The following is a 144,179-nucleotide window of genomic DNA, read 5'->3' as shown; positions in this document are numbered from 1 at the left end:
GAAAATCCTTAACCCAAAGGCAGATTAAACAGCTGAAAAAAACAGGAAAACATTGAAAAATGGAAAAAAATGGAAGTTGAATTAATCCAATTGAGCTAGTTATTACCTGTTTTTGAAACCCCTCAATGGTAGCATGCCCATTAATCTTTTGAGAGTCAGTCTTTAGCCAGGAGTAAAATGAGTCTTAAGCTAAAGATACACCTGCTGTAGGAATAAAGCATTATAAAATGCTAATTTCTCAGAAGAGCAGAAGATCAGACTAACTGTGTGTGCATTGTGGTCCCTGCTGTTGGCAATGTGTGAATCTTTCTGTATTGGCTGCATTTTCCAAATGGCTGTATGTTTGGGCGACTACTCAGGAGAGAGATTCTGCAAATTATTTTTTGAACATTTGGCTCAAATGTTCCTTCATATTCATTTTGACTGAACTATGCTTTTATCTGTGTGCATTATGTTTTTCATTGTGGCCTTTAATGGGATTTGACCCATATTGCAGCCCCTGTAATGTTATTAATCCCAGAGAGGGGTTACATTGTGAAGCATCTTTTGACTTTGTGAGTATTAGGAAGTCTGTTAGATTAAAATGTTAATAATTGTATAAATTACTTGTAAGTCCACACTTTAACTGTCTGCATCCAATTCACACTCTTGAATTGTCTGGGGTTAGGGTTGTGTTCACACCAGGGTAAAAAAACATATATATATCAGAGAGAACACTGTACTAAGTCTGATAAACATCAGAAAAGAATACAGAAGCACAGTACAATGGCAGAGACAACGCAATCTATGCATATTGAGCCTATTGTTTTTTTTTTTTTTTTAGTGAACATGTAAATACACAGAAGAACTACACACAGACAGTTTATGGTTTGCAAAAACTTATGTACAGACTGCCTTTTTCTTCTTGTTCTTATTCTCTGAGCCCATTGTTTTGTTAATTAGGTTCATTGTTGTTTATATTTTTGGGCATCCAGGTGTATTATTTGACATCCTGATTATTAAACATCTCAGTATTTGAGAAGTTTTTTTCCCTTAGTACTTTTTACTTTTACTCAAGTAATAAATTGGGTGACTACTTTTTACTTTAACTTGAGTCATATTGTTCTAAAGTACCTTTTACCTACTTGAGTAAAATTTTTGGCTACTCTACCCACCTTGAATGCCAAGCTTGTATTAACTTGCTTTTAATAGAGAGGGGTTTCAGGCATCTGTCTTTTTGTAAATGATAACAAATATAGCTAATTATTAGTATAATATTTGTACACAATACTTCACGCTATTTAGAAGTTCAAAAGTTAAATTTTCCCCTTTTTTCTGTCTTTATTTCTCTTTTCTTGGCACACATTTCACATGTTTCTGAAATCTTATTTTGGTTTCATTAATGATCTAAATTGTTTTTAGTCAACTAATCTGCATGCAGGAGGATCAAACTACTTTTGGTTTTGAGGTAGTGTGCAGGGCTGGAAGGCAATATTGAAGGAAACAACATGCAGATGAATCAAATTTATGATGGAAATCATTATCTGGTGTTATTCATCTATACATTGACAGAGTATAAAAATGTGAGACTAAAAATTACTTACTTTCAAGGTTATTTATTCATGGATGTCTAAAAGGGGCTCAAGAAGGCTGGTAGTCACGTCCTCCATTTCCCACTGTGAGCTGCTGCTGCATGCATCCATATTTGCCCTGGCTTCTCAGACAAAAAAGGGTAAAGGCACTCTAATTAAAATGGGAATAATTTGCTCATGGTGGATAGATAAGCTACATGCATAAGCCATAGAAAATGTTAAGTGTTGCAGTAGCTGGACTCAGGCCCTGGCTCCAAAAATTGCTTGTTAAGAGAGTGTTGGACTGTTGTGCTAATCATCATTCTTTTTAAATGACAGATGTGGTCAGGGAGAAGGCTGAGGAGTTCTTTATTTCTGTGCTCATTTTTCTTGGCTTGCCTTTCTTCAGAAGCCCAAACAGAAAGAGCTCTTTATGCATGCTTCTCCTTTGAAGGTGTGCATAACTTACTAAGCATATGGGATGAGGATGATTTGGTTGTGCTGTGTTTAGTATGTATGTATTTTGAGACACATTTATAAACAATCACAGCTTTTCAAGCCATTCTTACTAAAGTAAAGTTAGAGATTCCCCAAGGTTTCACCTTTCAGCTATTTATTTTAGAGCTGTGTCCTTTCTGATATTGGCCACAGAATTTATTCAGAATATATTGCAAATACACTATATATGGGGTGTCTGTATACATTTATTTACCCACTTCTTCTTGTGAAATTAAGAGATACATTATGTAGTGTGCCCACCTTTTGCTACATTTTATGGTTCAGGAAATATTTTACACTGGAACATTTTGTAGAGCATTTAATTGTATAAACCAACAAGCATTAGTAAGGCCAGGTACTGATGTTGTATGATTAATTCACTCCTCAACCACAGCAAAAGCTTTTCTACAAGGGCACAATGTGTGTTTAATTGAACATTTGTGAGCAATGGGTGGATCTTAAATTAGTGGAAATCACCCATTAGAAAAGGTTTCTGATACATGAAATTTAAATTATTTTTGAATTAATAAACACAGCCTGTTAAAATCCTAAGAGCTAAAGAGTGTTTGGAAAATGGCCATGTAAAATACTTCATGACTGTTAAATGTTACAAGTGGATGTCAGGGAATACAGTAATATAAATGATAAATGTAGAATATGGCCCCATAAAATCACACCTAGCTCTGAGGTTTTTGCAGGGAATTTTCAGTAAGGTCTGTGGTTGCCAAAATTTCACCATAAAATATATAGTTAACATGTATATGACATTACAGTATTATTTTTGCCAATTGTGAATTTATATTGAAGAACTGTTTTGTTTACAGTACTTTTCTGTTAAAAAAACAGAAAAAACACCATAGTTCTGTTATACACCACACAAACCCCATATTATTTACAAACAAGTAACAAACAAACATTGTTTTGTCATAAAATTAACATGTAAATAGTGTGACAAATGTGAGAATGGAAACTGAGATACAGCCATATTTCAATATAGCCATACCACATCCTATATTCAGCCCTTAAAAGGAGGTATTGCCAAAAGGAGCAAAGAAAGGTGCAGTATCTGGGTGCCACAGTCCAGCACTCTGAACACTCTGAATATTCCTGACCAACACACATCTTGTCACAACATGCACAGAAACACAAACACACACACACACAATCACACAAAATAATCACACCAATGCAACCCAAAATCAAAAAGTCTCAAAGACGGAGAAAATCACAGAAAATATGGAGCAGCAAGGCATGCTGGGAGCTCCCTAATAAGTCTTAGCTCCTCCCAGTTATTGGACACTTGTACCACTCATAATGGTTTGTGAATTTAACAGTGAAATAATGTACTTTTTTACAGTGAAGAGATGTAAAAATTTGTGTTTTGTCTGATAAAAGTATTTACGATATTTCACTGTTATAGAAATGGTTTTCAACCTTTTTAGAGTTTACAGTCATTTACTGTCATGGTTTTACAGTTTTCACCCTTAAAATTTATAGACATTTTTTACAGTGCACAATCCCTCAGGGCCAGCATCTGAGACTAAACCTAGGACAAACTGAGCTCTATTTAACTGCTTCAAAAATTTAAACACAACCACTTCCAATAACAAGCACAGTTCCATATATCAAATGGTGCTCTTGTTTAAAGGCTCTGACTTACTGAAGTTCTCAAGGCTGTAATATTCTTCAATTTGTTTGTTCTCTTGCCACTAAGGAATGCTCACTGGCAGAAAAGGTCCCTGCAGGACCGTGAATGATTACAGACCCATGTAATGTCCATAAACAAAGCAGATAAATAGACCCACAGATGACAATGAGAAAATGTGTAGTGAATGAAATATTAAAGTTGTATTTCAATTTGAATAATTTAATAAGTCATCACTTGTTATCAGTATCTTTAAACTTAGAAGTGACTGGCCTATCCTGCTTCATACATAAATGCATTTATGTAGCACTTACATTGAATTTACTCATCTAGAATTTTTGAAAGGCTATATTTTTGTGGTTGTTGTTATTTGTGAACTGCAAAGTTTAATAAATCAACCAATAAATGCTAGGCATCTGCCTAATGTAGAACTTAGAGGTGACATCTACAATTTTGGGGAAATGAAATTCTCACTGGGTTGTGTACGTTCAGGATCTCTGCATCCTTTAAGGTGGAGCGGTATGTTTGAGAAAAAATATGAACGTGGCTGAAAATTAACTTTTCTGTAAGTTTTAATTAACTGTTTGAATTACCAAAGAAACTCATTTGTAACTCAAATTATTTAGCTTTGTAGCACATTGATGTGCAATTACAGGTGCAGGTCATAAAATTAGAATATCATGAAAAAGTTGATTTATTTCAGTAATTCCCTTCAAAGGGTGAAACGTGTATATTATACTTATTCATTACACACAGACTGATATGTTTCAAGTGTATCTTTCTTCTAATTTGATGATTATAACTGACAGCTAATGAAAACCCCAAATTCAGTATCTCAGAAAATTAGAATATTACTTAAGACCAATACAATAAATGGATTTTTAGAAACGCTGGCCAACCGAAAAGTTGAACATGAAAAGTATGAGCATGTACAGCACTCAATACTTAGTTGGGGCTACTTTTGCCTGAATTACTGCAGCAATGTGGCGTGACATGGAGTTGATCGGTCTGTGGCACTGCTCAGGTGTTAGGAGAGCCCAGGTTTCTCTGATTGTGGTCTTCAGCTTTTCTGCATTGTTCGGTCTGACATATTGCATCTTCCTCTTCACAATACCCTATAGATTGTCTATGGGGTTAAGGTCAGGCGAGTTTTTCTTATTGTACAACGTACAATGAAATGTGTCTTCCACATTTAACCCATCTGTGGCAGTGAACACACACACACACACACACACACACACACACAAGTGCATTAGGGGGCTGTAAACACATACCCACAGAGTGGGGCAGCCATGCCCAGCACCCGGGGAGCATTTCAGTGTTCGGGGCCTTGCTCAAGGGCCCTTCAACCATGGATGTTCCTGCTAGCCTGCTGGTTCTGGGGATTGAACCAGCAACCTTCTGGTACCAAGCCTGGTCCTCTGTGAGAGAGAGAGAGAGAGAGAGAGAGAGAGAGAGAGAGAGAGAGAGAGAGAGAGAGAGAGAGAGAGAGAGAGATTCATAAACACATTAGACTAACAAACTGCAGCGCAGCAAATGGTGAGGAATTTTTTTTTATATAAAATTGTGAACGTTGCCTTTAATGTGCACCTTTCAGAATATTATATGTGAATAAAAACCTTAGAGTATATCTTCACTACCTTTAGTAAGGAAACATATTTGTTCCATATTCTAAAGGATTTAGATTGTCTGAGAGTCTGCTCAAAGAATGGAACTTCAGGCCATATGGTTTATGTTGCTTTAATAATTTATAGTGTTTATACATTTTATGAATTTAAATAATATGTTTCAAAGTTAATAAATTTAAGTTAAGTCTGGTTTAATGGGGGTAATAACAATAAAAAGGAACCTGCTGTGAGAGCCTCTATTTCTATAAATCAGCAGCACTTCAGCAGTAACCCTCATCTCTCTCCTGCTCTCCACAGATATCACTCAGTCAGATCTAGGTGTCCTTAACTCACATAAACACAGCGGATATGAGTGCACTGGCTTGAAAATCGTTTCAGTGATGGATCCCAAACATGGCGCGAGGAGTGAGGCTGAGGTGAGAGGATTTAGCTCCATGTTTAGCTCCATCTTTGGCTCTTATCTCTGGACTTGTGTATATATTACAGGGACTGGAACATCATGCCCATCTCTCTGTTTAACACCATAACTAAAACAAACTTGGCAGCAGCTGAGTGCCTCGAGGTGAACTACAGCACCTTCCTGACTAGAACTTTGTCACACTCATATTCACATTAATGCTGGGCATACTTACAAGTTCCAATGTGCTTCCACAGGGACCTCAGATACCAGCTGATACCTATATTAACTTCAACTTCTCTTAAAAGACTTAACACTTAATGAATTAAGCACATTACATAAGGATCACAGGCATGTGTGTGTGTGTGTGTGTTTCTACTTGCTCAGTATTGTTTCCTCAAAGAGTCTGCTCCGATTAATGAACTTCCCATCTATATTTTCGAGAGAGAGAGAGAGAGAGAGAGAAAGAGAGAAAATAGTGATAGCGAGTGAAGGCCATTAGTCAGAGTCAGTGCTGTCCTCTGAGGACCATCTCCTCTGTCTCAGTTTGACCAGCAGTGAGACTGTGCTTTTGTTCTTCCTTGTCATTGTGTGTCTAGTCATCATTGATTCCCCTGGTGTTTCGAGTCCAAAGTGAAGCAAAACCAAGCTCTTCCTATGTGCAGCATACCTCATCAGTCATTTCTCTTCATCATTACATTCTCCTTCCAGCCAGAGAAATTGCATCACTCTGCTTGAACCTTTTAAACTAAAGCCCTTATTCCTCACTCTAATTAGCAAATTGCTTTACACAAGAATGACCAATAAGGAAAATTACTATTATGTCTTCCGGACGATATAGAGGTCATCATTCATTACAATGTGCACATCCATCGTGGCACAGGTTTTACACTGGATGCCCTTCTTGAAGCAACCATTCAGTTCGTCCGGACTTAGAACCAGCAATATTAATGCACAGATATATGCACCTCTAGTGGCTGGGATGCGCACATACTGACTCTAGTGGGCAATTTTGCATAGCCAATCATGTTTATGGACTATGGAAGGTAACACATATGTGATGAACACACCAAAATCTTCAAAGATAGGGTATACTTGGTCTCTGGTATACTGGTCAGTTTCTGACAGAAGACACTGCTCCTGTACATGTAGAGTATACTCCATATAAACAATTATTTTACAGGTAGCTATGTTGCCAGTAAGTTAGAATGAATTTTTAAAACTTTTTATACATGGTTGGCATTAGTATTCTCCTTCAAGTGTGGTGAATTATTCATTCTAATAGTAGCCCTTTGTAAAGAAGCTGAAGCTGCTTTCAGGAGGAAACTAGTCATAGCATTGGGGAAGTGCTATCTAAGTGGAATTGATGATGATAAAACTTGGAAGTATTTTTTTTATGTTCATATTTATCACTGATGAGATTGTTGCAAAGCTTCCATAATCATGCGAAATTAAACTACTGTTTTAAAAATAATATATACAATAGTTCTAGCACATTAAATGACACAATATATATTATATATTATAATAATTATTATAATATATTATTATAATAATATAATAATATAAGATATTTTTTTTTGTATACCACTGCAGCTTTGTTCCATATCATTTCTGCATAAATTAATTAATCTGATATTACTTCCTTCCTACATGTATTGTGAAAACAAGCTCAAATGTGTCCAGACAGGAACAGAATTTTTTCTTTACTAATGAAGGCCTTAGTACAATATAAATAAAAAAAAATGCTGCCTTGAAAAAAAGAAGATGCAACAGAAATACATAAAAACACGGTTAATTTGCATGGAATCACCCTTGAGTGAATCTAATTCTCCTCTCTCAATTCATTTCTGCCATGCTGAACTTCCAAAATTGAAGTCCAAGTTGCCAAGGTTCTATTCTCTTCTGTTGAACTGAACTTTACTGAACTCCACTCTTTCCAAACGGGACTGGAGTGAACTGCACTCTCTCTGTTCTCACTGTTCTCTACATTTTTCTCCTCGGTTCTGGGTTCTATGAGTAACTCAACCAAACTAATCTGCACGCTGTACTCAAAATGCTAGAGTGCCAGTGGTTTAAACCGGGCATGATGGCCAACGCCTTGGAGGCCTGATTGGTCCTCCAAGGGAGGAGTATCCATCCCTGGTTCTTAAATCTGATTATTGGTTTCTAGTGGGTTTCAGTTGAGGTTTTCAGACTGGAACCTCCCTGAAGTGCTAATATCACATATAATTTATGACATTTTACCAGACAAGGAAACTTTGTTTTTTTTAATGCCCAAAAGTGTTACAAGTGTTACTATGACGCATGTCTTTGCAATTATGACCAAAGAATATTCTTATACAATCTTCCTATACATGAGTTTCTCACCTGAGTGTAGGTATTTAAAGATAGCCTGGAGCACATTTATTACATTAGAGAAATTAATTAAGATGCAATATAACAGATATGTTAACACAAAGTAATACCCTTCAGACTCAACAATGTTTTACAGAATTCTTAACCAAATGGCACACACATAATATCTAGATAGCTGCCATGAGGAAATGATGTTGATTCATGATTAAAATGTCATTTTGCTCACATAATTAGAATGAAATTTTTGCATGTCTAACTGGAATTAATTTTACAATGTTGTATAACATATGAGTCCTTTTATAAACCAATGGGAATTAAGGAAGATTTAATTCTTTAGTTGTAAGAGTCGTTGAGTAAGACGTCTCAGATGAGATGAAGGTTTGATCATTACTGTGTCTCTCTACAGTCCATTGAAGGAGCAGGCCTTGTCATAAATAAGCCTGAAGTGTCACATTTATGATTCCTCTCTCCACACTAGAAGTGTTATCTGAAATTCTGATCAGGGCTCGGGGGAGAAAGGGGAGACTAAAATTGACCAGGCTATATTTCTGAAGATCAAAGTCTCAAAAGTCAAAATTATTATGAGAGGAATTAAACCACATTCATTGGACTGCACTACAAACCTGAAAAGAATGTCAAAGCAATTTTTCAGTATTACACCATTATAAAAAAGAGTTGGTAAAAACAATGATTAAAGAGTGTGTATGACAGTGTTAAGGACAACACATGTTGTGTTACTGTGAACACGATATATGTTAAAACAGAAAATAAATATAATATCACAGATATAAATTACAGGAAGCTAGTGTTTCAGAGCTTGGTTATTTATTCATTGTTCATATAATTGCGCTGTAATTTAAAGACTAAATGGGCTTCCAACAAGTTTTTGCTGAGAGAAAATAAGGTATGACTACTATACTAAAATATCTAAATAACCAATAAAATATTGGTTATGAAGGTGTTGTTTGGAGGTCTATTAATGCACAGCTCCTTAGCCTGGTGTTGTAGGCTCTACATTCCTCTTGCAAAAACTTGGCATTGATTATGGGGGCATTAGGCTGATGGCAGCAGCTCATGAGCTTTTCTTTGTCATTGCTTTTCTGTGTTAGAAGACCTCAGCATTTCAGCATTTGATCATGTTTTTAGTGCAAGTCATGCTTTTCCATACCCAAGTGTTAATGTGTTCTGTAGATGTGTGTGGTCTGGATGCAAGTATGTGTGTGTGTGTATGTGTGTGTGGTTTGACCTTTTCATTTCTGGAATATATTTACAGAGTGTTGAAAAGACACTCTCCAAGTTCTTGAAATATGATTCATGATGTAAATATCCATCCAGTTAAGTTCCCAACAACAGGCATATCCACAAAGCAGTTTTAAATGAAACAACTTCAGCAGCATCAACACACAGTAATAAAGGGGTCCTCTATAAGAGAAGCTCTACTCAAAGCACTTTACTTACAGCCCAAAAGAACCAATTACCTCACATGAGAGAGAGAGAGAGAGAGAGAGAGAGAGAGAGAGATACAGAGGTACAGAGATACAGAGACACAGTGTTTGTGTGTATCCACTTCAGTCTACTTCATTTTAATTGTTCAGTTATGAAACAGGTTTTCTGTGTATTTGCTTTCTCTATTACAACATGCATTTCACACACTTACACAGAATTCAGTTGTACAGTTTATGGAGCACTCGCTTATATATATATATATGACCAAAAAAGAAGCAGATGTTGACAGAAGGAATCATTTATTAGGTGAGGGTGATCTGGCAACCCGTTTGGCTGTTTCTGTACCCGTTTGGAAGCTGTTTTGATCGCTCTGGTTTTCCTGTTTACTCGTTTCCACTGTTATTTCTATATTTATATCTGTTTTTATAACCTACTAACCATCCATAGATCTATCTTTTAGATTGTCTCCGCAGGAATATTCATTACAGAGGCACTAAAACTGCCATCGGACCCTGGAGTAACGTTCTTGGTGTAAGTTACTAAAATCAACTAAAAGCGGTAAGTATCTGCAATTCCATGGCTACTACTTGCTGTTTTGCCTGCTCAGAGTGTGGCATGTTTAGTTTAACCCCCTTTTCCACCTCTAGCGATAAAGATAGTGGTTGTGTTTGTACTAAGTGTCAGCTAGTTAGCTCTCTGGTGGATAAAGTGGACCAGTTATATTAAGTGAGTGACATAATCAGGTGTGGTACTATGACTATGAAGTGAAATTGTTCTGTGCAAACTAAAGGTTTCTTTTTAATAATTATTTAAATTTGAAATTAAATTTACAGAAATGGGACGATTCAAAGGGCCTTTATTTTGAAATGACACATCAGAATGACTTGATATTCAGTGAATGACATAATCAGGTGTGGTACTATGATTATGAAGTGAAATTGTTCCGTGCAAACTAAAGGTTTCCTTTTAATAATTATTTAAATTTGGAAATAAATTTACAGAAATGGGACAATTCAATGGGCTTTTATTTTGAAATGACACATCAGAATGACTTCATATTAAGTGAGTGACATAATCAGGTGTGGTACTATGATTATGAAGTGAAATTGTTCTGTGCAAACTAAAGGTTTCTTTTTAATAATTATGTAAATTTGAAATTAAATTTACAGACATGGGACAATTTAAAGGGCCTTTATTTTGGAATGACACATCAGAATGATTTCATATTAAGTGAGTGACATAATCAGGTGTGGTACTATGATTATGAAGTGAAATTGTTCTGTGCAAACTAAAGGTTTCTTTTTAATAATTATTTAAATTTGAAATTAAATTTACAGAAATGGGACAACACAAAGGGCCTTTATTTTGAAATGACACATCAGAATGACTTGATATTCAGTGAGTGACATAATCAGGTGTTGTACTATGATTATGAAGTGAAAATGTTCTGTGCAAACTAAAGGTTTCCTTTTAATAATTATTTAAATTTGGAAATAAATTTACAGAAATGGGACAATTCAATGGGCTTTTAATTTGAAATGACACATCAGAATGACTTGATATTCAGTGAGTGACATAATCAGATGTGGTACTATGATTATGAAGTGAAATTGTTCTGTGCAAGCTAAAGGTTTCTTTTTAATAATTATGTAAATTTGAAATTAAATTTACAGACATGGGACAATTCAAAGGGCCTTTATTTTGGAATGACACATCAGAATGATTTCATATTAAGTGAGTGACATAATCAGGTGTTGTACTATGGTTATGAAGTGAAATTATTCTGTGCAAACTAAAGGTTTCCTTTTTTTATATATTTACATATATATATAAATTTACAGACATAGGACTACACAAAGGGCCTTTTTTTTAAATGGCACATCAGAGTGACTTGAGAGTCATGTCCTAAAATCTTCATAATTTCCACAAAATAGCAAATATTTGTTGTTTATCCATTTATTATTTGTTTAGAAAATTATTTATTATTACATACATTTCCTGTCATTGAATTTTGGCTTTTATTTAGAAATTTGTTCCTCTGCACGCTATTACCGTAATGTTCAGAATACGACGTTCCACCAAGTGGGGGCTGGCTTGACCAAGCTTTTCCAAGTGGAGGCTGGCTTGACTCCAGTACCAGTTAGAAGTGCGCATCCGGAGCTTATTATTGTTAAGGGATAAACAGCGAGATTCAGTGTTAGCAACTCCGGGTGCCTTAGGGAGAGTTAGCACCCCCACGACTCCGGCGTTAGAGCCCTCACAGCGGGGTGAATGGGTGACGTCTCGGCGTCATAGCCGGAAAGCTAAGGCTGATGCTAACGCTGAGGCCAAAGCTAGCCCACCGGGACACCACTCTCCTCCGATTCGCGTGTCAAAAAGGTTTGCCCTGCTCAGCGAAGCACCCGCTGAGGAGCCTGTTAAGAGTGCTCTGGTTATAGGAGACTCTATTGTTCGACACGTGAAATTAGCTACTCCTTTAGGGGCGCCGGCAGTAACAGTTAGCTGTTTATCGGGAGCCAGAGTGCCGGATATTAGTGGCAACCTTAGACTGTTAGCTAATAGGAGATATTCGAGGGTAGTCATTCATGTAGGGGCCAATGATATTCGTCTGCGGCAGTCTGAGGTAACTAAGGGTAATATTACAGAGGTGATTAAACTGGCCCAGACGATGTCCGATGCCGTAATCTGCTCTGGCCCCATACCAATGCGGCGTGGCGACGAAGCTTACAGCAGACTTTGGGCGTTAAACTGCTGGATGTCCAAGTGGTGTTCCGAAAATCAAGTGGGCTTTATAGACAATTGGTTACGTTTTGAGGGCAAGCCTGGTCTTATAGGTAGGGATGGTATCCACCCCACGCGGGAGGGTGCTGCCTTACTTTCTTGCAGCATAGCACATAGTCTTTTAGTTAGTCAGCAGAGTAGTGTAGACAGCTGCTGACAATCCAGAGCCGGGACCAGGCCGCAGACAGACAGGCTAAACTGACCGTCTGCGAACTGTCTTGAGGCGTCACCCAGGTTCAACTGTATTGAGACTGTGTCTTTCCCCCGAACTAAATGTAAAAGTAGAAAAACAAAACCAGCCTGTTTCAGCAACCTAATCAATATTAAATCATACACAACACCTAGCAGCAACACCTCAGAACTAAAATTTGGGTTACTCAACATAAGATCACTAAACTCAAAAGTACTCATCGTAAATGATATTATAAGTGATCATAAATTCAATGTTTTCTGTCTCACGGAAACGTGGGTTAGACCAAATGAATATTTAGCACTAAATGAAGCCACCCCCCTAGACTATAATTATGCACATAGCCCAAGAATATCAGGCAAAGGAGGTGGAGTATGTGTAATTTACCACAATACCCTAGAAATTAGTCTTAAACAATGTGACACCTTCTCTTCTTTTGAGGTACTCTCCACTATTATTACAAATCCGGTCACAAAAAAGGACGCATTTTTATTATGCAACATTTACAGACCACCAGGGCCTTACTTAGAATTTCTGAAAGAATTCAGCGATTTTGCTACAAACCTAGCGGTGTGCAATCATAAAGTTATAATTGTAGGAGATTTCAATATCCATTTTGAGAAGGAAAGTGACCCACTAAAAAAGGCATTTACCTCAATCTTAGACTCCATTGGTATTACTCAAAATGTAACAGGGCCTACACACTACTGCAGCCACACTTTAGACTTAGTTCTGACACTAGGTCTTAACATTGACAAAATTAATATCTTACCGCAATCCTCAGCAATCTCCGATCATTACTTAATTTCATATGAGCTACGTTTTAGCCATAATATATGTAAGAACCCTCACTATTCTACAAGGCGTATAATAAAACCATCTACCGCCCTACAATTTATAGAAAACCTACCAGAACTATCGACCCCAGTTCCAACTCCATCAGACCCAATGGACCTAGATGTACTAACTGATTACCTAGAAAATACCTGTCGATCTACTTTGGAAAAGGTAGCACCACTTAAACATAAAAGTATAAGACAAAAAAAGCTCGCACCATGGTATAATGATAAGACCCGTACTTTAAAACAAACATTGCGAAAACTAGAGCGGAAATGGCGATCAACCAAGCTTGAAGTGTTCCATTCTGCCTGGAAGGACAGCCTTATAGAGTATAGAAATGCCCTCACTAAAGCTCGCTCAGCATATCTGGCCTCGCTGATCTCCAATAATAAAAATAATCCGAGAGCACTGTTTAGTGTGTTTTCTAGAATTACAAAAAATCAAGCAGGTTCTGAACAACTAATTCCAGCAACTCTCACCAGTAAAGATTTTATGGACTTTTTTAATAATAAAATTGAGAATATTAGACAACAAACTCAAGCCACAGGATCAAATCCATCCTGGCTGCCACCCGATGTGAATGATATAAAACATAATATAACTGTAAAAGAAAGACTTGAAACCTTTTACCCACTCCCACAATTAGAACTAGAGAAGATTATCACCTCCGCAAACTGTACAACTTGCACACTTGATGCAATTCCCACAGAGTTGCTCAAAGAAGTACTACCAGCTATTATTGATCCTCTTTTAACTATAGTAAACTCATCCCTTAGTCTGGGTCATGTACCCAAAGCTTTTAAACTAGCAGTTATTAAACCTATGATCAAGAAACCAAATCTTGATGCTAGTACACTGTCTAATTACAGGCCTATTTCTAATTTGCCATTTCTGTCCAAGATCTTAGAAAGAGCTGTGGCCCAACAACTTAGTTCATATCTACATAAGAATCATATATATGAAAAATTCCAATCTGGATTCAGGCAACATCATAGTACAGAGACAGCTCTAGTCAAGATAACAAATGATCTTCTTCTTGCCTCTGATCAAGGCCACGTATCCCTGTTGGTGCTTCTTGACCTAAGCGCAGCCTTCGATACAATAGACCACAATATTCTTATAGAAAGGTTAGAAAACATGGTTCAAATCTTACTTAACGGAACGTTATCAATTCGTAAAAGTAAACAATCTAAATTCAAATTATTCTAAAGTAAGATTTGGAATTCCACAAGGCTCTATTTTAGGACCATTATTATTTACATTATACATGTTACCGCTAGGCACAGTTATAAGAAACCATGACATTAACTTTCACTGTTACGCAGACGACACACAATTGTATATTTCAGCCAAGCCCGATGACAAACACAGATTAAAGAAAATAGAGGACTGTGTAAAAGACGTGAAAGGCTGGATGTTGCGTAACTTCCTCCTTCTAAACAGCAACAAAACAGAGGTCCTGCTTTTGGGTCCAAAAGTGGCAAGAAATGAATTATCAGATTTAATTTTAAATCTAGCTGACTTTCCAGTTAAACCTGGTTCAGCAGCAAAAAATCTTGGTGTCATAATTGACCCGGATTTATCATTTGATCAACACATAAGTAGTATCACTAGGACAGCTTTTTTACATCTTCGCAATATTGCTAAGATTAGAAATGCCTTATCCCTTCAGGACGCATAAACATTAGTACATGCCTTTATTACTTCAAGGCTTGACTACTGTAATGCACTACTGTCAGGATGCACCAGCAGCAATTTAAGAAAACTTCAACTAGTTCAAAATGCTGCAGCTAGGGTCCTCACTAAAACTAGAAAATTTGAACATATCAGCCCAGTTTTATCATCACTTCATTGGCTGCCTGTTAAATTCCGCATTGACTACAAAATTTTGTTATTAACATATAAAGCTCTACATGGGCTTGCTCCTGAATATCTTCAAGATACAATTTCCTATTATGAGCCTCCACGTTCACTCAGATCACAGAATACTGGATTTTTAATTGTTCCCAGAATTCAGAAGGCCTCAGCTGGGGGAAGAGCCTTTTCTTATAAAGCCCCCAGACTCTGGAATGATCTTCCAGAAAATGTTCGGGACTCAGACACAGTCGCAATCTTCAAATCTAGGCTAAAAACACATTTGTTTAGTTTATCTTTTGGTAGCTAATGCTCCCCCATAGATAAAGGTGGCAGATCCGGGGGGTCCATGGACACAGGGAATTATAGTAAACTGAGACGCTGGTGCTGTCGTCCCGCCGCTTCTCGCGATCACTCAGGTTTGTTGACGGTGGAGCGGAGGGATGCCAGTGTTTCAGGATGCTCCCGTGTCTGTGTGTCCTCCTGGTTCTCTCCTTTTAGTTAAAGCTGTCATAGTCAGATCTGCCGGAGTCATTAGCCACACTCTGGAAATTTTCATATTTTCTACTTTACAAACACAAAAGAGTTCAAAACTAATTCCATCCCTTTACATCTTTCCGAGTAAACAACTGCCCACCTGTCTGTCTGGACACTGATGGATGACTGTCGAGACCCTCCTCCATGCTTCAGACCAGCTGCCCACGCTCCAGCAACCACCAAGTGCCTTGAAGCTGTCCCTACACTGAAGTTCTCATGGATTACTAACTATCATCACCAGTAGATTGACCAGAGGAGGATGGGTCACCCCTTGTGAGCCTTGGTTCCTCCCAAGGTTTCTTCCTCAGCTGGGGGAGTTTTTCCTTGCCACTCTCGCCCCTGGCTTGCTCACTTGAGGGTTTTACATTTGTTTTTACATTTCATGTCAAATCTTTGTCTTACTGGAATTCTGTGAAGCTGCTTTGTGACAACATCTGTTGTGAAAAGCGCTATATAAATAAATTTGATTTGATTTGATTTACTATTTCTACATTTGTTTCATTGTAAATTTTCAAATGACTTTTGTAGTCTCTGAATAAGCCTGTTTTAATGCCCATATTAAAATAGGTTCAGTACAGATTCCCTGATACATCTAGGTCATTTTGTATCTGAATAGTGATTGTATCTTAGCACAAGGAAGACTTTTTGGAGATTGTGGATTCAAGGAATTCAGTAATTACTTCTAAATCCTATTTATTTCATGTTCATCTGCTGCTCAGAATTATTTCATCATTGGTCCTGTCACTGGGAAGTCTTTGTTTCGTTCTGCAGTGATATGAGGAAGAAAGCACTACTGGCTATTTCTCATTGGGTGTGTAGGATAGTTCTTTTTCCTCCCCTCGTCATAAGCACAATATGATTTGTGCAGAAGTTTTTTTTTTTTGGTTGTTTTTTGGCATAGCAGATCAGGGATATCTAAATAAATTATTTTTGGATTCCAGTGTGAATATGCATGTGTGGAAAAGCAAAACAAAACACCACATTACAAAAACAGGACTAATAAAACCGCAAATACAAACACCTGTCCACATTTTCCTTTTTATAAATCATGAAATTCTTGAAAATTTGTAAATGTGTGTAGGTGAATGAGCCACATATCCTGCCCTGTTGCAGTCCTTAATTACCAATACATGGGTAATGCAAACTGGTGATGCATGAATATTTCAGTGTGATGTGTCCCATTTATTTTAATGTGAAATCGTGACAACAAAGATGAATGAGTGAAAAAAAGTTAAAATTCGAAGGATGTGAGGTGCAAGTTGTCATGAACTCATGATGAAGGCTGAGGCGAAGAAAAATATGTTGTTTGGTGGCCTCAGCTGTAGAATCACCAATAAATGAAAGATAGCTGATAGGCAACATGTAGCACTGTCAGTAGTGTCGGTCCCACAAGCTGCACTGCTGCAGAGGTGTAAAAAGTGGTCAAATTTAAAAGTTGAAAAAAGTTTCTTGTTAACAAAGACAGAATGTAACCATAAGCAGTGGGGGGAACACTTTCACCCTCACCATTTGACGTGAAACTCACCAATTCTGAAGTCATTACAGTAACTAAAATGCTTGGGTCACAGCTTCTGTAAATATACACCATTGTTCCAAGTAATTTTCTATAAAATTTCAGTTTCTGTGCAGAATGTTGGACATCCACAATTCAGACATTTTTGTGCATATGCACCATATATAAATGAGACCCCTCAACAGTTAGTGTTGAGTTGTCCAGTGCTGTTGGGTTAGCATCAGTGTGAAAAAAGTTGTCTGAGAGGTTGCATGTGTTTGTCTCTTTCCTAGGTTGGTGTCATTGTTTGTGATTGGGGATGTTTTAGTTAACTGGAGAACTTGAAAAAAAACTAGTAAGGGAGAAAATTGTTAGCCAAATATAATAATAATAACAACATTCATTCATTATCTGTAACTGCTTATCCAGTTCAGGGTTGCAGTAGGTGACATATCCCAATTAAAATAAAACAAATAAAAATAAAAACAAAATACAGTCAGATATTGCTTCTCATGTATTCAACTCACTCAGTCTCTTTTGAACATCCAGAAATGATCATTTCATTATCTCACTGGTCAGGAGTCAGAGACTAATGAAGGGATGGGCAATGAGCCTTAAAATGACCCTGCTCAGAAACTACGAAGCACAGAATATGTTTCAGTCAGAATGCAATTTCTTGAAGCAGCGGGCCACTGGAATCTTTCCAGAAATCAATAGCCCTTCACAAGGACGGGTTACTGTTAGTGCCAGTCTCGTCCCAAAGGTTATATTTAAACAGCCCTGCTACTGGGAATAAAGCCCTGAGTCATTCAGGTTCTACAGGTGATTTGAACATCTATAATGTGATTTGTCCAAAGTGACTTTGACAGTTTAAAAGCACAGTAAAAGCAGTTTCCTACAATACTCCAATATCCAGACATTTGTAGACACACCTTAGAACGAATGAACTCAGATACTTGTAGACACAAACATTTAATTTTACACTCAATTTGTATAATCTTCATAGAACCAAAGGAAATGAGACACCATGAATAAAGCACCAGCAGCAAGTTTGCTATTGAGTAGCGTAATTATATTCTCTGGGGATATGGAGCATCACCCAACACCTTTGGGATGAGTTAGAGTGGTTTTTGTGATTCAAAACAAATCATTCAGCGTACTTAGAAATCCTCACAGATTCATTTGTTTGGTGTAAATCCTTTCCAATAGAATTACAGATTTTACTCCAGAAAATGAGGGCAAGCTCCATGTCAATAATTTAATTTTAGAAGACACACATGGCCTTGGTCTTTCTGTGTGAGAATGATGTACCCATCAATCAGGAACGTGGTGTCTGCTAGCTCAAATTACACAACTGGCCAATTTGTATGCTCCTCTAAATGTATCGAGCTGTGACCTTGTGTTAGCAGCAGTTCACAAAGGGTGTCTGACTTCCTAGTTGTTTTATGAAGCATGTGGTAGCCTTCGTTTTAGAGGTCAAAACATCCAGAGTATTTTAACCTTGTAAATCATGAGGTAAGGAAACAGACTAAGGTCATTCAGCAAAGGCACACGGAGTGTAATGGATCTGGAACGTTGTGTAAAAAAAAAATTTGTAAGTTCAAAACTCATTTTTTTTCAGTAACATCTGATCTTAGTGTGACTGTGTAAGACACCTGTGAACAACTGTATTCATATTAGTTTGTGCCTCTCAGTAAGAGATTTAAACAGATTAATGAGCTGCATCAGTTCTCACTGAATCAAGTGTGGGAGAGGACCACTGTTTGGAGAAGTCCTGCCCATACCTGAAAAGAAGATTCTGGTAGGTTCTGTGTTTGAGTTTGACTCTCTGTTGTCTCTCCCCTAGCTAAAATAGAGATTGTGCTTGGCTTGAGTTTGACTCTCCAATTCACCCAGTTGGGGAGAATGGATTTCTTTTAATAAGCAGCTGAACTCAACTATACAATTGCCATTGAGAACTGTGCCAGATCCAGGAAATAAGTTCTAGGTAAATAATGCATGCACTTTAAATTGGAGAGGTGTTGGATCTTATTTCAGCAGGATTTGGCTTGAATTAAGCACTGAGGGTTTTGGTCCAACATTGTTATAATTTTTTTTTTTGTTTATAATTTGTATGTTCTTTATTTGTACATAGTCTGCCCTAAGGATTAGAGGTTCAGATAGAGGGCCCCCTTGTTTTATGATTAGGATGCCTTTAATGGTTTTAAAAATCAGGTGACATTTAATGTCTGAAGGCCTTGAAAACAAGCTGAAATATCATGGCTTTAACATCAAGTTATTAACACTTCACTGTGCTATAGGGTAAGTGCTACACCTTCTTGCCTAGAATTTCTTTATTTTTGTTTGTCTTACACATATGGTTGGTAGAAGCACTTCTCTGTTCGAGTTGTATAGGTTCAACAAGGTATTATCCCATACACAAGTGATTGGCGATGTTTCCCCAATGCCATTTGTGTCTTTAGTCTTTGTGTTTGTGCTTTGGGCCTGTTTATGTTGGTGTTTTTTTTAACAATTGTATAATTGTTTCCTTGTCATAAATGTAATCCATGAGAAGTCACACAGTATTCAACTGGTTCTAAACCAAAACCAGCATTAGAAACTAGCAACAGTGTCAGCATTCACAGTGCCCATTTAGCTGTCTCTAGGTGCATTCAAGCAGTTTGCACTAACACTGCCTCTGTAATTATGCGCCATCTCTTTATGGTGCCACATGGCAAGGGGCCCATTGTGCAGCCACAGTCTCATTGTGCAGGTGCAGTTGCTGATGGCTATGGAGCCCGTAGCAACGGCGGTACCCGGTGACAGTTTCTGTGGCATTATCTCTGCATGCAGACATTTCTTTCTATGATGTGTTTATTTTCTGCCCCAGATAGGCCGAGCTTGGGGCCGGCATGGTGGCAGGTATTATGTGCAAATCATAGAGATGAATGGAGAGGACAGGTGTGTTAATGGCTGTCTGAACTGGGTATAGGGTCTCTGGCTATTCTTTGCCCATATCAGTGGATAACAGCAAGGAATCACTTTCTGTGTCAGGACCTTATGAAATAGCCCAAAGGAACATTCATACGATGGACTTCAGCATCTCCTCAGAATGGGCTGAAAAACTGAAACTCCATATGAAATATTTGCAGTCCAGTGTGTACAGTTATGTATTCATAAGACACGGTATATGTGCACTTTGGCGCAAAAGCCAGAGACCACATTTAATTGAATTATACTTTATTAATAAAAAAAAACATTAATAAAACTGTTATGTTATGAGATAAAAATCATAGTGCAGACTTATTCAAGTATGAATCTTAGTTGTCTACTGGCTCATATTCCATACACTCTCAGAAAAACTCACAGTGGTGATACCCTCAAGGGTACATTTCTGTACTTTCAGTTAGGGAACATAACTGTACCTTATTCTCTTATAATTGCATATTTTAAAAGTGCAGGGCAGAGTTAACAAATGAAAAACATGAATGCACATTGTTTTGGGCCATTTATTCTTAAATGTGTGCTTTTTACTATCAACTTTGCAGATGCCATTTATATTTTTACACACGAGCCAACCTGGTTTTGACAAGCACCACAAACTAACTGCCTTCTGAGTGATGTCATGTCTGTTATGGAAACTGTTTTACAGGCTTCATGACTGAATAACAGAAAACAAATGAGACACAGAGACATTTTTCCCTCTTACTCATGTTAGTGTTGGTCCGTAATAAAACTTGTGTACACCTATAAAGAACCTCTGTTATTGGTAGTCACAATAGATACACTTTAGTGCACATTAAACATGCACCTGACTTAATATGGAATAAGTCAATCATTTATTGATTTTAGAGCACATTTTAGCCATTGTGGGCATGAATTCATATTCTATACTGCATTTCTGGTTATTATTCCTCAGGAATGCTTCCTCTCATTTGTTTTCATCAAACCACTATTAAAGAAAATAAGTCTAGAGGGATAATACATCTATGATGTATTTTATATAAGTTACATTTTAATGTGTAATACTATGCAAATAGCTATGAATGAAGACATTATACTCCTCCTCTTGGCTTTCTCTTGGCTTCCTTTTATCCCTTCTTCCTACTGGCCAAGGACAAATAACAGGAGCCTTTTAAGGTTTCTATTATCTCTACCCAGAGCCATGCATCAAATCCACACTAAAAGACTGCTCGGCAATATGTCAGCACTGTATACACATTCCTAATCTTGCTGGAAAGTGACAAGTCAATGTGGAAACTACACAGAACAGGATGAATGATTAACTCTTGTTAACACAAGTACAGCATGGTGTGGCTGTGGATGAGACTGAATTGAATCCACTCAAAATTTAGTTTAAAATATTCCAACAATATTCAAATCAAATAATTTAAAACCTTCTAACTTTGTTTTTGTATTTTTGTTTGTTTACGTTTAAAAAAAAACAAACAAAAAAAACATTTTCATGAACATTTATCTAAAAGAGATGGTAAAACTTTTTTGCCAATGGGATGGTAACATCCCATTATATTAGCATACTCTATATGGACAAAATTAAATTAAAATAAAAAAGACAATTGTTTGCCTGTTCATATAAAACATAATGAGGTTGGACGATTAGATCTCATCCCAAAAGTATTGAATACTGGGCCATGACTCCAGAGAACATAGTTCCACTGTCCCATAGCTCAGTGCTTTTGGGCAATATAATCATATATGCTAGTATTGGGTGTGTTAAACTGGGCACCATGTGTCGTGATTTTAGATTTGTATGCAGCTGTTCTAGAGCATCTTATTTTAATATCAATGCAATAAAATACTGCTCTATGGAGATTATTCAAGATGACATATTTCATCAACTTCCTGCACCATGCTTTTCAAATTGGAATATTGTGGTAGTGTTTGCGGTTTAATATCCCTACAACACTGTGCAGTTTAATATTAACTGACCTGTTCACAGAACCTTGTTGCAGTATTGCTGGGCAAGGAATATCTTTCTGAATTTTCACTGTAAATGTATTGCCTCATCTACAACAACATCATTAAGAAAAAAGACAATGAATGAATGAATAAATACCCATGAGAATTGCATATCTGATATTATTTCTTGGCATGATATTTGCGTAAAAACCCCTTCATCAATCCAAAGACCACAGTTCCACAGTTCCACTGCAAAGTGCTAGTTGGCAGCTGCTCTAGAGTGTCCCATTCTGTTTGCATTATATTTAATGGATATTATTTAAACAATTTAAAAAATGTTATTGTCCATCCTCATTAAGTCCTGCTTAAAATAGTGCCTTCAAACCTTTAGATATACTAAATGTTTGCATGTGCATGAAAAAAAAAAAGATGATCATTTGATGATCAAGATGATCACCTTTCCTCAGAGGATCTAGAGATATGGCTTTTATATTAAAACACATCAGACAAAAAAGCTAAAAAGCATTTACATTACACTGCAAATCTGAAATCTGAAATGTTTAACTTCTTACACCAAGTAGCTGTAAAGTCATTCCTCTTGACTGACTGAAGGTGTTTGTGCTGGAGGACACCTAGAATAAGAGTCTAAGGTTATCAGTGATTATATGTATTGTGGAGGTGAATGCAAGGTGGTGAAGCTGAAGGAATACAGAGCTGACTAAGCTTTATGGTTTGATGGTTGGGGTCAGACAAATAAACTGTAACACACTAGATATATATCTAGAGGGTACAAACCCTGTTCCCAGAAATGTTGAGACACTGTTTAGAAAAGTAAATGAGCCAATAAAAACAGAAATCTGTCATTTGTTAATCGAGCCAGTTGTCAGTGCTAAGGTATATTGTTCGTATCACATATATTGTTGCTGCCCAATGAACAACATCCATCTCCCAAAAAGTCACTTTACGGGAGGAAGAAAATACCTTCTTAACATTCAGTGAATGTCAATGCAAAAAGATTTTATTCCAAGTAATTTTGGTGCATTTCTGTTGGTCCATACATCATTGAATTTTCACACAATGTGAAAGTCAGCTGCTGTGTTTTTGTGTGTAGTTTTTGTAAAATAAACACGGATAAAAATGGAGTTATGTGTTTTTCACTGGACAGAACAAGTTTCCACTGTTTTTGGTCCATCTCAGATGATTTCAGGCCCAAAGAACTCACTAATTTGGTTTCAGATTGCATTTCTTGACACAGCAGCGGACCTTGGCATGCTACCATTAAAAATGCTAATTGTGGAACCTTCCAAAACAACTTGTATCATATTTATTTATTTGGGTTTTTTTGCTTGTTTGTTTGTCTTTTTCATTAAATAAAATTAGATTTTACAGTTATAATACTATAATGTTTTCTTTGTATTTTTTTATAAGTTGAATAAAAAAGTAATGAACAAATTTGTCTTAGGTTTTTATTGCCTTTTTCTGGAAGTATGTCAACTATTCTGTAAATGGGATTTGTAGAACAAGGACATTGGTTTATTAGAAAGGTTTGAAGCAGTAGTGAGGTATATATTAATAACTCTTCTGATTACAAAAAAAAAAAAGAACCTTATATACCTCTATCTCAGAAGTGCAAACTTGGTCTGAGATTCAGGGTGGTGATGACAGTGGTTTATTGCTTATGTGTGACTCAAAATAGCGTTACATTCTTTATATATTTTTTTCACTATGGTCCATTCAATAAATGTTCATTCATATTTTTTATTGCATGTTACAAAATGTCCCAACTTGGGAATGTGAGTTATATTTTTATTTCCTTTATGTCATTTTTTCCTTAATGTATTAATAAGCATGGGTAAGAGGTTAAACAATGTCTCAAATAATTATTAAAATAATTATAGTGATTATAATTAACATTATTTTATAATGGGTACTAGTGTTATTAAGATAATTAATGTGAATCCCTTCCAAAAGTAGTCTTGAATTTTCCCTAATCAGTTAATTAGCAAATCTGATGTATTGTTGCTTAGTATTAAAATAATTAGTTAATAATCAGAGACATTGTGTAACTATTTTCTTAAATATAACTAATTAATGTACCATTATTGTACAATTTATTAATTTATTTATTTATATTTATTCAATTCATAAGTTTTTTTAGACTTAAATTAAGGCTTTAAAAATTTTAGGTGATTTTTAAAAAAGCAATATTTTTTTTATTTTATTTTACTATGTAAATTGTATTTAATACTAAAACATGGATGTGTAGATTAACTTGTAAAGCCTTGCCTATGGCAATTTAATTGTTTTCACTTAAATTGACAACTTCACTACATGTCCAAAGGTTTGGGGTCACCTCTTCTAATCGGTCATTTCCACCACTTTAAGGTGAATCCATTGCTGACACTAGAGTTAAACAGTGCACACACAGCCTAGACCATTATTGATCAATAGATTGGAATGCTCTTGAGCCACCACACAAGAGCTTAAGGTTATGAGAACCAATGAAATATATAATCTAGAGGAGAATAAAGCCCACAGGCATTGATTTGTGGATTAGTGGAATTGTTTTCTTTAAAGAGAGCATAATCCAGCATAATCCAGTATCTTTGCAATGAGTTACAGTTGTATTTGTTTGAGTTCTAATAATCCAGCATCAGTACCAGACCTAACTAATGATTATTGTCATGGTATCCTCCTGGGAATGGTTCTGGCTATATCCACCCACATTCAGTCATTACTCTACTCATTAGACTCATGAATACCCCCACACACAAACACACAGTTTAAGTTCTGTTTGCAAATCTCTGATGTAAAACTTATTACTAACCTTGTTAGTTATTATGTATCTTGTCTTGTTGAATTTACTAACTTTTAAATAAATTTTATGTATTACTATTATTAGATAGGGGAGTTTATACCATTCTGCCTGATTTTTCTTACCTCTGTTGAGTATTTCTTAGCCCATAGTAAAGCTACTCTGCACATGCATCCTGACACCTTGTCTCCTTCATTACATTTATGTTGCTTACTGTAATCAAATCTTTGCATAAATATTCAGTATCTAGTGCACAGCCTTCCCAGAAGAGCAAATACTTTTGCTGCAGCAAAGGAGAATAAATCACCTCTTAATAATATTGAGTTCACAAGAAAAACTTGGCAAGAGTATGTACAAATCTATAATAAGTCTATAATAAAATATATTTGACTATATTTGATATTTGATATGACTTTTAAGCAACTGCTTTATTCTGCTCTGAAATAGCTATCATGAAGCTTAATGAATATTGTGTATTTTTTATTTCCCAAAAAAATACAGATTTTGCCAGTTTTTGCCAGTGCTTTTGCAATGTTCTGTCATTTAATCCTTCTTAATATGGGCCTAACCCAATCATGAATCTTTCATAAATGGTTTCACCATTGCCCCAGTTAGTTTGAGTAAGTGGATTTTTTTGGTATACTGGTGGGGAAAACATTTAGTGCTCAGCAAGCAATCTGCTTGCTTCTCATGTTTATGCAAACACAAATAGTCTAAAGATTTTAAAAGTTACTTCTTTATTCAGGCTCTTGACCATTCTTCACTGCCCTGATATTCTTGCTGGAATTGCTACTGAGTGGCTGACATCATCAAAGACAAGCTATTTCTCAAAGGAAAATTTAATCCAAAATACCATCTGCTGTTCTCAAATAGATCAACAAAGGGCATCTGAAAAAAAAAACCTGATACTGAATGTAAACAATCACCTATACATAATCATGAATCACTGTATACATAAAACCTAGCAGTGACCATTATACAGGAGACAATGTCTCTGGAATACATCTAGAACAACAAACCAAGTCTGTTTGTACAGCACATTGACACACCAGCTGTCTGTCATTTGCAAATCTCATGACAATAGTGAAACCAAACAGAACAAAGTCAGTTTATCCATAACATTAATATTGAATTGTCCATCTTGAGTTTAGGTGCATGAGTTACTTACAATATTTTGAATGGATGTAAAATGGTGATGGTTGTCTTACCTCCATCTCAGCCCAAGCTGTCCTTCTTGACAGAAATATGTCAGAAACCACCAGGGGAAATAAAAGTGGAAATTAGTTGTATCAGGGTAAACAACAAAAATAAACTTTGATAGTGATCAGCATGAAGCAATTAGAGAGAAAGAATCAATGAACTACTTCAGTGTACACTAGTTCTTTACACATCCATTTAATTATGCAGGCATAGGTTGTAGGTTGTATAACCTCCATTAAAAATGAAATGGGACATCTTGATACAGCTGTACATGAGTCTAAGATCACCATGGACAATTCCAAGTATCATCTGGATGATTAGGTATCCACAAACTTTTGGCCATTTAGTTCATATAAATATAAACCACTCAAAAAGTATTGTAAATATCAAAATACATTCAACAACTGATCAAATGATGTAGTAAACTAAACCACGACAATATGGTATTAGTTTTCCAAATGCCTTTGAAACAGTTCTGACTCACTGAGGCATCATGGACTCTGCAGAAGCTCTGAAGGTGCCCTATGTTACCTGGAAGCAGCGCTGTAGCCAAACATCCTTTAAATCCTGTAATTTTCAAGGGGGGAACAACAAGACTAGACATGTTATTCAATCACATCTAACAGATACTGTATCAGACTGAGATTTGTGGACAGGGTTTTTCAGCAGGTCATTGTGTATTTCACTTATTCCACCTAGGGCATATTAATAAGGTGATCAGAATTTCTCGAAATAAAGTCGTGCAAGCTAGTGCCTTGCATCATCCTCTGAGACAACCTAAATTCAGTTTATGTTCCTTTAAAATAGAGAGTAAAATATCATGACCACTTTCATTGGAAAAAAATGGTGGCTGAATACTTGTTTCAGTAGTTCAATACTATTGATTTTACTTACTTAAATAGTTACTGTGGACCAGAGAAGTCAAAGTGCTGTCGTGCATGGCCAAAGTAGCACACAAAATATTTACACTTAACTGGTAATGAGCTGATGAGGTGATTCAGTTTAAGTCACTGGTATCCTTGCACTCAAATCTCAGCATGCATTCCAATTAAAACACATGAAAGGCAAAGAAAACCTTGACTAGATAAATAATATAAGCCTGTAAACCATGTTATGTTAGACAGCCTGAAAGCCAAGAGCAATGGCTTGAATTTTAAATGCTTGGGTACCTTTTGCCACTTAATATGTCCAAGAACCACCTACTACAACTAGAAATTTGACAGACACACAAAAGGACCAATCACAAGTCTGCTATTTTGTCATGACGTGTGGAGGCAATCTTTCATGTCGAACCAGTAGCAGAGCCAGTACAAAATGATACATGTGGATGTACAGAGAGCCAGTCAGAATGCAACTGTCAAATTCCTGACACTGAGGCCAGAGTAGTGCACTAGAAGGTATCAGACTCTTAGTCAACTTGTGTGCGGACTGTCTGTGGTTGAGACTACTGCTGCATTGACAGTGGTGATTATTATTTGTTGTGTTGCCTGCCACAAGTGGATGAAACACAGCAGGACTGCTAAAGTCTTTAAACACTGTGTCCACTCAATGTGCTCCCTGCTATATACATTTTTTGTTCACCTTGTATATGTAAGTCAGAGAGAATAGCTCATCTGTTGCTGCACAGTTTGTGTTGGTCATACTCTAGTCCTTCATCAGTGGACAGAGGACGCTGTCATGTAGATGTCATGAAGTTGTTGGTTGGTGGACTAGTCTCAGTCTAGCATTGTCACTGAGAAATAAAAAAATTACAGCAGCCCTGCTGATCCACACATAACAGTGTAACACACTTATACATTACCACAACGGCAGTACCATTGCAGCGCTGAGAATGATCCACAACCCAAATCATACATATGGTGGACAAGTGGGGGTCCTGACCATTGAAAAAACAGCCGTGTTTTTTGTTCAGATTTTGATTCAACAGTTTTGCCCTGGATCTAAGAGGCTAACATTGCTAACAAACACTATATAATCTCATATTATGTTCTATAGCACTTAGACAAGTAACTCAAGTTCAGACTTAAAGACACAGAACCCAAATAAATACCTCAAACATACCTCATCTTATGGTCTACACTAGCTAACATTTTTTTTAAGAATGTTACTAAGCCACCATCTTAACTTTGGTCCATTGTTTTTTTCAGTAGCCCAGGTTGGTTTTAGATACATTGCATGAAGGATCAGTATTCCTCTTTGTGGCAATTTCAGCATCATTATGAAGACAGTAAATCATATTTCCACTGAGGACCTTTTTTTTTTTGAAAAAGAGAATATTTTGACAAAAAAGTGATTGTTAAAGCTTAAAGATTGCACTGCATGAACAAAATGTGTATGTTTTCAATTGGTCATCTGTGGGGATATGTTTGCTAATGAGAAAAATCTGTGCAATACAACATCATTGCATCATCACATCTAAATTATGGATAATATTAACCAGCTTTGTAGGTGTAGTGTGGTCACAGACATTCATTGCTTTAAAACCAAATCACAGTGTCAGTCTGTAAATGGAGAGAATGAAAACATATAATCAATAATCCTTTCACTTGCTTTAAATGGAGAACTCACTTTGTTCAGCATTTGTACACAAATGTTTTTTATTTTTTTCATTATTTAAAATATTTACATTTTGATGTCCCTATTTTAAAACTATAAAAGTGAATTTCCTAAAGAATATGCAGAAGTTTCTCCGCTTATATGGTCTTCATGTGTTGCTATGGCATTTCTGGTGGTTGCTATGTAATTTACTATTTTATTTCAGGTGGTTGCTTGGATATTGTCAGTTGGATGCTTTGATTGCTTTGGTGTTACTAACATGTTTGTGACCTACAAAGTGTGCATGAATGCTATTCAATCCTGTGTGAGAAAGATTTAGTTTCAACAAACTGGATTTGGAATGGATTATTTTAGAAACTGCGAGATGAGAATTATATAATCAAATAACAATTGGATCGCTTTGAATTATACATTGATTGATTCATTCATTCATTATCTGTAACTGCTTATCCAGTTCAGGGTTGCGGTGGGTCCAGAGCCTACCTGGAATCATTGGGCGCAAGGCGGGAATACACCCTGGAGGGGGCGCCAGTCCTTCACAGGGAAACACAGACACACACACATTCACTCACACCTACGGACACTTTGGTGTCCACACCACAGCCCACCGCTCCTGTCTCTGTGAACGCGGCGCCCGCCGCTCCTGTCTCCGTGAACGTGGTGCCCACCGCTCCTGTCTCCATGAACGCGGCACCCGCTGACCCTGTCTCCGTGAAAACCGCACCTCCAGCCGCCCCTGTCCAAGTGAAGGCGGCTTCCTCAGCCGCTCCTGTCTCCGTGAATGCGGCGCCCGCCACTCCTGTCTCCGTGAACGCGGCGGCCGCTGCTCCTGTCTCCGTGAATGCGGCGCCCGCCACTCCTGTCTCCGTGAACGCGGCGGCTGCTGCTCCTGTCTCTGTGAACGCGGCGCCCGCCGCTCCTGTCTCCGTGAACGCGGCGCCCGTCACTCCTGTCTCCGTGAACGCGGCACCCGCTGCTCCTGTCTCTGTGAACGCGGCGCCCGCCGCTCCTGTCTCCGTGAACGCGGCGCCCGTCACTCCTGTCTCCGTGAACGCGGCACCCGCCGCTCCTGTCTCCGTGAATGTGGCGCCCGCCGCTCCAGTCGCCGTGAAGGCGGCGCCCGCAGCTCCCTGTAAACGTCTTGGTCCCTGTTCCCCTGTCAAGTCCTGTCCAGTTCCCTGTTAGTCCAGTCCAGTCCCTGTTTCAACCCTCTGTCCTGTCTCCTGTCCAGTCCCTGTCTCAACCCTCTGTTCTGTCCCAAGTCCTGTCTCCTGTCCAGGCCCCATTTCAACCCTCTGTCTTGTCTCATGTCCAGTCCCCTGTTAATCAAGTCCAGTCCCCTGTCCATTCCCAGTTCTCCATTCCGTCATCTGTCCCGTCTCCTGTCCAGTCCCAGCACCCAGTCCTGTCACCTGTCCTGCCTCATGTTCAGTCCCCTGTCTTGTCACAGTTCCTGTCCAATGTGCAACCCCAGTCTCCAGTCAAGTCTTGTGTTTCCACTCCTGTCCTGTTTAGTCCATTCCAGTCCCTCGTCCCGTCTCCTGTTCCATTTCGTAAGTCACCTGTCCAATCTCTTGTTTCGTCTCCTGTCACCCCACTTTGTCAGTCTACTGTCCTGTCCCAGGTCCAGCCCCCAGTATCCAGTCCTGTCGTGTCCCCATTTCCTGTGTCTATTCCCGTCCTTTCCTGAGTCCTGTCTCCCATGGTTCCTTGTCTTAGTCTGTCTTGTTTTCTGTGCTCTCTCCTGTGCCAGCTCCTGGGGGGGTCTAGGTGTACGCACCCCAGGAGTTGCGCGTTCAGGAGGGGGCATCTGTCACACCCTCGTCAAGTCTGTTTGCACGACCATGTGTTCGATCTCAGCACATGGCTTTGTTTTGTTGTTATCCTAGTCCCACCTTTGTTCTGCCTCCTTGTCTGTGTCATTTGTTAACCTGCCTCCTCGTTATTTGTCTCAGGTGCGTCTCGTCTGTGTTTTGGTATTTAAGTCCCCTTCCTTCACTTCCTTTTGTTGGTCATTTGTTCTTTGTATTGTGTTGAGTCAGTTATGTTATCCAGTCTGTCCGTATCTCTAGTTTGTCTTTATTCTTCTTCAGTTCATTTAGCTCCTTTGTCCATGTCTTTGTTAGGTCTTTGTTAGTTATCTTGTTTTCTAAAGCTCTCTGTTTGTTGTTCTTTTGTAAATTAAAGTTTATCTGTGCTTTAGCGTGTGCGTCCGCCTCCGTCAGTCCGCCCCGTGACCCCTGACAATAAGTAATTGGTCCTTGTTTATGTTCAATTCTGAGTGCGTCCATGTCTGTTCCTAATTATTCAGCACAATGCATGGGTGTTTTGTTAATTGTTGTTTGCAGTTATCGCTATCTTCTAAGCTGTCCAGTGGCATTATGTTAATTTTTAAGAAAGCAGTGTCTGGCTACACAGGTCACCAGATTAAGCATGTGCCAGCCTTCACCCTCAATGCTTGGTCGCATTGTTGGATTGGGGTGGCTCTATCTAGTTGGTGGCATTGACAATGACTGAAACTAGGGGGAAAAATTGGATGAAAATGTAGAACATTTTTTTAATGGCTTAGCTGTATAAAAATATTCCTTTAAGTAAATACACAATACAGTCACCTAAGGCCAAGCACTGCTATACAATTAGATGGAATAGAAATGGCAGTGGCAGGTGATTTGACATCCTAAGTCACATACTCTTGAAATCAGCTCTTGATTTATTGCTAAATTATTCCTAATTGCCACCTTCATTACAGATTTCATTACCTCATCATCATTTTTCATTTCAGATTTAGTTCCCTACATACAGGCTTTCTTTCATATTTTTTTCTCTCCAGAAAGTCTTCAGTGTACTGTGGCTTGTCGGATTCTTAACCTCCTCAAGTTCTCCATGTAACTTCTCTTCTGAGATCATTTCACTGGTTCCCTGTGGTAGCAGGGATTCAGAGTTCTGTCCTGCATTTCAGGCCTCAGAACACCTCAGACTCCACCACTACCACTGCGTCTTGGTTCTGAACTACACACCTGAATGGCAGTTGTGCTCTTCAACTCCTGATATGCCTACTCTGAGATCTAAACCCAGTCCTAAGATTTCACACTCTTTTACAGCCTTTGTGCTACAGAGATAGAATGAGCGTCTCCCTGAACTTCACAGTCTCTTTACTCCTCCCAAAATAATTTGAAGACCTACACTGTCAGACCATATCAAAGAGAAGATCCTGTTTTTACTCTTCCATACTTCCTTTTACTTAACAATGTTGTTTATTGTTTACTTAACAGTCCACATGTATATTATATGGTCAAGCTCTGATAGGTCTCATTTCTTTGACGTTAGAAATCTTTAAGGATTCTTAGGGTATTCTGCATTTGTTTGTATTCCATTGTCATAATTGTCATCTGTCTGCAAGGAAGTGTCTGTTAAATTAATATTTATATGTAATTTATATGTAAACCTAGAAAATATAGAAATAATTCTTACATTAATAAAACTCATCCTGAAAGTATAATAAAGCAACACCCTTCCAACTGACTTGATGATTGAGGGTCTAATTTGTATACTAAATAATTTACCTGAAAGACCATGAAAATTATCATATACAGACATATAAACATATACATATATATAAAGCAAATCAGTATATAAATGTCATTGATAAATGAATGACAACATGGTATACACTGTATGCACAAAACACCTAATTTTATGAGTGATTTCAATAGGTTTAAGACCATTGTGGACACACATATTCAGGTGTGCAAACACAACTTGTAAAAACCCTATTTTATGCAGTTCTCATTGACAAGAATCAACTAGATGGGTATAAATCCCTAGCATTTGGCTGTGTAGCACTGGATCTGTATTCTCTGAAGTGATGGAGTACCTTCATATATTTGGGATCTTTTGAAACCAAGCCCAAACCAGCCTCGCATCTGTGACTTTGAGACCTGATCCAACCAAGTGCAACTAGTTCTGCCACAAATGTAGCACAAATGAAACATGACCCATGAACAAAGAGAAACAAATGTACACAGACAGGGTTTTAAAGCACTTTAATTTTTAACAATGCGCTTGAGTTGATTAGCAGACAATGTCAAGTAATTTGTATGAACTGGTGTTGCATACATCTGTAATGTTCTAATAACATCAGTACATATTTGTAGAATTGCCAGTGTACCTGGCAGAGAACCACACGGAGGGGGAGGGGGGCTACTGGCTACTGCTTCCACTAACAAAACTACTTCAGGGAAATCTTAACAAGCAAGAGAAAGATTGTTTTCATTAAGGGGCATGTGCATTACTGACATTCCACAGTTATAGATTATATTTTTGCTAGGAGGAAAGATAGGTGTAAAGGTGCAACAATGAATGTAAGTATATTCCTTTGAATAAAAAATGCATGACAACTTGACCAGAACATGCCATTAAACAGACCTTTAATCCTAATAGCTTGTAGCACATACTTTTTTTAGAAGAACTTATCATTAGAGTCCTTTACAGATGTTTTAACAACTCAAATATCAGTGTTTCCTTTATAATACAGTTGCATAACCAGGAAATTTGTAGCTTTTACACATAGGTTTATTTAATTGCTTGACTAAGGTTTTTGTTTACTTATTTCTGTATTTGTGACATCCATTCTGCTTATAGGTTTCAGAGCATAGAATCTGGTTTAGCAGGGTCTATATGTGGTCACACCTAGACAAAATCTAAACTTTGGGAAGGGTAAAATGTAAATTCACACACAGCAGTGTTTTAGAAGTGGTGACTGCAATCAGAGGTTTGCTCCTTTGTTTCCTTTCATGAACTGCTTGATTACTCAAGGGTGCAGGAAAGTTTCTGATTGCATTTCATTTCAACATACAAAAGTACATTTGATACATAAAAGGGTTTAGAAGGTCCCTGATCCTTTAACAGAATATTTTTTTGGGATATTTAAAACCTGGAACATGAGAAACTGGGTTGCTGCAAATAATATAATGACTGTGACATTTTACTATGGTTAACAATGAGGACTAAACCTGCTATTTTTGCCAGATCAGTTGCCACTGTACACTTAAATATGCTGATACTGAGGTTATAACTTATATACATGGCTTTATAGTTTTTTCTCCTTTAGTCCCATGCAAGTTTTCTGGTGAGTTACCAACCCCTGTGGTGATAAAAACTGTGTTCTATGTTGCTTGTTGCTTGTTTGTTGTTTGTTAATATAATATTTTTCTTCTTTGTTTTTTCATTCTTTTATTTTATTTTATTTTATTTTATTTTATTTTATTTTTGGCAGCACCATGGTACAGCAGGTAGTGTCGCAGTCACAAAGCTCCAATGATCTGGGGTTCGAGGTTCAAGTCCCGCTCCGGGTGACTGTCTGTGAGGAGTTTGGTGTGTTCTCCCTGTGTCCGCCTGGGTTTCCTCCAGGTGCCCCGGTTTCCTCCCATGGTCCAAAAACACACGTTGGTAGGTGGACTGGTGACTCAAAAGTATGAAAGACTGGAGCCCCTTCCCATGTTTCGGCCTTTCGTCCAGTGATTCCGTGTAGACACTGGACCCACCGCAACCCTGAACTGGATAAGTGGTTACAGACAATGTATTAATGAATGGTTTTTTTTTTGTTTTTTTTTTATCATGTCATAGTAGCCTTATTAAAATAGAACACAGGGGCGTCAGTAGACTTAACTTAGTAAAGCACATGCCCCAGTAAAATGTTGCTTTGGCTCACAAAAATGCCTGTAAAATTAAATTTGATCCTGGATTGCTGAGCAGAATTACAGAACACACTGCACAAATTGAGCACAGGCAGTACATTTCCCATAATTCCCCAGCACCTTGGAGCAGTTTCCAGTTTTGGTCAGAGCCAGCTGGTTTGTTTATTTATTTATTTATTTTCCCCACAGAATATTAGACATAAGTTGGAATATTCCAGCTGATTTTCATGTTTGGCCAAAATTTCCAAATAGTGTGTGGAATATTCATCACATTAATTTACATTGCTTGTCTTTATCCTGAAAATATTTGGGATGCTGTTAGTAAAGCAACCATTGTTACAACTGACAGACAGTGGAATATATTGTATGTATGATGTAAAACGTTGCTGATATTACACTGATAAAACCAAGGAATTTCACCTTTTACATTACTTAGGGACTTATAGGATTATTAATAATGTTGGTATCTCATAATTACAGCACCTGCTAGTGAAGAATCAAATTTGCACATGGCCTTTTCTCCTTCAGGGACAAAGATATGCAGGGGCACTTCAAATGCTCTCTCTATTGGACACGGTGCCTTTTGAGTTTTAACATTTACTGACCCGCCTAACGTCCTCTCCATCCAAACTGGCAGATGGTGACCTATCAGTAAATGCAATTTATGGGTCAACAATACGCCAGCCATTGACAATAAGGGCAGTGTGCTGGTGTAGACTGAATGGCAACAAATCACTCACTGAGCCAAAAGGAGGGGAAGGAAAACAAGCATCTGCCCTTTGGATGAGATCTATTGACTTTGTTTTTTTTAACAGAAGAAATACATTCTCAGAAGTGTTATATTTGGAGTCTGTTTGGCTTCAATAATGTGCCTTTTATATCGGGGTGTTTCAAAGAATATATCATGGCAGGAAGCCAGTTTTCTATTGAACTGGCTCTTTATTGTTTTAACTCACACTTACAGCACTGATAAGCACCTGATGGACATTGACTATGAGGGAATGTTCAACCCCACACTGGATGTGGGTGACCACAGGGAACATAAAGCAATATGATGATGGATAACACAGAAGGAGAGAAACAGGCACAAACACAATCAATACAACAGATTATAGCTAAACAGCCTTAACAGGAACTGTTAGCAGATCGTCACCCAGTACTGTATCATGGGAGCCATGACATCACTAGCTGCTTTTTTTTACCTCCTCACACACATACAAGACTCCAAAAGAGGACAAAACTAAGCCACAAAATTATATCTGGGTGTGATGTTAATGAGATATGTTCTGAAAGTAAATGCGCCATATGCATATGTTGCATATTTATGATGTAAGTGAGAGCAGGTCTAGAGCTGATTGCTGTTTGAAGGAGTTGCAGAGTGATTGTGTCCTCAGAGAAGAACCCTTCACACAGTTACCTGATGAGAGAGCAGATAGAAGGCTTATATAAGTACTTAAATCACTCACTTAATCACAATCCAATGATGATGGTGATGATGATGATGATGATTAAGCCTCCCACCGAGGATCACAGATTTGCCCTCAGTGCCTCTCCTTAATCACTGTGTGCTTTCTCCATCAACCTTTTCACCCACATTTTCACCCTCAATATAGCAATAACCTACAAGACAGGCCCAGAGAACAGTTAAAGCGATCGCTATGAATAAACTCTTTATCGCTTATTCCATGCTCCCATTTTAGCATATCAGCAAAACCATTTTGTTTAACAATTAACATTGGGCATACTCCAGCTCTAAATCATTACACACATAGAAAGAGCTACAGTATGTGGATAGTCACATGTAGGACGTTAACATACCTATAAAATCAAGAAATTTATTATAGAATAAAACAGTAAGAACTGCAATCAATTCAGTAGTGTGTTTTATAAGTACATACATTAAACAAATCCTACAGAGTAAGTTTACTTAAGTAGCTATATTGGTGCTCTGTCAAACCTTTAATTCATTATGTAATTAAAAATGTAAGTAAGCAAACATAAAATATAGACACTGACCAAAGAAAAACTTTACAGACCCTATGTCTAAATATTTTTCAGACACCCTTTATAATTAATGTATTCAGCTATTTATGATGCACTGGCAGAGGTGTTCATCAGTGCTTGGATAAGTTTCATAGAAAATGCATGAAATTGTCTTAATGGCACCAAGCATTGACTAGAGTTATATAATATTCATCATGACAGACTCTCTAAGCTTAGTGAGAAGTGGGACAGGTCACTCCACATGAGAGGGTATGTCTCTACTGCTCAGACACTGGTATTAAATTTGACAACATGGCGGACCACTTTGGCTTCATAACTAAAGAACAAAATGGAATAGAGGCACTTGGTGTACAGTAATTGATTGGTCCATCTGAGATTAACCCTGGTGCAGAAAACTCTGCAGTACTTTTGCACAATATTAATGTTTAGATATCATCCTGTGCATTAAAGTCTCAAGTTGCATTTCTTAATGCAGCAGCAGCCTGTGTTAAGTGGTAATAGAGTGGTAATAAAAGTGGTAATAAAACCTGCAGAGAAACATCTATTCTAAACTGTTCAAAGGAGAAAAGAAACTGACATAGGCATATATACATAGTGTGATATTGTACAGAATAATCCCTCTCTCTGCCCCTACACTGCATTTCTGCCTTTCATCTTCTTCAGCAATGTGGGTCGCAAGTTGTTATAAAGTTGTTTTTGTTGCAATTGAAGCTGGGGTAGGTGATTTGTCCTAAAAACTGGCACGTTCCCTGAGTATTTCCAGCAAGATCATGCACCACCACATTATGGGTGTCAGGTCCGAGCATTCCTAGAAGAACAGTTTCCTGGAAAGTGGATTAGTCGTCGTGGGCCAGTTGAATGGCCCCCAAGGTCTCCCGATCTGACCCCCTTAGACTTTTATCTTTGGGGTCATCTGAAGGCAATTGTCTATGCTGTGAAGATACAAGATGTGCAGCACCTGAAACTACGGATACTGGATGCCTGTGCTAGCATTTCTCCTGCGGTGTTGCTATCAGTGTGTGAAGAGTGAGAGAAGAGGGTTGCATTGACAATCCAACACAATGGGCCACACTTTGAACATAATATAAAAACATTTTTAACTGGTCAGAAACTTGTAAATAACTCATGAAAGAATAAAGTTATGTTAAAACCAAGCACACCATTGTTTTTCCTGTGAAATTCCCAATAGGTTTGATGTGACACATGACCCTCTTCCCATTAAAAAAACAAAAGTTGGATCCAAAATGACTGACTTCAAAACGGCCACCACGGTCACCACCCATCTTGAAAAGTCCCCCCCTCCCATATACTAATCTGCCACAAACAGGAAGTTAATATCACCAACCATTCCCATTTTATTAAGGTGTATCCATAAAAATGGCCCACCCATTTATAAGGTGTTGTGACCATTCATTCATTATTGGTAACTGCTTATCCAGTTCAGGGTCGCGGTGGGTCCAGACCCTACCTGGAATCATTGGGCGCAAGGCAGGAATACACCCTGGAGGGGGCGCCAGTCCTTCACAGGGCAACACACACTCACACTCTCAGACCTATGGACACTTTTGAGTCGCCAATCTACCTACCAACATGTGTTTTTGGACTGTGGGAGGAAATCGGAGCACCCGGAGGAAACCCACGCGGACACAGGGAGAACACACCAACTCCTCACATTGTTGTGACCATTTTGAACCAAAATGCATTTATTTTAATGAGTTAATTTGAAAAAAATAAATACAAATCGTCAGCTGGCTGTCTGGTCTTTCTGTACACAGTGTTGTTGTTGCCCTGGTGACAGAAGTGGATGACACACAGGACACGCCCACTTAAGCAGACAGGAATTGTAGCCATGTTTCACACAAGTGAATATACATACATTTGAATCTACATGCCTCTTTACTTGTTTTCTATATTAGCCTGATAGCTCCTGTGCACTGAATAAGGCCCGTGTGTTGTCTGATTAACTGTATTAGAGTTAGTGGAAGATATGTCAGGGAATCACTGAATCTGATTTTAAATGTGACTGTGTGTAGTATGTTTGCTAATAGCTCTTTTTAAAAAGCAGAGAAACCTAATGAGAAATTGTGGGTCTGACACTGTTTGTAATTACATCTGATTACTGGTGACTAAATAAACTTCAAACTTCCACCAAATGTAGAAAGTTTTGGGTGGAATGCCTCCTCCGTTTTTGTGTGTGTAACAGAGAGAGAGAGAAAGAGGGCTGTGTTTGTGCCCTGTTGGAGACTGATTGCTGTCTGTCTGTGTACACAGCAGGGTGAGATCATGCAGGGCTGATATGCAGAGAATCAAGCTCCAGCAAGGTCATTCATTACAGCCCCAGCAACACCAGCACACATTCACACCCCTTTTCTTTTCTAATATCTGTGTCTGTCAAATACCATATCGCACCATTAATTCTGGACTTGTTATTGTTGTTTAGTTGTGCGGATGTTAAACTGACAGAGTCTTTTTTTAGTACAGACAGGCGTTTAGTGCAGTCATCTAAACTGTAGATATAATTGTGATCTCTCGGCATTTAAACTATAAGATAACTGAATGAATGACTCTGTGATCAAGTGATTTCACTAAGGAGCAAAAAAAAAAAGGAATCCCCTGCTGCTTTCTTCTCTCTCTCCATTTCATGCTTTTTCTCTTGTTCCTTTCACTTTTCTCCCCGCTCACCCTTGTTTCTCTTTCTTTTAATTAAATATTAATATAATCAATAACAATCATATTAATTATTATTTTTTATATTTCTATGACCTTTCTCTTCTTTTCCTGTCTTTTTTGTCTCTTCTCTACACCTCTCTTGTTCTCTCCTCTTCCTTCTATCTCTCACTCCCTTTACCTTTCTCTTTCTCTCTCTCTCTCTGGCTGTTGTGTCCTTAACAACTCATCTTACTTCTGTCTTTCTTTTCTGACTCCCCCCCGCTCTCTCTATCCAGTTCTTCTCTATTTTCTACCTTTTCGCTTCTCCCAACAATTTTACCCTTTTCTTTCATTTTTCTTAATCAGTCTTTGCTTCATTGTTTTCTCTGTTTCTTCTATATTTTTATTCTTTACTTATATTTTCTTCACTTTCTCACATTCTTTTTTCTTCTTCCTTGTCTTTTAATACACCCTTATTTTACTCTTTTTTCTGCCCTCCCTTTTGCTCTTTCTTCTCTCTCTCTCTCTCTCTCTCTCTCTCTCTCTCACACACACACACACGGATAAATCTGTCTCCATGGTAACATATATTCTGTCAGCTCAGCTGGACAAAAAAGTAAATGAAAACATGGGCAGCGTTTAACTTTCAAAATGAGACACTGGTCTGACTTCTTTAGTATGACTTCATTTGTGTTTATCTATTTTACGTGAATTCAGAAAATGAACTATGTAGCATCAATATATCAAATCCAAAATGTTCAATATCATGGAAGTGAATGGTGATACTGAAAGCATGGATACTGACATAGTGCTGGTTTGTTCATTGCTTGTATCCCTGGATCAGACACAGCAGTGGTGCTGGAGTGACATGTGACCACTAATTAAGAACTAAAGGAAGATTAATATAAACTGTGCAGAAACAGAGGATTAATACAAACCTACTGTCTGTAGGGTGACCAGACATCCTCTTTTGCCCAGACAAAACCTCATTTTGGGACCTAAAAAATGCATCCAGCCAGGATTTCTAAATCGGCAAACATGTCCAATATTTTGCTGTCCCATCCCATTTCTTGCCATAAGGTCTAAATCCTTAATTGAAGTGTTCAATTTGATGACGTTGTTGAAATGTGAGCAGAAGACACAAGGGTTGAAGTGTTCAAAGGGTCAGAGACTAGAGACCTGAATTGGGACACACTCATGCCGCTTCAGCACTGTAGGTCCACCATCCATCTTGGTGAGCAGCTCAGTGTTTTACTGGAGCCTCGAACAGAAATTTGTTGAATGTTGTTGAGGTAATATTTATCATAGTCTCTTCTTTATGTTTGGGGAATGTTTGTGACCCAGCCTTTTGTTTTCTACTCTATATTTAACAAACAGAAAGTCATCTTGTCTGTCCCTATAATGACATGAATACATAGACAAATCTTACTGTTTCTGACTTTCTGAAGAGTAAATTACACCTGCACATGGTCACCTTATTGTCTTTGATTTTACACATTCAAGGAGGACCAAAAAAGGTATGTGTCCAATAGAGTGTACACAGTGTTTCAAACCTCTGCTGTGTCTGATCCACTCATACCAGTTCCACACAGATTAACACATCACCACCACATCAGTAGCACTGCAGTGCTGAGAATGATCCACCAATAATATAGTAATAATACATGACATAACAAAGGACTCTACACTTGTAAAATTTATATATACTGCAAATAGGTTTATTCTCAACCCTTTCCTAGAATAATGAAAAAAACAAAAAAACAAAAGCTATTTAGTGAGAAAAAGGAATTGCCCATTTAAAAAATACTTTAAAAATCACTTGTTGTTGATTTCTGAGACTGGAAAGGAAAACATATCAGGCTTCAGTAATAAACTTGCAAGAAAGGAAACTCCCCTCAGTGGTTTGAACACAAATTTTTGTTCTGTTTTTTATGTATAATTGTACTCTAAACTAATGACTACAATTTTTTTTCAAACATGATTTAAGAGAACTAAGTGTTCATTTTCTCAGAAGAACATTTATTCATTCATTCTTTGTCTGTAACCATTAATCCAGTTTAGGGTCGCAGTGGGTGCCAGCCTACATGGAATCACTGGGTGCAAGAACATACCCTGGAGGAAGCGCCAGAACTTTGCAGGGCAACACACACTCACATTCACTCACACAATTACAAAACATTTTTGAGCTGCCAATTCACCTACAATCGTGTTTTTGGAACCGGGTAAAACCAGTGCACTGGGGGAAACCCACACAGACACAGGGAGAACAAACCAAACTCCTCACAAGACAGTCACAGGGAGCAGGGCTTGAGCCCACAACCCAACAACTTTTCCAAAAAAATACATTTCTGTAACTTTTATTGTATTTATAATTATTTATTACATTTAATAGTTTTGCCATCCAGATAAGCAGGTGTTAACAATCTTTTTGCTTTAGAATTTTGTAGAGGCCTGTATATGCTCACATAAATACTTAACCTCATATTAACCTGTTTGGAGGTGAGGGGCATGCTGAATGTTTTCTTTTTGTTCTAAGTGCTGATTCTGATTTTTTTGCCAAAAGCAAATATGTTCCAGTGCACCCAAAATAGCCCATACATGTCAGATTCCAGTTATCAGAAAATGCTCAAAAATGCTCTGATTTTATGAGCTAAAGAGTGAGGCCAAAGCAGCTGCTTTTGGTTTCCGTCCGTCTTTGAACTTCTTCTCCACCATTCCTGTTCAGGAGCCGTGTGCACATCCTTAAATATGGTAAAAATTAGCATAAATTTAAAGAGATTGGGAACACAGGTAGTCTTTTAGCCCTGGCACAACACTGGATATGTTTCAGTTTCTGCATTTTATTAGTTTGTCCTCATATAACCTATTATTAATGTCTTAAATATAAAATATAAACCAAGTTTATATAAACTAGCTTTTCAAACAGAACCCTGCAGACTGAATCACAACCTGCCCGTGTGAAGGCAATTTATCTTTAAAAAAAACAGTTATCCAGATGTCAAAATAATTATGGCCTATATCCTCCATTTTCATGGCCCAGTGGAATGATGTTATTGAACAGAACAGTCCCACCTTCCACATGATGGCCACATTAATTGGATTTTCACCTAATATTACATTTTTGGGCAATTTTGGCTCATATATGCACTACTGTGTCCAGCACAGCTATATCTTTACTAGAAGTGGTGCTGTAATGTTATTGGCATGCAAACAGTTTCAATAGTAGACCAGTACTGCCAAAGCTTTGCCAGAAATCTGTATGCTCTCTGGATGTTTTGGCCACACTATCTAAGTGGTTGTGTACAGGGTGAGTCAAAAGTCACAGGACACCCTTAAAATTTTTGATATGCTACATGACCACCTACCCTTTGGAAAAACTTGCCTTTGATCCAGTATGGCGGCTTTCAAGGTGGTGACCATATTTTGGATATAGCCGAAAAGATAGGCCACCTCACCTAATATTTGCTGGGGTATTCAAATATAAGGGTATCCTGTGCCTTTTGACTCACCCTGTATTTTTGTAGGAACAGCTCAACAAAATCATAGGGATGAACTATATCATTCTTCTCAGCACTGTTGCTAAGTAACTACTCATCTGTAGCTAATTTTACTAGTTGTAGCACACACAGAAACAGAAAAAAAGAGGTTAATGCTATAAGATAAGATTGAAGCTGCAGCTTGTTGGGTCTAATTCTGAACAGACTGACAGAATGACAGAGGTTCCAAACATTTTTTGGTCTGAGCTCTGGTGAAAATTTGCCTGTTTTATTTTTGTTTGTTTGTTTTGTTTTTAGCATTTATTTTGTTTTGAATCTGTTCTGCTCCATTTGCATTCTGATGCCTCCTGTCCACTTTAAATGATGCAACAATTGCATTCTGGTGCCCCAGTTCCTACCATGCACCACAACACAACTGCTCTATTTAAGGTGTAATGATAAATTACAAGACAAAGCAATCTTTAGCTTAGTCTATACCAACTGAAATAAGCCGGAGGGGCACTGGCCTCCAGCAGCCTGTTCACTTTACTAGTGATGTTGTCGTTAGTGTTGGCATTTCCACAGATGACAGGATTTGTAGATTTGCGTAAACCAGAGTGACTGGAAAATGTGAGGCACAGAGATAAAAGGGAAATCATCTCAGATGCTGCAAGTCTATGGTTATAGAGCATTCATGATTTAAAATAATGCTAAAAATAATAATATTATTAAGTGTTAAATTTATAATTTACAGAATTTTCACCACCATTTGCACAATTTTGTAAGGTTTACACTGCCCTAGTATGTTCTCCCTCATTCACACTATTTTGGAATGCTCTTTATTATTCCTAATGTTTTAGAATATTGTCCTCTATTCACAAAATAATGTTCTCCCTTGTTCACACTTACCTAGAATCTTTTCCCTCCTCAATATTTTTCTAGCCCTTTCATATTTTCCTAGAAAACATTCCTCTACATGGTTCATTTGGTTCAGTTCAGTTTTATTCTGGAGTTGTTTAACTACCATCATACGAATGTAGAGGTTTGTTGGAGAGCAGTTGGGTGAACATGCCATGTCTTAAGGTGATGTCATTCTGTCTAATCCCTTTTCTAGTTTCAGCTCACTGTTGTCTTGGTATGGAGGTGGGCACTACAGATGGCAGTGACACTGGAGAGGTGGCTATCACCTTCACATATCACTGTTGGCCTGGGTTGGTGCCAGGAGAGCTTGGTGCCCAGGGAAATGCACCTATACACACACCTGCTGTCCAGTGAGGATTCTCCAGTAACGACCTTGTATTCCTTAACCTCTGAGTGACCTCTCAAATAAAAGAATCAAGATATAAATGCTTTTTGTCAGGTTTTGCAAATTATTTGCCATCAGAACAAAACATTTTATTTTCAAATGGGTAATTTGAAAATAAAGTCCATTAGAGAGAAAAAACATAGTTTATGTAAGATTTTATTCCAGTTACAACCCCAATTCCAGTGAAGTTGTGACGTTGTGTAAAACAAAAATAAAAACAGAATATGATGATTTTCAAATCCTTTTCAACCTATATTCAACTGAATACACTACAAAGACAAGATATACTTTAACTGATAAACTTTATTGTTTTTTTGCAAATATTAACTCATTTTGAATTTGAGGCCTGCAACACATTCCAAAAGAACTAGGACAGGGGCAACAAAAGACTGGGAAAATTGATGAATGCTCAAAAAACCCTGTTTGGAACATTCCACAGGTGAATTGGAAACAGGTGAGTGTAATGATTGGGTATAAAGAGAGCATCCCTGAAGGGCTCAGTCGTTCACAAGCAAGGACTGGGTGAGGTTCACCACTTTGTGAACAACTGCGTGAGCAAATAATATCATCAAAAGATTTAGAGAATCTGGAGAAGTAAGCGGCATGTCTTGAAACCAACATTGAATGCCCGTGACCTCTGATCCCTTAGGCGGCACTGCATTAAAAAACGACGTCATTCTGTAACGGATATTACCACATGGGCTCAGGAACACTTCAGAAAACCATTGTCAATGAACACAGTTCGTCGCTCCATCTACAAGTGCAAATTAAAACTCTACCATGTAAAGCAAAAGCCATACATCAACAACACCCAGAAACTTCTCTGGGCCCAAGTTCATCTGAGATGGACTGATACAAAGTAGAAAAGTGTCCTGTGGTCTGACGAATCCACATTTCAAATCGTTTTTGGAAATCATGGATGTCATGTCCTCTGGGCTAAAGAGGAAAAGGACTGTCTGGATTTTTATCAGCGCAAATTACAAAAGCCAGCAAAGGATTTGCAAATCATCGTATTCTGTTTTTATTTATGTTTTACACAACGTCCCAAATTCATCGGTATTGGGATTGTAGTTTTGGGACAGTTCTGTCTGGTAATTAATCAAATCAATTGTGGTAAGAAGGTAAGATTTAAAAAAATAATAATGATTGAAATCTATTGAATAGGGAAGATAGGCTTTGTGCTTGCTGGAGCTTGCTGATTTAGGGATAGTGAAAAATGAATTGTATACAGTTGAATGACATGGACCTAACAGGCCTTAAAATGCAACAAAATTAATGCCCACCACAGTAATGAAACCTAAAAGTTATTCATTAAACTACAAACCGGATTCCAAAAAAGTTGGGACACTAAACAAATTGTGAATAAAATCTGAATGCAATGATGTGGAGATGGCAAATGTCAATATTTTATTCATAATAGAACATAGATGACAGATCAAAAGTTTAATCTGAGTAAATGTAACATTTTAAAGGAAAAATATGTTGATTCAAAATTTCACAGTGTCAACTAATCCCAAAAAAGTTGGAACAAATAGCAATAAGTGGCTGGAAAAAGGAAATTGAGCATATAACGAACAGCTGGAAGACCAATTAACACTAATTAGGTCAATTGACAACATGATTGGATATAAAAAGAGCTTCTCAGAGTGTCAGTGTCTCTCTGAAGCCAAGATGGTAAGAGGATCACCAATTCCACCATTGTTGCGCAGAAAGATAGTGCAGCAATACCAGAATGGTGTTACCCAGTGTAAAATAGCGAAGACTTTTAAGTTATCATCATCAACCTTGCATAACATCATCAAAAGATTCAGAGAATCTGGAACAATTGCTGTGCTTAAGGGTCTAGGCCGTAAAACTCTACTGGATGCTTGTGATCTCCGGGCCCTTAAACATCACTGCACCTCAAACAGGAATGCCACTGTCAAGGAAATAACAGAATGGGCTCAGGAATACTTTCAGAAATCAATGTCAGTGAACACAATCCACCGTGCCATCCGCCGTTGCCAGCTGAAACTCTACAGTGCAAAGAGGAAGCCATTTCTAAGCAAGCTCCACAAACTCAGACGTTTGCACTGGGCCAGGGGTCTTTTAAAATGGAGTGTGGCAAAAAGGAAGACTGTTCTGTGGTCAGATGAGTCACGATTTGAAGTTCTTTATGGAACACTGGGATGCTATGTCATCCAGACCAGAGAGGACAAGGATAACCCAAGTTCTTATCAACGCTCCTTTACGAAGCCTGCATCACTGATGGTATGGGGTTGCATGAGTGCTTGTGGCATGGGCAGTTTGCATGTCTGGAAAGGCACCATTAATGCAGAGAACTATGTTCAGGTTCTAGAACAACATATGCTCCCATCTAGACGTCATCTCTTTCAGGGAAGACCCTGCATTTTTCAACAAGATAATGCCAGACCACATTCTGCAGAAATCACAACATCATGGCTAGGTAGGAGAAGGATCCGGGTACTGAAACGGCCAGCCTGCAGTCCAGATCTTTCACCTATAGAGAACATATGGTGCATCATAAAGAGGAAGGTGCAACAAATAAGGCCCAAGATGATTGAACAGTTAGAGGCCTGCATTAGACATGAATGGGAGAGCATTCCTATTTCTAAACTCGAGAAACTGGTCTCCTCTGTCCCCAGACGTCTGTTGAGTGTTGTAAGAAGAAGGGGGGATGCCACACAGTGGTAAAAAATGGCCTTGTCCCAACTTTTTTGGGATTTGTTGATGCCATGAAATTTTAAAACAACATATTTTTCCCTTAAAAGTGATACATTCTCTCAGTTTAAACTTTTGATCTGTCATCTATGTTCTATTCTGAATAAAATATTAGATGTTGGCACCTCCACATCATTGTATTCAATTTTTATTCACAATTTGTTTAGTGTCCTAACTTTTTTGGAATCTGGTTTGTAAATGTTATTCATGATCCAAAACATTATGAATTTCAACACTTTGGGGTTTGGAGACTGCCTTTGTGTTGGAACAACTTTGTAAAGGGAAATCAATTAAAATATTAAGGACATATTCCAAGGACGTACTTGAATTTTCTGCGCCAAGAATCCCAGTGTAATTTCCCACTACCAATACTTTGCTTGTTTATACCAGATATACAGCAAAGTATAATAAAGATATAATAATATAATGCACCTAGAAATATAGCTCAATACAATACAAAACATAGAGCATTGTTTTGATGCTCTTAATTTTTCTTTCCCTGTCTGCTCAGTGAAAGCCATCAAGCATTATGATGACTTTATCCTCTTTTTGTGGAAAATGTGTTGCATATAAATAGCATCTCTCCTCCTCTCATTCATCCCTCATATTTTCTTCATTCAAAATCAACACATTCATTCACTTCTCCTTTATTTTACAATAAGTCTATGTCTCACAGCCACTCATTGAGCTGCCAGCTCAAAATCACAGTAATGAATCAGGAAGGTTCGGAATGGGCTTTTGAAGATGTGAGGATAATTTCCCTTATGGAACAATAAATGATTGACAGAAATGCCCTTTGTCTTTACTTATTATGTCTACAGATATCTAGCCTTATGTCATCATGAGTTTTGCCTCCTCTTTTTTGAGCACAAAAGGCTTTTGACACTTGGATGAATATCCTGCTTCCACCCATGTGCCACCACTGGCTGGCAGACGTCTGAATGATGACGCAATCATCCAATCATGAACCAAGCTTCCAAATCAAACCAAAGCTCTACAGCTTCAGTATTTCCATGGAAACAGATCCCTGCTGATGACAACACCTGCTGTCTTCAAACGTCCGTCCTTTTTTAATAATCGCATCAAAGGCATGACCGTGCTCTCATTGCAATTACACACGTACGCTTCTCAACAGTGAACCCTGGCCTTCTGCAGCAGTGATCTAAAACCTCAAAAACAGGAGTTTCTGAAGAGGAGCAGAGAAACCAGTGAAAGGTTAATTGAGGTCTTTTTTGGGGAATTGCTATATGTAATGTTTATCACACTAATCTGATTAACTACCAATTCTAATGGTAGTTGTGATTGTTTATTATGCTACATCCAGTCGGTACAAAATATTAATGTCCTGTTTTGCATTTATATCAGTGATTGTCCTTTTCATTTACAAGGGTCTAAGTCTAAGACTTTAAAATAGCCAAGATCTCTAGAGTTTTCTTCGCTTCGCCAAAAGCCTTTCACACTTTCAGGGACATATTATTCCCTAGCCTCTCATGTAGTGTGCTTTCATTCAAATGTCAATCTATCCTCTAATATATTTAGAAATTAATGTATTATTGTTAAAGCCATTTAAACAGTTAAGCTTTAAGCGTGCCGAGCCGCATTGAGTTGAGTCATGTAGAGTCGGATCCATGCAGTGGAAAAGTACCCTATGTGACTGTCATCAAGTACTTAAAAAACTGTTCTAACATCTATTGTGAAAAATATATATTTTTTCAGACCTGGCATATGGGCTGGACTCAACTAACTTCAGTATGACAGGAGCAGGTGAGAGGTGGTGTGGATAAAATGTTTTGAACTGTGCTGTCGTTGCCAGGTCAAGTATTAACTGTGTACTGACCCCACTTTGCATATTAGCCCAGGACTCAGCACCACAGCCAAATTCCCATTGGGTGAATATTGAACTAACTTGCCTTTTGACACCTCTGCAAATTTTCCTGCAGTCCATTTTCACAATTTTTGTAAGCTGCAACTCTGCATTCACACATACAAGTGTGAACAGCTCTGACAGCCTCTGATAGAAGTGATATCCACACCACAACCCTGCCCTGTCACAGCTAGCAAACAGAACACATTTTTGTTCCTCTCAGAAGAAAAGCATATGCTCTCAATGGGTATAAGTGCCAAAAGGACAACAGAGAAATGGGGTGGAAAAGAACAGAGAAACATTAATAAGTGAATGCATATACACTGCATCAACAACGTTCATGAGTAAAATAACTTTTACTGTAAGATCTACCTTTAAACATACTGAGGTAAAGTGTATAAAATTAAAATATAAATATATAAACATGGAAGATTAAGCAGCTTAATTTGCAGTGTGTTATGAAATTTAAATGACAGAAGTATATATTGTACAAAAATGAATTAGCATAACACTGTTTCTTTTGAACGTGCTATGAATTTGGTTGGATGCTTTTAGGACTAACAACAGTCATTTTTTCCCTCAAACATAGCATTCCATCTTAAAAGATGCAGAGCTTCTGAATGTAAACAAACCACAGAGAACAGCAGTTCCCCACAATCGTAAACGTTCCCTTTAAATAAATTAACAATGTACAGACACAAGTTTTCTCTACAATTGTACAAAATATAAAGGATCTGTTGGGTTAGAGTTTTGCTTTGTTGCTTGTTTGTCGCCTGATTTCTTGTTCTCTAATGTTTGGGGCTTTGTACAACATTGGCATATCATCATCACATACAAATATCAGAACTTTTGTTCTCCTTTAATGTGAATCATTTATTTCTCCCTACTTAAAAAATCCAACTGCAAATTGTGAGTGATAAAGGGATGCACGGTGGTGCAGCAGGTAGTGTCAAAATCACATAGCTCCAGTATCCCGAGGTTGTGAATTCAAGTCCCGTTCCGGGTGGGCTGACGACTCAAAAATGTCCATAAGTGTGAGTGAATGTGTGAGTGTGTGTCACCCTGTGAAGGACTGGCGCCCCTCCAGGGTGCATTCCTGTCTTGCGCCGAGTGATTCCGGGTAGGCTCTGGACCCACTGTGGCCCTGAACTGGATAAGCAGTTACAGATAATGAATGAATGTGACTGACAAAATGAAAATCTGTTAAACACCGTGTCTAAGGTTTTATGAGTAAAATAAATGTAGCTGTAGCTGTTTGGAGAAATTTCCCAGACAACTAATTCTGTTTACATTGCTGGTTTGAGAAATTGTTAGGGCTGGATGTGTTAAGTGATAAATTTCCTGAGAAATGTCACAGCTTGCAATAAAGTGTTTTTCAACTGAAGAGTGATACTCCTCAGTAATCATAAACACTTGAAGTCAAGATAAAATCTTAATAGGATGCAGTCCATATACTAGTGTCATACCAAATGTAAACACTGTTTAAAACACAAAATTTTTTGTTTTTTGTTCTTTAAATTTATTTATTAAAGACTTGGTGTCACACACATAACATGCCAATTTCAGTTTTTTCAATTTATTTTTCTATAAGTGTTTACGTCATAAACACAGTGTACAGATGCAGCTGCCGAAGTGTTTGTTAATTCAGTTTCTCTTCTTTTCTTCAGGTAATTTAAATTTTAAATCAAATTCTGCCCACTGCAGCAAGTCCTCAGCGAGAGAGAGAGAGGGGGGGGGGGGGTGTATAAAGAGATACATCCATTTGTATTCTCTTTGCTATCTCACTTCAGTTATAGAGAAATTGTTCAATACTCCTTTCCCATAACTGCTAATTCTTTCTTTCTTCCTAAAAATGTTACAAAGCTGTTCAAAAGCATTTCACTGATATAAGCCTAGTTATTATTAGTCACAATTTTAAGTTACTAACAATAGTGGATGTGATGTTTGTTGAAATACATCAGCACCACCAGGACAGTGCATGTAACATGTACATTTATGATGAAAGAACTGAGGCAAGTTTCTTCACATTGTTGAACTACAGCTGAAAATGAGACTAAACTAGTTTGTTTGTTCTTTGTCCTTCACTTGATTAAGACACTTCCCAGTCAGTCCTAGTTGTTAGGCAATGGAGAATTCTGACAGAACACATCAGAACAAACCTGCAGTGAGAATGTTGGTGGCACTAAATGAGAATGTTGGAGAATGAGTAAAAAAATGCAGAAGACCTTATTCAAAATATATAAAACATTAAAAGATACACATTGTTGTAATGTACACGGCAGGGAGAAAATAAAACATCTAGATTGTCTCTGAACCACATATCAGGATAGAACCAACATATTTCCAAAAAAAAAAAACAAGATCTACAAATAATTGACCAACCAGTCAAAGGCAGCCAATAAAAAAGTAATGTGTGCAAAACCTTCTCATCCAAATTTTGGTAACCTCTTAAAGCAGCTATGCATAGGTAGTGCACAGTTCAGCTTTAGCTCAATTGGTTGTAAGCAATGTGTTTACAATGGATGCAAGTATTTTTTTTTTTTTTTTTTTTGACCTGGTCATTCTTTAAAATGTACATTTTAAAACATTTGCAAATATTAAAGTTGATCTGAATTTCAATCAATTACAGTTGTGTTAAAAATGCAATTGATGGGTATTGCTAAGAAAAGCCTGCCACACTCTGCTCTGCTCACCTGGAAGGTGGAGCTTTAAACTATATGCCAGACAACTTTACAGACCAGCAACATATCTATTTAAAAGCAGGCTTATCGAGGCTGTATTGTAAGCTATTCAAATGTTACATAAATGAATGAAACACCTGCACCATTTATGCTGCACTGAAATGCTACTCAACAAACACTAATATCGGTTTTCGTGTGCTTGGATGAGAGTAACCCATTAATAAATCATTTCATCCCGCAGAGTTCATGTGTGTATGTGTGAATAATTAAACACACCCAGTTTATGACACTGCACCAGTTACCAGCATCTACTGATGCTTTAATTGTTGACATACCTCCAACTCTCTAATAAAAAACTCCAATATGTGTTATGTGTTCATCTTGTATGTACAATATTGTTCACACCACCTGAATTAAACATTTATATGGAATGGAATATCTGGTGCAGTATAGTGGACTCTATTGCTGTCTTCTTCACAAAAGACTAGGGTTTGATTCACTGGTGGGGTAATCACACCACACAACACCACCACAAAACTCCTAGGGAAAATATTATATTAATGCAGTTGCATAAATGCCATTATTATTTCATTAAATTAGTATTGTTATATTAAAGATTACCAAAAAACACATTCAGAAAGTATGCTGCTTAAATTAGCTCAACTATTAGCTTTTATTTAACCTTCATATGTAAACCTGCCACTTCTACATTTACTTTTATGCTACTGGACTTTTAAGCCTGATAGTGAGGACACTGGCAGGTAATGTTAGCTGAAGTTCTGAATAATGTCAGAAAAAATATCCAAGGGAGGCAGACATGTCTGTTTGCAAATGGTCAGTTTAGAACCAATTTTAAAATTTCAAGTCATAATTACACAGCTTTAAATTTTTGCATACTTGTTTGAATTACATAAAGATGAACTGAGTATTGGAAGTAAATCTTAGGCCAGGCCCTAGGTGAGCTAGTGTTGAAGTAATCTGCTGTTGGACGGTTTGTTTACTCACAAAACAATCAGTCCAGCTTAGTTGATTTAAGGCTAAATGTGGTTTGAAGTATTTGCAGTCTTCATCCCTTACGCACAGGCGCTTAAAATAGAGTCATGTCAGGCCTCACTGCCTCGTGTTCAAAGTGTAAGTCAGCATGGCACTGATTTATTGTGTGTACAGTGTTGATTTATTTCATTGTTGAATGGGGGAAGGAGGCGGATGATATTTCCCAGATGGTTGAGTTATTTCTGATGAGTTTCTTGTAAACATTAGTGTTTTCAGGGACACCCCACTGCTCTGCAGACACACTTGCTGCTCATGAGATGAGCTTCTACAACTCAGACTCTTAGGAGCCTTTAGTACACACACACACACACACACACACACACACACAGCATCACAGTGTGAAATAACAGATGGCAATTTTGAATGTTAAAATAGGATTAAAAAATAATATAGCATTACAATGATTTAACAAAAACCCTCTTTATAATAAAATTAAGATTTACATTAATATATCAAATATTTTTACTGTTTACCAACTTAATACTAACCAGCGAATATGAGGGAACATCTTACTAAATTGTAATGAACACATTTTAATGGATATACAGTGCTTTGTCTCAGACCACCATTTTATTCTAGTTTAAAAGGAGTACAAATTGTGTATTTTTGAGTGTCAGGAAAAAATATAACAGAAAATGATAAAGAATGATAAATAAATTCTTCATTATTTACTGTGTAACTTGCCACTATTACAGCTTTCTTTCAAGGGGAGCTCATTTTAGTTGTGCAAATTTAAATTTATAGCAATGTCTTTTTTACAGCTACACATCCTTCACAAAAGTGAACAATTTTAAATTAAAAATAAACTAGTGAAGTGACACTACGGAAAGGTTAAAAGTAAAACAAACATAAAAATAGAGTTGCATTCAACAGAAAAAATCTGAAATATCCAACCATTTCATTAATAATGATTAGGAGCTTTATTACTTTTGTTGTACACTGGAGGATTTTAATTACGTTTCAATGGTCGCAAAAATGTAGACACCTTTGGGCCTTTGCCCGCTGTTTTTTTTTTTTCCTGATCATGCAATAGCTTGGAAAATTGCATATTTCAAATCAGATTATAAACAGATTTGCATTTGTTTTTGGCAAACAGACAACACACACACTGCAAGAGCATGTAATGAGCAGATATTATGGGAGAAACAGAAATTTCATCTCATGTTTAAAAACTCTCACAGTGACTGTGTCAGAGTACTGATAAATATGACTCTTAAACTTTTAATAATTGTTTTAGAAGCTTTTACCAAGTTTAAGTTTTATTATTATTATTTAATTAGAATGGTAAAGGCATTTGGAACTGGTCCTTTGTTGTCTGCCTTGCTTCAGTCTGTTTACTGTATTCTGAGAAGGAGATACTGGAAAAGTTGTTATTGTTCAGCCTGAAACATAATAGAAATGTTATTCTAATGATGAAGGACTGATGATAATAAACTCTACTGATGAGAGGCAAGAGAAGGATGGCTTCAAGTCTCAGGAAAACCCAGTAAAGGTCAGAATGTCCAGTTTCAATAGAAACAGTCCACATTCATTCATTCATTATCTATAACTTTTTTTCCAATTCAGGGTCATGGTGGGTCTGGAGCCTACCCGGAATCACTGGGCGCAAGGCAGGAACACACCCTGGAGGGGGCGCCAGTCCTTCACAGGGCAACACCTACAGACTCTTTTGAGTCACCAATCCAAAAAGAAATCCAAAAGTTCAAATGAGCACAAAGAACTAATCCAGGAATGTAAAGACTCGGTTTGGCAAAATGCTAATCCCATAGGAAGGAGGGGAATATGCATGTTTTCTAAATGTAGCTTTCAAAAATATATAAAAATAATATAAAGTAGATGTATACGTTTACAAAATAAAAACTGAGATATTGCTTTTCACCGCACACATTATGGCAGCTTCTGTTGTTAACAGAACCAGGTCCAAATGTTCCTGAAGTAGTGAATGGAAAGCCCAGAAGGAAGGTGAGATATGGCTGTTAAGAAATGATTCAAATAAACTTTTCAAACCAAGTTTATGAGATGTCAGTGAGAGAAGCTATCTGAATGATTTTCAGACAAGAATAGAAACTTGAAACATTTACTTAAGTGTCATTTTGATGGATTAATGCCTCGCTGAGAATTTTAAAATGACAGTTCTTTTTTCTGAAGTATATTTGGAAAGGATCAGATTCTTCCTCTGTTAAATGTTAGCCCATCAATCTCTTTTTTTTTTTAAATAAGGGGGGTATAAAACTTTGCCATTTTAATTTTTTCTATAACGATACATGCTGCATGTACTGAAGTACTGTAGGGTATATAGAACTTCAGGGGTTTTGGTTCTAATGCAGTTTACTCAAGTAAGAAAGTAGTAAGGCTGAAGATAGCACTCAGCACTGGATTGATGTTGGCGTGGTGGTGGTGTTTTAGCGTCAATGTGTGAGTGGATCAGACAGCAGTGCTACCGCAGTTTTTAACCCCTCGGTGTCCACATCAGTGTCACTGCAGCGCTAAGAATGATGAAGGGGGCTAACAAAGTATGCAGAGCAACAGACAGACTATAGTTTCTAACTGTAGAACTACAAAATGCATTTATTTATGGTCACTGGGGCTAATAGGATGGACAATGAGTGTAGAAATAGTGTGCATCTAAATGTTTTGGCTGATTGATGTAATCCCCAGTGTGGGAGACAAACTCTATAATTAATATGTTTGTTTTCTCTTTTACATTTTTTGTCAGAAATTACAGTTTTAACATTCTCGTACTATGTATACATAAGTCTATGTGTTTGGAGACTAACTGAAGTCTAACAATGCTCAGACTGTGTATGAATGAGGATAGGAGCTCTTTGAAGGTTTTATAAGTGTGTGTGTACAGCTCAGTCCAGCTGTCAGATTCCAAACAAACCCTTCGCTCATTAGTGCTGCTGCTACTGACCTTGTGCCTCCTGCATTTGGAGCACATCCAAACACACACACATTATTGCATTGTTATCTTTACTGGACATTTCTATTTAATTACATATTACTATTTTGTTGCCCTGCAAAGGTCTTCCCCAGCCCACTCCGTGGTGTGTTCCCGCCTTGCGCCCAGTGATATCAGTTAGGCTGCAGACCCACTGAGAGCCTGAACTGGAAACACGGCTGCAGACAATGAACGAATAAATGAATTGTTGTTCTGTATATAGGGCAGCACAGTTGCACAGCAGGTATAGTTGCTGAGTGTTGCTGAAGGGTCCTGAGGTTGTGGATTCAAGTCTCGCTCCGGGTGGGTTTCTCTGGGTGCTCTGGTTTCCTACCACTCTCCAACAACATACATTGGTGGGTGGATTGCCTGCTCGGAAGTGTCCATGGGTGGGGACATACTTTAACAGAAGTACATGTGCATCCATGGATTTTATTGCATAAATATTATATATCAGTAAAATACAAAGTTTAAGCTCCAGCTAGGTGCTTTAAAAGCATCTAAGAGCAGCAAAACATCTTAATAAGCTTTAAATGTTTTCTGATCATTCTGAGGACATCTCGTCCCTGCCAATTCACAATGCACTCATACCATACACAAATGTACAAACTCATATGCTCACCCACACACTCACCCATCTCTCTCTGTCTCTCTCTCTGTCTCTCTCTCTCTCTCTCTCTCTCTCTCTCTCTCTCTCTCTCACATACACACACATTTCTGTATGTAGGTCCACAAATTGAATGTTTCATAAAAGGGCCACATTTGTCAGATGGATGGATCATCCAATCATGCATGAACACACACACACACACACACACACACACAAAAGCAGCCATCCTATCTGAACATACTGTATGTGCACCACCTCACACGCATGAACACAAGATCTCTGTCTCTCTCTCTCTCTCTCTCTCTCTCTCCCTCTCTATCTATCTATCTATCTATCTATCTATCTATCTATCTATCTATCTATCTATCTATCTATCTATCTATCTCTCTCCTGTAAGGACTCAAGGGTGCTCTATTCTCTTACTCCTCCATCTCTCCACTCGTTTACTCTCTTTTTCTGTGTCCCACGCGCTCCTGCCTCTTACTGCACTGTTGCTGCAACAGTTACTGGATGTGCGCGTTCTTGCGCGCGCGTGTGTAGCTGTGGTCTCTCTCTCTCTCTCTCTCTCTCTCTCTCTCTCTCTCTCTCTCTCTCTCTCTGTGAGTTTGAAGAGAGAGCATGTTTATCATGCTGCACGAAGGGAGTTCAAACTGAGCCGCGGACAGGAGGAAAGGAGGAGAGTAAAAAGCGGGATTCGGGCTCGAGTATTCTCTTCGCTTGCGGGTAAGCCCACCATTCAGCTCTACCATGTAATTAAAAAAAGAAACTTTACTTCACTTGTCTTTCTGTTTTTGGAGTTATAAACAGGTCTAGAGAGTTGTGAACCATTAACCTGGAAACAAATATTTCGTGGATCCACTCTGTTTGTGACTGTCTTGGAGGCGCTTTAGAGCTGCGTTGATGTTGTGGAGCTAAAGAAGCGCATTATTTATGTGGTTTAATAACCCATCTTTGGGATTTACGTGTGTGTGTGTTTGTGTGTGTTTGTCCTCTCACTCATATGAAGTTTGTATCCAGTTTAACTGTTGACCTGATATGCTCGGATCTATCACCTTGTTTCACATCATTGCACAGTATTATTGGGTCTGATCAATACACCATAAGCAGTTTCTGTTATTCCACTACATTACTGAGCACTTTACAGTAACACCGCTATTTGAATGTCAATGGAGGCAGTATTAGCTTTTATAGAGCTCTAGCTACAGTATCTATAGAGTGGAGTAGATGAGCGTGTCTCTGGTGGTAAATAGAGGTGCATGGAGTCAGTGGATCAGTAGGTTGATGGTGTTTGGGGCTATAGCTAGTGTCTGTAGCAAGAATTATATTTAAGTGTCTATGGTGGTGTTTATATAAAGGTTGGGGTCAGTTAATGTGTAGGTTGTTGTGGGTGGAGCTACAGTATAAATTAAATGAGTGAATCTGGGGTTGGATCAGTGGATTAGTAGGTTGTTGTGAGTGGGGCTCTAGCTATAGAGAGCAGCTAAAGTTGGTTCAGTGTTGCTGGGGTAAGCTAGCCCTCAATCTTTGATAGGAGTAGCTGCTGACACATGCTGTGACTTACATATTACAGAATTAGTGTAAATTACTGTAAACATGTTGTATACTACAGTAATTCATGTTAATTTAAGTGGTAGCTAAGCTCCCAGCAAGTTACTGTCAATTTTAAAATACTTTCTACAGTTCCAACCTTTGTTAATGTGTGTGTGTGTATGTTTGTTTAGGTCTGTTTTGGACTTATAATGAAGTTATATATGGAGGTATAATGGAGAACACAATAAAACTGTTTTTGTGGCACTCACTGTTCCACAGAAGAAATGAAGCCTTATGTGAAATCCATGGTATTATCACACTTTCCTTCTCATAACAACACACTGGTCTTTAAGTATCTTCATATGCACTGTACCAACCCAAATGCTGTCTAACATTAATACTAGAGAGGTGCTTATATATCTTGAAATTTACAGTATATTACACTTTTTCTTGACTACTATATCTGTAAAGTTATGTGTTACAAATAAAACATGCAAAGCTTAAACAAATAATGTTTACTGATTGCAATAACTTCATTGGTAGAGTTTATGTCTAAATACTGGAAAGACTATTCTACATATATAGGTCCTGCAGAATAATTCAGAGGAAATCATGCAGAACGAAGAGGATCATACCGACTGCTTTAAAAGTGGTGGTGATAAAAACCAAGGATTGATGTCTTAACTATGACATCAATTTTTGGCAATTAATTTCCTATGCAAAGCAAAAGATGCTAACTATTGTTAAAAATATGTCTTATTACAGCAACAGTATGTGGTATTATTACCTTAAAATTACAGCTTTAAAATCATTGTGATGCTCCACTGACCTGTAATAGGGAGAACAGCACTATGTAATTTTGGAGAGCTGTAGGACACCATCCCTGCTTTCTCTCCTTTCCCTTGTTAAGAGGTGTGAGTGTGAACTGAAAGAGAGTGTGTTACGAACTTTGACGGACTGGTGCCCTGTCCAGAGTGTGTTCTTTCCTTGTTCCCAGAGAGTTTGTGGTCTGGATCTGGATGTGGTTTCAGAAGAGGAATGAACAAATGATTTGTTTTTGGAAGCTATACTTTTCAGATGTCTGGCTCCTGTTACCACTACAGTATTGTTTTCACATTAATCTCTGACCCCATTTTGAGCATTTCACACTGAACCATAATGACTCATTTCAATTCCATCTAATTCTGCTATGTATTTTTTTATTATAGGAATTCCCCTTAAATTTATTCAAATCATTGTAGGTTATAGATTTTCTTAAAATACTGATATTTTAGATTATTTGATTAAATCCTGCTTGTCTTTAGTTGTACATATTCAAATGCGTTAAATTTTGTCTTCAGTAATGATTAGGCCTGGGTAATAAATCATGTCTTTTTCAGCTTTGTGTTTTTGATAATCCTGTTGTGTATAGTAATACCAAATACTATACTTAGTTTAAAAAATACATTCATTCAATTTGGAGTATGTGTTAACATCATTTTGCCTTATGTAAATGCCTTAACTTATGCAACTTGTTTTTACTTAACCAGTGTCTTTTTGCTCAACGGTTTATAAACTCCTTGTCTAGTATTTGTTTAAAATCAAGGATACTTTTACTTTTCTTGGAAGGATTTATACTAAATCAGAAACTAGTTCCAGACATTTTGTAACTTCTAGTGTAACTACAGTTATATAACAAAATTTAGAATAGGGTACAGGATTCATGACCTCATGAGGATATATTTGGATTCAGCCACATCAGTCATTTCCTCATATGGGAATATCTCACAGAGAGAAGAATATAAACTTTGTTATGGATGTTTGTTGGGCAAGCAGTAGGAATAGTGGTAACTTAGAAACAAGAGCTTAGGGAACAAAGCCTCGGGTTTCACAAGACACAAGAGTGCAACCCATCAAGAGCTGGAGAAGGAGGATTCAGCTTCACACGAGCATGTGTCTATGTGAGAGTCCACACACCCTCAGGAAAGACAGTTACAAGACTCTCAGTAGCAGCACACACTAGCCCTGGTCTATATCTCTAGTGACGTGCGTCACTGTAACTTTATCACCGTGGAGCAAAGAGTCACGTTCTGGTTTGCCTTAGTTTAAGTGGAGTAGGTCAACAGCATTTTAAAACACTTACAACACTGTGCAAAGTCCTTTGGCAAACTGTTTCATTCTATTAATATTAGCATTGAGTATTTTTATGATTGTAGAAAACCATGAGAATAAAAGCAAATATTAAAGCGGGTAAAGTTTCTTGATTTCTGAATAATAGATTACATCTTAAGAGAGAAGGTTTCATTCCTTCAGTCTTTTAATTACATTTTTTTATTAAGAGGCTTGAGGATTTACATGACAACTAAAATTATATGAGATGTTTACAAATCCTTATTTATTGAACTAAAGCTATTTGTTTTTGTTATTTGTTCTTTGTGTTTTCTAAACAAATGAACACGTAAAGGTGATGTTCACGATTGTATTTAAAAAACACTTTTAGTAAAATTCATAAGATGTTTCCTCAACATTTTGTTAGCTCTCCAGTCTTTTTATGTGCAGGAAACTGGTCTAATGTGTTTATGAAGGCCCAATGTCTCTATGAAGGCCCTCTCCCTATTTCTCTACTCATGTCAGAGGCATCTTGAGTTTGTTTAGACAATGGAGAGAACTACAAACATTTAAAAGCACAGATCGAAATGAAGATATTACTCTATTCCTGCTACATAGGAGGATAATATTGACTTATTTTTGCTGTTTCAGATCAGTCAAGGTGGAAATTTCCGCAAACTCAGGAGACAGCTAACTGCATTACCAAATTTGCTACCAAATTGTACATAGCTGAACCTTAAGTTGTCTGTAAATTTTGTATTTACTGTTTGAACTACCACAGAAACGAGTTGTAAACAACTCTATGTTGATTGTACAACAACTATGTACAATCAACTGTCTTGTTTTCCACTCATACTCACCATTCCACCTTAAACAAAATGGAGCATCTGAATGTAAACAACCAGAGAGAACTGTGTTTCCCCACAATCATAGACGTTCCCTTTAGTGCTCAATTAAGCATGTTTTAAACCTTTTCAAAGTTTTGTATTTGTGCTTAAGGTGTACAATTCTGAACAACTCAACTTTGACTGGGTGACCTTGGATTCATTTAGTTTAATATTTCTATTTAATCTCAGGTTAATCTTATATGCTGAGAAATCTCTTATAGATAACTGATGAGACTTTATTAAAAAGTAGGGAGGCCTCAGGGTTTGTATGTTTTTAATGTACAAATGAAGAGTTCCTAGCCTACAGAATCTTTTTTTTTCTGATGATGTAATGCCTATCTGGGGTGTCTACTTATTATGTGATACCCAGCAGAGCTCATCAATAAAGGATTGCCAAATTTTCCACATTTCTCCCCTTTCAAGATTTCAGAGGAACCTTTGCCAGATCTGGTTTTATTGTCTACTTTTCTCCAAAATTTTAATATGCTACTTTAAATTTTATTTTGCTGACTTTTTAATGAAAAGGGAACAATTAATTGTTTTATTTTGTGCTAGAGTCTGAAAAAGTAGGTTATTTCAGTGATAAGTCATTGAAGTTCTTAAAAATAAAGGTGTTACAACAACTTCTTATGAGCAAGGTCATAGAAGAAACATTTATGGTTCCATAAAGGACTATTTTTTACATGTGAGTGTGAAGAACCTTTTAAAGGTTTAAAAATCCTTCCCTTTATCTCTCTATCATTCTATATCTATATTGTTATTAACCAATTTGAAAGTTTAATAGCAAAAAATGTTCTTTATGGAACCAAAATTGCTTCTTCTATAGCATCACTCAAAGGACCATTTGTAGCACCTTTATTAGTGAAATTATAGATTTCACTGTAGATTGTAGACTGTAGATAAATGTTTCAAAGCACATCTGGAGCAATTTTAGCTGGTAGCTTCTATGTGAAATTAGATGTGTCCTAAAGTCACCGGATTCACTTATTAGAAGCTGTGCCTGGATACTCTGGGACAAAGTCTATAATTATGATGGATTATATACTTTAGCTTTTGCAGAAAGGCAATGATCAATATTCTTTTTTTTTCTTTCACGTGAGCTAAACAGGTGCATTGAACGGAGAGTTAAACTGTCAGTCAACAAGTGTTTGGTGAGAATAGCTGGGGCCTTAGCTTTAGGAGAGACTGAGATTTAGACTTGTGAGTGACAACTGACCTCTTCTGAGCATTTCTACTGTTAGCTTTCCAGGATGATGCCCATACACTTTGAAGGAGCAGTCTAGGTTAGTACACGAGAGAGAGAGAGAGAGTGAGAGAGAGAGAGAGAGAGAGAGAGAGAGAGAGAGAGAGAGAGAGAGAGAGAGAGAGAGAGAGAGAGAGAGAGAGAGAGAGAGCACTTTAGCTGTCTACATTAGAAGTTTCTCCCAAGGGTTCTTTCAGCACCAGTGAAGCAGAGGTAGGGGCTTAATGCACCAGTGGTACAGTTGTGTGCTTTAAGAAGGTTTTTTTTTTCAACTTCAATTTTCTCCAGCACATTTTTCATAGGACATATTTATTCGGATTTGGACCTTTCGGAAACTGTGTCCGGATGAAACAAGTGGAGAGAAAAAAGAGTCTCAGAATTAGGGTCCAGATTTAGGTGACTAATTTTAGGCTCGGCACATCATTCCTCTTAGGTGAAATGCATTTAGGAAGGCACAGTGGATTTATGAGAGCAATATTTCAGGTGTCATACCAAAGTAGCAGGGGTTATCTGCCCCTAATACACTGAGGAGAAGGAAATACAGGTAAGGAAAGACTTCTCTTTCAACCCTCTGACTTACAAAGAGGGTGTAAGCCTGGGTGTTTCTGATCCATCAGCTTTGAAGGCACAGTTTGAAAAAATCAACTGTTAGAAAGGCTCTCTCTCTAGGAGTACCCTTTGACGGATGGAGAATGTGCCCTACAGTATTTAACCAGCACAAACATTTACCTGCTGCTCAAACAACACTCAGGATGATATTTCACTGATCCATGCACTGCACACATTAGATCTTCCCTTCAGTTCACTTTGCTGAAGTGGTGACTGTAAAATATGGAGAAATATTTCTGTTAATGTGAGTGTGTGTGTGTGTGTGTGTGTGTGTGTGTGTGTGTGTGTGTTTGTGTCTGTGTGCGAGAGAAAGGCTGTCTATTATTGAGAGAGTTGATGGGGTCGACAGCAGGAGAGGGTAAACAGACCCACTCAGTTGGGCAATAAAAAAGCACTTGAGAGAGTGTGTGAGAGATATAGAGAGGAAAGTGAGAAATAGATTGTCATTTATCAGATTTACAGTGCAACAAATGGGTGCTTTTGGAGCATGGATGGAAAGGAGTATCTAGACTTTGAAACAACAGTCCCTAAAACACACAAGAAATTAAACAGTGATCAGAAGTTTCTGAAATATCTTTTGGTCCACTTAGCACAATTCTAAGCAGGAATAGACTAGATATACAAACCACAACATCACCATGCTTAAAGACATTTTCAAGCTAAATTATATATTTAAAGGAACTTTTGCAGTGGTAATATTAATAGTAAAGAAATAGCTGCATACTTTCTTGCTGTTTTCCCTTGCTGGTTCTTTATGGCATTACTGTACTTCACTTTGCCTCCAACAAAATGTTTTTGATCAGTATCAGCATTTTTCAATATCAAATTTAACAAGCAACTGAATCTAAAGCGTAAAACTGGTGTAGAATAAGTCTTTGCCAGCATGTTTTCCCAAATGTTCAAACTCTGCTTTCATGCTGTGTTGAGTAGACCCACAGGCAGCAGAAGTTGTCTCCAGGATTTCATTCCAACTGCTTGGCTTCTCTAATCATCTTAAACCAGCCTCAGAGGTGTCAGGGCAGTTGAAACAAAAATTCTGGGAAGGATTTTTATTTTTTGGATCTGAATTTGCCACTACTGAGAAGGCCTATGGACAACTCATTCATGACAAAAAGTCAGTTTTACATGGCTTACTAAGGCTGTTTTTCATGGTTTGTGCTGGGTTTATTAGATCCAGTGAAGGGAATTTGTTGTGGTACACCATTTCATGACACTTCGAACACTTTAGGGGAAAAACATTTCAGTGTTACTCACATGGGCTCACCTTGGCACCCATGTTTTCCCATGGTTCCCATTTAGTCTTACCAAACGTTTTTTCCTGATTCTCATAAATATGGATTCATGGACATCATAACCCACAAGATAAGCAAAGTGAACAAACTGGGTTTTTTTCATTTCACGGATGTTTGTGAGAGCTAATGAGACATTTGGACATATGCTTTATTCCTGAGAACATTTTCACTCCAACCATGGCAATGGCTAGCTTCCAGTGCAGCCCATATTTTATGCACATTTTTCAAAATAAAAGTCAGTCATCAGATTGATAAACATTTAAAATAACTATTGTTTTCACCTTATAATCTTCTTTTGGGTTATGGCCTATCACTTGAGGAGGCCAGCTTTATAGTTTTACCCAGTGCACAAACTGAGCTCAGTAAAAAAAAAAAATGTTTTGTAGTGGAACAACTATGGCATGCACAAAGCTCTGACCTCAGCACCATCCAACTTTGGAATTAACTGGAATGCTGACTGTGAGCCAGGTCTTATCATCCAACATCAGTGTCTAAGCCCTCTAATGCTCTTGAATTGAATGGGAAGAGAATGCCCCAGACATTTTACAATATCTATTATAAAGTCTTCACAGAAGAGCGGAGGCTGTTATAGCAGTGAAACAGGCACAACCTGCTTATTAATACTGACAGTTTTGGGACATAATGTTTATTAGGCACATATGAATGTGATGTTCAGATATGCTCATGCTTGTTGCAACATGATTAATGTCTTGGAGCCATTGTAAAGACTGGATTTTTCACCATATATAGTTATGACCAGTATCTGGACACTTGTCCATTGAACATTTTATGTGAAATGAAGGGCTGACCAACAAAATGCTTTCTGTCCCTCTAGCCCAACTTTGACACTGGGAATTGTGACCTTAATAGGGACATATTATGAAAAATAATCACATTTTGAATGCATTAGCACATTAATGTGGTGATATGGAGTGCGTACGATATCACAAAAAAATGAAATAAAACATCAGAGTATGTTTTTAATTGTCTGTCTGACAGGGTGACTTTGAAAGTCTGAAAACATGGGATAAAATGTGTTGCTCTAGTTTTGCACTGCATCTCTGTAGAGTACAAGCACTTTACAATTGTCCTGCCTCTTCATCTGCAATCCCAGTACTTGACCTGTGTTTATGAAATAGCATAAGAATGAGGTTAATAATTAATGAAGGTAATAATAAGAGTTCTGACTTATATGACAAAAAGTGAGAAATGGAGAAGAAAGAGAAACAAGCATAAATGACTAAAAAACAAATCTTCTCTTATGGACTCTCACTCAGAAGTGAACTGGTGCTTCTTCTCGTTTGATAGAGCAGGTACAGAATCGGGTCATTTTGAACAGGACTGTTTAGACGAGGGGTAAAACTGTACTGTTTTGTTTGCTCCTTAATTAACCAAATCATAAATCAAATGCTTTAGAGAACTGTATCAACTTGTGGAACTGGGGTATACTGTGTCCCCTTTAACCTGCTTCAGAGAACCTTTTTACATTTCTGTTGATATTATACCAACTTTGTGTATAACTGTATCCACAATGTGTGCAAATTAAGTTAAATCACTAATACTTGGGAGTGTCCACAGACATTTGGACATGCAAGAAAGAAGGAGAGATATTTGACTTGAACACATTGACCTGATAGTTGAACTAAGTCTTCTTTGCTTTCATAAGACTCCATCATCACAGCCATCACATAACGCTGGCCCATTAAAGAGCCATCTCATCTCTGTTTGTCATAATGTCAGCCAAGAGTGCTTCATACCCCTTTTCAGTTTTGAAGTTGAAAAGCATTGAAATGTGTCAAAGCTCTTGCTTCTTCAAAGCAAAGGAGGTAATTTGTTATGCTGTGATCTGTCGCTTTGTTGTTAGTGTAACACTTTGCTGCTGTGAAGAGAACTGTAGTTCATTGTTGTCTTGTGTTGTGGGGCTCAGAGTGCAACTTATTCCAACCAGAGACACTTTGCGTGCGGCCCTGCAGCTGTTTAGAATCTGAACTGTTTTTAAGCAGTGACTGTGGGCTTTTCTTCTTTTAGCTGTAACCCTACCTCGCAAAACATCTTACGCAAATTCTTACATGCTCAGGCATTAATGTAATGTTTTGTACAAACCAGAATAACAAGAAATATACTATATGGCTGCAGTTTGTGGGCACCTGCTCATGTAATATTTCCTCTGAATTTATGGGTATTTAAAGTTTGGTTGTCCCCTTTGCTGCATTATCACATCTGGTAAGTCTTTACACTAGACATTGCTGTGTGGATTTGATTGCATTTGGCTTCAATAGCATAAGTGAGGACAGGGCACAGGATAATGAGTTTTGGACCACTCAATCCCAAAAATACTGGATGTTGCACGATCACCTTACAGAACACAGTTCCAGTGTTCCACACTGGCACAGGTCTATGGTCCTTTACAGCCCTTTAACCCATGATTGACATTGAGCATGGCGACCTTAGGGTCATGTGCATCTGCCTCCAGTATTGCATTTCATTTCATGCTGTTCTTTGAGATTATACAAGAACCTAAATGTCTGAGACAACCATGGAAGCAGTTAAATTCACCGATTATAAGCTGTATCTACAAACCGGTGGACATAAAATGTAAATAAATAACTACATGCTGCCATTTTCCATGCTAGCTTGTCAACACACATTCTCATATAATTTAGGTTAATGAAGTTTCATGCAATTCTGAAACATTGACACCATTTGCTTAGCTTAGCTCTCACAAGGGGATTTGCTGCATATGTGTATGAGTGTAAACCAATTTCATAACTAATTAAAACAACAAAGTAGCTGTTTAATAGCGCAGCATCGGTCAGAGGCTTGGATTAGGCCTCTAGGAAATCAAGGGCTAGTGCGTTCTTTTTTGTCCCTTCGTCTGTGATTAGGCTTATAAAAACAAAAGCCTGTATTATCATAAGTAATTAATTTTTTTCCCTCTAGAGAGTGGCTGTGAGTGAGGAGAAATCATTAGAAATGGCACCAGTCCAATACTCATTATCTGTCCTGGGACAAAACCAGCAGGAAATGCTGCATAATATATCAGAGATGAAAAAATAACAAATCTGTGATTGTGTAATGAGTCTTGTCTCAGATATCAAAGAATTACTTGTAGAACAAAATTACATAAAGTGAAGTAGGTCACATGATAATAGGGATGCTATAATCCAGCTTTACTAATACTAATACTTGAATCAAGTCAATTCTGAATAGTATATTTCATAGCACCGTATACATATAGATATATATTACCATACCAGAGATGGCCAAACATCAAAATTCTGGATTTCAGGATTGAACACTAACCACAATTACTAATAATACCAACATTAAGTAGCTTGCTATCTAATATAGCAGTCTTCTAATTACATTTATTTTTTAACATATTTATATGGGTGGGCATGAAAAAAAACAACAGTTTGTATATTTATTGTCTTTATTATCCTCCCTGTTTGAGTAATGTGAGCATGATGCTACTAGTTCTCACTATTCAGGCCAAGTTTTTCAGGTCCTAGCTCATGAGAAACAAGCTACGTAGTCCCTTTTTGTTTTGTTTTGTTTTGTTTTGTTTTTGTGTTTTCTCCACTTTTTTTTTTTGTCATTGCTTGTTTCATTCATTATTAACATCTCCTCACAATCACACAGTGCTGCCAAGGTGGTAAGCTGAAGGCTGACACATGCTTCCTCAAAAACATGCAAAGCCAGACACAGCATCTTTGTAAGTTGGCTCCAACACACTATTGGTTAGCTCAACTCTCTTGGAGGAGAATACTAACTGTCCAGTTTTGTTATGTTAGTAAAAAGCCACCCATATTTGATAGAATCATGCTGAGAGATGTGCAAAGAAGGAGGGCCATCCTACACACCAAGATAGAGTGTACATTTTGCAGTTGAATTTGTTGTGGACAGTTAGCTCATCATCTCACCATGAAACATGTAGACAGTTCCATAACTCAGGAGCCCAGTGTAGTTTAAGGTTTCAGTAATAATATTTTACCATGTGTACAAGCCCATAATGCAAGCATGCAATCTTTATATTTTTAAGTTTCATTGTTACTTGGACTCCTCTCCATATTGTGTTTCTTAGCATTCTCTCTCTTAGTTTTTATCCTGTCCTTTCTCTTTTTCTCAACTTCCCTGCTGCATTCCTTTCTGCTCTTTGTGCATCTCTTTCTTTCAGTCTCTGTCTTTGGCTGACATACACACACACACACACACGTCCTCAGGGGATAGATAAACACATTCTGTAGTGTGGCCTTGGGAGAAGAAGCAGGCAGTGTGTTTTCCAGCATGTGTACAGCACTCTCCAGGCCTTTGGCTGCATTGTCGTTTTGTTTGGGTCCAGGGATGCACTTTTGAAAGAGTGGAGGCTTTGGCTGTTATGGGCTCATTTTTCATCTGCTGTATTTTGTAGCTGGCACCACACATCCATACACTGATCAGAACTCTGCCTGTGGCTTTATTATTTGACTCATGCTTGTCATTTATTGATTTTGTGCATTGTTGGGCATTCTTAAAGGGACTGGATATCTCACACACTGCATCATATACATAGTTGTGTTAATGAAAATTTGCCCAGGGAATATACAGTTGTGTATATTTTCAGGATGTTATTAGTTAAATACAATAATAATGGACCATGAATCTTGGTATAAATGATCAGAACATCTTGCCAGTTTGAAAAGTGGTACAAATAAGTTCTACATTTTGTGTTTTCCTGTATCAGTGTGAAAGTTTGAACTGAAAGAAGAGAATGTAATATCAGTTCATATTCTTCATGTATGCATGTCTTAATAGCAAACAGTACAGAGAACCACGGGATGGACAGTATAGAACTTACACAACAAGGATAGATAAAGTTACATGGTAAATAAATTAAACCTCATATTTTTACACTAAGTGCCATTTAAATCAACAGCCCTCTATGGTGAGAATGTATGATAACAATGAGCATGTGGAAGACTACTTTTAAACCGCTCTGTGCAGATTAATCTGATGCATAGAGCTCAGACAGAAATTGGTGAAGGAAATATCTTCAGAGAATGCAAGAGAATTAAATGTTTTGTCAAAATAATGGCATTATTAAACTATTAAAATGCACATACATATTGTCATTGTCTACAGAAAACAAATATGTATATCCACAGTAGTAACTTTTTAGTTGAATGTAAAAGGATTTGTAACTTTTAATGACGTTAATGTAAATTCATTGCCATGCTAAATTCTATTCAGTGGTGTTTCAGCTTATACTTTTCACATTTTTTGAATAAATACTGTCATGATATAGAGCAATTACATCCAACAAACATAGATAACTGCACAAGTTTCAAGGGTTACTTTGGGGTGCAGTGTTATGGAAATAGAAGTCATGTACATTGAGCAACAGATTAAACCCTGGCTATAAGAGTAGATGGTTTAGACTGTTTGTTATCATCCGCAAGCAACATATTAGCTAAGAGATTGTACAATACTCTAGCAAACTACTTCAAAGCATGTATGTATGCATGTACATTACATGTAACAAAATCCAAAACAACTATAGCCTAGCTGCCTGTTTTAGTACTTTCAAAAAGTTACATTAAACATATAATACTACAAAATTATATATATATATATATATATATATATATATATATATATATATATATATATATATATATATGACATAAGTATGTAAAGATGTGCCACAAAAACGAACAAGGCATGGAAAGTCCTGTGACATGGCCACAACATACCTACCAAACCACTCTTTTAAGAATTAATATATACTAGAATTTGCAGGGATGGTCACACCAGCACATAGATATCATTTTTATAATAATTTTCTCCCTCCCCACTCAGGAATACTGCTGCTTTCAATTTAAATGAACAAAAATCTGAAGGACTGCCTGTTTAACAAACTGCTGCACATTAGACACTATTCAGTACTTTGTATCAAAGACACAGTGTCTATTTGTTGCATTACATCAAATTGCCACTATTATGCCTAGGGCTTCTGTGTTTGTTTCTGTGCGCTGATGTTCTGACATTAGCCCTGTAAACTATAACATCACAGAGACTGCCAAAGTATTGCCCAGGATTTTACTTGCAGCATCTTCAGTAGTGTGATATTGAGTTGTGAAAACGTGTGTGCGTGACCAGCCTATATGTATTCCATTTATTTCATTACCAGTTTCAACTGCCCTGAGTACAAGCAGTTCTGAGATGTTTTTGAGGTAATTATATATATGTTTGTAAGAAAGAGTTAAACGGAAATAAGAGAAAACAATATGAACACCAGTAGCTTTTCTGAACCTATCTATAGCAGCTTACAAGAAGCTCCTGTCTCTGAAAGATGAAAGAACAAAACAAAAGAAAAACAAGGTCCAATCTTGCTTTAGATCAGACAAAATCTACAGGTGTTCATCTTGCTGCTGTGAGAAGGGATCTGAAAGAGAATGAATTTATCAAAAAGCTATTGTTGAGAAAATTACTTATTTTTCCAGACGTCAACAATAGTGACAATATTTAGGAATAGTTGGAAACGTTCAAGTGTCTTCTAAGAATGAACTTTGATAATAGGTTAAAATATATATATATATATATATATATATATATATATATATATATATATATATATATATATATATATATTTATTTTTTTTTTTTTTGAAAACTTGCTACCAAATTTCCTGAGAAGTACAGAAGCAAAGGGTGGAAGCTAAATGCTGGAAAATTGACTTTGCTGTTAGGATTGTCATGTAATTTCCTGTCTTCTTTCATTTTTCCTCATGCTGAAAATTGAAACTGCACTTAGTCATTCATTCATTTATTCATTCATTGTCTTTAACTGCTTATCCAGTTCAGAGCCGCGGTGGGTCTGGAGCCTACCTGGAATCAATGGGTGCAAGGCAGGAACACACCCTGGAGGGGGCGACAGTCCTTTGCAGGGTAACACACACTCACACATTCAATCAAACACACACGCACCCCCTAGGACACCTATGAGTAGCCAATCCACCTACCAAAATATAATAACTATGGTCTTTGACTTTACTAGAGTACTGTAAATTAAAATAACTCCTGTTATTGTTGACTCATTAGAACAGTTCAAAAATGTGATTTGATCTCAATATTTTGAACATGCACCTTGTATTTCACACAACAATACTTTCTCATTCTCTGACTCCACATTATGAAAAAAAAGATTCCACTAAACATGAATGCTTCTTGTTTTTAATAATTAGGAAAATAATATTTTTTAGCACTCTAAGAGCTTTCCGTGTTCTTCTAACTTAATTTGTCAAATTGTCACTGCCCAATGAAAAGAGTGCCTCCAAAACGCCAAAACAGTGTGTGTGTGCTGTGATAAAATGATGCAGTAAACTAAAAATGCACAAAAAATGGAGATATGTGTTTTTAATTTTACAGCGATTAAATATTACCACTTCCACCTAATGTAGAATATTCATCATTAAATCTTATTTAAATCATGAGAGGGCGGCATGGTGGCGCAGCAGGTAGTATCAATGTCACACAGCTCCAGGGACCTGGAGGTTGTGGGTTCGAGTCTCGCTCTGGGATGACTGTCTGTGAGGAGTTTGGTGTGTTCTCCCGTTCCCCGGTTTCCTCCCACGGTCCAAAAACACATGTTGGTACGTAGATTGACGACTCAAAAGTGTCCATAGGTGTGAATGTGTGAGTGTGTGTCGCCCTGTGAAGGACTGGCGCCCCCTCCAGGGTGTGTTCCTGTCTTGCGCCCAGTGATTCCGGGTAGGCTCCAGACCCACCATGACCCTGAAATGGATAAGTGGTTACAGACAATGCATGAATAAATCATGATAACAAGTTTTTATCACCACATTTGCAAAGTATTGTAACCAGTATCTGGAATAGTTTGGGCTGCTCATACACACTTAAAAAAAGTGTCACATCATGTTCATTTATTGATACCTTAGTACAGTTACTCTTGATTTATAAAATGTGCTTTATAGAACATGAATGAGTAAAAATGTACATAATTTTACATGGTCATTTTCTGAAAACGTATCTGGAAGTACTTTGTATTAAAACGTAGAATAAAATATCTAACAGTGACCATATAAAATTAGATTAAAACTCTGTGATTTCTTGCATTGTCCTAACCTGTTACGACCCTTCACACTAAAGCAATTCACTTCGTACTATTTGATTTGTATCAAAACAAGACACTTATAAATCACAATAACATTGGCTCCATTTAACTTAACAAACATGGTCTTCCACAAAGAAATAATAAAGCTAATTTTGCATGTAGAGGCCTAAAAAGAGAATACGGATGTGCCGATTTAGCTATGATTTGTGTCCGGTGTTTCATTCTCTCTTACATAGGAGCCACAAAAGAGACTGTAATTACTTACATGGAGATGAGGAGAAAAAAATAAAATACTTTGCTTTCTTTATCTTTCTTTGTGTTTCCAAGGTAACAGCGTGGCACAGGCCTGGAGCATGTAGGGTAGCCTTGTGTGCTGTTTGTTTGTGTTTTCTCTTTTTAGCATATAAAAGCAGAGGGTTGGTTTCCATCAGAGACAGGCAGCAGATGTCCAGTTTAGTGGCATTACATGGAGTACTAGCAGACTGAGAACCAATGCTGCAGGAACAAGTGCCACCAAAATAATTCTTCTGCCTTTATTATCATAATGAGTCTGAACCACACTGCTTTTGCTCTGAGAGTAATAATATGGGTCATATATCTGCATAGTGCAACCCTAAATAATCTCATGATTGGCTCAATTTGCAATGTCCCAAATAGATTTGTTATATGCCACTTGCACACAGTCACATTCTAGACATAAAAGGAGTGAGCCACAGTAGAAAGCTAAATCCTACATAATGTAAAGTGAAATACACCCTGATTATGATCAGCCATTTATTGTACATTACTCAATTTTCACCTTGCAGTTTTACGAGTACATACTGTAGTTCATCTGTTGCTTTGCATGATTGGTTAGGTCCCTTACACAGTGTCCCACACTGTATTTTTGATTGGTGGGCTATGCTCAGTCCAGCAGAACACCAGAACACTGAGGTTTTTAAAAACTTCAGCAGCAATGCTGTGTCTGTTCCACCATTGCTGAGAACGATCCATCACAACACCATGCCTGCACTGTTGTGTTGTGATTTTGATGGTTTAGGCATAGCAACAGATGGAAGACAAGCTGTAAATGTATAACATCCTCCTCTATAGTTTTATATATATATATATATATATATATATATATATATATATATATATATATATATATATATATATATATATATATATATACATTCAATGTCTGTAACCGCTTATCCAGTTCAGGGTCACGGTGGGTGAGAATCACTGGGCGCAAGGCAGGAACACACCCTGGAGGGGGCACCAGTCCTTCACTGGGTGACACACACACACACAGTCACCCATAATAGGACTTGAACCCACAACCTTAAGGTTCCTGGAGCTGTGTGACTGCAACACTACCTGCTAGGGAATACTAATACAGATAAAAACTGTATTATTCATACATACCAATTATACTCTTTCACGGTTGTAAACACATTCAACTCTTAAGTTTAACTTGAAATAAATGGAGACTGAGAGAAGTGGCTGGCAAAAAGAGTTTAATTAATTGACAAATCCAGGTTAAGAACACAAAACTAGAAAAACGAAGACAGAAAACAGATACCAGTGGAGAGAAAGCCCATCAGAATTTCAGCTGCTGTAACCGTCCTAAGTGTTGATTAGGGGTCTGGGTAGCTTACACAGCAGGTTAGTGATACTGTAGTGATGAGCTGAGGCTGATACAGTCTGGGCGGTATGTGCAGGTCAGTAGAGTTCGTTACTGTGAAATAGCAACAAGCTACTTGTTGAAGAACTATAATTTGGTGGAAGGATTTAATAATTTCACTAATTTGCTTATAGAAAAGTTAAATTATCTAACCTTTGTAAATATAATCTAAAATTGCATGGGCTAGTTTTAATTTTGTTATACATCATATTACTTTGACATACAGTATCAGAAACCAGCAGAAATTATCTGAAACAGGTTTGGGAGGCGCTGAGTTTTGGTCTGTAGGTTTCTATCACTTAGCATAGAAGTATAGTTCTGTAGTTCAATATTATAGTTAGTATAGCTACATGAGCATTGTAACTACCATACAAGCATAAAGATGCACCAAACTTTGACTGTCTAGACTGGTGTAAAAATGCACATTTAAATCATTACGGGCAATCTCAAACGTTCAGTAGTTTCTGTTGCTTCCTACTAGCACATGTGCAATTTGAGATAAGTGGCATGTGTGGGAGTAAGTTGGAGTTGGTGAGGGTTTTAGTGTGTTCTTGGTGTTTATCACTGCCAGCAAATGTTCTTTGAGAGCCCTAATGGGAAAAAGAGGGGGCGTGGCTTGGCGTAGTGATACGTTATGACTGACTTTAGGCTTAAAATGAAGGGGTCGTTAGCAAAGCTGTAAACCAAACACAGACACGCTGACACTGCTGTGTAAACAGAGAGAGCGAGACAGTCGGCTGTAAGGGGGTATTGGCTACATGACGAGGGAACGATGGAATGGAGGAGAACATGAAAAGCTTTGAGTGTGCTGTAGTGAGGATAGCACTCATTAAATCTATTGCATCATAGTGTTGTCTCCCTCTTTTGCTATTCTTCGATCTGGTGCACAGGGAAACTCATTCAGAGCATACAGCATTTATTATGCATTACAGAGGTCTCATATAGAATCCATCATAGTCATCTTGGAACATGTATGAGCTGATCTCACCATGATGTTTCCTATCTCAGCACATGTGCTTCACATATATGGGAAGACATGGACTATCAGCTCCTAATGAGCTTCAGCATAACCACGGTTACTATTAGAAAGGTTCAGCTTCAGTGGGGATGAAAGATATCTCACTGTCTCAATGTCTCCTGTCTGACTCTGTATCACTAGTGCCATCTGTTTCCTCAGTGTGGTTGCATTTGCACAGTTATGATATAAAAACGTGGCAACAAAGCCTCCAGAGTAATGGGTACTGGTTTTTATGATGGTCCTCAATGTTTGCTTTGAAGTGAAGGGGTGGAAATGGCCTCTTAGTAGCATATATGTCAGAAGAGAGATTCACAAATCAAACCCCCCCGTCTCTGTCTGATCTGTCTTGCTTTTTTATTCTTTTACTGTGTTTGTGTGTGTATGTGTGTGTGTTGAAACATGGATGACATAAGAATTCTGAGGTGTTGCATTGTGCCCACTCTGCTGTTGCTCTGTTATCCTGTACTAAACTCACAGAAACCATTAGTACCTTCACTCTTTCTAGCTCAATGCTCAAGAAGGATTCAAATCACAAAAAATATAGCCTAAAATTAAAGTAGACCATACCAAACAAAAGACTGCATTTATCATCTAACTCTAAACAGGTTTTGGGAAATTTTTTATACTACACTAATGTCCAGAAATATTCAGAAGCCTTTCCAATGGGTGATTTCAGCTACTTTAAAGTACATCCCTTGCTGACAAACAGATGTGAAATCTCCATAGTCAATAAAACATTGCCATTAAAATGGGTTATGAAAATGACCTCATCATGCTCAATGGCAAGAGAGTTATAAAGGCTCCAGCAATGGGCCTGTGGAGCAGTGGAACTGCTGTGGATATGACGTGACAGAGCTTAATTTTTGTGATCATTTGGTATCTGTGATTTAGAATCCATCCAATGTCCTGGTGTCTGAATGCAATCAAATCCTCACAGCAGTGTTCCAACAACTACAGCCTTCACAAAAGGTTAGAGGCAGTCACTGAAACTTTTTTGGGACAAAGTGTTTTTAATACCCTTGATTTTAAAAGAAATTGTTGATGAGCATATGTCTAATAACTTTGGGCATGTAATATGCAAATAATAAACATGCAAATAATAAGTTGCAGTTATGTTTATGAGTTTTGCTATTATGTCACACATTTCTGATATAAACCTTTCATATTAATATTCAAATCTTGTGACTGTTTCAAAAGACAGTCAGCATATTTAGTAGATATTCAGTACATTAAAAATGTCAGAAGAGGTCTGGGTATTGTGAAGGTGATGTAAATACAAAGACCTAAATACAATTTACCTTGTGTAAATAAATTTAAATTATATGAGAATGTATTTTTTAAACTGTACTTATGTGAAAACAAAAGCAGCCATTGAACAGAAATCAGAAGGGAATGTTATGCACTTCCCTGAGAACTATCATGGCATTTCTGGTGAATTATATGGAACATTTCACATTGTACACTTTCAGATGAGTGATAGATTAATCATAAACTGATATATTCCATGAGTCACTAGTGTTGAGATGCCTACATTTGGGCAGAAAGCCATTACCTGTACTCAAATCTGTGCACTTGCTTCTTTTGACAGTGTGCAACATGAGGAGTGTAGACATAAGAATGCAAGCTATGTGCAGCCATTGAGTTGAGACGCATCCCAAACTCCCACACCCACCTTTTCTTCATGAAGACAGAGAGATGACCATGCGCGGCCATTGGTCCTTCAACACCCTGGCCATCACCTTCCTACTACTGTCCACTGCAGGTGAGCTCAGGATCTAGTACACAACAGAAAACCTTACAATAAAAATATCATACTCAGTTATATACTTAACATTACAGAAGAGGAGGCTGGCAATTGGTTAGAAAATAAAATTGAATTTTAATGCTACACATGATGTCTGTTTATGTGAAATGTCCTAACATCTAATAACAACAGACTATCAGCTCACTAGTTAAGCCCTAAGCTAGAACAGCCATCTGTCATTTCAAAGATGTGCGCATGTGCAATAGCCAGAAGGTGTTTACAATGTCTTTGTTGTTTAAGCCAAACTATTTATGCAAATGTTTACCAAGATCTTACCAAAATGGTCACAGAGTGGACAGATTTACTATAGGTTTTTCAGAATAGTGCACAGTTGTGTCAGGCATTATACACCAAACAAGCATTGAAAAATAATGACACAAAACCATGAAAAATCCAGACGTGATTCAATTTCATATCAAACCTATGCACACCATTTGCAATAACATTTTATATTTCTATCAGAAATTACTGGGAGCAGACATACTTGTATATTAAAACAATCAGCATATTGTTGCTGTGCTAGAGCCAGAGAGTGAATTTTTGTCAATGGTGAAAGTTCACAGAAACTGGATCAGAAAAATTACATTTAGTGTAAAATTATAAAAGTGTTTGCCAGGGTTCGTACAGGTGCTTGAAATCCTTGAAGATGCTTGAATATTAATGTTGTATTTTCCTGACTTTGGAAAAACTGCATTAACCCTGGTTTGCATTCATTATTGTTGTAAAAATATTCATACAGCCATACAGCCAGGGGTGCTGCTAGAAGTCTTGGGCCCATGAAAGAGTACAATTTTGCTCCCAGTTGCAAATGTTCAGCTAGTTCTGTGCAGACCTTTACATTACATTCTTCTGATGTCCTGTGGCAATTTTATATATATATATATATATATAATTAATAAAATAAAATCTAAGTATCAAATTTTGATAACTGGACTTCATATTTCACCTCACCACCACCATCAGTCCTGCTTAGTGACAGCTCAAGTGTGTACCTGCGTAGAATCAGACTGTACCATTCAGTAAAAAGAGAAAGGGGTGAAATGACAATATGATAAATAATTTGAGAAAAATGTTATAGCAAATCACAACCATGTTTAATTGGCTTATTTTGCACAAGGCAATACTACTATAATAATGTTAATAGCCCTCAAAGGGCCCCCTGTCAGTGCCAGGCCCTTAGAATCATCCTAACTTTTCCAGAACCCGAATATATAGCTCGGTATTAAAAGACCTCTAGTACAACTCTTTATATACTATTTGGAAAAGCCCAGTTGATTATGGTTAGTCTTAAATTTAGAACCACGATTACCATTTAACTATTGGGTCGAGGTCAAGGATAAAGTCAGTGTTAATATTGGGAAAGTTGAATTTTAATGCATATTTAATTGGAGGTAAATAAACATAAGATGGGCATCTGTAAAGCAACTGTAGTGGATAATAAAAATAAAGTGTTGTGATCAAGAAAGACATATAGGACTAAAATACAGGTGTTCTTATGTTCTGCAGTGCTGCTATAAAATCAGTAGTTGCATGTAATGGAAGGGAAAGCCCCTCTAGGAGAGTGTGAGATGAATAAAAATCCTCTCATATGGTGGGTGCACAGAGGTGTGTAACTGTTGGAGAGAGGTGACTGTCAAGCAGAAAGTGCTCAGCTGACAGCTGGTAAAAGGGAAACACTGAGAGAGAGTATTCAAGAAGGGCCGTTGAAGAGGTATAACTAATGTGAATGGTACTCAGTGACAGAAAAATATATAGCACCCGGTTTCATGACACAAGTTTGGCGATTATTCTCTTAAAATAAAATGTCCTGCTCATAAAGAATTACTTCCAAATTTAGGAGGATTATTAGGGCAGTTTTTATATTAATGCCATTTAGTTTTTACATTATATACAGCTTTGACTGTATTCAGCAGCTATACATTTTTTTAAAGTTCTGGTACTAATGTTGGATAATTAGGTACCATTTAAAAATAAGACTATATTTATAAAGGTTTAAAATGGTTTAAAATCTGTTTAATACATTTTTTATTAATTAGGTTTTAAATACCTTAGATGCCATTAATAATCATTTGTAATACATATATAGAAAGTGCAACAGTGACCGAATGTTTGCTATTGGAAGTGTCTGATAACTTATTTTACTTCTGAGCTAAACAATATATTGTCACTGTCCAGTGAAAAACATGTATCTCAAATATAGTAACTTTACAGAAGAAGTTATAAAACCTTCTTAACTTTCAATGAAACTTGGTGAAAAAAGTTTTTATTCCAAGAATTTTTGGAGCATATCTATTTGTCCATTCATTGTGAAATTGTTACATAGTGTGAAGGACAGCCGATGTGTTCAAATATGGTTAACTTAAAATCCTCAAAAAATGGACATACATGTTACTCATTGGAAACAATGGTATACAAGTTTTGTGCAGAATTTGACACATGTAAGCAATTAGTCCACATTAAAACAACTGAATTCCCTTTGTAGAAGAGCTGTCAAAATACTTCTGGATATAAAGTGTAGCAAATGCACAGCAGTGTCATGGCGGTAATTTCCTTTGCTTTACATTTGAGTTATTTCCCAAAACAAACAATGTAACTGTACCATAGATGGACACAATTACTACAAGCCATGTGAGGACAAAGTCTACTTTTAAACATCTGTGGTTATTTAATGTCTTTTAAAAGAAAATCTCTCTCAGAATCACTCAGCCAATTATTATGAGCAGAAAACACAATCTTCCATTATTATAAGAATCATAAGCAGCTTGATCTGTGCTCCTGAAGCGTCTTGCCAGAAAACACACACTTGGGCTCAGTGTCTGCCAAAACCCTCATGGGAAGATGACTTTTAGCCTTTATGAATCCACATAGCCAATCAAACGTTTAATGAAACACTACCAGTTGTCTGTAACAATCAGGCTTTCACAAATATTAGGCATTACCCAAAAAAAATATGTTTTGCTTCATACCTACAAATCTTCCAGGTCTGTTCATCCAGTGTTTGTGGTTTCTTCTCTTCTGATGATGCTCTTACTCTGTAAAGGCTGATGAAATATCTTCAACTGGGCCAGTTTGCATCTCTGGTCATGTCACATCTCTCTTTAGCACCTTTTGTGCTGCAGTAACAAGGTGCACTGGTAGTTCAGGAAGGAGGACATGCTTCTGTAGGCCGGCCAACTTTAGTTTTAAATAGCCGAAGGAGGTTTTTTGGGGTTGCGGGTGGGGGGTTACCTCCTAAATCAGTTCAGCATGTGGCCTGGCTGTGCTGCTAGCCAGCTCCCAGTATACTCCCAGTATGAATGAACATACACATTAGAGTGGTTGCCATGGCAAAAGAGAGAGAGAGAGAGAAAGAGAGAGGTATTCCTGCTTGCTGTCATGCAGGTGTCTCTGTACTCTGTTCCCTCTGATTTAGCATTCATTTTTTGGCACTAGTTGTGAATAGAAATGCTGGTGAAGCTAATTATCCCAGAAAGCCTACAGGGTGTTAATAGTGCAGAAATAAAAAATCAAAAAACCCAATAATTTGCTCTTACAGAATTGCTAAGAAAAAACTAAAGAAGGAAAAAAAAAACCTGGAATTGACAGGTGGTTTTCATTTCATATGCCTGACTTTTTCCTTTTGTTCTCTTCTTCCCTCCCCAAAAAATATGAGTGCCTCTCATTATGGCTTGCCTGTTTGGTTGATGGATACACAGTCGGTGCTCTGCCAAATAACTTCCCTTGCTATTCAAGTCTCTTTATGAGGTCAGAGGTGTTCCTGGAGGGCTCGTTGGCGCTCCTCTTGATCAGCCCTGATTTATTACAACCATTAACACTCCATCTATATGCCCATGCACACAGGTAATTGGGATTTTTGGTCATCAGCAAAGGGGTCAGATGTGGTAAGCATCATATTATTTCCTGTTTTGTCATTTATTGATTTCTTAATCACACATACATTTTACTGAATATTGGATAGTTTTATGGACCATTATGGACCTTTACTCTTTTCATTTTAATTTGCATGGGTAAATAATTTAATTCTATATAATGACAAAGTAATAATTGCGGCATGCTCTGTCCACCATTATAACAAAGAAAAAAAAGGTTTTATATTGATAACCATTCAGTGTTTTTCATTGTACTAATGACAAAATATGTCATGAGAAGTAAAAATTGGGCCAAAGCTGCTAAACTCTTTCAGCATCATTCTGTATATGTACATGGAAAAAGGAAAATCATAAATAGAAGTCTACATTCTACCAGTTATGCTATAAAATTAATTTTAAGTAAATTTTTAGTGACATGTAGAGGCATGTAACCAGTCCCAATTTACAAAGAAATGATGCAACTATATCTCAATTTCAGAGGCACTGAAATACATGGCACAAGAGTGCAAAAGCAGTATCATGTATGAGATTCAAGAGATAGGAGCTCAAAGCTCTTTGAACTTGCCTCTGTTTGTTTTGCTAAAGATTGTTCTGTATGTGTGAAATATGTGGTATATACGGAAACTGAACTCTTGTTGTTTTGACTGTGTACTGTATAATGCGAAACCAGACACAACAGTAAGTACATTGTCTTATGATGACAGGTTTGTTTTAGGCCTACCGGCATTGCTAGTTTATAACATCTTTGTGGTACTGTTGGTTTGGGAATAGTTCAAGTCACTAGTATGTAGGTCCTGTGGTCGGGACATGACCAGTGATGTAGGGGTAGAGCAGGTTTTTGTTGAACTTTTTATGCAGTTTTTTAGGGCAGGCCCTAACAGATTGCTGATATTTTCAAATGACCAGTCAAGTGTAAAGCCCACCAAAATAATAATATTTTAAGTGAGTTTTAGCTGATGAAATTCTCTGTCCATCCATTTGAATATAATTTTCTTGTCTTTTTTGTTTGTTTAGTTTCAGTTACAAATGAGTGAGTCATAATGTACAAATGAATTAAATCACACACTCCCAATTTCTATTGCATTATAAACAGTCAAAATCTTGACCTGTTTCTACACCATTTTCAGTGGTGTACAGTTATCTCATGCAGAATTGAAAATGTGATCTTGATTTGCTAAAACCTTATCTGCTTATCTGTTTTAAATCTGGAAACACAGAGGTTAAAAGAAGGGGAGAAAAAAAGAACTATGCAATTTATTTGTATTTGAAGTTTAAATTGATAAAAATTGATACAATTTCACACAAAACTCTAAAAATGTTGGACATAATTATTGCCACCTTTTCAAAATTGGGAGTAAATAACTTTGTTTTAAGCATGTGATGCTCGTTTAAACTAACCTGTGGGAAGTAACAAGTGTAGGTAATATAAAAATCACACCTGAAATCAGATAAAAAGGAGAGAAGTTGACGTTGCATTGTGTTTCTGTACATGCCACACTAAGCACTAAGAAAGAGGAGAAGAGAACTGTCTGACTTCAAACAATCTCATGGTACAATAAACAATCTCATGGTTACAAGCCCATCTCCATAGATCTTGTTCCTTTGTTCTTTTGTCCTTTGTACAACATAATCAAGAAGTTTTACAACCCAAGAGAAAAACTGATGAAAGTTTGCAAGGATAGTCCGGATGGTGGATAAGTAGCCCCAGTCAAGTTCCAAAGAAATTCAAGCTGTCCTGCAGCCTTAGGGGGCATCAGTGTCAGCGAGAACTATCCGTTGACAGTTGAATGAAATGAAACGCTATGGCAGGAGACCCAGGAGGACCCCACTGCTGACACAGACATAAAATTACTAGACAGCAATTTGGCAACATGTACATGAGTAAGCCAAAATCCTTCTGGGGTAGATAGAGCCTTTTGGTCAAGCACTCTACTATTCTACTCATTCTACTGTTTACCAAAAATCAAATGAGGCCTACAAAGAAAAGAACACAGTACTTATAGTCAAATATCGTGGAGTTTCAAAGATGTTTTGGGGTTGTCTTGCTGCCTCTGGCATTTGGTCCCTTGACTGTGTGAAAGGCATCATGAAGTCTGAAGATTACCAAAGGATTTTGGGTCACAATGTAGGGCCCAGTGTCAGAAAGATAGGTTGGTGTCCTAGGTCATGGGTCTTCTAGCAGGAAAATTACCACAAACATACATCAAATAGCACTGGAAACAAAGCACTGGTGTGTTCTAAAGTGGCCAGCAATGAGTTCAGAATCCCATTAAACACCTGTGGAGAGGTCTTTAAATTGCTGTTGGGAAAAGTCACATTTCAAATAAGTGAGACCTGGGACCTGGAGCAGTTCGCAAAAGAAGAGTAGTTCAAAATTCCAGTTGAGTTGTATAAGAAGCTCATTGATTGTTATAGGAACCAAATGATTTCTGTTATTTTTTCCAAAGGGTGTGCAATCAAATATTAAGGGTGGTAATAATTTTATCAGGCCCTTTTTTGGTGTTTTGCATCTAATTATATCAATTTTGGCACTTTTTCTGTTTTTTGTTGTTCCAATACACAGAAAGGAAATAAGCATGTGTAATATCTGGAATAATTTCAAGGGTGCCAACACTTTTGGCCATGATTGTACATGCACACATAATACAGTCTCTGAATTAACTGAATATATATATATATATATATATATATATATATATATATATATATATATATATATATATATATATATATATATATATTTATATCTCATTCGATATACTTTGTCAGGCTTGTCTGCTCTATTTGTTTCAGTTCTCATTAGAAGCAAATGATTTTAGGCTAGGTTCCTAAAAACTGAAATAAACACCAATGTAATGAATGCAAATGTAAATACTTAATGCCTGTGGTTCACATACAAATGATCTGAATTAATGGGAAATTGAGGCCAATGATTTTGATTAAAATAAGCATTATCTTGTTGTATGTGGATACTGAATATTGATTTCCAAATGTGATCAAGACGTCTGACCATCTCCTTATGTGTTTTGAGAATTTGAATTGTAATCTATAGAATAGAATAGAATAGAACAGAATAGAATAAACTTTTATTGTCCTGCCAAAGCAGACCTTTTTGTTTGGTTTCACAACAGTACAGCATAACACAGACAAGAAGAAGAAGAAGAAGAACAAAATTAGTGTGATTTGTTAACATATTTGATAGTGTTAGGAAAAAAGCTCCTATATGCACCTTTTTACTGATCAGAGGCATCCTATAACATTGGCCTGAAGGAAGTAGCTCAAACGCAGCATGAAGAAAATGCATCGGGTCAGTAATTATTGCTGTAGCTTTCCTAAGTAATGCTATGTTATATAAAGATTATCTAGTGACCTTTGTTGCTGGCTAATTATTTTCCTTGCCGCTTTTATCATTCTAGCCAGTTTACATTCACTTAGTGTCAAATGTCCATACCAAGCAGAGATATTAAACACCAGTATACTCTCTATCAGGCTGACATACACCTTTTCCATGATTTTATTGTCAACCCCAAACTCCTTCAGTTTCTTCATTAGATCTCTGACTGACTTTCTTACATACACTGTCAACATGGTAACACAGCATCAGTGGTGGGAGACAATGTGTGTTATGTAAATTAAGCCCCTTGGTTTTTCCAACATTGATTGAAAGAAAGCTGGATTTACACCACTGTTCTAGCTTTAGAACATGAGCAAAATAATCTGTGACATTCTGGGAGTGTTTACATATGGTCTTTTATATGATCAAGTGGAATTCAAACTTTGATCCATCACCAAAATCATATGTTAATCCAAAATGTAAAGAGGCTTGAACATACACTTGCGTCAGATTGTGTCAATATGACTGCTGTACTGATCACGATTCACCATCCAAATAATATTAATTCAAGCACAGAGTGTGGGCTGATGTACTGTGCAGTAACAGATGGGCTACAGTCAGTTATTATAAACAAACACAAGTGGACCTCAAGGTGAAACAGACAAACTGGATACTGGAAAAACATATTGCTAGCATTCTCAGTCTAAACCACAATTCTATATGCACTAGACCAGCAGTGAGGTGCCCTGGACTGAGAGTGGACCCAAGTTAAAACCTCTCAGTTCTTCTGTCCATCCCATTTATCTGTCCTTCAGACCCCAGCAGCTTTCATCTATATGCAAATGATGGCATGCCTCTGCTGTTGCTCCAGAAAGCAGGATATGAGTTTGGAGGTGAGCAGCTGAGCTAGTAGATGAACTCAACAGTCAGGGCCCAATGAGCAAGTGGGGACTTTCAATTTTTATGTGTTTTATGTAAATCAGAGAATAAGGAATGGCCAAGGTAGTGGTCTGCCCTTTTATTTGATCAAATATTAGAACCTTTCACAGATCATCAGTCTATGTCAATTGTGTGCAGTTACCAATGCCAGGACTAATTCGTGGGGGTTTGCTTTGGAAAGTAAGGAGCCCTCGGCTGCAGGCTGTGGATGAGGGAAGGATATAACGTTCTAGTCATGACATTTAAGGTCATATTCAGAATTTTTGGGAATTCTCTGCTTGAGTGCCTCTCAACTCTTTTTCCCCCTAGACTAAATGAAATAAAAGTAATTATTTCCTCAGAAAGACTGATGCTTCAAAGCTAAAAAGTAGAATTTTCATTGGCATTGATTTGCAAGTAGTTTTTTTTTTCAGTATTTAGAAAGTACATAAAAAAATCTAACATTTCAACTGTTGCAATTTTGGCATTCTAAATCACACGTGAAAGCTCTGTACACATGACATAAGAATTAATTATTTAAGTGAATCAAGTTCACAGAATATAACAGCAAACTGATTTATTATTTGTCTCATTTTCAGGTATCTAGATCTGAACAGAAGATTTGTTGTTTGTAAAATATTATGTAATTAAATGTCTATTGAGTAGTGGTTTAATAGTGAGGAGTGTTTTTTATTTTTGTAAAAAAAAAAAAAAAACCTAAACTGAGAACCAGGGCCTCATTCAAAATTATGTCACTTATGACAATTGCAACTAGCTATTCATCAAACTATGCATTCCCGCCCAAAAACACTTCATACTAGAACTGCTCACAATTATCAGATGTTTGCTCCATTACTGCAAAGAGGCATCAGTCAGATATGACTAGTAGAGGAAATAAGGTGAGATTCATTGGCAATTTTTGAAAAAAAGTTTATATGTTACATGTATATTGACCGACAATAAACTTTTTAAAAATAAATCATGGATTTAGTATTCCAGGGCTTTGTGTCATTTTACCATATTTGTATTTAAATATGTAAAGTATGTTCTCTTGTTATCATGTCTCACATCAGCTCTGTTCATGTTTTTCTTTGGACAGCTCTTTCAGCCCACTTCAGGGTCTGTGAACCTTACTCCGACCACAAGGGGCGCTATCACTTTGGCTTTCACTGCCCACGTCTCTCTGACAACAAGACCTACATGTTCTGCTGTCACCATAACAACACAGCCTTTAAGTACTGCTGCAACGAGACAGAGTTTCAGACCATCATGCAGCTCAACCTCACCAGCAACTCCGATGGATTCACTCATAAGTGAGTAATAGCTATTTTAATGAGAGTAACTTACACATTTTCTCATTTCATGTAATTGTCTTCTTAAAAATCGTACTCATTTTCTTGCTTTTTACAAGTTTCAACTCTGAATACCTCTTATTAGATGCACCTCATAAAACTGGCTTGAAACTCACTCTCTTACACATACTTACTCATGTTTAGCAACCACTTCACAAAGAGGTTTTGTGAAAAGACTGCTTTGTGCACAAGACATTACATGTTCTTGTTGTATTCATTAATTATCTTTAGTATAAATGTAGTGTGTGTGTATATATTATTATTATTATTATTATTATTATTATTATTTATATATATTCTAAAAATATAATTGGTGGAAATGTCTCCAAACTCAGGACTGAAAACTTGACTTACAAATGAATTTCTGTGGTAATTCAAACAGTGAATAAAAACCTACAGCCATGTACATTTTTCCCTCAAACACACCGTTCCACCTTAATAGATGTAGAGTTTCTTAATGTAAACAACCAGAGAGAACAAAAGCAAACTGTAATCATTCTCAGCACTTCAGTGACAATGATATGTATTTTGCTCTTTTATGAATGGATCAGGGACAGGAGAGCTGCGGGAGTTTTTAAACACCTCACTGTATCTGCTGAAATATGTATCTAAAACAGTGGACATAATGTTTAAAAACTCCAACAGCGGTACTGTTTCCAGTCGTACCAGGACAACACTCACTAACAAAACACCACCTCGTCAGTGTCATTGCAATGCTGAGAATGAGCCACCACCCAAATCACAATTGTTCTGTGGTGGTCCTGTGTGTTTCTGACCATTGAAAAACTGGGAAAAAGTGGGGCTAACAGTATGCAGAACAACAGATGGACAACATTATGTTGTTCTAGAACTGCAAAAAAAAAATCCATGAATGTGGAACGTGAATCTGAAAATTAGAACAATGAGTGTATAAAATAGAGTCATGTTAAATGCACGGCTTTTTGGTGTAGTAAGAATACTAGTACAACTGAATATTCAGCAGATGATTATCACAAACGCAACACAAGTTTGTGTTTAAATCCCATTTTCATGTAACATGACTTTTGAAAGATACATATAAAAGATAAATGTGCCGTCTGCAAATATTTGACCTCACAAGGCTCTAGACATTTTTCTTTGAGATATTCTGCCAAGCCTTAATGGAGGTCCCTTTCAGCTGCTGCTTGTTTTGGAGGATTCTGTTTCCTTTTCAGCACATGAAAAACATGCCCAGTATGATTAAAATCAAGAGACTGACTTGGCCCGTTAAAAACTTTCCCCTTTATATTTCTGAAGAACTCATTGTCAAGTGCACAAAATGTTTTCAATTGTTGCCTTCTCCCATTATCAACTACTATATAGTGAATTTTGGAGACATATTAGGACACAATGTTTCTGTACACATACTTTGGTACTCCTGCTGTCCTCATCATTTCTATCAGCACTAAAGACAGTTCCAGAGGCTGCGATCATACTGCATTTCATGCTTCATAAATGTTTGATGCTGATGAGGGGTTTGTGTTTTTTAGGGAAGATTTAGTATTTCTCTTCAATGAGTCTGCTGTGAATGTTGAATCATGATGCTCTCACCTCAACACTATGCACCTCTGTGACTACTTTGACTGCTATTTTGGACATTCAGATAGCTCTAATAATTTATCTCTTGTCAGTTGCCATGCACTCTTTGAACAACCTGTTCATCACACATCAGTCAATCTTCTATACAATGGTCTGTTGCCCTGCCATTCAGACACTTCAGCATCTTAGTTTATATCGCTACTCCAGAACCATACTGTAACATACTGAGGTTAACAGCAACCTTACAAAGATAATTTTATCATTTTTAAAAAGCATATATTCTGCATAATGTAATTTGAATATATAGTGGGACCTCTACCTAGTAACTTGATCCGTTCCGTGACCCGGTTCATAAATGGAAAAGTTCGTTTCTCGAGTCAATTTTCCCCATTTAAAATAATGGAAAAGCAATTAATGAGTTCCAGCCCACCCCGAAAGTCACCCTTTTTGCACTGATATATGTTTACAACACTCTCAAATTAGTAAAAAGAATACATGTAGCATTACTACAAATAAAAGAGAAATACAGTGGTAACAGTAATAAAAAGAAATAATAAAGTTTTAAGTGGTTACACCTTGAAGACGTGACGACTGGCTGGTGGAGTAACACAGGCACTGGCTGTAAGACGGGAGGTGGGGGGTGGGTGGAATAACGGAGAGTAGGCGGGTGAATGTGGGGAGACAATGCGTAGATACGGCTTAACTTGGCACGAATTACACTAATGCTAAATTGCTATAACTACAATTTGCTAATCTTAAAAGCTCACTCAAGTCTGGGCGCGCTGGGAGACTCGCCTATTGGCGTCAGTGGCCATTTCTAGCCGCCGGCTCGGCGGGTTCATTTCTAGAGTCATGGTTCGTTGGTGGAGGCAAAAAATATTCAAATGCCCAGTTCGTATTTTGGAAAGTTCGTTAGCATAGGTGATCGTTAGTAGAGGTTCCACTGTGTGTGTGTATATATATATATATATATATATATATATATATATATATATATATATATATATATATATATATATATATATATATATATATATATCAGTGACGATTGCTCTAAGACTGCAAGGGAAGCTCAGCTTCCCCTAAAATATAAAAAAATAAGTGATCAAATATATACTGTTGTGTGTACATGTCATTGAATAAATATGCACAACAACGCGCTCAACTTTTTTTCAGAATCAGCTTCTTATCACTGGTAAAAACGCAGCTTTCCTCTCAATCATTCATGCAGATTCACAGTGCTTTAAACAGTGAGGACGCTGAGCGTCCACAGAGTTCAATAGTGAGGCATCGAAGTGCAGAGAAACGAGACGAGTCATTGGATAAATGCTGGGCTTTGTCCCGCCCATCGGACGCTCAGCATCTCTGTGGGTCTATGGGGCAGTGGGCTGGCCTCGGCTGGCCCGGACACTCAGCTTCTGCATGATGATTGGATGATCTGTCTGAGGCTGAATCCCTTTTTGATTGACAGTGAAATGAGCGAATCAACGATTCTTTGGTGTAAAGATCTGTGGGAGCACAGGCGGGCACACTTCACATGGGCCAAGGCTGTTTAAGCAGCCTATCTCATTGAGAGGACACTAGTCAAGTCCCTGGAAAAGACGCCTTGTTGGTACAACAGGGTCACAGATCATTTTCTTAAGAAGGAACAGAGGGTAGAATTTACGTATAAATAAACCGACACATTTTATGATGTAGGCCGAAATTGAGCTTCCCCTCCTTTAAAGAGCAGCATCCGCCACTGATATATATATATATATATATATATATATATATATATATATATATATATATATATATATATATATACCGTGACCCTATATATACCCACCGTGACCCTGAACTGGATAAGCGGTTATAGATGAATGAATGAATGAATGAATGAATGAATGAAAAAAATATATATATATATGGCCAAGTCAATCACCCAACCTGAACTCTGAAAAAAAGCCTGCAGAAAAATAGCAACAAAAATAAATGTGACATTTAATTTGCTGCATTACCAGCTTAGCACAGCATCCCCAGGGAGTATCCCAGCATGTTATAATGTCTGTAGGTTGTAGACTTCAGGCAGTTAATCTTTGCAAAGTTTTTGCCACCCAGCACTAGGTGTGAACATTTTAGTTTAAAATTAAAGCTGCCAATCTGCACTTTCTGGGCAGCACACTGGCGCAACAGGTAGTTTCGCAGTTACACACCTCCATGGTCCCAGGTTTGTGGGTTTAATCCCTGTCTGGTCACTGTCTCTGAGGAGTTTGGTGTGTTCTACCAGTGTTTCCTCTGAATGCTCCAGTTTCCTCCCATGGTACAAATACACATGTTGGTAGGGAGATGAAAAATATCCATAGCTGTGACTGTGTGAGCATGTGGTGTCCTATGATGGACTGGCACCTCGTTTAGCGTGTGTTTCTGCCTTGCATCCAGTGATTACGGGTAACCTCAGAACCCACTGAAATCCTGAACTGGATGAAGTGGTTGCAGAACGTGAATGAATGCATTCTGCACTTCAACATGATAAACATTGTTTCATTCCACTCCAGTGAGTACAGAGCATAAGTTAGAAAATGTGTGTCACTGTCCAGTTACTTATGGACTGCACTGTAACTGTGGAGTAAGGCATGGCTATAAATCATTGCAGAGATAGGCTCATCAATCTTTTAACACTTTCTTACATCATGTGGTGTATGAAATGATGTAAGATGCAAGAGACCATCTTCATTACTGGACATAGACTCCAGAGTTTCAACACGCTGACTTGTTCATCTGGAAATTCCTTGTTACTGGGATTTAAAGCCACACACAATATACACTATATGGCCATAAGTTTGTTGACACCTACACATTCTAACATTTCTTCCATTTCATTCTAACTTTCTTCCTTCTTGAAATCTATCATTTCAGTTTTGTTGCAGTAATTACTCTAAATATTTACACTACATTTTGAAACATTTCTGTTAGGATTTGATGTCATTCAGGCTGAACGTCATTTAAAGAGGTCAAGTACTGATATTAAACGTTTAGTTTTGGATCACAAAAGCCAAACCAATCAATTCTATAAGGGATCTCTGTGTATTTATGTAAATATATATATATTTGAGCCAGTCTAGTGATGTTTCAACAATTCACATAACAGTAGAGCTGATATGGCCAAAAATGTTATCACAATAAGTTTTTCTATATTGATTGATCTCAATATTTATGGAAATATTAAAATTATGTCACACTGTGACAAAGGACTTCCATCTAAAAATGTAGTTTAAATACACCAAATGTTCATTAATGTACAATATTTAAATTATATATATGGTATGTACATTACCCAAATTCACAAGGAAATATTTCACTGGAACTATAACATTTTCTTACCACATAAAGTAATAATATATATGTGGTGTGTCTTAAAACATTCTTAGGCCATTACCACCTCAAGCTTTTAAAATAGCAGAAAGGCTAAAAAGATAGATTAAGAAAAGTTTAAAATAATAAATAAATAAACACTCCCAAGTGCTGAACTGTAAACATATTTCACTTGACCCATTAGAAGATTTAGAACTGTGCTTGTAACAGTGGGAATGCTTGAAGGTTTTCAGTTTTGTAAGTGTTTATCCAGTTCAGGGTCGCGGTGGGTCCTAAGCCTACCCAGAATCACTGGGTGTAAGACACCTACATATCTGTGCAAGGTGGGAAAAGTTCTGCACTTGTGCAGTGTTTATATATTGGCCATGTTTACTTAAGAGAAGCAGGCTGATCTATGGCTTTGGATCTAATTCAAAATTCGCAAGCAGAGAAAATTATTTTGTGTGAGGAAAAACCACGTCAAGCAACAAAAAGTGCTTACATTTTGAGTGAAGAAAAACATGTGCGAGGACAGTCAAGAGAGTGCACCAAACTCTCCCTGCTCACAAGGGAAAGTTTCTACGCTGGTGTTCTGACAGGGGGTAGCCATACCAGAAAAAAACACCCCAAACACAGAGTGAACAGGAGACTATAACATATTTAATATATTTAGTACATACACACAAGCACTTGAATAAAGCCTGTTATAGTCTTGTTTAGGTTCTCACGTTCATGCGGTTGCCTATGTTCACTGGCTGTGCTAACCAGGAAAAGAAATGAAGGTTTATTGAGCTTCATTATCCAACGCTCATCATTGTTATCGAGCAAAAATTCACAAAAAAATGATATAATTTTATCACCAGCACTGAGTAAAAGCATACTATAACTGCCACATCTGTTAATCAAAGTTTCCTTCTTTAGCTGTGCACCTCAAGTTTGTGTGAGTGTGAAGCTCAGATAATAATTTAGCTTATGAAACTTCAATATTCAAAATATATTGCCTTAATCATCACACGCCTATCTGTTTAATTGCTTTGTCATGTTTAACAGTCCTGCTTATGTGGTTTCTGACAATGTGTGACATACTGTTATCTATAATAAAGGCTGAATTATGCCAGAACTTTTGTCCAGTTACAATAGCCTCGCAGCTCATAGCTGACTGGCTACAACTGGGGAAAAAAGTAAATTTGATTTTTTATAAATTGTTATAATAAATTAAAGGCTTTATAAATCTGTGTGTCTGTGTCTTTATGAAACTTTAACATACACAGAATTTAATAAGCAGTATTTTTTAGTTGGTGATTATAGTAGAAGCAGTGTGCTCAAAAAACAACTTTCTCTTGAATTGTAAGTCTGTTTATCCATCAAGCTGACTGATGATAGACATTCAAATAGCTTGATTTGTGAGCTTCCTTTTCATCTATAACCACACTTACTGGGAAAGTTACAAACTCTGTAAAAAGGTTAGCATGCCCCTGTTCGAATAATTTTTATAATTATTATACACTACACACAACACTTCTCACAACCCAAAAATGACATGATTAAGTATTTTGTTTATCATTATGACTGTATTTGAGTTGAGTTTAATACAGCTAAATGATGCTCTAAGTGATAACATGCCCAGTTGTTGTCAGATGTTATTCATTTTGACACTGTCTAATAAGCCTCAACATTAAGACTCTATACCATTGAAAAGAAATCTGTTTAAATTTTCAGTTCAAGCCAAAAACCTGTAAGGAACCATCACAAGGTACTGGTAGAAATATTCATTGCATGTGAGCATAATACAAATTCAAATGCTGTTGATATCTGTCAAATGACAAGCCTTTGTTTTGGTTTGTGCTTTTTGATCTACCATTAACAAACAGTTTTGTGCTCTCTCATGTGTGGAGCTACAGCATTCATCTTCCGATTTCATGATGAAAGGACTACTCTGTGGCTTCTGAGTGCTGCCACTTGAAGCAGAAATCAATTAGGAGCTCAGCAGGCAGTGCCTTATATCAGCTGAAAGTGTCAGTGCCTTGCAGCAATACACAACCCCTCAAATGGCTGGGTAGTAGATATAGGTGCCAACATCATTCCACGATATGGATTTGTTTCACTCATCCACAACATCTAAATATAGAAATCAGTTCGTCAGTCATCCAGCACTTACCCTCCACAAATCATCCAGTCCCTGTCCCTGAAAACAAGATAAAGGATCCGTTCATTAGGGGAAGCTTGTAAGCGTGCCCTGGCACTAGGCAGGCGTGAAAATGTCATTTCACACTTCAAGCTCCATTTGATCCTCCTGGGTCTCCGTAGTTTGAGAGCAGTTTTTCTGCACAAGGGCTAGCTGTACAGCACCATGACTCTGATCTACACACTGAGCCTTCTTTAGCATCCCACCAAAGCAATCTCTCCAGACTGCAAAATGCAATTAAACCACCTTGCTGCTGCAGCACAAGGCTATGACCTCTATTTACATTTCATCACTTGATTTAAGTGTAAAGAACTCAGTCTATTTTTTCCATTACAAGAAATATTAACACATTTCTTTTTCAGAACAGTTGAAACCCAATCATTTTACCACTTGAAAAATTTAGTTGTATGTAGAACAGTACAATATAAAATAAAAGCGTAACAATATTTCTCATGTTTCATTATGTTGTGGCTTCTTGCTTAATTTTGATTTCATTATGTGGCAGCAATCTGGCGCAACAAGTAGTGTTGCTGCTATACAGCTCTAGGGTCCTGGGGTTGTGGGTTCGAGTCCTGCTTCGGGTGACAGTCTGTGAGGAGTCTGGTGTGATCTCTCCATATCTATGTAGGTTTCCTCCGGGTGCTTCAGTCTTCTCCCACGGTCCAGAATCACATGTTGGTAGGTGGTTTGGCTACTCAATATTGTCCATAGGTGTGAATGAGTGAGTGTGTGTTGCTCTGCGAAGGTACTGGTGCCCTTTCCAGTGTGTGTTCCTGCTTTGCACCCAGTGTTTTCAGGTAGGCACCTGACCCACAGTGACCCTGAATTTGATAAGCGGTTACAGACAATCAATGAATGATTTTGTTGTCCAGTAAGAGATGAGATGCCAATAAAGGCCAGAATGTCTGACAAAAACATTTTTTGTGTAGATTATAACAGAGTTCTCACTGGTTTTTGAAGATATTTTGATCTAAAGTCTAAAGATACTTGTTTCTTATTGCAAATACAAAGATAGAGCATGCATACAAAATAATTCCCTTTACAGTCCTTTACAATGGAGGTCTAGGGTGGTCATTGTTCTGAAAACACCAGCAGCATGTTTTAACTAGCTCTGTTAGCACAAACTTTTTTTTTTTTCTATTTCCGTTCCTTAATAAGAGCTTTTTTTTGACAGCTGTAGAAGCCATAAAATTAAGTAATCTAACAGTGGAAGGATAGTCATAGACACTTTCTAACTCATAGGATTATCTTCTAATGTCCTCAGGTGTTCCCTTAAAAATTGCTGGGTTCCAAATAAAGGCAGAAAGACAGAGTGACATAGCATGTCAGGAATAGCTGATAAGTCCAAAGTTACAAGACCCCCAAGAAGAAAAACCCTGTTGTTAGGAATGTGTAGAATTAGGTTATAGAGAACATGCTTCTTTGGTATTAAATGTTATTTCTTCTCTTACTCTGGTGTGTCCTGCTCGTTGCAGTAATTACACAGCACTCATCGGAGTGTGGATTTATGGCTTCTTTGTCATGGTCCTGCTGGCCCTGGACTTCCTCTACTACTCAGCCATGAACTATGAAGTGTGTCGAGTGTACCTAGAGAAGTGGGGACTTGGTGGACGATGGCTAAAACAGGCCAGGCTTCAGTGGCATGGTGTAGCTGTGCTTCAAGAAGGAGAGGTGAATTCCGGGACAGGACAGAGCCAGGAAACACACCAACATCACCACCCCAGACACAGCCTGAGGGGCGATACACAGAGCCCTACCCTTATGACGTTTCAGACCTCCACAGCCTGGTGAGTCTTCTCCACTCTCAGGAGAGGTGGAACAGTTTAAACAACACGTATATATTACACATTCAGGAAAAAAGGGTACTGCACATTCTAAATTCACTTAGTTGTACATTGGTACCATATCCTGCCCAAAGGTTTTTTAAATGCAAAGCCACAAAGAATCAAGACAGGGTATATGACGTCAAAAGCCCTTATTCATCAATGCCGTGCACAGTCATATTTGACCAGAAAATGAGAGCATGTAAATTTCATTGACTTTTTAGATTATTATCAATAACATCTTTGGCATAGCTTTAGTTTTAAAATCTTGAAAAATGCCAGCTTATACTGTTAATCATATATAAAAGCAATAATAATGAGAACCTAAATTGAATAAAACAATAATAAACTTATCTGTAAACATGTAAATCCAGTACAAATATTAATGTACAAACACCATTTCAAGAAAAGTTGGGATATGCAATTTTAAAAAAATGTGATTTGTGTTGACTTATGCAGTTATTGGAGAAGTTATTGAGAATAATCTAGATTGATTAATGTTCTTATGAGGGGAGGGAGTTCGATGTACTGGAAGACATCTTACAGAGATGTTGCCAGGTCATTATGTCCATGAGTAGGAGCATACACAGATTATAAAGAGTTTTATCACCCTTCGTTTTTCAAAAACACCCCCCAATCCAAAAGCATGAAATATATGACTCAATATGACCTTACAGAGAATAAGAAAAAGCATAAATATTATAAAATGAATACTTTTCCAACATTTGTTAATTCGCTTGAACTTTTACTGAAAAAAAAAAACCTTTGACGGGGGAAATTAAGAGTGAAGTTTTGTTGAATATTTAAGTTACACCATTTTAAAAACATTTAGCTACAAGCAGGTGACTTCATAACAAGTGAGTGTATTCTAATTGGGTATAAAAGCAGCACCTAATGCTAATGCTAATGCTCAGACTTTGCAGTCAATGGTGGGTTGGGGGTTATTCTGAAATAACAAATAATATATGTGACTACCAAGCCCTCAGATCACATTGCATGAGAAACTCTCATGATACTGTGATTAATTTAGCCACATGTGTGAAAATACCATTGATTTACTGGTGTATATTGGACTTTCAGAAGGATAAATGCTGCTATCAAGGCAATATATAAGCGGATGATTTAATCTTTTAACAAACATTTAGTGCATAATTACAAAAAATATAAATAAATAAAATACAGTCTGTTTGTTGTAAACCCTTTATGCTCTGGTAAATGTGCTGAAATGGATTGTGCTGAAACGCAAGTCTGATAATTGCATGTGTTTGGAAAGAAACACATATTTAACAAATCCATGAGCATGGATTTGATACACTTCAGATCAGAGATTAGCCATGCTTTAGGGACACATGCAAACATTGATGCCAGAAGGCTGGTGACGGATTGAAAGTCTGACTACTGAGGGATATTTTGTGTTTCACTGACTTCACTGTAGGGTTCCTTTTATATTTATTGCTAAAAATATTTTCCACACAGTAAATGTATTGAGTTCTAAATTTTGATGAGAATAAAAAACAATGGTATGCAAAATGGAGCAGAGTTACTGTTGCTGGAAGCATTTGTTTTGGTAAACTGACCTATCCATATATCAAAATAAGCTAATTTTCCAGTGCATTTATGAAGCCTGTCAATTACAGAATAATACATTTTCAGTGGGTATTCCAAGATTATTCCAGAAAGATGGTTTCTCTAGATCCATTGTCATAATTTTCATTCCTATTTCAGGTGGGCCACGTAGATCTATGGTTGATTTATTTATTTTTTATTCTGCTTCAGCAGACTTCATACTACCTCATAATCAGCTGATGAGTGTTCCAAATGTATGATTTTCATACCCTAGTTGTTACAGTTCTGAAGAATTAAAGGATAAAACTAGTGAAGGGTTAAAAAATACTATGAAATAATATGAATAGTATTTAATATGAAATAGTGCCAATGAACCACTTGCTCTACCACTCTGCCATATCCTTCACCTACAGTACGTCTGGAAAAAGTGAAGCGAAGTGGAGGCAGACAAGTGGAATCTAGCGTGTAATGTGATGATTATGCACCCCAGCCTTTGAAGATATGGAAAAGGTGTTCTCACAGTTTGGAGAGGAATGGATGAAATACTATACTGCATTTGTCCATTTTCTTTTTTCTTTTTTTCTTTCTTCATTTTTGTTCAGTTCAGTGTTTATTTTTTTTTAAACTTTGAGTGACTTATTTGGGAAAAAAATGTATGCATGTAATTATTATTGTAAGGCATTAAATATTGTGGGTCTCTGTATCACGTAGTACTGTCTGTACCAAAAATAACCCACTATGCTCATGAAGATATAATTTTCACATTATGATTACTGAAAAAATATGAGCGTAGTCATCTTGCCTGCTTTTGCATTATTTTCAAATCCAGATTCAATACTGTATGGGGTGGTTTTCCAGACATAGATTAAGCATAGTCCTGGACTCCACAGCATTGTGAATTGTGACTTTTCATTGGTAGGAGGATATAGTGCAGGACTAAGTTTAATCCCTGTCTGGAAAACCAACCTTATAAATACTACGCTCTAATCTATATAATTTGGAACCTTAATTTTTTCAGCGAGAATAATAGTTTTCAACTGAATTGAAAACCTTTACTATAAATTGACAGAAAGCTCAACTTCTCCTTGGAATGTATTGCTTCACTGAGCTTTTTTTAAAGACTTCAATCTGTTTAGAAATGTAAGCAGAATGATTTATTGCTGCACATTTTTATGAATAGATTCCTGCTTGTTGCAAATTGAAGACTTCAGACTGAGACTGAGCTTTGTCTAGAGTTCATTGTTTGGAGTGCAGCTATAATTGAGGACACCTGTTGAGTTGTACTTCTTAGAATTAAGTTGTTTTGACAGGTGGACCCTGGGATATTTCAGCTTCTCTGCATGGACCTCGTGAACCACAGAGACAGCTCCTAAACTGAGGTGCTCTCACATCACCAAACTTAAAAGCATATTGCAATGTATTATAAATGAGAACCATGTTGTGTACTGACAGATTTAAACCAGGCCACAAAAGGACACACCTGCTGGAGCATTGCTAAGTCTAAAAACACAAGAATTGGATCATGTGAAAGAGAGGGCAGAGGTCAGCCTGCTGTACTGGATCAGCTGTTCATCTTCATTATAAACAAGAGCACTGAAGGCTTAATTAGAGGCACTGCCGGTCTCTGGTGCTGCTCTACTGGCTCAAAGGGACAGGGTCTGAGTGCTATTCCATATCTCACTATATCAGACATTCCATATTTTTCATACAATAATGGAAAAATATGCCAATATTGAAGTGTGCCTTGGTAAAAACAAAGTAATTTTCTCTCAGATTAAGTCCAGAAGGTAAAACAAGCTGAGAGCTAGGTGTTGATTTGGAAATATGTTTGAGCACAGATAAGAGAACACTTGGAATAAATCTTCTCTGGAATACCTTGGAAAACCACAAACTATATCCCAAAACCTAGGCAGCAGCCTGGAAAGACAAGTACATAGAATTTTCTTTAAAAGGTGACAGGTGTAAGTAGAAACCAGACTAGACCGATGTCTGCAGAAAGGATAATAATTTTAAAAGTGGGCAAACTTAGAAAAGACACATAACTACAGGTACAATAGTACACAAAGGTCTGGTCTGAAGACTTTTCAGTTGAAGGCCTGAATAATTAAGGAATTTTCTTTAAGGTGCACAAACCCAGACATTCACAGAAAGACAGAATTAGTCTACACTAAAGACCTTTACACATCAAATGACAGATTCAAACTGGGTTAATAAAGTATACATAGAATTCATTATAAAAATCCATCTCTTTTATGAGATCTGAAGTCTCTTTTGCAAAATCAGTTGTGCCTAATACCAGAGTGTATAATTTAGGTGTGAAAATGCCTGATTTTTTTCACATTTCATGTGAATTTAATTTTTCTACTAAATGGTGACTAGTTTTCATGCGTGAAGTAGTTTTCACACATATGTTCCTACACATTTTGCATATTAATCCAGACTAAAACTGCTGTTCACCGCTGAAAATGCATCTTTTCATACCCGCTCTGTAGATTGTGAAATCTGTAGATTGTGGTTTTGTGGGTATAAGGGGAAAAATGTCATAAAACACTGATGACAATTTTCATGTGACCACCACTGTTCTAAAAAAAAAAGGAGAATATAATTGTAATTATGTTTAATGTATTAGGCATTTTAATTTCTTTTTAAGCTGCTCCATATAATATAGGCTGCATATTGATAGGCAAAACACAGTATTTTAGCAGTTTTTTATGTTTTGGTTGCTAGGTTGCACAATACATCACAGGTCATCACAGGAGCACCATTCACCAATTTTGTTGATATTTGTGTTTTATTGTGGATGGGGAACTCCTGGGAAATAGATTGAAAATGCTAGAGTAACCAAAGCACAAAACTTCCAGGGCAGCCATTAGGCCACTTTCAAAAACAGTTAGTATAACATCTATAGAAAAGCACAAAATAAAACTATGCTACAGACAAGCTAGACAGAGGATTTTAAATCCCCCAGTATTGTGCCAGGAAGCAATGAGTTTGAGTGCTATTTACTGTTCTTATCTATCATTCTATCAGAAACTAATCATTCTACATTAGACCCTCACATATAGTAAAGATTTTAGAAAAGTAGAATGAATCTACCAATTATTATACATTGTACAAAAAGCTGTTAATCCACCTATATTTTATAGTCTTCCCATATGGTGTATTTATGACTTGACTGACCAAGTCCTAACATTGGTGAGTTGGTCAAAACTACAGTACAGAACACCCACAACATTGACAGATCAGTGTTATCCCTTCTTCTCCATGCTTGATTCTACTTTTCTTTTAATAAACAAGTTTGTGAGTTTAAGCAGGTGTTTCAAAGCAGGGAATTACACAAAACTGTTCAGTGCTGTAACCCTCTGATTCTGATCTGCATGTAGACCTCTCAGCTAATTGTAACAGGTGCTTCAATAATTGCAAAAACACACAAGCTCTTGCAGTTTGTCATTTGTCAGTTTGTCGAGGCCTGCTGTAGGCTGTAATTAAATTAGCACAGGGATATAATTAACCTTATCTAATATCATGGGCAGATTTGAGAGCATTTATAGCCCAACATATCATCACTGTCCAATTAAAAACAGGTATTTCCCTTTTTTTTTCAGGTATTTGTGGATTTTGAGATTTCTACATCATTTGAGCAGCTGTCCTTCATATTGTATGAATATTTAATGACTAATGGACCAATAGAAATGCTCCAAAACTATTTGAATTAAATCTTTTTACATTGACTTCCATTGATATATAAGTATATATATATAGGTATTTTCCTTCTCCTTTAAAGTTGCTATTTTGGGAAATATGTTTTAGCCGGACCGCCTACTGGGCCAGCCTACACACTCAGAAAAAAAGGTATGGTAGAGGGACATTATTGGTCACTAAAGATACGAACAGTGTAAATGTACCTTTAAAGGTACAACAGTGCTGTTAAAGTCCAGTTGTGTTCCTTAAAGGTACATTACATTCTCTCCTCTAAAAGATTTCATTACAGCATTTTTAAATCTACATTTAATATAGAATAAGTTACAATAGTGTTCCCTAATTAAAAGTACTGAAATGTACACTTGAGGGTACCACCACAGTGACAGCACAATGTACCGCCTCAGTGACAAATTTACTGACAGTGTAGAAGAGGCATTTTCACTTACTGACTGACTCCTAATGTTGAAATTCACAATGCGTGAGTAGGAATTGTTTGTTCAGTCGTATTTCACAGAGAAAACATAAGGTGGCACTACTACAAACTCTGATGTTCGTGAACTAAAATTGGGACGTTTCGTAGCATTTACATTGATATAATCTGGTTCGCAAACCAGAAAACATGTTCCTAGCTGGAACCAAAGAACAGTAGGAACCAAAGAACAGGTTTTCTTCTGCGAAAACCGTGGCTGAATAATAGGAAGTAAGACAGGAACACGTTCCGTTTGTGTGTTTCTGGGGCTGTGTTTGGCTCTGCTTTAGTTTTGTTTCTCTGCTGTTCACAAGCTCAGCAGGACGACATTTAACTCTGCAGTTTTTACACATGTATTACATCTCACAGAAATAGGACTGCTGAATTTATCTTATTTTATGTGAGTGTGTGTCTTTGTGGTGGGGAGACATTTTGTGGCATTAGTGTGTTTATAAAATTCCATATAGCTGCGCACAGCCACATTAAACTTCACATGTTTACTCTAACCTGTTACATTGAATAAATAAGTAATTTTAATTTTTAAAATAAACAAAACCTTCTTGGTCTTGCCAGTGTTATATACATTAACACAAAAACGTTGTGCTCCTTTTTTCATATTAGTCCTGCCCTTCATATTTTTTGTACAACACAATCACTTAATAAAAACCACACGTGAACTAAGACATTGATATGAAGCACCAAAGCTTCTCAAGACCTTCCAATGACAAGGGTATGTATTTTTGGCTTTCCTATTTTGAAATGCCAGAAACACCTGAGACTATGGCTAATGGCGGTCCAGCAAAACTAGTCTTGCTTAGTTTCTCTTTGCTCTTATTAACTGGACAGCAATGATATGAAGATTGAAAATAAGCATTATTACATGAGAAATAAACAATTTTTACCTGACAAATATGTAGCAAAATATTAGTGAAAGCTATCATTTATTGACTTTATTATGTTTTTTTTTTTCAATTAGAAATATGCATGTCACATAAGAAGACAAGTCAAATTGCTTTGTTGTCGCTGACTAGTTTTTATTTCACAGATAATGTTCCCACATGGGGCCTTTAAAAAAAATTCTACAGAATCTCTGAGATATCCAGTAGGTCAACTGGCTTAACAAGTAGAAAAATCACTATTGTGTAACACCAGTACATTTGTTTATATATTCACACATTTTAGTATACAGTCCTTTAACTAAATTATTATGGAAATATATAAATCTAGTGGAATTCAAAGTGAAGGGAAAATCAGATCAGATATGTTTCAAATGATTTACTTGCCTGTGTAAACATCCCAAGGTGGTTACTTTTTATTACGCTTATGTTTATGTAGCAGGCTATAATCTCAGATCAGATTTACTCTTCCTCTTCTTTGCCAGATCAGATGGATGTTTTCAGAGTGACCAGATGTCCTTACTTTTCTTGAATGAGTCCAGCTGTACTAGGTGCTGGAGGATGGCTATTGCTTTATGAGGGTGAAATGTGGGCTAGCTATTTTTAGATTTACACAAATTACAGCTTTGGAAATAGAAAGTGAAACTATGTCTCAATGGAATGCCATGTGTAGTTTGTCTTGTTTTTATCTGCATATAAATGCATCAGACTTCAAAATAAAACAAGTGATAGCCATTTTATTTCCTTTTTTAAAGAAACCAAAAATGAAATCTTCTTGTGTTTGATGCTCTTTATGGTTAAACAGTACAGAATCTGAAAAATTAATTTTTCTTTGGGGACTACAATGTCTTGCCTCATATGGCATCTCCATTAATGGATTGTTTTTAAATATGCTTTGGGGAAAAACTCTGATCTCTAATCTATTCGAGTTTTTAGAATCCTTTCATGCAATAACCTCCTCTGAGGAAGCCTTTATAGTCATTAGTCACTTCACATGTCTGGTTCCTATCACCACCACTGTGAACATTTCTAACTCAAGACCTTTCCCTAGAGTGTAACATTTCACATCCCACAAATCTGAATGGCATATGTGTTTAACTAATTATTAAATCAACAATGTAATGAAGCCAAAACATTTGACAGCTCCTATTTAATTAAGGAATTCCTATAGAGAAGAACAAACATAATCAGATCCACTAATTTTTTTTGTTTGTTTGTTTTTTGTTTACTGCAACAGTCAGCTTGCTGTTCATCAAAATATCTTTCTTTTTAAAATAATGCATTAATATACCTGCAAAAACATGGAATGCATGCAAAAAAACAAAACAAATAGCAGGACTTAAAGCTGCTGAGTGGTGTTTGGCAATATTGTTTCTTCTAGAGGAATTTGTCTGTAATACAATACATTATGAAAGAAAATGCTTATATTAAAACATTTTCAAAATCTACAATATATAGCCATAATTTTTTCAAGCAATCATACATTTTTCAATAAAATCAGAGGTGTCCAAAAAACGTGCTGATTCACAGGTAAAATGCATTATTTTTCTTTAAGGGATGGACGCTCAAACCTTTGTCAGGTGATTAAGTTATATGAAATTTAATGTTTATAGTTAAATTTTATTTAATATTTCTTTCTGTAGATGCTTGAAACTTGAATCGTTCAGATGTACTGTGCTTTGAAGACAAGAGAAACTGAAGAGGAAGAGTTTTTTCTACAAGGCCTTATCTACCTTTGACATAGACAGTATGCTTCAGTGAGGAAACAACTCGTCTGCTCCTGACCCCAGTCCACCTTGCAGGAGAAGCACTTTCTTCATAATCCGCCTGCAAAGCTTCAGACTGTAAACAGCTCATTTCATGGCTGAGAAGCCTGAACAGTAAAGTGTCATCTAGAGCTTGATGAAATAATGTTCAGATTTGGAATTCTGTTCAGATTCAGTTCAAGTTTGGAAATTGCAACAAAGAAAAAGTGGATTCTGAATGTCTTTCAGGAGCTTTCTGTTTCATACTATAACCCAGAAAGGTCTGACTTCTCCTAAAGCACAGGAAAAATTATTTATTAATGCTCCAGTTATCATACCAGCTATCTAGTGCTTTTAACAAGAAAAGGTTTGAAATAAAATGACTCACTTATGGCTTATACTGATTTAACCTAACAAGTGCATTCAGGATTAATCATACAGTTTGCTTCACTTCAACAAAATCAATTCAGACTTTTGGTTTGGATATTTATATTATTTGAAAGTTGAATATGCCATCCAAGCATTATCCAACAAAATTGACAACGATTCTTGTAATCTTGCAATATGGTGAAGTCGTTTTAAACTACTGAAGTCTGATAGCGTCCAATAAAGCAATATGTAATTTTAGAAACCGACAAAGATGATGTTGAATTTTACTCATGTGGTTTTTTGTTTGTTTGTTTTAATGAATTACTTGATGGTGTGACGCTGCCTCATAGACCTTTTGACTCTAGGCAGGCAAAGCCATAGGCCTGTTAGCAGACAGGGAATCCTGGTAGTAGTTATATTTCCCCTGTGGAAAATGTGCACTGACTTGAAGTGATTAATTAGGAATAGGCAAAGCCAGTAGCTATGTAGACCATAGACATCAACCTTGCAATAATGCACAATATTGTGTTGCGTTACTTTGTGTTAGAGAGAGATCTTTTGTGATCATGTTTTGAGTCCTTTAGATTAATTTCTTCTCTTAACAGGCAGATGGAAGCTGTACTCAGTTCTGGTGATGGATTAAGTTGCCTTACAGTAAGTCTATAGTGCACACCCTGCATAGTAATATTAGATACTTCAGTCCAGGTGTAGTACGACTGTGCACCTGTTCTTTCTGTGGTTTTTAAGACTGCATTGTGTGTGTAGACACAGTCTGGTTGTACTTGCACTTGTTAACTTTTTACTGTCGCAAACTGCGAAAAAAATAAAGTTCTATCTTTTCCAGTGTGTTCAATTTGTCTGTGGGATCACCTTACTCTTTCAGCACAGTGTCTTACTTTATACTTTAAAATTTTAAGACCACCAGAGCATCCAAAAGGAAGGTACATATACACACACCAACATCATTCAGCACAAACACAGCAGTGTTTAATGACTATCAGCACTGTTAAATTTCCCTTAGTGTCACAGCGTGCCAGAATTTTATCTTTACTGCATTAAATAAAATCTAGAACGAGGCCACAAAAATCCATGCTAAAATCAGATGAAAGTCTTAGTACACATCATTATAAATAATAAGAAATATTTAGATATTCATTCATTCATTGTCTGTAACTGCTTATGCAGTTCAGGGTTGTGGTGGGTCCGGAACCTACGTGGAATCATTGGGCGCAAGTCAGGTGCAACCGGTGCATATTTAAATATACTGAACAAAAAACAAAAAGGCACACCTGTGCAATAATCATGCTGTCTAATCAGCATCTTGATATGCTTAGGCAAATTTTTGAACAATATTTGAGAGAAAAAGGCCTTTTGTGTACATGGAAATAGTTTTAGATCTTTGAGGTCAGCTCATGAAAAAGGAGCAAAAACAAGTGTTGAGTTTATATTTTTGTTCAGTATATATAAATGATGCTGAAAGTTTGTCAAGTCAATATATTGAAAGTATTTATAATAATCCCTTGAGAACACTGTCTAACAATTAGCTGAAAAAAAGGCTTTCCAGCATAAATCTGTATTTATTCTGTTCCATTGTTTCGCCCAATAAATGTATTCCCAGACTAATAAATAAATTAACTGATTGGTGCATTGTTATTGGGGGACTAAGGCTTTGTTAGCCACATTACAAGCCCCATTGCTCATATATGATTATATTCCCAGGTGAACTCTGTCAGTATTGATGGTTCACATTTGTGTTTGTTAAATGACCATATCGTCAGTGAACCTGTTCCTGTAAACATTCCTTATAAGCAAGTCATTATCATTAACATCCATTTTATTATCCACATTTGTCATGAAAAACATAACTTTGTGGTATCAGAAACAACAAAAAGAACAGGTCTGCAGGTCAAGTCAGTGTTTCACAAATTGTTCTGGTGGTCATGAAGGTGAAAACTATTCTTTTAGATATTGCTCTGTCTAGCTACAGTAGAGAAGTGAAGTAAACAATTTTATGCACATGAGCAACCTACATGAAATCAGTTGAGGTAACTCTCATTCAAGTCCCATAGGCATGTATAGAATGTCTCCCTAGGATCCAGGGTCACACATTAAAGTGGCCCAGATCTGATTTTAAAGATCAGTTTTTGAGTCCACACAACTCTAAAAAACAACAGATGTGTCATATGAAGGGAAAATGCATTTATGCCAATTTATGCCTGGTAATTTGAATGTTCCCTAACTAATTGAGGTCCAATTCTGCTTGCTGGCTGTAATGTTAGGTACTTCTTTGACATACTTCTGCATTGGCCCACCCATAATATATATGTCATAAAATTTCATCTTCAAGAAGTGCTTAGAATCTCTTTTCATGTGTGAGATTTAATGTGTTAATTTTTCAATATGTTAGGGTGAATCCACTGTTGAAACTGTGAGTATAATCCTCATATAAATCCACAGATCTATGCTCTGCCATTCATATTATTGAGATATCGTTTTCCACTAGATTTGCCAGTTATTCAGTTTGTAAAATTATACAGTTAAATAACAAGCAAAAAAAAAAACATGACTGAAATATTGCTGTGAAAATGTAGGTGCCCCCAAACTTGTAATTATTAGCTGTTTTTGGCTTGAAAATAAACAGTTGATTAGACTACTCTTTATTTTCTAATCAAAGCAACAATTAAATTATTATTTTTGTATTTTCTGTTATTTCAAAATCCAAGTAATCTCAGTGTTGCTGGTGAGTCTGGGCTCTTGGGTGGTCAGTTGAATGTTCCAATGACACCAACAGCCTCCTCATGTTATTTTTTCATCAGGTATTTGCACATTTCCTTCTCTCAATAACAGCTTTTTGACAGAGGCACATACAGTTTGACACAGTGTTGAGTTCTCTCCTCACAGTGGATAGAAGCAACTGTTCTTCATCTGAAATAAGAGTGGAGCTTTGTTCCCCATTTAATTTACCTAGACATCACCCTTTCTTCCACAAATGTACTGTCTGATATCTTAGCAACTCAGAAATCAATAGTTATATAAAATTACTGTAGTACAGTGTTTCTGACTTTGTCTGAATAAAAAATATTTACGAACCACCATTGTAGCCTAACTATCACTGATCTTAACTTTGAACTCTTTGCTTCTCATTTCTTGCTGCATGAAAATAAACAACACGCTGAACAGTTGAAAAATAATATCTATCACTCCCAGCTTTTGGGCTTCTATTCTTTACTGTTATGCTTTTATTTTTATTTTTTCATCCACACAACTGTCAGACAAAGTGACCAGGCTCTTTGTGGTTGTTAAAAGCCTCTCTGTAAGTCCCAATGGCACAGGAGTGGTGCTTATTACTGGCCCACAGGGGCCAGTCACACCTGCTCCCCCACAGCAGCAGGAGATGCCTTGGCTGGGTCGAGGTGTGGAGAGAGTTCCTGCTCTAATTGGTACCAGTGCGTTTTTTTCCCCCATGAGAAGTCACAAGATGTCCACAGCTCGAATAGTTGTGACCAGACCTTTGTCTGAAACTGTGACCAAATGCCATCAGATGTGGCACAGACTCTAGACAATGCTCGTGGAGGACAAACTCACAGACTTGGGAGTGTGTTAGTCTTAAACCATCATTAAACCTCAGAGAACAGGACACCCAAATGATACAGCTACACTAATGCTAGAGGTCAAAAACTATGAAGATATGTAGAGACATTTGACGATGTCTAAGTTAAGCATATTTAAAGGGAAAGTCCACCATTTTTCAATATTTACATTTAGGGCAGACACTCTTATCCAGAGTGACCTACAAGGTTACTTGTATTACAGGTAGGCCAATACAGTGTTAGGAGTCATGTCCGCAGACTCTTATTGGTGTATCACAGACTGTTCGCCCAGTCCTGGAATCAAACCCAGGTCTCTCACATGGGAACCAATGGTGTTACAATTGTAACACTCCAACCACATATTGTCGCTGTCCAATTAAAAACATATATCTCCCAAAATAGTAACATGAAAAGGAAAAATAAACTTCTTAATTTTCAATGGAAAAAAGAGAGGTTAGAGGTAGCAGACATCTGAAACATTTCATATTTCTAAATGATGACCTTACTGATGAGAGGTTTTTTTGTTTGTTTGTTTACATTTTTAACATTCAACACTAATAATCATTAAATGATTTTATATACATTTTATTTATTTACATGTTTGATTTTTTAAGCAATATAAAATTCTGCTTCTGTCCCATGAAATCAAATATATCTCATTATGACTTACTCAAGGAGTGAATACAGGTTATATCTGTGCACATTTGACAGTGTGAACAACATCAGTAAAATTAATCTGGCCTTGAATTAGGAGGATTTATTTGCTCGAGGAATGGTCACTAAGAAGGAAGGTGCAATGGTGGATCAAACAAGAAGACAAGAAAATGAGAGTGGGGGAAGTGGTGTTTGGAAGTGGTATGATAAGAGTTTTGCATCACCAAGAATTGCCACCATTTGTCACGGCTTGCGAGGGGTCTTTTTTGTGGCTGGTGTGTCTACTTCAAAACACCACAGCAACAAATCAAAGAGACTGCATTAATCTATTAGAGCCCTATTTATATCCCCCCACTGTCTGTGGAGATCCATGAAGCTATTCTTTGGGTGGCATGAAGTTAGCTTTAAACAGATTAGCTCATTAAGCTTGAGCTGGGCTCTTTATGTATGCATTACCGCTTCATTCTCTCTCTCTCTCTCTCTCTCTCTCTCTCTCTCTCTCTATAGAGCACTTCAATATTCAGAAGCAGGATGAAATCACACCATCTACATTCACCTCTTAAGGCCCACGGCACTCAAGGGAGCTATGCTTTGAGTCTTTGGGTATTTATTTCCAATGTTTCATTTGTACAGATGATGTTCTAAAGATAAGAGCAACCATCTGGCCCACTTTGAGTTTCATGGTCACTCAGTAAGCCAAGGAACACATCAATGAGACTTCTGGGGGATTTTGCATAATAAAAAAAAACACAGTTAATATATTTTTCTAAATGGCCTTGGAAAAAGAAATGGCCTAATTTCAGGTAAATAGAACATGCAGTATAATGATAATGATAGGCCAGTAGACAAAGGATAATGATAACCATTTTCTTTTTACAAGAATACCCTAATTACATTATATTATACTCGATTCATATTCACGTTTTTGACAGAAACATTAACAAATATATGTGCATAAAGAGTTGTTTCAGTAGTGATGTGATGTAGTAGTACATTCACAGTACATACATAAAAACATGAGCTAAATGAGATGATTTAGAGAAGTTACTGAAGATTTTAAGGTGACAATACCCAATGACAAGTTTCACCCAAGTGAGCTGTATTAAGCCCCCAGTGGGAATGTGCTCTCTGAAGTGAATGAGCAGCAGTCTCAAACCGTAGAACAGTACACTCTGACATTGAAGCAGAGGGACAAACTGTAATGCCTGGTGAGCTGGTAAGACAGATCATATAAACAATTAATAATGGTAGGGTGACCATATTTTAGTTTTCAAATAAGAGGAGCTGCACAAATGCTTCCATAGCCATGCAACTATGCTGCCGAAATTTAATACATAAACATATACTCGTTAACAAGATATAAAACAAATGCCTTTTTGGACAGATTCCTTTCCATTCAACATTTGGCCCTAAGCAAAAATAATAAAATAATTGAGCACCACATTTTATCAACCAGAAGAAATGTAAACTCGATAAATGATCAGAGCATCGCTAGCATCCAGACCTTTATGTAAAATTCTTATATTTCATATTTTATAAGGTCTGGCTGATAAAAGGTGCTGTTTGTGAGAGCTATAATTCAGTCTCTCCCCTGTTCCGATTTTAATGATCCGGAGAGTTGACATGTTTTCTTCTAAAGTTAATGTTAAAGAGAAAAACTGCGCAGATGTGACTGGATGAACTCCTCAGAAAGTCTGTAACGGTCAGATGTGTCCGTGTATTTGTGTCGTTAAAGGGACAGAAGTGACGACTTTCAGGTTTGTAAAATATAGAGCAGAAAGTGAAAGGCTCGTGTGACACAGAAACGCTTCCAAACGAAGATGAGACTATGATGAATTGCCTTGACAACTTTCAACACATTTCTGTTCAAGGCTCCAGTAAAACACTGTGATGTGGAGCTCGGCTGAAAGTGATATAAGCACAAGAATGTGCGCACGTTGAAGTGTGGTGATTTCTGCTCTGAGCTCCAACCCCTTGGACACTTGGTCCCACGGGCACCCCTTTTTCTCAACTACAACAACGTCATCATACGTCATCGAAGTGCACTCTTCAAAAGAGGGATTAGGGCTTATTGTAATAATTGGGACAGGAGAAAAACTGTGGACGGCAAAATCCCGGACAGTTTTGGAATCCCGGCCGGAAGCATTTTTTTAGGTACAGAAAAGAGGACATGTCCGGCAAAAAGAGGACGTCAGGTCACCCTAAATAATGGACCTATCTTTATGAATATAATTTCATTGAACACTGTATAAAGACAATGATGCATTGATTCAGCCTTTTTGGGTGTAAATATGACATGATATGTCATGCTGCCGTGCAATTTGATTGCAATCTGTACAGTGTTTCAAGGACTTATTTGGACAAGATAAGTTGTGGACATGGGGTAAAGTAATTCTTACCAGAGTATCTCAGTGGTTTACTAGCTCAGACTACCTTATATCCAAACAGAAGATGCATTTCAATCTATGTCATTGGTGTCCAGCACTGGGACTTCTCAGCGCATGGTTTGAGGTGGCACAGCTCCTAGGCACTCCACTGCAGAACACTGAACAAATGTTCTCTGAATACAAACTAATCAATAAGTTTAAAAAACCCACAAAATTAATATTGCTATCTTATATCAATTATTGATGCTACAACACATTGCAGTTAGGAAAGAAGATTTGATGGTATGTGGTAGTAGTTTTATCTTCCATGACTTAGGAAATGAACAAATTCATCAAATATTTTTCAGTCTTATAAGCAATGCAGAGGCAGTCATTAATTTTTTCATTAATTCAGCCCTTCCTGGATCGGGGCCTTCTCATAGCGGAATGGCTTGTGTGGTCTAATGACTTCTGTGTTATGTCGCCGGGAGCTGTTAGCTCCCAGTAGGGTCTCCCATGGCAATCAGGTCTGGAGTGACGATCTAGACAAACATGACCCAAGAAGCATCCCTATGACTACATCATTTAAAACTAAGTGGCCCCTGAAGGGGCCCTTGGCGTCATGGACCTTGGCAGCAGAAATTGGTTCTTGGCACGTGGAAGGTGACCTCATTGGGTGGGAAGGAGCCAGAGCTTGTGCTTGAGGTTGAGAGATACCAGCTAGATATAGTTGGGCTCACCTCTACACACAGTGTGGGCTCTGGAGCCAAGCTCCTCACTAGGGGTTTGTCTCTCTCCTACTTAGGAGTTGTGAGAGGCGCCGGGCGGGTGTGGGATACTCACAAGTCCTTGGCTGGTGGCTGTACAGTTGGAGTTCATCCTGGTAAATTAGAGGGTCACCTCAATACGGCTCCGGCTTGCAAAGGGGAAAACTTTTACTGTTGTGTGTGCATATGCACCGAACAGCAGCTCAGAGTATTTGGCCTTCTTGGAGGTAATGAGTGCAGTTCTAGAGAGGATTCCATGGACTGACTCTATTGTTTGACTGGGAAACCTGGTGAGGTGGTGTAATATTATGTGATGGTCATGAGGTGGTGTGAACCCGAGTGGTGTAATATTATTGGACTTCTGTCCTAGTCATGGTTTGTCCATAACAAACATCATGTTCGAACACAAGGTGGCTCTTAAGTGTATTTGGTACCAGAGTACCTTGGACCAAATGTCAATGATAAGGGGCTGAGCTGTCAACCGATCATCATCTGGTGGTGAGTTGGATCCGATGGCAGGGAAAGCTGCCGGACAGACCTGGTAGACCCAAACGTATAGTGAGGATGTGCTGGGAAAAGCTGGCAGAGGACTCTGTAAGGATGGATTTCAACTCTGAGAATGTTCCAGAGGAGTTAGGGGGAATGGAGTCTGAATGGACCCTGTTCCAGACTTCCACTGTGGAAGCGGCTGCATATAGTTGTGGTCAACAGCTTGTCAGTGCCTGTTATGGTGGCAACCCAAGAACTTGTTGGTGGATACCAGGGGTGAGGGAAGCTGTCAAGCAGAAGAAAGAGGCTTTTCAGGCTTGTCTGGCTCTTCTGATTCTGTGGATGTGTACCGGAAGGCAAAAAAGGCTGCAGCTATGGCAGTTGCAGAAGTAAAATCCAGAGCATGGGAGGAGTTTGGAGAGGCCATGGAGAATGACTTCTGGGCGGCCTCAAAGAGGTTCTGAAAAACACTCCCACATCTTGGGATGGGGGACACTGTCCAAGCTGTGCAGCTGTGCTCAATAAGGATGGTGAAACTCTAAACTTGACTGAGTATATTGCTGGGTGTTGGAAGGAGCACTTTGAGGAACTCCTTAACCTCAGACACATGCATCCTGCACAGGAGGCAAAGCCAGAATTGTCTGGGGTGTCAGATTCCATTTCCTGGGCTGAAATCACTGAGGTGGTTAAAAAGCTACACAGTGGCAAAGCCCTAGGAGTGGATGAGATTCACCCAGAGTTACTGAAGGCACTTGATACAGTGGGGCTGTCTTGGATGACACATCTCTACAATACTGCATGGACCTTGGGAACAGTGCATTTGGATTGGCAAATGGGGGTGCTAGAAAAGGAGAATCCGTCCGATAGTCAAACCTAGGATTTTGGAGATACAATGCGGATTTCATCCTGGCCGTGGAACTATGGACCAACTTTACTTTTTCACAGAACATTGAGGGGGCATAGGAGTTTGCTACTCCACTCTACACATGCTTTGTGAATTTGGAGAAGGCTCATGACCCTGTCCCCCAAGAGGTTCTGTGGGAGGTGGTCTGGGAGTATGGGGTGGCAGGGTCGCTCCGGAGTTTGAGTAGTGTTTGCATCCTCGGTAGTAAGTCAAGCTTGTTCAATGTGGGCATTGGACTCCGTCAGGACTGTACCTTGTCCCCACTCCTGTTCCTGATGTTCAGGAACAGGGTGGCGAAGCATAGCCTGGGACAGGAAGGCTTCTGTGGAGGGGCTCAGGAGGTGGCATCCCTGCTGTTTACGGACAGTGCTGTTCTTCTGGTTTCTCTTTGCATGGAGGCCTCCAGCATTCACTTGAGCAGTTTGCAGCAGAGTGTGAAGCGGTCGGTATGCGGATCAGCACCTCCAAATCTGAGGCCATGGTTATCTCCCATAAACAGATGGCATGCTCCATTCAGGTAAGGGGTGAGAACCTACCCCAAGTGAAGAAGTTCAAGTATGTCAAGTTCTTGTTCACCAGTGATGGGAAGAGTCAATTGTGAGGTTGACTGTAGGGTAGGTGCAGCGTCCGCAGTAATGCAGTTACTGTACTGGACCGTTGTGGTGAAGAGAGAGCTGAGCCATAAAGCAAAGCTCTCAATTTCCTGACAGTGAGCTCTTGGTAATGACCAAAAAAACGAGATCGTGGATACAAGCGGCTGAAATGAGCTTCCTCCGACGGGTTGCTGGGCGTACTCTCCGTGATTGGGTGAGGAGCTCAGTGATTGGGTGAGGAGCTCAGTGATTAGGGAGGAGCTCTGAGTAAAGTCACTGCTCCTTCGCACTGAGAGGAGTCAGTTGAGGTGGTTCGGGCATCTGGCAAATATTATTCATGGAGGCCTCCCACTGGAGGTATACCAGGTACATTCAATTAGAAGGAGGCCCCGGGGTAGACCCAAAACTCGTTGGAGGGAATATATCTCCCAGCTGGCCTTGAAATGCCTAGGGATCTAGGAGCTGGTTGAGGACAGAGACGTCTGGGCTTCTTTGTTTGCCCTGTTGTCACCATGACCCTGAAATGGATAAGCAGAAAAGATGATGATGTTGATGATTTTTTTCAACTGTTTATCCAGTTGAGGGTTGTGGTGTTTCCAAAACTGACCCAGAATCACTGGGTGCAAAGTGGAAACACACAGCCACAGAGTCACACCAATGGACCACACACCAAAGTCACCATACTTACCAACATGTAAGGGGAGAACACATCGAACCCCTCACATATATTAACTTAAGGTGCCACAGTACCACCTAGACACAATCAGACACTGTAAAGCAAAATTTTTGTGGTTGGTTGATATGTTTGTTTGAAAAATTTATCTTAAAGTATTTTCCATTTAACTTCTCAGGTCTCAAACCTTCTAGGAAACACCTCATGGACTTGGTTACACACTTATATTTAGCTGGGTTTGGGTTTGGGATAAGCATTGCCTAGTTATATTTTGCATTATTGTCACTGTATGGGTGTCTTCCAAAAAGCCTAATGCCCAGGCACTTCATAAGACAATAATTTGTTCCTGGTACAATCAATAAAAATCTTCAATCTTCTCATAAAATTTTCAGCATTTGATCACATTCTTGTTTGAACACAAATCCCTCGAAAATGGACTACAGCCTAATGCATAAAACCCTGCTTTTGAAATACAGATGTGCCAAAAATGTGACATGGCGATACAGTGGTTGAGCTGTTTGCAGTGGCTTATCGCTTCATGACTCTGAGAGTTTCACAGATGAGGAAGATTGTCCTATCCTGACTCTGGAATTCAATAAATCTGTTAATCTGCTTTACTGTGCTTGTATGTGTGTAGAAGCAATTTCCAGCTTTTGGGTATTAAGGGATTAATTCACCCAAGTAATTGATTGTGTGAGATGTGAAGTGAGCCTAGATAATGTGATGAGAGTTAGAACTGTGGCCTTGTACTGCTAACTCTTCAGTTCAGTTGCAAGTTCCTGAGAATATACAGCAACTAAAAATACACACTCTTTTAAATAGGAGAAAAAAAGTGAAATGGTTGGAGATGGTTATTACTGGGATATCTTGACTTGAGCAAATATGGATTACACAATATCTTCTAGATCACTGAAGTTTCACTGGGAAATAAATTGAAGTCAATATACTTGAGCACATTACAAATTGCAATACTAAAAATTATAATACTCTGATTTCTTTGAGCTGCACATTGACCTACAAAAATCTCTTTCTGCTCTTTTACAGAGCAAAATAGACTCTCTCGCAGTGAAAAGATGTATAAAGGAAGTCATTTTTAGTTAGGAATTAATCATTTTTGGATGGATTCTGGCCTGGATCTGATTAACCTGGTGGTGTTGCTGGTCGTGTCACTGCCGCACAGCTCCATGGTCCTGGGTTCTGTGTTTGAACCTTGCCTCAGGTCTCAGTGATTTCAGTTGGGCTCCAAACCCACTGTGACCCTGATCAGGACTAACATGTTACAAAAGATGAATGAATGAATAAAGGTTTGTGATCTGTGTTCAAGCCTGCTGGGGTAGTTGAAACTGTGCTGAGCAGGGGGTTATCAGGATTGGAGAATCCAGTATCAATGATCCAAAGTGTATACAGTAAGCAATCTTTCTAACCGTCTTTCACAACCTTTATAAATCTGTGTTACTTAAACTTTCCTATTCCAAATTTACCCATGGTTAAATCATTTTTAATTGCTGTCATTCTGAATGGTGCCCATAGGAAACGTTTTGTAATTCCAAATATAATAGTAGACTCCAGTATAATAGTATTTTAAGTATTTTACTGTAAGAGAATGCAAACAATTTCTGGATTTGTGCCAAGGCTATAAGCTTAACTCTGTGATGCTGGACAGAAAGTGTTAAGGAGTGTATTTTCCCCTTCTTCGCTCTATGGTCCCTCTAATTACGCCTCTGTTGATAACTGCTTTTCTAACAGTTCAGCCTGGTGGAAGTTTGCAAAACCAGCTCTGCTTCAGAGCCGCAAGAGATTCAGCTCTGCCAGCCAGAACTTAGCAATTACAGCACATGTTAATTGCGCTGCGTTTTAATTTACAGAAGTGCAAATTAATTCAGAAAATTATCTAATCATCCTGAAATTGGGGGAAGTGGGAAAGCATGTATCAAGCTGTCCAGTTAATTCATCTGCAAAAATTACCATGCTACACTTTAATCTGCAAAAAAAAGGGACTAAGAAAAAAAAAGGTGACAAGTTATCAACTTATGATCAAAACTTGTATCTTCATAAGCACAACCATGTATGTTCTCAATGTGAAACTTTTTCTTGAGAAACAAATTTTATTATGATATTAGAGCAAATTACATGAGACCCATGTAGCACTATGCCATCATACTAAATGCAGTGTTGACCAGCATCTTTCTGTTGTCACTGGAAAATGTTTTTGAATGTTCAGGTAGAGCTTAATAGTCTGGCCTAATTGCATCACTGTTTCACCCATTCAGTTGCTCATGTTCCTCTTGCATCAAATCCTAAATCTAGCTGACTGTACTTTTATTCATTCATTCATTGTCTGTAAACTCTTCGAGTTTAGGGTCACAGTAGGTCCAGAGCTTATCCAGAATCATTGGGCGCCAGTCCTTCACAGGGCCACACACACACACACACATTCAGTCACATCGATAGACACTTGAGTCGCTAATCCACCTACCAACGTGTGTTTTTGGACTGTGGGAGGAAAGCAGAGCACCCAGAGAAAACCCACGTGGACACAGGGAGAACACAGTAAACAATATATACGCTAATAAATATAAATACAAATAAAGATGCATGCCATTATTTTTTCCAGTAAAACTAGCATCATCCTGCTCTAGTTTCAAAAACACTGACAATTTCCAGACAGTACACTTCCCAGAAGTGTTGTGTTTGAGTGTGTTGCAGGCATCAGATTATAAATGTGTCTATATTCACAAACTACAATGAACATGGTCACTGAGTTTCTAATAAAATGGCATTGGAAATTATTTATTTGTACTTTTATCAGTTATATAAAGGTTCAAATCACAGATTCATATTTGTATTACATTTTATATAATGTCTCAAATCTTTTAGAAATGCCATATTAGGAATGCGAAATTACATTTCTAATAGAGTTTCAGGCCTACCTTTTAAACTCCAGTATTACTGCTGGACTGTGACCTGTCCAAAAGCCAATAGTGCCCTATGGGTGTCGTCCTGTTTCCACTGATGAAGGATTAGGGCAAGAACAGATGAGCTACTGTCTCTGACTTTACATCTACAAGGTGGAACAACAAGGTAGGTTTGTCTAATAGAGTGGACAGTGTCTAAAACCTCCAGCTGCACTGCTGTGTCTGATCCACTCATACCAGCGCAACACACTTTAACACACCATCACCACATCAGTGTCACTGCAGCACTGAGAATGATCCACCCCCCAAATCATACCTGCCTTGTGGGCATTCTAACTACTAGAGAACAGGGTGAAAGGGGACAAAGTACGCAGAGCAAGAGATGGACAGTCTGTATTTGCAGAACTACAAAGTGTTCCTGTATGGTTAGTCAGTTATAATGTTATGTACTGCTAAGCAATATGTTGCAGTAGGTGAAGTTGCAATGCTTGTAGTTCTGACACTTGCCTCAATCAATTTATTTTTGGAGAGATCACTTTTAAAAAATAGAAAATAATTTTTAATCGTTGTAAAGCGTTGTGCCTTTAGACAACAAATCCTAAATGAGTGCCACTCCCAATCATCTTGAGAAATTGCACCATAGTTGACAGCGGTGAAGAGATTGTTCAGTTTATCTCTTATGAAGCAGATGGACTCCAAAACTCTACAAAAAGATCATAATAGGTGGTTTTAAATTCAGGGGCTGGTAGAGAAAGCTGGTTCTATACGATTGTAAAAGGGCAGCTTCTATCTGGAGCACTGCCGGAGGCAGAAGGTCAGTGCACAGCAGCAGGGCAGTTGAGCCATTCTGTTCTTTCTGATCCCTCAGCTGGAATCCAAAGCTGTGAGACAGACAGAGTGAGCAGAGGAACTCAGCACAGGCCCCCACCGGCATCTGCCCTTTGCGCCTTTGTGTTTTGAGGGTGTTATATTGACGTTTCTGTTTTGTTGATAGTGCAAAAGAGGGAGAAAGCAAGAACAGCTTTTTGCAATCACCAGCTTTTTCTGAGAATCCATTAATAATAACAGGCAACTTGACATCTGTTGAAAATGGGGAGATGGAGGGTAGAATTTTACTTTCATTTACTGTTAACATGACAGTAAATGACAGGAGGGGATTCATTTTTACTCATTAGTTAAAAAAAAAAACACTACAGTGGAGCTGTTAAAATTTGTAACTTCTGTTTCTCCATCTGTCAGTGTGAGTGAGTGCAGTAGCCTTATTAAATGAATAAAGCGTAAAGCATTTCAATAGAGCAATGCTGACATCAGCTGCTCATATGAAGAATTACACATTAAATTATGGAGGACGTATGAGTCAAAAGAGAAAACTGTGTGCTACGCAACATTTGTTTTGTTTTTAATTGTTCTACACAAAACAGGTGTTGTTTTAAAAAAAACTCAATACCAAATGTTTACCTGTTAAAAAAAATTTACATAAAACATTAAACACTCATGTTAGAATAAAGGTTATCTCGCAAATTGCATCAATTCATTTCTTACGTTTTCATGACAATGTATATTTTTGGAGACCAGACAGAATCAGCAGGGTTTCCTCCTGATGTAAGATCATATAAATCATGACCCGGTGTAGCAGATTAGTCATGCTACGTGAAAAACGAAACACTTAATATGAATGATTATAAGAACACAACTTGCATAGTGGGAAGAGAACAACATTCTGACGACTTTAAAAATCATGGATTGTATACATGGCATTACTGACCAGAATAGAAAACAGCATTGTATTAGCTCGGGACATATTATGTCAGCGCTATCAACAAATATCTTACATTTTAACATGGTTTACTCTATTTACTTTCAAAGTGTGTTATTTTATTTGCCACTATTTGGAAACTAACTTTTTTTTCCTGACACCTTATTTTGCCAAAATAAAGTTACAACCTCTTCCACAACTCTGGGCAGTATATGTATGGTCTATACTGACAGGTGTTAGTGAAGACCTCCATTAACACTGGAATAACAATATTTACAAAGCAATCGCTAATTGCTTTTACAGTAGCATCCCCTTAGGAAAATATAAAATATAAATGATTCTTATAATGGCCCTCTGGATTAAAAATAAAACTCTGAAATAAAAACTCAACTGCAATACACGTAACCTAATTATTATTTTTATCCATTACACAAAAACATGTTCAGAATAAACTGTTGATAATGACAGTCTCTGATCTCCCCCCTACATGAGTCCGCTGGTGCACTTTAAGCACGTACGCCTGCCTGAATTTTTTCCCACACTCTTTGCACTCAAACGGCTTCTCTCCCGTGTGGATCTTCATATGTCTTTTGAGGCGGCAGGAGGTGAAGAAGCTTTTGCCACACTGAGGGCAGGTGTAGGGGCGCACTCCAGTGTGGTACCTGGTGTGAAGCTGAAGGTAGCAGGCTTGTGTGAAACTCTTGTCGCAGTGTTCACATTGGAAGGGCTTGTGTCCTGTGTGGTAGCGCTGGTGTTTCAATAGCTCTCCGAGAGAGAAGAAGGTCTTGCCACATTCTGAGCAGAGAAAAGGCCTCTCGCCGGTGTGGGTGAGCTCGTGTCTGGTCAGACTGGCCTTGTAGGCAAACGTTTTGTCACACACAGAACACTTGTACATTTTCTCCTTGGTGTGGCCTGCCATGTGCGCTCGGAGTGTACGCTCCCTTTTGAAGCTTTTGCCACAGTGTGAGCAGAGATAGGGTTTTTCCTTTGAGTGGGTCCATTCGTGCTTCCTCAGAGCACCGGGGTACAGGAAGCTTTTGTCACAGTGTGAGCAGTGATAGGGTCTTTCTGCCTCATGTGTGCGCTGGTGGGACAGCAGGGCTCCTCTGTATGTAAAACCCTTGCCACAGCTACAGTGGTACAACTTCTCAGGCTGGTGCGTGAGCATGTGGCGTTTGAAGCTGGTTACGCAGGTGAAACTGGAGTTGCATATGGTGCACTTGTGTGGCCGGTCCGCTAGGTGGCCCCGCTTATGCCTGATAAGAGCTGCTTGGCAGCTGAGCTGCTTGCCACATTCACTGCAGCGGTTCATCTCCTCTTCACTGTGTGTTTTATGGTGGTCCCGGCGAGCACTGAGTGAGCTAAAGCATTCTAAGCAGTAGAGGCATTCATACATTTGACCCGGCAGGCTCTGCTGCTCCTCTTGCTTGGACTCTTCTTCCTGAGGTGTATTATCAGACACTTTCTGAGTAGCTTTGGGTTTGTGTATAAGCCGGTGGCGCCGCAGAGCCTGGATATGTGAGAAGCGTCGCCCACAGCGAGACACGGTGCACTGGAAGGGTCTTTCGCCCGTGTGAGTGCGCTGGTGAGCCTTCAGCATGCCAGGGAAGCGATAGCCTTTACCACATACCTGGCACAAGTATGGTTCCTTCTCACTCTCCTTCATTGGTATGGGGTGGATCTTTTTGATATGGCTTTTCAGGTACCTCTCTTGAGTGTGAGTGAATGAGCACCAAAGACAAGCAAAGGCCTCTGTGGAGACATCTGAAAAACAACCGCAAATGTAAATATAAATATGCATTTACTTTTCATGTAGTGTTACCTAATAAATGAGAGGGTGGAACATAACCTTTGTTTCCGACTTTTGTGACATGTCCAGGTGCTGCTTCAGGACGTTCAGCATCCCTTTAAAATATATAAGACAATGCAAATTAAAATAATAATAATAACAATAATTATTATATTTATTATTATTTCATTAAATATTTAAAGTAGTAAAGTGAAAGTGCAATTCATTATAACTACACAAATGTACAGAAACAAATATATAAATTATATCTAATTAGATAAGCAATACGGAGAAATATTTATTTACAACACTGTATAACACCATGGAATATCCATTTTAAACATTCTTTACATACACACACACATATATAGACACACATATACACATACATATGAGATGATTCAGAAACAGAGAAACTCAACCATGCAGTTAAAAAAAAAAAAAAACACATTAATTTACCTGTTACTTGAGTTAACTGAAGCTGAATTTGTCTCGGGTATGACAGTCTTTCTTTTTCTTTTCTCAGTAATTACTACTTTATCTGCTTTGTTTCTTTTCTGCTTTTGGAGGTTTACCATGTTAATCTTCCAAGTCTTTTTAGGCTTTCTAGCTGATCTCCTGGTCACAGTGACATCTGCAGAAACAGCAGGCTCCTCAGAAGGCTGTCCGGGCATAGTGAAGTTAGACTCCATATTTGGTGTAGCATTAGATGACAGAGTCTGTCCCTCGTCACAGATAGAGTTAAACTTTTCTGCTTCCGAAGTCCTGAGAGACCGATTCTCATCAACAGATGCCTTGTCGTCTTTAAGCTGCTGTGCATATTCTCCTGAATAATTCTCAGTATTACAGCCCCCCTTGCTCCCAACTTCTTTTTCTTCAATGCTGTCATTAGACATAATTGATCTCTGTTCAAAATCACTGGTGGTATTTAGTGCACAGCCATTATTCTCATTGGTTTCTACAACTGGTAGGGACTCTCCATCTTGGTTTGCTCCTAATTCAATCTCTGTCCACTCTGACACAACCAACACGGTCTCTACATCCGACCCATCCATAACACACACAGGGATCTGAGAGGGAATGCAGTTGTCAGGTTGATTAAGAAGACAATTGCCTGTGCTCAGCTGAGCCTTGTCTTTCTTACCAGCTAAAGCAGACAGGAGACAGTCCGTCATATTTAGGGATGGTGAGGGGGCTGAGGAGATAAAAGCAGAGTTTAGTAGGTAATAAGTGCTCCCTGTGCAGAGGGATAACAATAGTGCAATAATATAACAAGAATATATCCAATGCATTTTCATGATAAAAAACTTACTATTTGTTTTATTATTATTTATTATGTTTAAAGGAAGTTCATGAAGCAGTATAATGTACATGTGTATATTACTCAAGGGTTAAAATTAAAGTTTTGAAATGCCACTAACAGCAGACCTAAGCATAACATTACCTACCACAAATGTCCAGGTGCCCAAGGCACTTATGGTGATGGAGCAGTGACTTTAAGTGATCAGAGTTACTCATGAATTCTTCATAGAAGAAAGCGGAAGACTCTGAGCTGAGCCAAGCCACAGTCTGAGACCAGAAGAGTACAGAAGAATTTGATGAAAAGTGAGGAAATATGTTCATTTCAAATTTTAAATATTAGTATGTTTGAAAGAAATCTGAGTAATCCATAAATAAATAAATGAACAAAAATGAACCTGTAAAAGATCAGGAACTGGTAAAAAGTGCTCTAGCCTGGACAAGAAATCCCACATCAGTGTCTGAATTGCAGAGTCATAATTAGGGCCGAACTCCTCTGGAAATACACTCTGACAAGAGACAAAATATCTTATGTCATTAAAACTTGCTATCTTAAAAAAAAATCCTAATTTACAAACATCACATTACAGAATTATTTTAAAAGATTTGTTTTAAAAATACATATTATACAAAAAATATATTTTTATGCTTCTCGTAAATGGTTAAAGAAAGCCTCACATGAGCATTTGACCATATGGATAAAGTAATTTCATTAGAGACTGACCTGGAAGAAGTGCTCTCTCTCATTGGCGTCTTTAATAAGTGTTTGGACCAGTTCCACAAAATGAATTCCTGTCTCTTCCACTTCTGTACTGTCCACCTGTACAGCACAGTTAAATGTAATTCCTTTACAGGTCAATGTATGTGCATGGTGTTCACGGTTTCATTATGTTTAATGCCTGTCACTTACATTTTTAACCAGAGGAAGTGACAATTGGATACTGTTGAGGTGAGGTTGAATTGCACTGACATCTACTGGATTATCCCTGCGGCACAACTCTAAAATCAGCTACAAGAGGTGGGATAAAAGAACGTTTTTACCAAGGGCAGTATTATTATAAACATCCAATAAGCTTTTTTTATTAATGGTAATAAAGCTGAAGCTTTCATGTTACTGATAATTCATGTGACATCACCTTTGCTCGCAGCCCCAGGATGAGCTCTACTCCACGTATGTGACTAAAGAGCTCTGGGACGACTTCTGTAACCAATGAAACAAAGTCTGCAAGCATTCCATACTGCAATACATCACGCTGTTGCATGATGCGCCACATGAATGCAGACATAAGTCGAAGAGGTGAGACCAAGAGACGCAAGGATGGCAGACACAGAGAAGGACCTGATAATTATAAAAAAATTTTAAAAAATCCTCTGAATATGTCTTCTGAAACACTTTATGAAATATGCATGACCCATGAATATTACAATGCAGCAGCCCACATATGACTTTAGCCTAATTAAAGTAGCAGTTAACAGGCCATAAGAAACAACTACATTTATTAACACATTAAAGTCAAAGAACTTCTGCAAATTAAATCATTCATTCATTCATTATCTGTAACCGCTTATCCAATTCAGGGTCGCGGTGGGTCCAGAGCCTACCTGGAATCATTGGGCGTAAGGCGGGATTACACCCTGGAAGGGGCACCAGTCCTTCACAGGGCAACACAGACACACACACACGCCTACGGACAATTTCGAGTCGCCAATCCACCTACCAACATGTGTTTTTGGACTGTGGGAGGAAACCGGAGCACCCGGAGGAAACCCACGCAGACACGGGGAGAACACACCAACTCCTCACAGACAGTCAAACCGAGCGGGAATCGAACCCACAACCTCCAGGTCCCTGGAGCTGTGTGACTGTGACACTACCTGCTGCACCACCGTGCCTCCCAAATTAAATCAATTAAATAAATAAATATCACAGAGTTATACAATTGGGTTCCAAACAAACATTCAGAGGATTCACTCTGTCATTTAAGAAAACTGATATCAGCCCCATTATTCAGCAAGGTAACACACCTCGTTCGAACCTATTCCACTATCAGCACCATCATACACACACACACACACAGTAACATAGCAATGTACTGTGCACTTCAAGAACACAATGCATCACTAAAAGCACTGCACTTCAGGATTGGCAAAATTACTCCGGAAACGAAGGGAAAAAAGTGAAAAATCTGACACAGTAGAGCCTCGATTTTTTTTAAGCCTATACTTTTTTGGTAGAACATAGCTGAGCATTTTCCTAACAAACAGATTCATGATTCGAGATTGTAAAATACAAACACAATTCAATAATTGGAACAGAAGCTGGGATTTACAGTGTTAAAGTCTTGCTAATATTTTAGTGTGTGTATATATATATATATATATATATATATAGGTTTAAAAATTAAGTTATAAAGAGTTATAATTTCCCATCCTTGCCCAATACAGTCACAGATGTAGTAGATAGATTCATGATGGATAAATACTTCATTGTATTTATCATTTGCTGAAAAATCTATCTGACCATCGCAGCTAGCCCAGTCCAATCACACTGAAGTTGCAAGAAATGTAGCCACTGCTTTAATTGAATGAGGCACATCAAAATTGTTTTTCAAGCCCCGTGTGCCACATTCCTGCACTTTTCCACTTTTTTACACGTATACACATGATGGTAGGCATATACTAAACTGGAGCGATTCTAAAAAGATATATTTATCAGCAAACCACTGTACTGTTGTTTCAAGTTTTAGCTCAAGATGCAGCAGCTGATTTACAAGATAATGTTGGACTAAATAGGTCTGAAAGCCTCAAATGAAACTGTTGTGTGTCCCTTAGGGTGATCTATGCTGCTGTTACTGATACGTTCATTCCCGAGGCTCTCCACACCAACGATTGAACGCTGCTCCACCGTTCTGTTTTCAACTGAAATCATTCAGTAACTGCTGCGCCATTTAACATGGAACAAAAAAAATTAAAATAAGCAGAAGCCAACTTCAACTTAATATACTGAAACTATACACTATTCTATGTATGTGTGTACCAATTACGATACTAACAGATGAGAAATTTGCTCTCAATCATGAGTTAAATTTGCGTTTTACCTGTAATGTGTTGTTCGGACATCTCCTCTTCCATCTATGAAGACTTTTGGAGCAGCTGTAGATTTATTTTTAACTTCACCTATTCACAGTCCGAGCACGTCGTTTAAATTGGCCATAAACAATAAAATAGAGTTTTTGAGATAGTGGCTCTAACATGAAATACTTCTAAACATTCCTGATAGAAAACCCCCAGAGCTATTGAACGTCCTCCTTTAACGGCCGGACATTTTACTCTCAACTTTTCTCACTTTTTTCCCCACAGCGCCATCGCCCGACCGGCTGAACACATCCCCTCACACAAACACATGGAGAAATGTCTCCCTGTCAGTGTTTGGATTGCAGGATGTAATATATTGCTGTTGTAACTAATAATGAAACACGTTAGATTGCTTAGAAAATTAACAAAAAAGATTTCAACCCTTAAACGTTTCTTTCTTTTAAAAATATTTGTTTTTGCTCTCCGTACTTGATCACATGTATCAGAGTTTCTTTGCCTCTTTATATATTTTCAGTAGACAAGAATGGTTATAGAAAGGAACTGTGAAAACAAACAATTATATGCATGTCAGTACCAATATTAATCTACATAACATCACTTACTTGCTGAATATTACAGTGGGTACTGCAGCAGTCAGGACACATTCCTTGCAACTTCAGTGTGATTGGACTGGGCTAGCTGCAATGGTCAGATAGATTTTTCAGCAAATGACAAATACAACGAAGTTTTTATCCATGCATGGAAGGAACTAATCCATTTGTGACTGTATTGTGCAAGGCTGGGAAGGCTGTGTAAAACAAATAAAAACAATATGATGATTTGCAAATACTTTTCAACCCATATCCAATTGAATACACTACAAAAGCAAGATATTTAATGTTCAAACGGATAAAATGTATTGTTTTTTGCAAATATTCACTCATGAATTTGAGGCCTGCAACATGTTCTAAAAGAGTTGGGAAAGGGGCAACAAAAGACTTTTGATGAATGACAAAAGAAAGTTGATGAATGCTCAAAAACATTTCACAGGTGAACAGGTGAATTGGAAACTGGTGAGTGTCATGATTGGGTAAAAAGGAGCATCCCTGAAGGGCTCAGTTGTTCACAAGCAAAGATTGGATGAGGTTAACCACTTTGTGAACAACTGCATGAGCAAATCGTCCAAAAGTTTAAGAACAAAGTATTTCAAAGTACAGTTGCAAGGAATGTAGGGATTTGATCATGTAAAGTCCATAATATCATCAAAAGATTCAGAGAATCTGGAGAAATCTCTGCAAGTAAGTGGCAAGGCCGAAAACCAACATTGAATGCCCGTGACCTTTGATCCCTCAGGCGGCACTGCATTAAAAACTGACATCTTTCTGTAACGGATATTACCACATGGGCTCAGGAACACTTCAGAAAACCATTGTCAGTGAACACAGTTCATTGCTCCACCATGTAACGTGAAAGCCGCCGGCTTCTCTGGGCCTGAGCTCATCTGAGACGGACTGACGCAAAGTAAAAAAGTGTCCTGTGGTCTGACAAGTCCACATTTCAAATTGTTTTTGGAAATCATGGACGTCATGTCCTCTGGGCCAAAAATACAACAACGGACACCCTGGACTGTTGAGCAACTGAAGTCATGCATCAAGCAAAAATGGGAAAGAATTCCACGTACAAAGCTTCAGCAATTAGTGCCCTCAGTTCCCAAACGCTTATTGAATGTTGCTAAAATGAAAGGTGATGTAACACAGTGGCAAATCATCATATTCTGATTTTATGTTTTACACAACGTCCCGACTTCATTGGAATTGGGGATGTAGTTTGATATGGCTAATATGTATGTGCTACTGTCTTAAGCATCACATAAGTTCACACTAGATTATTAATTACTTAATTCGTTGTCTGTAACCGTTTATCTGATTCAGGGTGTATTGGGTTCCTGCCCAGAATCACTAGGCATCGTACATACTTTTGAGCAGCCAGTTCACCTAGGGTTGCCATATCTGACTTGTGGAAAACCAGAACGCCCAGGGCGGGGGGTTACTACTGACTGGGTAGAGGTTAGAGGCTAATCCTAGCTGTCTACGGAGCGAGTTTTCACTACGCATTCAAACAGCCTATGTAACAACCAATCAAATAAAAGAATCTGTCTGCTACAGCAACACAGAGACCAGCATGCCACGACTATGTAGGTGTGGGGAATAGAACACTGATGCAACAGCAGAATATATGTTTATTTAAAGATGAATATGTGAATGGAAGTGCGTTTTCACGAAAAACCATAACAACAGGTGTCCCGAGAAGGAAGATAAATTTTCCGGTTTAAAAAAAAAAAAAAACAATCCTGGGAAAACCAGGAGGTGTGGCAAGACTAAATCCACCTACCAACATATGTCCTTGGACTGTGGGAGGAAAGTAGAGCCCCTGGAGGAAATCCAGGCAAGACATGGGGAGAACAAAAAACTTCTCTCAGCCCAAGGCAGGATTTGAATCCACAACCCCAGGGTCCTGGAGCTTTGTGATAACACCACTACCCACAGTGCTTCAATGCTGCCCACACTAGATTAGTTTAAACTTGTAACATTGCAGTAAAAAGTCTTCCAAAATCTACTTACATTTATTTACAGCTTTACAGGCAAAAAAAGTCTCAGTATGAAAAAACAAATATACTAATTGGCATATTTGGCAAAGAATTTTACAATAAAGCAATTTAAATATGAATATGGATCAGTTGTGCTCATGATTTAAGATGTTCAACTTTTAATATTGACCATAATTGTAAATCCATTACAAAAATAACAGCAAAGAAATGGGCTATTTGGCAAATACATGAACTGGCATTCATTAAAGTTCCATTCAGTTACATTTATTGACCAGTTCTATTAGGACAATGCAACAGGCACCTCCGCTTCAGTAAGGCAACTGGCTTGGTCAACGTTTGTGTGGAATCGTGTGTGGTTTTTCAGTTTGGCCATGGTACTGTATGATCTGGGACATAAGTTGCAGGTATAAATCCTCTCCTGTGTGTGTGTGCGCTTATGCCTTGCCAGCTCTGAGGAGCTACGAAATTTCCAGGGACACTCCGGACAGCTGAAGGGCCGCTCTCCGGTGTGCAAGCGCTCATGGAGGGACACTTCCGTTGATGTAATAAAAGTTTTTTCACAGTATGCGCATGAGTAGGGCCTTTCTCCCGTGTGCATCATGTTGTGTCTGATCAAGGCAAAGGACGTTGTGAACTTCTTGCCACAGTAAGAACAGGAATGTGGCCTTAGGCCGCTGTGCCTCACCATATGATCATGAAGCCCTCGCTTGGACTTGAAGCTCTTCTTGCATTGGGTGCAGGAGTGTGGCCTCTCGTTTGTGTGTGACTTGTTGTGCTTGAGCAGCTCACCCAATGAGAGGAAGCTCTTGCCACACTGCGAGCACAGAAAGGGCCTCTCGCCCGTGTGCATGCGCTCATGTCTGTGCAGGATGGATAGCAAGCTAAATGCTTTGGGACAGTGCGGGCACTGGTAGGGCCTCTCTCCAGAGTGGACTTTCTGGTGCTTCTGAAGGCCAGTGCGTAGGGTGAAACTCTTCCCACAGATGCCACACTGGTGTGGCCTCTCCCCTGTGTGTGTCAGCATGTGCCGGTTGACATCTGCCCGTCGTGTGTATGTTTTGTCACATTGTGGACATTTGAACTTACGGTGCTTGCGGTGAGCCTCCCGGTGGGCTGACCTCTGCAGTATGGTGTCAAAGATCTCACCACACTCTTCGCACTTGTAGTGCCGAGTGGCACTGTGTGACTTGCGGTGCTCAAGAAGGGCAGTAGCGCTGGGGCTGGCCTCGCCACAGATAGAGCAGTAAAGAGGAAGCTCTTCTGTGTGGTTCTTTTTGTGGTGAGTGGTCAAGGCCCTGAGGTTTAAGAAACTGCAGGAGCACATCTGGCAAGTGAAGATGGCTTCACCGTGGGACTTCTTGCAGTGCTTGGTCAGATCCCATGAATGCTGGAAGGTCTTCTCACAGTGGGTGCAATGGAATGGACGCTCGCCAGTGTGGGTGAGCTGATGGCGCCGCACATCAGATGTGCGTGTAAACTTCCGGCCACAGATATTGCAGTTGTAGCGAGCGCGTGGGTTTTCTGTAGCTTCATGCTGTGTTGTCTGTCGTGTTTGTAGACCTCTTGTGCTGTGCAGTCTAGTCTCAGCAATGATCTGACCTGTTTCAGATTTACTGGCTGTTGCATCTTTTATTTTTAAAAAAATAATAATAAAAATAAATTATTAATAATGCCTGGTTTTGCCAGAAGTGCTATCAAATGTAAACTACTTTTCACACAATCATCACTGATATTTCAGTACATGTAGGTCCAACTCCTAGGTAATAGCTTTTGATAAATGCCATAAAATGTGACATCCATTATGTTTGATGCAATAATTCATATAACTATACCATTATCCTAAGAGGCAATTGCTAATATGTCCAAATTTATGATGTTTACTTGTAAAATATCATTCATATTTTATCAGAATTATTTAAATTATATTGTTATATACACTAAAAAAGGGATAGAATGTGTTCAATTCAACTGGTTTGCTTAATAATTTTGAAAAGCTCAATGCAAACATAATGCATATCTGATTTTAAATACCCTCTAAAGTGGCAAATATGATGTTAAACGGTGCTAAACTCAGGCTAATCATAAATACCATTCAACTTGCCATTTTCTGGCTGTGCTTGGGGCTATCTCAGTTTATATGCCTGTTTCAACATGGTTTGTCTGTCAGGCTTAAATGGAAAAAGCCTTTTACATATTAGGACAAAGCAGACAGAAATAGAACCCCTTTGGTGGCTTAAACTAAACAACTTTACATTTGTATTTTAGTTACTAATTTTAGGAATGTTTTGGTGTGTACCTTTTTCTTCTCCATTTCCATTTGTCCTGTAAACATAATAAAAACATTACATTTTCATAACAGACAGTATTTGTATATTTCAAAAATTACTAAAAAGATACTGATAAATATATAATGCCTTATGATATCAATCCTATCCTTACTCATTTTCTGTGGCATTTTCGACATTGACTGATGGAGGGCGTCCTCTCCGTCTTCCAGTCTGAATCTCTTCTGCAGGTGCTGCATTCTTCCTCGGACGGCCACGCCCCCGTCTGAGTGGCACTGTCTGGCCAACACTTTCTACAGATGAACTTTGGTCTTCATTATGAGCAGAGCTGGCTTTAACACTATCCTCCAGAATATTGTGAAAAGTCTGTGTTACATCATCCTCTTTCTGTTCAATTTTACTTCCTCCATCAACTTCACCTTTGAGGGGCACTAATCCTGTTCCATCTCCCAGTATCTCCATTATTATGTCACACTGTGTCGATTTCTCACAAAGAGTTTTATTCTCCTCTTTATTTCTGATGCCCAGTGGATCCTCGCACATTTCGATTTGCTGGCTTACATTAATTAGTTCCTCTTCTACAGCACCTTCATCACTGAGGATGACTGCCACAGAACTGCTCTCATTTACCTCCACAAATTTCCTCACTGGTTCCTCCATTTTGGTGTGACTGACCTCTGTGATCTCTGCCACTTCATTACTGCCAAGCTCAACCTCTGTGTAGTCAGTCACTATGATGGCCTCTGAGTCCAGCTGGCTCAGGGCATTCTGGCTCAGAATTGTAACAGTGGCTGGTTGGATGTGATAGACCACAGGTTCTGAGGCAACTGCAACATGTGTTGATGGAGGGATAGAGAGTGAGGAAAGGATGCAGTCCCCAGATGAGCACTGAGAAATCCCTTCAGGTCCAAGAAAAAAAAAAAAAAAAAAAAAAAAAAAAAACAATAATAAAAAAAAAACAATAATAAAAAAACAGCTGTTTGGAATGACTGTACTGTAGATATGATGGCGTCTGTGTCTTTTTTATATTTAATTTTTTGTATAATATATAATATGTATATATTATAGTGTATAATATATTTCAAACCAGCACATAACATGCTGTTGTACCCAACATTAATCCACTTGATCCAGCCAACAACATACATCTGTAGAAATGTATTTGCTGGAGCAGGTGTTGTATTTTAAGCTTAGAAACAAAAAAGACAGATGTACAGGACCAATGCAATACACTGTATACATGTTTAGATGCCAATACCTTTTGGTCTGTGTGCTGAAAAAAACATTTGGATACCTCCCTCTGTCCAGTAAAAGTAAAATCTGGATTTTAAACCCAGTACATTTTACCTGTTTGGGAAGCTTGGGCCCAATACTGATTCTCCCCGTTGCCTATTAATTCATGATGCTGTAACAGAGCTTGCAAGTGTTTTGGTTCAGACTGTATACATTCATCCAGGCCATCAGGAGCAGGGGTGAGCCAAGACAATGTCTGTGAGAAAATATTCAATTTAGTTAATTTTCTTTTTACAGTGTCTTCCTGCAGAGATTATATATAGCTTTTCCATAGTCATATATTCAAGTTGTAAACAGAATTCAACATCTAAACACATGAACTGGTCTCTTGAGTAAAAATGTAAAGTTGGTGCATTGCTAATTACAAGCCCTACACATGACTTTAAACCTGCTTTAAAGTAAATACAGCACTGTACCTTTTTAAAGTCTGGAATAGGAAGCATCCTCTCGAGACAGAAGAGTAGTTCCCACATAAGTTCCTTTAGAGCTATGTCATATTTTGAGCCATACTCCATAGGAAACACTTCCTTTACAAAACAAAATCAACATAGCATAGCTGAAATGTTAGAAATATCATTAAAATTCATTACATTTATCTAGCATCAACAATGACCCAATGACCATCAACAATGGTCCATACAGGAGCACTTTGTAGTTCTATACATGCTTTTTCACCCCCTTTCTACTTCTGTTCTTCAAATGAACTGGAGACCCCACTGGGCCACCACAGAGCAAGTATGATCTAGCTGGTGAATCATTCTCAGCACTGCAGTGGCACTTACATGGTGCCAGTGAGCTACTCTGTGTTGTGTTGGTTTGAGTGGATCAGACACAGCAGTGATGTTGAAGGTTTTAAACACCTCAGTGTTACTGCTGGACTAAAAATAGTCCACTGATGGATGATGGAGTGCATGACCAATAAAATGTATGCCACAAGAGATTTACTGCTATTGTCTCTGACTTGACACATACAACATGGTCTAAAAAGGACAGTGAGTGGACACAGTGCTTAAAAACTGCAGCAGCACTGCTGTGTCTCATCAATTTATATGGAGCTAATTTAGTGCCAAAACTTCACAAATAAACAGAATGTACCCTGTAAAAAAACATATTATTTGCAAACAAACACACAGCGTAAAACAACAAAACACATCCATCTAACGCAGAGTATTTTATCCAGCTATAGAGTTGTGACTTTATTATTATTACACTGATTATGATTATTATTAAGTCTATGTATATAGGTAGGCCTAACTACAGTTATTTAATTTTACTCACCATTCAATGAAGTGACAGCTGTGGGTTCTAAAAGGAGACCAGAAATTGAGGTGGTGCTCATTGATTGGTTTGCTTTTTTTTTGGCACCAGTATCATTAAGCCCAGGTCACAGTGGGCTTTTACATTTCACTTAGGCCGTTTTTCAAGACAAAGTGTAATCACAAACTCCTGAGGACAGGAGGACCCTCTGGTCGTTCTGTAATTGAAACTCCAATGTACTTGATGAGTCACCAAATAAGTGGCAGAGGTAAAATTCATCGCTCTGAGGTTGTTGCAAAATGACTCTCTCCAGTCTGCAGAAGTCACATCCCAGTGCATCCTCGACAATACAGGCAGAGCAAGAACACATCCAGGGGTCTGAACTGTACTTGGTTAGATGTGGACTTTTAAATGGAACAGTACTTGGGCTGCGACTGATGATGTTTCCCGAGAACGCATATGTAAATACTCCTGCATTTTGTCTCAGCAATTTCACATCTGAAGAGCACTGGTTGTCTAGCAGTAATGAAAAATTAAGAATTTCATGTGCAAAAATTCGAGGACATAAGTCCAATGTGATTGTGTTGGCTGTGGGCCACAGATTTAACACTAGCAGGCAGCCCATTGGGGAACACTGACGTAGGTGCCAATTTCCAACTCCCTGTCAGAATCTGACTCCCCGTCATGTAACAGTATTTAGGTGTGGTGTATTTGTAGAAAACAGTGTGTATTTGTTAGAAAATCTCTCAATCTGTGTCTGGCAAAAGTGTGCTAAAATCAGCGAATCACAAATAGCATGATATACATGTACTGAGAAAATAGATAGTGAGTGTAGAAAAAAGGAGGTGCTTATGTTATGGCTGACCAGTGTATAAGGTAATGTAAATGAAAATTTATCCACTTCTTACCTGAAAGAAATATGCTTTTTCTGCTGGGTCCTTCATTAGCGCAAGAACCAGTGCTTTGAAATTAGACACTGCCAGCTTCAAATCTGAATCTATGTCCTGAGAAGGTAAATAAAGGTAAGTAGTAAATGGACACACTTTCAGATTTTTCATTTAAAAATAAATAAATAAACAAATAAAAATAAATGAATAAATAAGTGATATTTCCAGTATATATTTATATCATATTTTCAGTAGTAAGTATAAATGTAATTTGTCCAATTTGAGTCTTAAATGTACATTTTTACTTTCTACATTAAAAAGGAAAACACCTTTTGGACATTATTAAAGGCATCCTGTACTAATATTTTATTACAGAAACCTTGGCAAAATGAGAGCCTACAATTATTTAAAGCTATTTATAAAATTAATGCACCTTTCTGTTGGCGGTTTTCCCAATCTCTTTGCTCTAAAATGCCTTGGTAATTCTCTGATTTCTTCAGTAAACTCAATAACTCCAGTATCCATCCATCCATTATCTGTAACCGCTTATCCAATTTAGGGTCGCGGGGGGTCCAGAGCCTACCTGGAATCATCGGGCGCAAGGCGGGAATACACCCTGGAGGGGACGCCAGTCCTTCACAGGGCAACACAGACACACACACACTCACACCTATGGACACTTTCGAGTCGCCAATCCACCTGCAACGTGTGTTTTTGGACTGTGGGAGGAAACCGGAGCACCCGGAGGAAACCCACGCGGACACGGGGAGAACACAACTCCAGTATCATATTTGCCAAAGCAGAATTTGTGGATCCTCTACTACATTTGACTTCAGGCAGAGTGTTCCAAGAGGTGGTGAAATTAACAAGCAAATATCACTTCCAGAAATTTTTCTAACTGCCTAGCTCTTCAAATACTCTTATACCAGCCTCAGAAGTGTCAGGGAAGTTTAAACAAAAGGAAACAGGGGAAGGGTTTTACCATTCTGGAACTGCATTTGCACACTCTGGCTCTTTTTTCCTAATAAGATTAATCTTCACCTATAAACAAGTCAATGGCTTGCATTGAAGCAATCCATTATAGCATGAAAGTCTTCATTCACTAGTCATGTGACTACTGAATTTTCTGCAAGTAATAATTTCACAAGCTGTAGCTGCGTTCAAAACGGCCCCTATTCACTATTTCCTAAATTACTCACTACATATTGCAATATAATTGGGTACTGTATTTATTTACCATTAATCTTCCAGCTGGAATTGATGGGAGTCTCATTTTCTCCAAGTGTACCTGGATTGTCTTCATATCTGCTGAGCCTCGTAACACCTCTAAAACCATCTGGGGAAAGAAATAAAAAACAAACAAGTTACACTAGGTCAGGGCAGGTCAAAGTGAGGCCAGCAGGATAAAGGTGACCCCTAAGACAAGCTTATGACTGACAATTTGGTTAGGTAATTAGCAAAATGTCACACATTTGCCCAAAAAATCATGTATAAAAATATATTTATTTATTTAAAAAATAAATAAATAAAAATCTTACTGTTGGGAAGAGGCTATTTATACATTTTCATTGCTGGAACAAAAACTTGGTAGCTTCTAACTTTTCAAAATTTTAAATTATAAGTTGTCATAAAAGAATTTTATATATATATATATATATATATATATATATATATATATATATATATATATATATATATATATATATATATATAAATGAACATACCAAACTATCCAAAATGAACAAAAAGTAGTTTGGGTACTCCAGACCCACTACGACCCTGAATTGGATAAGCAGTTAGAGACAATAAATGATCCAAAAATCCTTGTTACATTAACTTTCATTTAATATAATTATTTTTTCTTTCTCCTGTTAAGCTAATGTTTTAAGAGATTAAGTAACAAATATTGTTTAAACAGATAGGGTATAATAATTCATACATTCATCAATTTTTATAATTGCCATATCCTTTTTTGAATAACCAATCCACCTACAACATGTGTCTGAACATGTGGGAGGAAAGTGGAGCACATGGAGGAAACCCATGCAGAAACAGTGAGAAAACATCAAACTCTTCAAACACAATGACTGGAGGCAGTGTTTGAACCCACAATCCCAGGACCCTGGCACAGGACATTACCTGTTGCACCACTGTGCTTCTTGGTACAATAATGTTGGATCAAAACATCTGTTGTCAGAACTCACTTACCCTTGCCCTCAGCCCCAATATCAGCTGTGCTCTTTGTCTGTAGCTCAGTAGGTGCGGAATAGTCTCTGTGACCATGGATACAAAGTCATCCAGTTTGCCATAATGCAGCACATTTTTCTGCAGTAGAATCTGCCACATAAATGCAGACATTAAATGCAAAGGTGGAACCAGGAGGCGCAAGGAGGACAGAGGCAATACGGAGCCTGCAGAGGACACAGGGGAGAAATAGAATATAAATCGCTTTGTATTTCTACAAGTATTTATCACAAAATAAAACAAAAAGAAAAAAATGACTTTGTCCCCCACTTCTTATGCTCATTTAAACAATCCTTTAAATGAGTTTGAAGGAGAATTCCATTCATTATTCAAGGTTTCCCCGTAATTCAGTAGGTGATATGGGGAAAAAGCAAAGTGGTTTGATGTGAAATTGTACATTGAGGAGAAACAACATTATTTTACATTGGTTGTGTCAGGAACTAAGATCTGTAACATCTATAATGGAAATATAGCAATTTTCAAATTGTGAAATCATAAAATGGTGTTTTATGAACTTATCAACAGTTTTGAATATGTAAATGCAGATACTGAAAGGTACACTAGTGAAAAATACAAAAATAGTTATTTTATATAAAGACCATTTGCTGGATAGGGCAGCACAGTGGCCCAACAAGTAGTGTCCCATGCACACTGCTCTGGGATCAATGGTTAAATCTTTGCCTTGGGTCAACGCTTTTAAGAGGTTTGTGCATAAGGTTATCTGGTTTCCTCCCACAACACAAATCCGTTAATTTTCCATAGGTTTATGAAAAGATTTGTGAGTGTGTAATGATCTGTAATGGAGGGGTGCCAAGGTGCATTCCTGTTTTGCACCCAATTCCAAGTAGGTCCCAGGCCTGCTGCTAGAACAGCACTGGGATGTGTAGCATTGTAACTGCAATAACTTAATAGATGGAGCACCACATTATACCTTGAAATGAGTTGGAGTGGTGTTTGTGATCCAGAATGAATTATCCACCATGACTATACATACATTTTTTTATACCCCTATATCAGGCACTGGGCTTTGAACATGAAGCTTTTTTTGGGCAATTACAGCTGACACAGAGCAATCCACAAATATTTCAATATCTCAAGAGGGTGAATGTAAAAATGTATGAAACATCGTTGGAAGTCCCATTCATGTACCAGACATTACAGCTTGTATTCACCGTTAATCAAAGGGAGAAAAAATATACACGGTAATCAGTTCTAATGTGTTTATGCGCAATCGGCTGCATTTAATAAACGCCGGGCTGGATTAAAGCACAGCTCGCGTTCACACTGTATCTAACGAGGCTCCGCATTAGCTTCGACAACTAAGCATTTCATTTATTCAGTGCAGTAACTAAAGGTGAAATCACAGACGAGTTTTACCTCGATCCCTCGGTTTGTGAAGCTCCTGTTTCTCCATTTTAAAGAACTATTTATGAACAGTGTACAACTTCAGGAAGGTGTTACAGCATTAGCAATCTAGTGAATCCAGAGCACAAACACCCAGAAGAACAATTTCAAAATAAAAGTATCTCTCTCTCTCTCTCTCTCTCTCTCTCTCTCTCTCCCAGCTGCAGATGTAAAATGTAACATAAGTAAAATACTTTCTTTTATTTATTAAAATAAATCAATGTAATTAATGTAAATGTACTACATTCCATAAATTTTATTTATTATAATATAAGCAAAGAAAGGGTAGAGAACTACAAGTCGTTTTCCTAGATTTGGAAAATGCATTTGGCTCAGCGTTACATAAACTTAGGTGGAAAGCCTTTGAATTTTTTCAGGTGCCAGATAAAGTTACTAGGCTAGTTAAAGCATATTTTGAGGACATTCAATTTTGCTTTTGTACAAGGGAGCTTGTTACATCATGGCAGCAGTTAGAAATAGATATAATGGCTGGATGTACGATTTCACCATTACAATTTACGATGGTAATGGAGGTAGTAATCAGGGCCTCTAAGTGGGTCATAGGTGGGGAGAGGTTGTATGATGGTACTGGGCTTCCCCCAATCAGGGCTTACATGGATGACATGACGACCCTGACGACTACTGTTCTTTGCTAACGGTGGTTGCTGGGGAAGTTAAATGATAATCTAAGGTTGGCTAGGATGAAAATTAAACAGAGCAAGTCTAGAAGTCATTGTCAAAGGAAAAATTTTTGATGGAAGGAAAAATGAGTCCTACAGAACTGGAGAGACCAGTGAAGAGTTTAGGTAGATGGTATAGTGCAGCACTAAATTATACCAACCAAGTTGTGGGAATCAAGGCTGAATTGATGAAGGCTATTAATAGCATTGATTGATCAGCATTGATTGAGAGTTTGTCTTTCTGCCTTATATTAGATGGCCGTTGATAGTTTATGACGTTTCGATCACATAAGTAGAGAGGATGGAAAGGGTTATGAACATGGCTATAAGGAAGTGGCTAGGGGTGTCACCATGTTTAAGTAGTGTGGCACGGTATGGGAGAGGGGTACTGGAGCTCCTGCTCACAAGTTTAGTTGAGGAATTTAAATGTGCAAAGGTGAGTTGCGAGATGATTTTGTCAGGATCAAAGGATGCAGTGGCTAAAGGAGCAGTGCCAGTCACAAAAGCAGGAAAGAAGTGGAATCCAAAAGTGGTCGTGCAGGTAGCCAGCAGCTCATTAGAACTAAGGGATGTGATTGCCCAAGTGCAATGCGGAAGAGCGGGCCTTGGGTAAGGTGATTTGTGGAAAGTGTTTAGTAAGGGCACATCACCAGAGAGAAGGCAAATGATGACTAGATGACTAGATTTATTTGTAGATTTATTTGGCAAGAATTGTGGGCAATGGAGGCAAGTCGTATTAAATTTTTGCTTGGATCAATTTATGATGTGCTTCCAACTCCACAAAATGTTGGATAGTGGGTAGCTGAACACCCTAGGTGTGGATTATGTACAGGGGTTGGAACAGTGAAGCATATTCTATCAGCTTGTAAAGTTAGTTTGTCGTAGGAGAGGTATAAATGGAGACAATCAGGTGTTAAGGGTTTTAGCATGTTTGTTGGACAGCAATCGCTTAGAGGTAAACGCATTAACAAGTGGTTGTAGTAAAAAAGTGATTAGGTTTGTATGTGAGGATGAATGTATTCAGGAGGGCGAATCACAAGATTGGAAATTGCTGGTGGACGTAGATAAAAAAGCTGCAGGTCCCAGAGTGCATTGCATTAACTTCACTGACACCAGATATGGTGCTGTACTCTGAAAGTAAATGGATAGTTTATTTAATAGAGTTAACAGTTCCATTTCAGGATGCAGTAAATGGATCATTGGAAAGGAATAAGTTGAAGTATGCAGTTTTGGCAGCTGAGGTGAGGGAACCTGGGTGGCAGGCACATGTATGACCGGTGGAGATAGGTGTTAGAGGATTTGTAGCCAAACCGGCCACATCCCTGCTTGTGCAGTTCGGCATCAGGGACCGTAAATTAAGGGCAGCTGTAAAGGAGTTATCAGAAACAACTGTGGATAAGGAGAACACAGACTAGTTGGGGAAATGCACTGTAGAGGTGCTGTTGTGGTGGTTGGTGATGTAGCATGTAAAAAGATCACGTGGAACTGGTGGCACTGAGCATGCATTAACAGTGCCAGTGGGACTAGGTACAGCCTTAGTCACCAGAGAGGCCAGTGTGGATTTACAGTTGTTGATTCTTAAGGGTAAGGTAGGACTATAAAGCTAGCCTGGAGGGGGGTGGGTCTGGGACACCAGACTTCACTGTTGAGCCTTCTGGAGGTATTGTGGGCTTAATTCAGCGAATCACTGACAAGGGGAGGTGAATACCTGAGGTCCCCTGTGAAGAGTTAGTGATGCAGTGGGTGGTTTGGGTACTCATGCGATAAGCTGAATGATTAACTGTAGATGTTAAGGGTTGCTGGTTGCTGATCAGATCATAAATGGCCACAGCAATCTTAGGGTATAGTTGTAGGATTGGAACAATAGAAATTATGTGGCTGTGGGTAGAAAGAGTTTGGGGTGGGCCCTATGTGAAGCTCTAATGGATTGGCATAGGATATTTTACATCTGACTTTGTGTATGATTATAATTATTAAAAGTATTAGATTTTATGCATTTACAGTTTCAAAATAAGAACACCAAAAATATCAGGTTAAATTTTAAGAAACCCAAAGATATAAAATTGTTATTAAATTATTAATTTATCTTATGTTTCTTTTTAACTGAGCACTTTATTTGGGATGAATAAGTCTATGTTGTAGAATTTCTCTACAAACTTGGACGGGTGAATTTTTTCTCATGTGTCACCTTTCTACTGCTCTCCCTTTATCCAACATATTGGATATGCAAAAATCTTATCTCAACCTGCATTTAGAGAAACAAATCACACAGGGGGACATAGAAAACTTGGAGGCTGCACTCTACTTCACTCATGTCTGCTTTCCTGTGCCCTTCCATATTTCATATTTGAAGTTGTCTATGCTGATGCACATTTGTGTCTTTGATTTGGCAAGGAATTCACATGGTTTTCAGATACAGCTAGACCCCAATGTATTCACACTGGAGAATGGCCCTACTACTGGGATCTAAACAGGCAAAGCAATCAAGATGACCCAAAAGCCAGTGGAAGCATTGTCTGGCCAGATGACTGCAATTGACTCCTTGAAATCAAGAGTCGCATGGCAGCAGCACACCACAGGATGAATGCACAAATCAATTTTGTCATTTTGACCCAAAAAAACAACACTTTAATGGTTTTCTAATTGTTTCCTTTTACATATAATGATGTAAGAAATATAAAGAAATAAATTATAAATAATTTTACTCATTTTATTCATGACTTCCAACCAGTATTTTTAACTTCTAAAGTGGACTTCCATTTGTTTATTCAACTTAGTCTCAGAGTTTACTGAAAAGTCATTTGAATATGTATGTTCTTGCTGGATAAGATACGAGGCAGGGCACCTTCTGTTTTTAATATTCCAAGTTTCTGGTGTGCTGCACAGTGGCGCATCAAGCAGGGTCTCTGTCACACAGCTCCAGGGTCCTGAGGCTATTCAGAAGTATTCATATTCATGAGTGTTAGGCCCTGTGATGGACTGGCCCCCATTCCTGCCTTGTATCCCATGATTCTAGATATAGGCACCAGAGCCACCACAACCCTGAACAGGACAAATTGGTTGCAGAAAACGAATTAATGATTTTATTTTATGAATTTATTTTATTATATTAGTTTTTCCTTTATTTTCATTGAACATATATCTTGGCATCCTGCACACATTACATTACACGTGTAACAGCCCTGCTCAGAACCACCAAGGTACAGATCTTTTTTGCCATTTTGCTTTTAACACTATGTAAGCATTTGGGAACTGAGGCGACCAGTTGCTGTAGTTTTGAAAGTGAACTGTTTTCAGGTACTTTCTTGTTATATGATTTCAGCTGCTCAACAATATGGGGTCTCCACTAAGTATGGGGTCTGTTTTCAGTGGGTGACACCTTCTGGACTAGAATAGCTCCCGAACTCTTAAACTAAGGACCTATGCTGTTGTAATTCATACAGAATGTGCATTAGTCTTGTTTTACTGAAATAAAATATGTCATCTGGATGACAACATTCATTCATGCATTCATTGTAACCGCTTAACCAGTTCAGGGTCACGATGGGTCTGGAATCTACCTGGAATCACTGGGCGCAAGGCAGGAAAACACCCTGGAGGGGGCGCCTGTCCTTCACAGGGCAACACTCACACCTACGGTCACTTTTGAGTCGCCAATCCACCTACCAACGTTTGTTTGGACTACCTGCTGCGCAACCATGCTGTCCCTTGGATGCACGTTGCTCCAAATTTTATATTGCTATATTGTTCAGCATTAACTGCTTTCACAGATGGTCTAGTCACCCATGACATGTGCACTAATACCCCTCATACCATCACAGTTGCTGGATTTTAAATTGTGTGCTTATAACAAGGCAGAGGTTCTCTTTAGCTCAGAAGATGCATCATCCATGATTTCCAAAAAGAGTTTCAAATTTTGATTAATGTCTGAAGACCACAGCCCAATAATATTGTTTCTTGGGCTTGTCCCTTAAATATAGAGATTCTTCTGGATTCTCTGAAAACTTTAAATGATATTATGTTCCAAAATCCCCGATCCCAAATTCCTTACTATTTTAAGTTGAGAAATGTTATTCTTGAATTATGTTACTATTTGCCGACAGTGTCTTTCATGAACTAGTGAAAAGAAAACCTCCCCATCTTTACTTCTGAAGGCTCAGCCTCTCTGAGACACTCATTTTAAACCCAGTCATGTCACTGACCTAGTGCCAAATACCATATTTATTTTTAACACAAATTTACCAGTCTTTTGTTACCTGTCACAACTGTTTTTCAGGCCGTTTCTGGCATCAAATTCACAATGGACATTTACTTTAAAAAAAAACAGTTCAACTCCTCAGTTTCAACATTCAAAATATTTTGTTGTTCTCATTTCATTTAAATAATTTGTACATCATTGCATTTTGCTCAGTGTCCCAACTTTTCTGGAAATGGGTTTGTCCCATTAAACATCACATGTTCTAATAATGAAGATCAATAGTATTTCATTAACTTATTTTATTGGTATGATTCAGTAAATAAACAGGCACAACAAAGAGATTATAGAGACAAATTCCAATTATTGGGCTGATACAGTAGTGTTGCAGGGCTCACAGACTATTAAATGTTTAATATCATTCTATCTACCTACAGAGTCTCAAAAGAGGAAAAAGGGCCATGTATCATCCACAATTAGGTCCATAAATACACATACAAAATTATTCATTTTTAGCATGGAATAAACAGGATACTACATAAACTTAAATAAACAAACAGATATGTAGAATATGATAAATAAATACCACATGTACAATTTGAGAACTTAATGTTGGTTATTACGTATATGCACTAAAGGCGGCATTGAGACTTTGTCCCCCAGGTTAACTAACACTTTCAAAATAAATAAGTTGCATGATAATTAAGTGCTGTACACTATATACAATCAGCTAAATATTAAAGACTAGCCTCAATAACATTGAGGAGGAAATGGAGAATAAATTACTTTGTCTTTATTATCTTTAAGATTCACTCACCAAAGTGACACTGAAATCTTAAGATTGCTTCAGTTTACTTTAATGTAATGTAGTTTTTGCATGAATCTAAAACCCATGTTGAACATACCTCTGTAGCAATTATGAAGATTTAAGTTTTTTATTTTTGAGTTCTTCTTTAATATGGAACTGACCACCTAACATTTATTCTGACACTGACCAGGTTTAACTGAAGTTTTAGTCTTTTGCATCAAAAAAAAAAAAAAAAGGCATGTTTTCAACCAACCACCTTGTCCGCTCTTCTGTGCAAAATTTTCTCTAAGGCTTAAAGAAAAGATTTCTAGAGCCAAAAATTTAAAAAGCCAACACATCATCCCTTATAATACCGATATTATGTTAAACAAAATACAAGTTTGTTCCTGTTGATGAGTACTACGAATAACACACCTGACAGTTTAAATAAAATTAATTAAGGTTAGTGTCTGTAACAGGAGCCTGGGGTCACTGAAGGGCACATTATACAAATAATTGTATAAAAGGCCTGTGGTCATTTGCATGAAACATCTTAAGCATTTATCTAAAGCTAAATGCCTAAAGGATTAATTTACAGAAATAAAAAAATTATACATTATAATTTTATAACAGTTAAAAAGTGAAGTGCATAAACTTAAACCTGACTACAGCTAATTTTACAATTTTTCTCCATTATTTGTTTGGAAAAAATATATATTTTGTCCATAGAAAGGTAAAATTTTCCTAACGGAAGAAGGTCACTAGGTATTTAAAACACCACATGCCTAAAATAGTAGAGTTTGATAAATAAATAGTATTTTAAGACACATACTGTATTATAATGCCATTAACCACATAATGGCAGTATTTTGTTGTTAGTGTTTCTATGCAATTATGAAAACAAGAATGCACACAACATGCAAATCCTACTGAAATCAAGTTCTGATTAATTATTGCTATTATTTTTTATGCTTAATGACATTTCTAATTGCAATAGTACAGGCCACAAGCAAACCCATTTCTTCTGAAATGGCTTCAGTCAAGAATGTTATGAAAAGTGTCTACAAGGTGAATGAAGTAATCATTATTTTTTCTTCCTCATGTCTTTTCTGGTGCACTTTTAAATACCCTGCTCTGAGAAAAGTTTTCCCACACTGATCACATTCAAAGGGCCTCTCTCCAGTATGTTTCAGCTCATGCACTTTTAAAGAACTTGGGTGAGAAAAACTTTTATCACATCGAGAGCACTGGTAAGGCTTCTCACCGGTATGAATTCTCTGGTGAACTTTCAAAGCGCTTGACTGAGAGAAGCTCTTCCCACACTGACCACAATGATAGGGTTTCTCTCCTGTATGCATCCTCTGATGACTTCTCAGTAGACCGGCATGAGAGAAGCTTTTCCCACATAGAGAACATGGGTAAGGCTTTTCTCCGGTATGACCTCTGACATGAATCTTTAGAGATGGAAGATGAGAGAAGCTCTTCCCGCAATGAGAGCAGTGGTACGGCTTCTCTCCAGTATGAATCCTTTCATGAACCTTCAGCGAACTTGGATGCGAAAACTTCCTTCCACAATCAGCACAGCTATAAGGCTTTTCTCCAGTGTGAAGTCCCTCATGATCCTTCAAGGAGCTCGGATGTGAAAACCGTTTGCCGCACATGGAACAACTAAACGGTTTCTCTCCAGAATGCATTCTTTGATGTTTTTTCAAAAACTCCTGTCTTGAGAAACTCTTCCCACACTCGAAGCAGGGGTAAGGCTTCTCTCCAGTATGTATCCTTTCATGTAATTTTAATGAGCCTGAAAGGGAGAACTTTTTCCCACACTCTGAGCACTGATAGGGTTTCTCTCCTGTATGTGTTCTCAGATGACCTGTTAATGAAGCTTGATGAGAAAAGCTCTTCCCACATTCAGAGCAGAGGTAAGGCTTCTCTCCAGTATGAGTTCTTAGATGGTTTTTTAAAAACTGGGGTCTAGCGAAACTTTTCTCACAGTGAGGACAGGGATAACACTTTATTTCAGTGTTTTTATCTTGGTTAACATACTCTGCTGAGAAGATGACATTGTGATAGCTTGGGTGAGCAATTTCTTCACCGTACTCAGTATATGCTGCCATTTCTTCACACAAGCTTTGTTCTTCTGGCTCATCCTTCACACATACTTCAATGCCTGAAACATAGATTACAATAAAATGTAATGAGAAATAAGGGGTAATAAATTATTTGTTATGCAAGTGTTATTATTCATATAATTAATTCACATGCTGCAAGTAGTTTACTCTCTGATAGTCTCCTGCAGTATGTTCTCTACCCTCCTCCAAAAGTTACATAATGCAGTTTCTCCAGTGCTTAGCCTACAGCACCTTTGGCATAGGCTCTATTCTGCCTATTACAGCCTAATGAAGCATCATAATTTTTTTAAAGTGTACTTTTAAGCTAAAAATATTTTGCAGTGTTTCTTTAAAGAAAATTAAAAGTTTTCCATATTACAAATGTGAGATTGATGCATTGTAGGTATTTGTTTGCTAAGAGATTTATCATCTTCTTACATGTAGCTTTTCCTTTCATGTTAGCTTTTGCACTAGTGCTTACATCCACATGCTACACACAC

At 37.8% G+C, this 144,179-nt stretch overlaps 4 protein-coding genes across 6 annotated transcripts in view; 1 reads left to right on the top strand and 3 right to left on the bottom strand.

The window, feature by feature from the left end:
• The first annotated feature begins 56,314 nt into the window (after window positions 1-56,314).
• On the top strand, window positions 56,315-103,942 carry shisal1a (shisa like 1a). 2 transcript variants are annotated; one of them, XM_066669230.1, is made up of 6 exons: window positions 56,315-56,410; window positions 75,722-75,895; window positions 85,158-85,371; window positions 93,964-94,275; window positions 97,188-97,256; window positions 102,588-103,942. In XM_066669230.1, exons 2-5 carry the CDS (start codon window positions 75,829-75,831, stop codon window positions 97,228-97,230), a joined length of 636 nt encoding a protein of 211 aa, XP_066525327.1. In that variant the 5' UTR covers window positions 56,315-56,410; window positions 75,722-75,828; the 3' UTR covers window positions 97,231-97,256; window positions 102,588-103,942. The 2 variants fall into 2 exon arrangements, with proteins under 2 accessions (XP_066525327.1, XP_066525328.1); XM_066669231.1 differs by lacking the exon at window positions 97,188-97,256 and having other exon boundaries at window positions 56,320-56,410; window positions 102,588-103,925.
• A 13,238-nt stretch (window positions 103,943-117,180) lies between these two features.
• si:dkey-14k9.3 (C2H2-type zinc finger protein) lies at window positions 117,181-124,232 on the bottom strand. 2 transcript variants are annotated; one of them, XM_066669842.1, is made up of 9 exons: window positions 123,952-124,232; window positions 121,990-122,192; window positions 121,764-121,862; window positions 121,578-121,673; window positions 121,252-121,362; window positions 121,003-121,123; window positions 120,014-120,749; window positions 119,615-119,670; window positions 117,181-119,529 (listed from the first exon to the last, which is right to left on the bottom strand). In XM_066669842.1, exons 1-9 carry the CDS (start codon window positions 123,983-123,985, stop codon window positions 118,208-118,210), a joined length of 2,778 nt encoding a protein of 925 aa, XP_066525939.1. In that variant the 5' UTR covers window positions 123,986-124,232; the 3' UTR covers window positions 117,181-118,207. The 2 variants fall into 2 exon arrangements, with proteins under 2 accessions (XP_066525939.1, XP_066525940.1); XM_066669843.1 differs by lacking the exon at window positions 123,952-124,232 and adding an exon at window positions 122,456-123,106.
• Window positions 124,233-126,195: 1,963 nt separating this feature from the next.
• Window positions 126,196-135,988, bottom strand: si:zfos-932h1.3 (zinc finger protein 184). Its single transcript, XM_066667399.1, has 9 exons — window positions 135,880-135,988; window positions 134,467-134,669; window positions 133,496-133,594; window positions 132,280-132,375; window positions 130,531-130,641; window positions 130,169-130,310; window positions 128,976-129,720; window positions 128,833-128,858; window positions 126,196-128,162 (listed from the first exon to the last, which is right to left on the bottom strand). The coding sequence occupies exons 1-9, from the start codon at window positions 135,914-135,916 to the stop codon at window positions 126,817-126,819; spliced, it is 2,805 nt and encodes a 934-aa protein (XP_066523496.1). The 5' UTR covers window positions 135,917-135,988; the 3' UTR covers window positions 126,196-126,816.
• Window positions 135,989-141,095: 5,107 nt separating this feature from the next.
• LOC136694053 (zinc finger protein 135-like) overlaps window positions 141,096-144,179 on the bottom strand; it is a 5,823-nt gene continuing 2,739 nt past the window's right edge. Inside the window, exon 2 of the mRNA XM_066667402.1 lies at window positions 141,096-143,738. Coding sequence (XP_066523499.1) covers window positions 142,630-143,738 — 1,109 coding nt within the window. The 3' untranslated portion in view covers window positions 141,096-142,629. The remainder of the gene's footprint in view (window positions 143,739-144,179) is intronic.

This window comes from Hoplias malabaricus, chromosome 4, assembly GCF_029633855.1.
Source record: "Hoplias malabaricus isolate fHopMal1 chromosome 4, fHopMal1.hap1, whole genome shotgun sequence".
Classification (NCBI taxonomy): Eukaryota; Metazoa; Chordata; class Actinopteri; order Characiformes; family Erythrinidae; genus Hoplias; species Hoplias malabaricus.
The sequence above is the reverse complement of the archived record's forward strand: the minus strand, read 5'-3'. Positions and strand labels throughout refer to the sequence as shown.

Excerpts from the sequence above, each read along its gene's own strand:
- shisal1a (XM_066669230.1), top strand. The coding sequence starts at position 75,829 with ATGACCATGCGCGGCCATTGGTCCTTCAACACCCTGGCCATCACCTTC. Across the intron at positions 75,896-85,157 it reads CCTACTACTGTCCACTGCAG|CTCTTTCAGCCCACTTCAGG; the intron begins GTGAGCTCAGGA and ends TTCTTTGGACAG. Across the intron at positions 94,276-97,187 it reads TTTCAGACCTCCACAGCCTG|GTGGACCCTGGGATATTTCA; the intron begins GTGAGTCTTCTC and ends TTGTTTTGACAG.
- si:dkey-14k9.3 (XM_066669842.1), bottom strand. The coding sequence starts at position 123,985 with ATGGAAGAGGAGATGTCCGAACAACACATTACAG. Across the intron at positions 121,124-121,251 it reads CAGTTCCTGATCTTTTACAG|ACTGTGGCTTGGCTCAGCTC; the intron begins GTTCATTTTTGT and ends TTCTGGTCTCAG. Across the intron at positions 119,671-120,013 it reads TCAGTTAACTCAAGTAACAG|GGATGCTGAACGTCCTGAAG; the intron begins GTAAATTAATGT and ends TATATTTTAAAG.
- si:zfos-932h1.3 (XM_066667399.1), bottom strand. The coding sequence starts at position 135,916 with ATGGAGAAACAGGAGCTTCACAAACCGAGGGATCGAG. Across the intron at positions 129,721-130,168 it reads GGCCCAAGCTTCCCAAACAG|GGATTTCTCAGTGCTCATCT; the intron begins GTAAAATGTACT and ends TTGGACCTGAAG. Across the intron at positions 128,163-128,832 it reads TGGAAATGGAGAAGAAAAAG|ATGCAACAGCCAGTAAATCT; the intron begins GTACACACCAAA and ends TAAAAATAAAAG.